The sequence below is a fragment of the Pelecanus crispus genome, chromosome 1 (assembly GCF_030463565.1).
Source record: "Pelecanus crispus isolate bPelCri1 chromosome 1, bPelCri1.pri, whole genome shotgun sequence".
Taxonomy (NCBI): domain Eukaryota; kingdom Metazoa; phylum Chordata; class Aves; order Pelecaniformes; family Pelecanidae; genus Pelecanus; species Pelecanus crispus.
Window position 1 is genome coordinate 7,917,444 of NC_134643.1, and position 123,677 is coordinate 8,041,120.

At 46.4% G+C, this 123,677-nt stretch overlaps 4 protein-coding genes across 11 annotated transcripts in view; 2 read left to right on the top strand and 2 right to left on the bottom strand.

The window, feature by feature from the left end:
- Positions 1–21,468, top strand: part of OPTN (optineurin) — a 22,654-nt gene extending 1,186 nt beyond the window's left edge. For 3 of the 6 annotated variants that reach the window (XM_075711851.1, XM_075711858.1, XM_075711869.1), the window contains exons 3-14: positions 1,758–1,960; positions 4,555–4,713; positions 6,123–6,199; positions 8,311–8,445; positions 9,586–9,664; positions 13,100–13,215; positions 13,897–14,046; positions 17,510–17,603; positions 18,268–18,426; positions 19,136–19,266; positions 20,211–20,290; positions 20,517–21,468. In XM_075711851.1, coding sequence (XP_075567966.1) covers positions 1,758–1,960; positions 4,555–4,713; positions 6,123–6,199; positions 8,311–8,445; positions 9,586–9,664; positions 13,100–13,215; positions 13,897–14,046; positions 17,510–17,603; positions 18,268–18,426; positions 19,136–19,266; positions 20,211–20,290; positions 20,517–20,638 — 1,505 coding nt within the window. In that variant the 3' untranslated portion in view covers positions 20,639–21,468. The remainder of the gene's footprint in view (positions 1–1,757; positions 1,961–4,554; positions 4,714–6,122; positions 6,200–8,310; positions 8,446–9,585; positions 9,665–13,099; positions 13,216–13,896; positions 14,047–17,509; positions 17,604–18,267; positions 18,427–19,135; positions 19,267–20,210; positions 20,291–20,516) is intronic. The other 3 variants (XM_075711880.1, XM_075711901.1, XM_075711890.1) reach the window with 2 other exon arrangements.
- Positions 21,469–26,968: 5,500 nt separating this feature from the next.
- Positions 26,969–44,145, top strand: MCM10 (minichromosome maintenance 10 replication initiation factor). Its single transcript, XM_075722298.1, has 19 exons — positions 26,969–26,996; positions 27,717–28,019; positions 28,816–28,920; positions 29,515–29,649; positions 30,171–30,345; positions 31,186–31,351; positions 32,140–32,307; positions 33,711–33,827; positions 35,270–35,469; positions 36,455–36,555; positions 37,572–37,673; positions 37,780–37,897; positions 38,793–39,021; positions 40,584–40,743; positions 41,411–41,529; positions 42,412–42,525; positions 43,289–43,434; positions 43,636–43,678; positions 44,062–44,145. The coding sequence occupies exons 1-19, from the start codon at positions 26,990–26,992 to the stop codon at positions 44,143–44,145; spliced, it is 2,592 nt and encodes an 863-aa protein (XP_075578413.1). The 5' UTR covers positions 26,969–26,989.
- Positions 44,146–60,764: 16,619 nt separating this feature from the next.
- PHYH (phytanoyl-CoA 2-hydroxylase) lies at positions 60,765–71,121 on the bottom strand. 2 transcript variants are annotated; one of them, XM_009490063.2, is made up of 9 exons: positions 71,029–71,121; positions 69,719–69,774; positions 69,031–69,141; positions 68,747–68,912; positions 68,012–68,093; positions 66,040–66,221; positions 64,515–64,664; positions 62,962–63,093; positions 60,765–60,818 (listed from the first exon to the last, which is right to left on the bottom strand). In XM_009490063.2, the coding sequence occupies exons 1-9, from the start codon at positions 71,119–71,121 to the stop codon at positions 60,765–60,767; spliced, it is 1,026 nt and encodes a 341-aa protein (XP_009488338.2). The 2 variants fall into 2 exon arrangements, with proteins under 2 accessions (XP_009488338.2, XP_075576282.1); XM_075720167.1 differs by lacking the exons at positions 69,031–69,141; positions 69,719–69,774; positions 71,029–71,121 and adding an exon at positions 66,568–66,581 and having other exon boundaries at positions 66,040–66,213; positions 68,747–68,872.
- Positions 71,122–81,392: 10,271 nt separating this feature from the next.
- On the bottom strand, positions 81,393–102,439 carry SEPHS1 (selenophosphate synthetase 1). Of its 2 annotated transcripts, XM_009490060.2 has the most exons (8): positions 102,247–102,439; positions 98,942–99,045; positions 94,072–94,179; positions 93,082–93,236; positions 92,171–92,261; positions 88,717–88,816; positions 86,922–87,134; positions 81,393–81,626 (listed from the first exon to the last, which is right to left on the bottom strand). In XM_009490060.2, the coding sequence occupies exons 1-8, from the start codon at positions 102,437–102,439 to the stop codon at positions 81,412–81,414; spliced, it is 1,179 nt and encodes a 392-aa protein (XP_009488335.1). In that variant the 3' UTR covers positions 81,393–81,411. The 2 variants fall into 2 exon arrangements, with proteins under 2 accessions (XP_009488335.1, XP_009488337.1); XM_009490062.2 differs by lacking the exon at positions 86,922–87,134.
- Positions 102,440–123,677: the final 21,238 nt, after the last annotated feature.

The window sequence follows — 123,677 nt, forward strand, 5'->3', positions numbered from 1 at the left end:
TAACATTTTATACCTGGGTAGCATTCGCTGTATAAATGACTCTGCAAGTGGCAAGGCCAATTTGATAGGACACATCAAATTGAATCAATATGGAAGATTAGGGGGAGAACAGCCCAGTGTATGAGGGACTTACTTGCTTTAGAATTATACATATAAGCAGTATAGCACTGTCTATTTTAGGAGTTGAGGTGAAAAATCTCTTGCTATGATACGCTCTTTGCTCATCAACCTCTAAAAGCTTTTTTGGTTTGTATTTTAGGACTGTTGGGCAGCTCCATTACAGACAGACAAATGCTTTGCCACAGCTGCATCAGGAGGAGTGGGTACTGCACAGTGCCCAGAGCAGTTTGGGTTAGGATGCTGTCTGAAAGGAACTGCATCCTCTCGGGCAGAGGGGGGAATTGGAGCAGGCTGTGCTGCACCATGTGTAGTAACGACTGTGAACGTTTAGATAGGGCAGCACCTTCTGTACTTCGAAAGGTAGCAGTGGCCATGGCAGGGTCTATCTGGGAGAAACCAACGGGTTTCCCTGAAAATGCCTAATGATTTGGGTCTTTCAGGTGAGATAGATTTGTTTCTGGATCCCAAGAGTTTAGGTGTCAGATATGAATTTTTTTTTTTTTTTTAAATGCAAACCAAGAGCAAAACCAAAGGGATCTGGGAATTTTCTGTGTAGAAGACAGACGTACCATGCTGTTTATACAGCAGCAGAGAATGAAGTCACGTATCTTCTGTGCTGTGATTTTACACTACTGTTTAAATTCTGCCTGAATCATTTTTGGACCTGGTCCAAGTTCTCTGCCTTGGAGTCTCATGGGTATCTGGCAGGAAAGTTGTTTCTAGAAGTACCTCTGGTATTTTGCTAAAAGGTCCTATATCATATAAAATAATGTTTCGGGACCATATTTACAGCTGCTGTAACTCATACCTTGCAGAATCATTCTCCAGAGCTACGTTTATTTACATAACCTGAAGGATTTGTTGGCAGTTTATAATATGACATCAGGACGTGATGGAAGTTACTGCAAAATACAATGTATAAAAGATTTTCAAGCAACTGGCTTTAAGTTTGTTGCTTTAAAAAAAGCAACTCTGAAATACTTTCATTGACTCTTCCTAAAAATCTTGTACACATTTTGCAATAGTAAGACTGACGTCATTACATGCTGACTTTGTTATGTATGCATGGCTTCCCAGCCAGGGGGAACTGACTTTGCTGTAAGTTGTCGGGTGTATTTTTTCAATGCTTTCAATCAAATCTTAACCAAATGTTCAAGCAGAGCATTGTTGGGCATATTTGAGACATTTGATTTGATGGCATCCGTTTTCATGCAGTAATTTACCAGTCTAGGATGTCTGTTTTCCCTACCACGTCTCAGTAGTTTCAGAATCTCAGTTCAGTAGTTTCATTTGGGTTGATCATGTGAATAACACATGCAGCAAGATACCAGGTACCTCTTGTGAATCACACTTCTTGCTTGTACTTCTTGGTTTAGGAGTAAGTCAAGAAGTGAGAGAGTGTGGGCATGTGATTTCAGCAGTGGGTTTCATGCTATTTATTATAGTGCTAACAGACTATAATAAGTTTAGTTTTGGCTTGGTATTTAAGGTACATGAGGAGGGGGTTCCCATTTTGTACCCAGTTATTACTAACCCATTTGATACTGAAGAATGCTGAGCTCAGTGTAGTGGAAATCAGCTGTTTCATTGACAGAGTGTTAATGCAAATCAATGTCTTGTCTCTGGCTATCGTTTAGAAGCCATGAAGTTGCATAACCAAGCTATGAAGGACCGATATGAGGAACTTTCCATCTGGCGAGAGAAGCAGAAAGAAGAACGAGAATTTTACGAGTTAAAGTTTAAGGAGGCTAAGGAGTGCTTGCTAGCCAAGTGCATTGAAAATGAACAGCTACAGCAACAACTTCAGAGCTTAAAGGAAAGAGAAGAAGGAGCTGAAATGGTAAGGAATTGGTTGGACTGACATGTTTTTTAATTGGAAGTCTGGAGCATTCAGTCCCTTCATCACGCTGGGAGGTTTGGAGATTTGTTAACATCTTCATTTTTATCCTTACGCTCTAACAGGAGGTCTTGGCCTTATTATAAAGTGGGGCTTCCTGGAGTGTAGTAACAGAAAATTGTGCTACACCTGAGATAATATACATTTCCATTAACATTTAATTAACAATAATAATAAACATTCTTGACATAAGAAATATTAACATTTCTTGCTAACTTTTCATTCTTTATTTTGCTTACTGCTGGGTATCTCTTGACTTTATCCCTCCCTTTGCTCGTTAGATTATCTATCTGTCATGATCATTTAGTTGCTTTTGTGTTTGTGTTTCCAGGGAGAAGTTGACATGTAAGAAAAAAAAAAAAAAAAAATTACCTGCCATCTATTTTATTATATCATTCTCCTCTCATGAAAACTCTTTTACTGAGGTCAGATTAGATCTGTGCTTCTGCTGCCCCATTTGAGTCTAACTGATCTTCCTCCCTCTGCCTAACCTTTGGCCCTTGTAACACATCATTTCTAATGTTTCAGGTGATTGCTTAGCAGCCAGGCAACATTTTGCAGGTAGTACTGAAGACATCTAAAACAAAACCTGCTTTGTGTTCCATGTGGTCATGTGAAGAGGTGTTTTAATGAGAAGTTTCATGCAGAGCCAAAGCAATGCATCCTAGTACCCGGTACCTCCAGGCCCCCTATGGATTCTCTGTTGCCTGAAGAAGGATGAGCGTTTTAGCCTTTTTCTCAACATAGACACTGGTAGACTCTCCTGACTGCCTATTTTATGGAACTCTGTAAGAAATTTTTCAGCATGTAAATCAAAATTGGCCAATGAGGTCAGAAGTTACAAGGGGGAAGAAAGTCATGTATAAATAAGTGTGATTGTGTAAGTATTACTTACACAATCTTTACAGGCTAAAAGTTGTGTTTCAGGATTGTCAAGGAAACACAGAATTTCATAAATCTGGAGTATCTTTTTAAGAGGAAGTAGAGGATTTATTCTGCCTCTACCTGTTTTAGAACTTCTTGTACTTTGAATACTTAAAGTACGTTATTGACAGAGTGACCCAACCTGCTTGAGTAATCCAACATCTGGATAAGTAAAAATAAATCTTTTCTAATTACATCATTCCAAGAGCTTCATAGAGCAAGCACTGGTTCTTCTGTGACTCTTTGCAGTTTTATCAGCCAGCAATAACTGTAATTTAGACAGCAACATTTTAATTTCTGATCATGATTTTCAGGCTGACTGTCATATAAGCCAAATGACTTTCTGTTTGGAATGCTTTAGTTCTACTTCAATTTTTTTTTCTGTTTTTTGTTTAGAAATAGCATGAAAAAAATTTCCTCTGACAGAAAGACTAATTTGAGTCTAATTACTTTCACCTCTGTGTTTTACTGTTAACTGAGATAGACTATAGCCTATTGCTACCATTAAGTGACATCTCTGTTTCACTCAAAGTAAATCACAGATGTATTGTGTTGTCTCCCTTAGTGATAAACCAGCACTCATAGGAGGGTTTCTCTCAAAACTGTACCTCTGTTAGCACAGGTTGCTGTAAAGCTCTCTGTTCACTGGAGCTGACTCTTAATTGCATCCTCCTACAGCTTAAGCACAAAATCGGAGACAGCAGCAAGTCAGGTGGCTAGGGTGTTACTGCAGGATGACAGGCACTGTCAGCATAGCAAGAGTTTGGAGATTTGGCATGAATGATTAGAATGTAGTTCAGACTCCAGGAATTGTCCAGAATTTACATTGATGGTATGTGGTATAATAAGGTGTTACCAGGAGGTGGAAGGCTCGGATTACAAAATGACAAAGAAACGAACTCACAGGGAAAGTTTCATAATGGGGAGAGGCACCTAAAGGAGAGAAAAAAATGAGGCTTCCTGGTTGTGTAGAGGCTTCAGAGAGGGTTTTGAGGATCCTGGGGAATGGGAAGAGGCAGAAAGTGAAGGAGACAGTCATGAATGGACAGAGAGATAAAGTTTGGGAAGAATCTCTGAGGGACAGAGGCTTTGTGGAAGGGAAGGGATATAGGGAGAGATTTATACATGGAGATGGGGTACAGAGAAGTTGTATGGTGGAGGAAGGCTGAAAACAGGGTGTGTGGAAAAGCTCTCTGCCCACTGGTCTTCTCTCCCTAGAATCTTAGGTAGATTTGGGAAAAGAGGAATAAGGATATGGGTGAAAAAATGAAATAATTCTGGACAATAATTCTGTAGGTTGGCTGAGACCCTACCTGGTAGTGAGAGGCATAGATTCAGGGAAAGATTTACATCCTAATTATCTGTGCATTCAGAGAACCAAGCCTGTGTTTTCCTGAAGCATGACACTCATTGTTTGATTAACTTGGTTTCACAGTTTAGACTTTTTGCTGTCTAGTGGACCAAAGCATAGTTCAGGGATCTGTACACTGGGTTTTTCCAGGCAAACCTAAACAGAGAAGAAGGGATGTGGGACACCGTTGTTATGTTCAGGCTCTGTGCTCCTTGGCTGGTGTTTCCTTTTGGTTGGCTAATGCAGGGTTTGTTTATCTCAGGAGGGATGCATGGCTCCTGAGAAGGAAGTGAGGCAGCTGAAATCCCAGGTGCAGCGGCTCCAGGCTGAGAAGGCAGATCTGTTAGCCATCATTTCAGAACTGCAGGTCAAGCTGAACATCTCCTCAGCAGAGGATTCCTTTGTGGAGATTGGGATGAACGTAAGTGAGGGGAATAAAGAACACAATGGCCTGCAGCCAGAAACTTTGGTTCCAGCTTGGTCCTCCTCTTTTTGCAAACTGAATTTTCTTCTCGTACCAGGCTAAATGATGAGGAAGTCGGGTCTGAGTGTAATTACGGTGACAATGTTTACTTGATGACATTCTACAGTGAGGTATTTAGCACCCTGTTTTCCTTTAGTAGAAAGAGTGAATCTATACCTCTGTCGGTGACAAGTCTTGTGCCTCTTTGAGAGGGAACAGCAAACTGCCAGCAACAGCAGTAACACAAGATATAGGCACGGAATATTTGGGAGAAGAGTTGCATGGTTGGACTTGATGATCTTAAAGGTCTTTTCCAAACTAAATGATTCTATGGTTCTGTGGTCTCTTAGATTACCTGACATGGAGCATTTGTGTGTTACAAGATGTAGTGGTAAAGGACTTGGAATTTATTTTTGTCCTTCCACTTTCATGCTCAGAGTAAATTAATTTCATAGGTAGCCTCCATCACACTAAAAATACTCTCTGGAAAAAACAACATGGTCCAGCAGGTGACTTCAGACAAGTTCAAAATTATAAGAGTCTTATCTTAGTTGGAACTCCTGGGAAGATCTGTACTATGTTTTGTTAAGGGGCAACACCTATGCACAGAGGAGGGCATTTTCTTTTGAGAATGGGGCTCACTTTCTACTGACAGATATGTAAAGATGTAGGCAAACAAAACTTAAGTGCAAAGCTGTAGAGTGTTCCCTAGAGGCACAAAATTCTACTTTTTCTATTGTTCTTGTATCTGAAAAGTCTTCACAGGTGAAATGTGAAAATGTGGGTCTCTGCTATCCCCATAATAGCAGATCCCTCTCTGGAAAGTACAAGTGCAACAAGAAATTAAGAGAATTTAATTAAAATTTGTTTGGAGTTGTTGAAGAAAACTTCAAACTACAGGAAACCTTCAAGGATGCATTCTCCTTTTTTTGCTACAAAGATTTGCGTTTGTGCTGTGAAGAACAAGGAGTGAGTTTTGTAGTGGGAAAGAAGCGTGGTTCTTTTGGCAGGCAGGAGGGTGGTTTTTAGGCTTATATTGAGTCACCTGCAGCGATGTTGGCTGCTGCTGTGTGGTGCCCAGTTGTCTTCAGAGGGGAGAGTGGCCGTGGAAGTTGATGATGAAAGGAGAAGGCCAAATCTCGTTGTTCCTCTTCTCTGATAAGTCTGGAAGAGATACAGGGAAAGGCATGTGAAGTATTTAAGTTAAGAATTTCCAAACATGAAACCGATCTGTAGGAGTTTTGTGTTTCATTTATTTTTATTGCCACGATAGTTTTCCCTGGTTTTCTTCCTTCCTTAACTCAGGTAAATAAAACTGTGTCCTGCTTAGTCCAAATACCAAGGTAATAGTGTTTTTTCTTTTCTAGGAAGGAGAAATAACTAGAACTGCAAAGGAACATCAAGAGAATGGTGGTGAAATGACCAGTAACGTTGCTATATATATGTATGTAGGCTCTTGTGTGATGTGTGTGATTCAGACTTCTGCAATGTGTTTTGTTTTCAATGTGAGGGAAGTTTTTTCTATGAGGAATGCACTAGAAAATCCTGCTTTTTCTGTGGCCTTGCATCCCTCCGCTGCAGTAGCTCTACCTTCCTACCATGTCAGAAAGACCCTCAGTGCTCTGGCATTTTTCCTGCCAATTTTCACTAGCTGACAAGAGGGAGTGCATATTCTGGCCAGTTGGCCAGGCGTTTATGTACATGCTGACTTGCCAACTTTTCAGGCTTTTAAGGGAGGCCAAAAAGAAAAGGTAGAGGCTGCGGGGACTCCCTCCCTTCTAGTCATTGGAGACCATGTGATAGAGTAGCTGTCCTCTACCCAATTATAATGATGTTGGTAAGAATCAGAGATCTTGTAGTCTTGCAGAACTGAATGCTGTCTGTTCTGTTTGTGTGTGGTTGGTATAAAGTGTATCACGGCGGGGTAGACAGAGAGTGCAATAACGTAGTCCTTACTTTTCAGGTTACTAGGCTTAAGATACCAGCATTCTGTTTAGGTTACTTCTCAAAATTTGATCTTTACATCAGTTCAAGGGCATAAGGGACTTTCTTGCCCCTAGCTGAACCTGTACTCCTCATGGACACAGACAGCTGATACTATTAAACTTTCCATTTTGGATACTGCCCAATTGAGCAGCTAGATGGTTGTGTTTGAACTCTCTTTCTTACTTTGTGGCCTTTGCTTTTGGAAGGAAAGGATATAGAACATGCTAAGGGCATAGCAGGCCAGAAAGCTGTGCTCTGTGTACAGGTTTTCCCTTAAACCCCTGTCACCTGCTACGTCACTGCAAGGGAGAACAGCATTTTAATGTAATGACATAGAAAACTTGTCCCTCAGCATGCAGTTAAGAAGGGGGGGAAAAAGAAAGTTACGGTCATGGATGAAACTGAGAGTTGCTGACCACAGACTGGGCTGCGAGTATTCAGCTTGTTGTTAGCGGTGACTCATGAGAACACTTGGATTACGAGAAGACGTTCTCTGTGGGACTTGCTTACCATTTGATGAGTATCTGGGCCACATCTACAAGAACAGGGGGTATATATACCTCTTAAAATATTTCCTGTGTCACCATGTGTCTTTGTCCAGCATTGAAACTTTAGACTGGTGCTGTTAACAGGTTCAGAGAAATGTGATCCACTCAGGACAGGTTTATTTCTGTAAGAGTAGAACGGTGTACTAAAAATCCCCTGATAAAAGTTATTTACTTAAAATATCCTGGCAGAACACTGTCTTTGGGGTATTGAATTTTGCTCACCAAAGATTTCTAGCTCTCAGGAGCACATAGAGGACTATGCTTTACTTTCTGTTCTTAACTGCAAAAGCAAAATAAAAACCACGTGCTGAGCTTCTGAAGTGTACAGTGTATATAACCTGCCTGTCTTACCATATAGTCAGGGGATTTTGACTTTCTCTCTAGATGGACGTAAAAATGGAGGGAATAGAATACAGTATTTTATCACCAGGAAATTAACTTACCTTATTTTTCAGAGAGTTTTGTGTTTGTTTCAGTTCATTTCTACAGTAGCATAATGCGATTTTCAAAAGAACTATAGAACATGATTGAAGAGATTTTTTTCTGAAAAAGAAAGCAATTTCTGATGACTATTTTTGGTGGAACTTGCCTTCTTTTCCTGGAATGGAATGACACAGAGATAAGAAATGTTGCATGTTTCATTGGAAAAAAAAAAAAAATTTTGGGAACAGACAGCAGCACTTTACAGAAGGGGCTGCAAAGTAGGTCAGAATAAATGCACTGTGTTTTGTATTGTCTTGACTGCTTTTGTTTTCCTTGCTTAACTACTGAATTGTTCCCCCAGCTTGTTGGGGACTGTCTGAGCACTGCGCAAAGCAAGGACTGCATTTGCACACACTGGGACTGTGGCTAGCAGCTTGTGGGCAGGTCTCGGTTCTTGGGAATGAGCCCTTTGCTCAGAATGTTGGTTTTCAGCATGGTGTGTAACGGTGGCCTCTCAGACTGGGTCCCAGAACTGGAGATAAGAGAGTGCTCTAGTACAATCATAGCTGTTGTTACTTACTTCTGGTTTGGTTTGAAGCAGGAGCAAACCTGCAGATGAATTGAAGAATTTGGAGTCTGAGGAGCTAACTGTGAGCCAGCTGCTCTGCTGCCTTAGAAATGAAACTCAGAGGAGGGAAAAACTTGAGAAGGAGCTGCAGGATCACAAAGAGAGGTATGAAGTAGGTGCACTGTAACATTTGGGGTGTCTTCTTTCAGGGCTGCTGCAGTTACCAAGTCTGTGGCTGATCAGAGACAAGCTGAAATATCAGTGTGACCCGGATGGTGAATTTCCCAAGCACTCCATAGTAATAATTTATTTTTGTGGTAGTCCTTATAGGGATAAACCACAGGTTCTCTTCCATGAGCAAAAGAGTTTCCATGTTTTATTATTATTTCCTATAGCACCACAGATCAAGACAAATTATCCATTTCCTCTTGGGTTCGAACTTTCCCCAGATTATGTCAGAATGATATGATGACTAGTTGAGGATGTTCTCTGCACTCACTGCTCCATAGTTATTTGGTTGTGTATGAATCATCTGCGTGTGGGGCCTTGAGCAAATCACTATGTATAAAACGGGGATCACAGTCATCTTCGTGATATTGGCAGGCTGCATTTAGCCATGTGTGAACTTGGAAAAGCTTCTTAGAAATGTCTAAAATAAGTTTAATTGCAAACTTGTCTAAGAGAGTTTTTCCAGTGAGACCTGCATGAGGGTCCATCTCAGCTCAGTTATATTGGTATAAATCAGCATGACATTCAGGCGTGGAAAATTGCCTAAGCAGTAGCTGTTGCAAATCCCCACTTTGCAGAGACGGAGTAAGACTTCTGGACGCTCTCGGCTACGAAAGGTTGGTGTCATGGTCATTGCTTCTATGTGGTCTTCTTAGAAGAGGTAATGAGCCATAGCCAAATGATTCTTGGAAATCTCAGCATCTGAAAATATCAAAGGAAAATAGAGGCAATATTAATTACTGGATTCAGTGAACAGACTGACCCATTTCCAAAGGGTTAGCAGTTTTGGACTGTACCGAAGGTTGATCAGTGTAGACTGAATGTCACTGTCATTCACCACACCTGCAGACCTATACATCCATTTTAATTAAATATACATGCTGGGTGTTCTGTGTTCTTCAGGAAACCCCATGATTGTGCAGGCTTTCCTGCATGTCTGTGCTTTCAATTCTGCCTCTCGTTTGTGGCTGTGATGTTAGAAAGAGAGTACATCACTTGCATGAAATCCTTGAATAGTCACAATCTCACTTTAAATATAGGCCAAATCCATCATTGTTGGATCCTTCTGTTTTCCAGACTGTCAAAGCTGGAGAAGGAAACCTGCCTGGAGAGTGGGACACAAACTGAACAGGAAGAAGAGGAGAGTTCAGAGGCTGTAAGTACCTGTCCTCCTGAGCTGAGATTTAACAACATACAGCTTGCTTGTTGAGGCCAACAACCTCAGGGCCTAGATTTCCACTTGCACTCAGGGAGCAAGGGGCAAATACCCCACACAGGGCATGGAATTGAATTTTGAACTCTCCAATCCTTATCTTAGAGGTGGTTCCAAATTACACCAGCCACCAAAAAGGGGTGAGATCGGTGGCCAAGAATTAGGGAAGCATGGCATAACTGCAGGTATACCTTATTGCCCTGGCCATGCTCACTAAACAGAGAGAGACGCAGTCATTTCTAGCTCCAGAATGCCTTCTAGACTGGGTGAGTTTCCTCACTGCTGGCTAGGACAGCTTTTGGATCAGAATCTAATGAGAGCATCCTGTAAAACATACTTTAAATGTGGAGCTTATATGGCACCTAGTTTGGCTTTTTTATGTGGTTTTGGTGAGATGTACTACAATGGTGGCACATAACTATCTTGGACTGAGACACAGTTGCAGGCAAACTCAGTCCTGTTGTTTCCAATTAAGGGTTTGAATGGATGTTGGGGTTGGGAATCAGCTCCAGATTCAGACACCTAAATTCATGTGCCTGCTGTTGTAGGTGTCTCTATGTGAGGTAAGCATGTAAGCTCCCATAGCAGTGGAGATCCATTCAGATTCACTGCAACTGCATAATACAGGCAACTAAGAATGCCTGTATGTGATGCAGCGTGGGTTATCTGAGGTGCTGCATGGGGCTAGCAAATATGCTATGGGATCTGCTGGAGACGTGTGCCCTTCTGAAGGCCAGGACAAGTATTTTAGGGCAGGGCTGGCTTAGTTAAACAACAACAGTTTGTGGTCAGGCCAAGAGATGTCCTTTCTAAGGAAAGCAGATGATGTCTCAGTTAATTCTTTCCAGTATTTTTATCTCAACTTTGCCTGAGTTACAGCTTGAGTCAGATGCTCCTCATCTAAGTACTGATACTGAGATCAGCGTAGTGAGATCCTTGTGATAGCACTCGTTTTTCCATTTATATGCTGCTGGGTTTCTTCAGAGGGCTCTTGTAGGGGGAATCATATGATCTGCTCCTATTGCAAAATGTAGATCTGTAATGAAACAACGTGGGGGTGCAGCGTGGACCGTTTGAGGGCTCGGCATTTGAAGACATCCTGGGAGAGAAGGAAAAGTTTTTCAAACCTGCTTCAGCTGTGTTTGGAGAGTGAGGAGTGGATGGGGGAGAAGAGGCTAGAGCACATCCTCTGTCAAGCAGCAGCTGGACACTAACCTCAACCAGGTCTCCTGAGACAAGTCTTAAAGCACCACTGCAGTTATTGCTCTGCCTTCCATGTGAGGCTGCTTTCAAGCTTCCCAGAAGCAGAGATCTAGGAGGCTATGATTTAGGTGTTGCTCCTTTCCTGGGCAGGCTAAGAAATAGGTGTTGGGAAGAGACTGTCTGTACTGTGTGATGGGATTTTTTGTGTCAGGTTAGCCTTTTCTTTCAGCAAGGCTGCCAGACTTGCTTCCCAGAAGCATGGATTGATTGTGTTCCTGTTAAGTAAAATATCTTGAATTACGATGGTTTTCACCAGGGACTGAGAACTCACAGTGCAGCTTTATTAGAAGTCAGACTTTTGCTAGTGATATGTGGTTTCATTTGTGGACATGTTTTCTGTAAGGCAGTTTCTACTGATGCCTAGTTTTCTGCAAATTGAAATGCCATCACCTTACAAAAATCAGTGCTTTCATCTGTGAGTGTGATTGGATTAGTTGGATTGCTGCATAAAATAATTTTGTGGCTTGTTTGCAGCTATGATGGTAGAAGAACTATGGTTTTTTGCTTCTGAGATAGAAAAAGCATAGTGCAATGTGCTTTGTGACTGTTTACACCATTATATTCTGTCCCTTTTGCTCAGTACGACTGGTGAATGATAGTAGCTTGGGCAGCTTGTGGAGGGTGTCCTCAGCAACATCTGTCAGTTGACAATTGTGTTCTGTCTGCCCCTCTGTCACATTGGCTGTGTTGCACACTTCTGCTCTGAGATGAAAGCTGGAAGTGTTCACAGGTCATCATGGATGAACAACTTCTATTGCTTCGGTTGCGTGGGGAAGTGGTGGACTTTCCCTGCTAGAAAAACGGAGCTTTTCAAGGAAATAGGACAGCAGCGTGCTCTTGACACACCTGGTATCTTGTTAGCCACAGCCACCCAGCTCATTCCCAAGCTGGACTGGAGAGTTTCCCTGCACTTGATAAGACATTATCAATGAAAATTACAGTACTAGGGACAATTAAACTGATGCTAGCATGATGATGAGATTCAGATGTTTCTTTAGGAAAGCTCCAGGATGTACTTCCACAGACTACAAACCAGAAGGAGTCAAAGGTTTCACATCTTCTAGAGTGTGGGGATATATTTTAAGAATTGAAACTCTTGCATGTCCTTTGTGTCTTGGACTGGAGGAAAACACAGCTGCTGTTTCTTTCCTCCTCCTGCTTTTTGCCTGTCTTTAGGATCCTTCATTGATCTTCCTGTGAGCTAAAACCCAAATGAGAGGGCCACTGACGTGCAACAAAACTGATTACGTTTCTTCTTGGTTTGCAAAGTTGATTCATGAATGAATGGTAATGGAGTTACCATATGGGGTTGTATTTTCTCCTTCAAAAAGTCAAGAGATGAAGCCTTCCAGTCCTGTGGTACCCATGCGTGTGGCATGGGAGAGGCTGATGTGTGTAGGGAGAGAGCCATTTGGCTGGGGGGCTTTCATACATAATTGAAATAAATAACAATGCATAAAACCTTCTGTGTTCTCTGCTTTCTGCGCAAAACAAGAATGGAGGGAACTAGAATGGAAAGGGTAATCCCAGTGCAGGATATAACTGGGACGAGAAAGTCTACGTTTTAGTCTGCCTCCTCTACTTCTCTACTTCCAAACTGCTTCTGTTCTACATCTGCTGTCACACCTCTCCCAAAAGAGCTCGCTGATGCTAGCAGGCTGGAAGCCTACCTAAGGGTAGATCATTTGTTTATGTTTCTTTGACAAACTATAACCATTGCTTAGAGGAGTAGCAGTAATCACTACGTCTGCTTGCTTTGCTCATGTGTATTTTAAATTGTGAACTCTGAGAAAGAAAATGTAGATTTGTTTCCCATCTGCATGAGTTGTATTCTAGCCAATGTTGGAAAGTCAGTAATAGCATTGTCTTTTGAGTCACCTGGATTTTCTGAAAGTGTTAAGTCAAAATGGCGTTCTGCCATATTTAAGAATAATTGGTAATTGTGAAGCCTTGTGGATGGGGCCTTATTACTGAGTATAGAGTGTAACAGTGCGTACTGACTTATGCTGTTTCCTTTAGAGAAAGAATGATACCTCCTGGTTAGATCTCTCAGCCTGTAACTTTCCTATCTTGAATTGTCCATGTGTAAATTTTCTTTATTTTTTCCTCTAAAAGGTTGGCAGTGAAGTAGAAACCCTGAATTTGCAAGTTTGTGCTCTGTTCAAAGAGCTTCAGGAAGCCCATGAGAAGTTAAAAGAAGCAGAATTGATTCAGAAGAAGCTTCAAGAAAAGTAAGGTTCAGAAGAACAAAGGTTCTGCTGTGACACCCAGTGTGTATTTGTATGACAGCTCACACTTTGGGAAATTCTCCAGCTCTGCCAATATCAACTTAAATATCTCTTTCATAGAAATGCTGTAAAAGATCGTTCCTTCTTTGTAAGTGGAGATGAAAGTACAGAAATACAGTAATTGTCAGAAAATCTGAGCTGCCAACCTAGTTCTACAAATAGAACCCCAGTGCCTTGAATTTTAAGATTTGGGTTTTAACCCTTCCTGATGTAAAGGCAAATCTTTCCTGTTTTCTGCTTCACATAATCAACCCCTGTTGTAGTCTTAGGGGAAGAAGCTAAGGGACCTAGTTATGAACCTTTTCATGTGAACTGTGTGTGCTTTTGAAGACCAGTTGTGTAGGTTATAAAAAGTGGTTACAAGACCCTCACTTTAGTTGCTTAGTTTTCTGTTAAATTCCAGTTCTTTGAGATTCGTAATAGTAAGAAAGTAAGTATTGGTTTCAGTAGCTTTGTTTTCTGATGGTTGTGTATAGATACATTTTTGTCTTTCCTTGTTCTTCATCAAAATAAGCCTTTAAAGTGAACAACAGAAAGATTCTTTTTGTATTATGCCTAGTGTGCCAAATCCGTCAGGAAAAGGTGAACAGGAGAGAGATCAACCTTTTTTCCTTGTTCTGTCAGGTGCCAAGTACTGGAAAGAAAAAGCTCGGCTGCTGCATCAGAATTGGAGGAGAAGCAGCAGCTAATATACACCATCAAGAAGCTGGAACTTCAGGTGGAGAGCATGCAGGCAGAGCTCAAGCTGGAACAAGCCAAGACACATGAAGAAAAGTGAGTATGACTTGTTTTTTTATTTCAGGGAGGTATTGTCAGTGAGGAAGGGAAGTCCAAGGAAACCTGGCCAAAGGGGAATTGAACCTGAAATATGAGTTTTGTGTTCTGCACGCTTTGAAACCTTGTTATGTTTGTAGAGTCTGAACTAGAAACCTGCATTCACCTCAGTGTCTGTGTCACTTTGAATCTGGAGTCTCCACATTAGGCCCAAATTGTATCCTTTCGTCTAGTGAACCCCTCACTTAGGAAAATTTGAGCTGTAAGCTCTGACTGGTTTTGACTTTTGTCAAAAAGTCAAAGATGGAATAGGGTCAGGTATAATATACAAGCAGAGAAAGCAGAAGAGTGACAACAGCTGCCCTCTTGACTAGCAGGGGTAAATGCCTCCACAGCTTGGAGGGTAGGGACAGGTCAGGTGGTTACAGTGATGAGACAGTGGTGTTAATGAAGAGATCTACAGTCTCTACAATACATGTGCAACTAAGAGAGGTAACTATGCAGTGAAGCTGAGGTAAAGAGACTCGCTGTTTGCTCTGGCCCCCTGCTCCCTTTCATGTGCAATCCACGTAAGGAGCATGAAAATGTCAGTCCAAGCTGTACAGAGAGGCTGAACTGCCTGAAGGACCTGTCTTCAGCTGCTGGAGAAGTCGCTTATTATATTTGGAGTCTGTGTCTGGTTCTTCTTGCAGAGGCGATCAGCTCCAGTGCAGGCACGTTCTGCAGCAGAGCGGGGGATCGCGGTGTACAGGGTGGAAGCCCCAGGGGAGCGCAGACACCTGCCTGCCATAGGGCGCAAGCAACCAGGAGCGCTGCAAACAGGATGTGGCGCGTCAGCCAGGGCATGGCGTGGCAGTTTGTGCTGGAGGGCGTGCAGGGAGGGCACCTCCTTGAAGGAGGAGCATTCCGAGTGGGAGACTTGAAGTACACATAACCGAGCAACTGGGCACCGTTCTGTGACCATCTGCACAGGTCAAGGGCACTCGTCCTATCTGACCCTCAAGGAAGAACGGTGGGCACTCGTCTGAGAGCAAAGGCTGCAGCTCTGGCTGGGGGGGTCTGCACCATCTACCCCAGCGGCCAATGCCTCCGCCCAGACGGAGCTGCTGAAGGGAGAGGCTGCAGCGCAGACCTCAGACTGCAGGAAGCGGCTGGATCTTTCTCCTGGGGCAGAGACAGGCGGCAGACCTGCCTGTGCCCGGGTAGAGGACCTCCTGCAGCAGGAGGCTGCAGTGAGAAGGCTGCGTAATATCAGGGAGGCTGAGAAGGAGTTAGATAGCTGGTTCCAAGCACACTCTGCAGTGGACCCACAGCTCACAGCCCAACAGCCAAAAACTCCCCCACCAGCACACACAGAAGTGAGGGGGGCCAATAATGCAGAGAATGGATGGTTGCAACAGCGAGGATGAGCAGGAGGAAGAGACTTCCCCCAAAGCCTGAGGTGCCCTTGCAGAACTGCTGCACTGCTCTGCAGACTGACGAGCTTCACGTTCACAAGCTCTGGTCCTCATGGGGGACTTCAACCACCCCGATATCTGTTGGAGGGACAATACAGCAGGGCATAAGCAATCCGGGAGGTTCCTGGAATGCGTTGATGATAACTTCCAAGTGATAGATGAGCCAACGAGGAGAGGTGCTATGCTGGACCTTCTTCTCACCAGCAAGGAAGGGCTGGTGGGGAATGTGAAGCTTAAGGACAGCCTTGGCTGCAGTGACCATGAAATGGTGGGGTTCAAGATCCTTAGGGCACTGAGGCCAGTCAGTCTCACCTCTGTGCCCAGCAAGATCATGGAGCAGATCCTCGTGGAAACTATGCTAAGGCACATGGAAAATAAGGAGGTGATTGGTGACAGCTAACATGGCTTCACTAAGGGAAAATCGTGCCTGACAAATTTGGTGGCCTTCTACGATGGGGTTACAACATTGGTGGATAAGGGAAGAGCAACTGACATCATCTACCTGGCCTTGTGCAAAGCATGTGACACTATCCCACACAACATCCTTGTCTCTAAGTTGGGGAGACATGGATTTGACGGATGGAGCACTCGGTGGATAAGGAATTGGCTGGATGGTCGCACTCAAAGAGTTGCAGTCAACAGCTTGATCAAGTGGAGGCCAGTGACAAGTGGTATTCCTCAGGGGTCAGTATTGGGACCGGTGCTGTTTAACATTTTTGTCAGCAACATGGACAGTGGGATTGAGTGCACCCTCAGCAAGTTTGCCGATGACACCAAGCTGAGTGGTGCAGTTGACGCGCTGGAGGGAAGGGATGCCATCCAGAGGGACCTGGACAAGCTGGAGAGGTGGGCCCGTGCAAACCTCATGAAATTCAACAAGGCCAAGTGCAAGGTCCTGCACCTGGGTCAGGGCAATCCCAAGCACAAATACAGGCTGGGCAGAGAATGGATTGAGAGCAGCCCTGAGGAGAAGGACTTGGGGGTGTTGGTTGATGAGAAGCTCAGCATGACCCGGCAGTGTACGCTTGCAGCCCAGAAGACCAACTGTATCCTGGGCGGCATCACAAAAAGCATGGCCAGCAGGTCAAGGGCAGTGATTCTCCCCCTCTACTCCGCTCTCATGATACCCCACCTGGAGCACTGCGTCCAGCTCTGGGGCCCCCAACATAAGAAGGACATGGACCTGTTGGATCGAGTCCAGAGGAGGGCCACGAAGATGATCAGAGAGCTGGAGCACCTCTCCTATGAAGACAGCCTGAGAGAGTTGCAGTTGTTTAGCCTGGAGAAGTGAAGGCTCCAGGGAGACCATATTGCAGCCCCCCCTTAAAGGGGGCCTATAAGAAAGATGGAGACAAACTTTTTAGCAGGGCCTGTTGCGATAGGACAAGGGGTAATGGTTTTAAACTAAAAGAGGGTAGATTTAGACTACGTATAAGGAAGAAATTTTTTATGCTGAGGGTGGTGAATCACTGGAACAGGTTGCCCAGAGAGGTGGTAGATGCCCCACCCCTGGAAACATTCAAGGTCAGGTTGGACAGGGCTCTGAGCAACCTGGTCTAGTTGAAGATGTCCCTGCCCATGGGAGGGGGGATTGAACTAGATGATCTTCAAGGTCCTTTCCAACCCAAACTATTCTATGAGTCTCCTCAAGAATTCTCCTTCAGTTGAAGTCTCTGAGTCAAGACTTGGATGTCTTCCTAAGAGAGGTATTAAATTTTGAACAGAATTTGTGAGCTTGATATAAAAATATTGGGTGATGGATTCTTCAATCTGAAATGCAGATGATCAGTAGGAACATTTGTTTGGTCTCAGTCCATGGATAGAGCAGCACACAACTCATTGGAAGAGAGATGTTGAGATATGGAACATGATTTTTTTTCTCATCAGAAACGGAGATTAATTTTCAAGGAGCTGGTGGTGGTTTTTTCTAAATTCTAACAGATTATTTAGATTTCAAAGAATTTTTAAGTGTTTCAAACTTTCACCTCTTTTCTTTTTACAAACAGGGCAAGATTTAGTAGCTTGCAGGATGCATACAACAAACTCCTTCCTGAACTCACCGAGGCAATGAAAACAATTGATGAAATGAAACTCAAAGAGGTAAACTCATCACAAGAAGAAATCATAACTAATTAGGGGGGAGCAGGAAGGGATGGGAGAATGTATCTAGGAACAAATTCAGTTAGGAAACAACTGTCATCCCTTCCACATGATACAGCATGCAACATAGCAGCATTGCTCTGATAAACACACATCCTGTGCTGTCAATTATAGAAAACTTTATCCACACATCAGTACTTCCATGGTGTCTTCTAGATAAGGTCTAATCTGCAGTGCAGTAGGGAGTCCAGTCCTTAAAGATCAGTGATAGCAAAGGCATATAGGTGTTCCTGCAGCATAATTTGTAAATATGGGAAGGCAGACCTCTAAACATTTTTGTAATCTTAAACAGAATGCCTGCCACAGTGAGATCTTGTTCATAACTGAGGCTCCATGGAAGTCCCAGATTCTTCTGTATCATTTTAGAAAGTGGGAAAACATCCTTTGCAGTGTCTGTTAAGGAGTTCTCTTTTACCTTGATGCAATGTAGTTTGAAAGCTCAAAACTAATGTTTAAATTAAAATACCAATCACCATTGCTGTCTTAGTCCAAGTTCCTTTGATGACCAAAACTGGAAGCTTTTCCAAGGGCAGGAGGAGTAAGAAGCAAACTATCACTTCAAGCAGTGTCATATTCATCTCATAATCATAGTTCTTCCTTGCAGCTGGACAGAGTGGATAAAGTTGTGGTGGAACAACTGAATGCAAAGGTGGAGTTGGCAGAACAAGCCCTTGCTGCAAAGCAGCTCCACATAGATGAAATGAAACAGATAATTGCTAAGCAAGAGGAGGACCTTGAAACCATGGCTGTGCTCCGTGCTCAGGTATCAGCTCTTCTTCAGAAATTGGCTAGTTCCCCCACCCAGTATTCAGACACCAGTAGGAGCTACTTAATGGCTCATCTGGAACACTGAATATCTGTTTCCTCAATTCCAGAGCATAATTCCCTTACTCATCCTGCCTTGCAGATCCCTGTAGAGCCTTCACACCATATCCTATGGTTCTGTAGGAGGAACTGTGTATGCTGGAGTCTGGCACAACAAACAAAAGCTGGGAATAGATGTGTTTGTGTATTTAAAACCACTGTCTTAAGAATCACTGCATATGTTTTAGGGATGATTCTACTCAAACCAGTATGTGTAAGCAGTGACAAGAAAGGGTCTACCTCACATTTAAGGCACAGAACTTGACATCTTGGCCCGGTTCCACTGTCTGTGCCACAGATTTGTCTGTGTCATCAATCAAGTCACCTCCTCACTGCTTGTTCATACCTCATTTCTGCCTCTGTACAGCAGAGGGCAATAGCACTGTCCCAGATAAGACACTTGAAGTATCTTACACAGAATCCAGAAACTACTGAGTCTTCTTCACCTTGTAAGTAGTGCAGATCTTCCCTTTGCAGTGTGTAGATGCTGTGGGACTGTTTTAAGTAGATGCAGGCTATCATACAGATTTGCTATTTTCGCGTATAATATATGACTATGGTTCAGTCTAAGTGACAAATCCTCAGCATGATTTAATTTCTCTGATCAGATGGAGGTTTATTGTTCTGACTTCCATGCTGAGAGGGCAGCAAGAGAGAAGATCCATGAGGAGAAGGAGCAGTTGGCTGTCCAGCTGGCATACCTGCTAAAAGAGCAGCAAAACCTTGAAGATCTTGGCCGGTGAGAATAGACTTCAGCTGAGCTGCCTTTGGACTGCCTTGTTACTCTGTGTGCTGGAGTTGACCAACATTGTCTTGCTAACATCTCAGTAGAAAGGCAAACAACTTTGCAGACATTTATTTCTTGGTTAATTTGAATTTTAAAAGAGAAAAAAAAATTAGTTGGCTGACTTCTCTTTTTAATTTTGTGATAGAATCTCTGTAAGGTGCATTAGTTCTTACTTGGGTGCCTTAGCAAGATTTCACTTTGGATGATTCACACTTGGTAAATTTTCCCTGCTGGTTTATTTGAGTTTCTTTGGGTACTGGCCTCAATTTTAGTGGTGAATCTGCAGCTAAGCTTGCTACATGTGTGCCAGGGATATCTGCTGCTTCTCCAGGTGGCAGTGGTAATGAGTACCTGTAGTTTCAAGTACTGCGATACCCTGGAATTGCACCATTTTAGCACTCTCAGCTGTAAAGGAGGAAAAAAGAAATATTAACCATGTGTCCTCCACTCATCTTGTGGAAGCCATGGGTACAAGAAGAGTGCCCAGAATTTGAAGAATCAAGTTACATGTCACATTAACTGTGCACTGAACCCTTCTTCTGGTATAATTTGCTTTTCTACTTTAATCAAATTTGCAGTTTGCCCTAAATAGCTGAGAGTTCTTGGGAGTTTTCCAGAGGAGTATGCCCCAGATCCCTAGGTGTGTAGCTGCCCAAGTCCTGCTGGTGTCAGTTGTGTGACCCTGATTTCAGCAGGACCCTGGCACAGTCTCACAAAGCAGCAATGTTGCTAGGTCCTGCTCCTGAGCAGCAGTTGTGAACTAAATGCATGACCAGTTGACATGATTTACTGGCAAATCCTTTATTTTGAAACCGCTTACATTTTCTGGGGACAAAGGGAAGATACCTTTTGCTCAGTCTTTTTTCAGAGCCCTTGACTTATTTTTTTGTTCTCAGAAACTCTTTGGCGGAGATGCAGAATCGCCACGGAGCCAGGGCGCCAGATCGGGAACACTCACCTCGCCTTGTCCAAAGAGGTACTGTAAGCTCATGGGGCCAGGCCCTGCTGTCTTCAGTTTCAAACAGCTGTGTTTGGCTGCAAGCAGCTCCCCAGCTCCCCTGTGGCTATTCTGGCAACTGGGTGGTTGCAGAGAGCGTGATTCTCTGGCTGTTAGGAGCAAGCCGCCAATCCTCTTTCCACCGCTCCACAAAAAGAGCGGAAAAATCAAATAATACAACAGGTAATCATTTCTCTGCTTGCAGGAACCGGTAGTCAAGACTGGCCAGAGCAGCGGAATATCTCCATGTATTCATGTCCCAAATGTGAAGAAATTCTACCTGATTTGGATACACTGCAGATTCACGTTATGGACTGCATTAATTGAGTGATGCCCTCCAGTTCTTCATCTTCTGGGATTTCACCTGCCAAACACATTTTTTCTTCTTCCTGCTCAACTCTACATCCCATGAAGGAGGTTTTCAGGGGTTTTCTCATTAATTCAATGGGAAAAGGGTAAAACTCCTACCCTGTCCTGTACTTACTAATCCTGTTTTAATCTGCTTTAGGAAAATAATTTGTATAGGTTAACAACATGGATGCATTAAAGAACTCCCAGTGTGTCTGCTGCTAAGAAATCTTGAAGGAACATTCCCCAATGTGCTCTGCTCTTATGGCTAGCCTGCAGAATGGGGCTGAATCACTGAAGTCAGCAGAGAGATGGGATATATGCTGATCAATTAAAGTACTGTGAGGCTGTAAATACTTCATCTCTCGTATACTATGTATCAGGAAACTAATACATTAAAAAGCTGTTTGAGAAGCTTCCAGCAAAATGGAGTAGTGCTGTATTCATCGAGCATTTGAAACAAACCCTGCTCTTTCTCCAGATGGCATTTTATTGCTGCCCTTGTGACCGTACTAATCTGATGTTAAATTTTTGATGGCTTACATAACTTCTTGCTTTAGCCAGATGTGGGTAAGGTTTAAAACAGATCATTTAGGTCTGATATATGTAGCTCCCAGTGTACCTAAGTCACTTGGTTTTATAGAACTGTTCATTTTTAAGGTGTGTTGATTCTTCTTTATTATAACAAATTCATTTGAACCTGTACAGTATTGTGCTAGAAAGAGCTGAGATGGGTGTAACCTAATTTAAAGAGAAGAGTATAATGGATTTTAACATCTCAGAATAAATCTATTGCACGTATAAAATTATCCATGCCTGTGAATATTTTGGAGGCTGAAACAGGATTGCAAATACCTGTGGCTGAAAAGCTCATGTAGAAAGAACTGTAGTGTATTAGATTTGTTCTTGTCCTCGCTGGTGTTTTTATCTCAACAAAAACAAGTTCTTAACTTGCCATTGTATAAGAGAGGAAAACACACAACTCTTAACAAAATATGAGTTGGCACGAACAGCAGGAAACAACTCGAGCAAATTGCTGGGATCCATGCAAATGAGGAGTTTCATGTCTTTTGCAAATAGCTAACATTTGCACTGTTGGGAGCTGGCAGGGAAGGGAAGAGAGAGATGCACATTTACTGTGTCCCATTGCAGGAGTTACGGAGAATAGCATTAGATGTAGTAAATCGGGTGAGGGACGAAGGAGGTGGGACAGAGTAAGGGGAGTTCAGGATTTAACAGATCTCCATCAATGCAATCTTTTTCATTTGAAAAGAACGGATACTTCCATACCTGTTATGCAGATAATCACATAATACAGTTGAGTTAGAAAATATCTTGAAAGGTCTTAAATGTCAGGACAAATTATGATATGACTACAATTCGCAATGGTTTTAGTCCTAAAATCTGGGGTTTCTGTTTCCACATACACCAGAAATGGAGAAAGCAGTTCATTAGAATCATAGAATGCTTTAGGTTGGAAGGGACCTTGAGAGATCATCGAGCCCAACCCCCCCTGCAGTAAGCAGGGATTGAACCTGTGAACTTGGTGTTATTAGCACCATGTTCTAACCAACTGCGCTAACCCGGCTGTCACTGCTGAGCTAGAAAAGGCCAGTCCCATCCCCACAAGCACTGCACCAGGGAGGTAAGATGTTCCAACATGTCTCCTCACACATCTGACACCCTCACTGGAGTGTTGCCTATGAGAAGGAGTCACGTGCTCTCCCTCCATGACGTGGCTTACGAGCTGTGTCATCCGTCCGTAAACAAGTACGAGACTATGCTCTACAACCAACAGCAACTGGTCTATGGCCTTTGCTGCTGACGTATTTCATGGAGGGGTTTCACTTCCAGAAACACTGGATTCCAATTCTAAGAGAGAATAGCTAAAAGAAGCATCCATTTTTGTCATTGCTTGTCCTCTCTCCACTGCACTCACAGGGTCTATGAGAAGATCCCAGCTCAGTGCTTCGGTGAGGAGAAAGGGCACATTCATGCACCTGGAAGAGGGGTTCTGGTTTGGGGGTGGCTGTTCTAGCATAAGAGGGTACATGGAAAACTCCACTGGGAGCCCAGGTGCAGACAAGGTAATGCAGACCATTCTCAAGGAAAGGAAGTCAAGCCGTGGTACAATGTCCAAGCGCTACTGCTGTCCATCAGCCATGGCTAACGGAGAGCAGCACGGCTTTTCAGGTATGGGGGCAGAAATGCTTTTCTTCCAAATGAAGGTAAAGATCAGGTCACATGTGGCTGTACTCTGAAGTTCTGAACGTACAACCTGCAAGAGAGATGCTTGTGCAGTAAAATCTATATATAGCTTATGTCATCTTGTGATGTTTTGCTAAGTAGAATGGAGCAACTCTATAGGCGAAAGCCTTAGGGATGCTGGATACCACAACTGAATGGGCAGAGTTACAGCAGATATTTTATACTTGTAGGTGACAAATTCTCCTGTCAACCTACTTCCATAAATAAGTGCTTCTCCAAATTGTCCTGTGGATAAAGATCCAAACCACAGAGGAGAAAATACACTGAACAGATCAATAGTGGAATTAGAAATAAAAAGTTTGGTGACTAGTATTTTACTCAATATTTTGCTTCAAACCTGAAATAGAAACTAGTCTAGAGCTGATTAATTCAAAACAAAGGCCTCAGTAGTGTAAGATTTATGTTTCACTCTCAGCAGATGAATATTCTTAAACTATACAAAAGAAAAATACCTGCAGATGTTTCTTGGGCCAAAGCAAATATTCCTTCAGTGTATTTTTCATGTCATGCCATCAGTGAACGCTCAGCTACCAACACCAGGAAAAACAATCCCTTTTTTACCCTGGTAATTAAAGTGAGGAGTTGCTTTTGCTTTGCTGGTTGTCACTGTTGTTCTAATTATCTCTTGTAGACTCTGGATTCTTGTTTTCTGTTAGCTATAGCTCATGTTCTCACACAGCTTCACCCATAATTCCAGGTAATACAAGAACAGACTGACATCTGTTGTGAAGAGGCATTCATCAGCTTGGTTGCAACCTTCATCAATTACAAGCACTCCCAGCAGATGCAATCTCTTACTGGCTTTTAATTGGTTCCTTCCGACAGTAGGATTTATGGGCTTTTTTCCCCTGAATCCGATTTTATTACAGGAGCTTTGTGATAGTTACAGATTCTGCAATGATCAAAATCTGATGGAAATGTTACTAGGCCAAAATCAAACTAATTGAATGATAACAGAGCTGATTTCATCTGAGGAGCATTAACCTTAATGAAAACACATAAAATCAATGTGAAAGGCCAAAGGAGGAATTACTTATGCATCTGTCAAGTCAAAATTAATCATTTTAAGAGGTGTCAGAAAGAGAAGGGATCTTAGCACAGGAATACTAACAGGAAGACCTAGGGATTAGCTGAAGTAGGTTTTTATAGAAAAATAAGATACTGGGTCTAATAGTGCAAATCAGAAGGGACAAAGAACTTCAAAGAATAAAACCACAATACACTGAAACCTGTTCATACAACAGGGAGGATTATTTCTCTGTTGTTGTCATCATTACCTGCAGTCCAGAGGCCAGACGAGCTATTGTGACAGGTGGCCACAGCCAGCAGACGCTCATTAGCACAGGTTTCAGAGTACATCCCCTTTGTTTTCCCTTAGATGAAAGAGAAGACAAAATGTATTTGTGCTTTAAAGTGGCTAGATGCTACATGTCCATGAAATACTACCTGTCCACATATCCCTGCTTTTAACAAAAGAGGTTCCTGGTGTAGCAGTGTGTCCCACAATCAGTACCCTGGCTTGATACAGAACAGGAGCCAGAAGCATTTCATTCCACTTCAGATTTAAAATCCAGACTGGGAAGGGGCCACAACAGTCCTGTGGGGCAGGCTTGAGATTTGTTAGCAGGAAGGTATCTCTGGATTTGCAAACTTCAAGTCACAGGAGCACACAAGCCACCGTTACTCCAGTTAGATGGCGAGTAGGGGGACTTGGTGATGCTCTGTGATTAGCCTGGGTCACACCGGCAATTAGCAGCCAGAAGGAGGGAAAATATGAAAAACACAGCATCCCAATGCCTGCCCATGGATCTGCACCCATGCCAAGATGGGGCACGAACTGTTTCCCCGCTTCCATGGTGGATGAGCAGGAATACGGAGGAGCCGGCAGTGCTCACAGGCCCCTCCCCAGCTCCTGTCGTCGCCCATTGCTCCAGCTCCCCTCAAGCACCTTTGCACCAGCACCACGCAGGCGGCTGTGTCCAGAACGGGTTGGCCCAGCACGCCCGCGCGAGGCGTCTGGGTTTCAGGAGAAAACCTGAGAAGGAGACTCTAACATGGCACCGGACAGCTTGGTTGACAACTGCTTGGTGGAGCGTTTCAACTGCTCAGCAGAGCATTTCTCTCTTTTTTTTTCCTGCCACCTGCTGGAACTTCTTGATTCCTTCATCTACCACGGAATTTGTGTCCTGAATTTGTCTTTCCTAAGCTGGTACTGGTACCGCTGGCCTTTAGATACCAGAGACATCATCTCTTTCTTTGTATGTTGTCTTGCAGGGTGGATTTAGTGCAAGAGCCTTGGGATCTGAGCCCAAATCCTTGTTTGGGGGGCAGCCTGGGGGCAATTTCTGCATATAATTGATGCAAGGGGAAAGGGACTAGAGCAGTGAGCTTGTACATACTCAGAAATATTTTCCACAGAATCATGGTTGGTTGTACCAAAGAAATACTGAACCAGACTCCAAAGCCCTGCCAACTGCACGTGACAATACCTGGGTTTGCCTGCGCTGGTGTCACACCAGCGCCGAGATCATTTAGGTTGTTCAGACGACGAGGGTGCCTGCTGCAGCCGCCGCCGCAGGCCACCCTGCCCAGACGCGGCCAACTCCTGGCAGCTGAAGCGGGCTCACCGGGGCTACCCCAGAGGACAGGCCGCGACACCCCGCGCAGCTCCACCGAGCCGGATAACAACGGCATGACGTCGTCACCCTCACACCCGTGACCTCACTCAGCGCAGCAGCTCCCCCCCTCCCTTGGCCCAAACCCCAGCGGCCGCCCCATGGCCGCCCGCCGACAATCAAGATGGCGCCGGGCCGCCCCCCAGCCTGCTGCCAGGACTAACGATGGCGCGGGCGCGCGCCGCCGCCGCGCGCACCCCGGAGCTGCGCCCGCGCATGCGCGGGGAGGGGGCGGGGCCCGGTTGGGTTTTTGGCGGGTGGCGGCGAGCGCGCGGCCGGCGGTGAGCGGGGCCGTGTGAGGGGGGGACCGGGGGCGCCGGGGGCCCAGCGAGCGGTTCCCGGGGGGCAGAGGCGGGGTGAGGGGTCGGAGACCCCCGGGGTGCCTCTGGGTTTGGTCGGGGTGCCTCTGGGTGAGGGCGGCGGCCGAGCGGGGAGGGGAGCCGTGAGGGGCAGGAGGGTCCCCGGGAGGGGCGGGGGGATCCCGGGCAGCGCTGTAGGAAATCGGGGATCCTCTGGGGGCAGGGATGGGGATCCCGCGGCTGCTCCGCCGGGCCTTGGGAGCCCGGGGCTGGCCGGCGGGGGGGAGGCAGGGGGAGATCCCGGCCAGCGGGACCCGGGGGGGTACGCGCTTGAGTTTTGTTTTGGTCTTTGCTGAAAATTAATATTCTGGAGCAAGAGAAAAGGGAGAACTATTAGAAGTGGAGTTCGTGGGCGAAACAAAAGTCTCTGCAGCAGGAAGACCTGTAAGCGCAGAGTTAGGGTTTGGGTTTGTGAGTTACCCATCCCCAGTGGATTTCTCCTGTGTTATCCAGTCTTCCCTTGGCCATTTATGTCTGCCTATGCTGATTATTTTTCATGGCCATAGGTCCGGGAAATGGAGGAGCTGTGAGAAATGCAGAACGTGTGCTTTTAAGAATAAGAACTGTGTTGTGAGGAGAGAGCAAAACCCTGCTGCCTTCTTCCATTTTCAAATGAAGACTGAATCCGTTTCGGAAAATGTGCCCTAGTTAAATGCTAATTTTGATTATAACACAGGACTGATGAGGTGGAAATGGTTATTACTAGGAGAACACGGTATGCATTTCTTAGAATCTGTGTCTGTTATGGGCTTTTTTCTCAAAGTAATGCCCTTGCGCTACAGTGAGTTCAGCAGAGGTCAGACTTTAGATGTAGAAAATGTACAAGAGATATTTTAAATTTAGTGGAGCCCTCGTCTGCAGCTGTAAATAAAAAACAAGCTGGTGGTTTGCAAATTATCGAATAAGGAGCCTGAACACAACGTGTATTTCTAGTTGAGCTATATCCATTTTAACAGTACCAATGTTGTTCTCCCTGTAACAGAGAATATTTTTCCTCGAGGGGCTCTTGAAGAAATCCTGGTGAAATCATGGACGGTAAGGGGGAGAGTACTCTTTGACTTTCAGTAAGAAAGTTGTCTTCTGACCAATACGTTAGTTAATAAGTGCAAGTGTTCAGAAAGCTTGGTAAACATTTTAGCAAGGGAAATAATGTTGTACTGACTTCACTTGAGGAGGTGTTTGAGGTTGCCCCTCACCTTCATTGTTGTCACCTTTGCTCTGTCTGTCCCATTCCTCTCTCTGTACTTGATTTTTCTTTTTTCCATTATTTATACCTTTGATCCATGTTTCTTTGCTCTATTCTCTTCCTTGAGCAAAGCATATGTGAGAATATGCTTTCTTGCCTGCCTTGTATCTTCCTCTTCAGCTTCTGTTGGGAGAACCTATGTGGATGTCTCTGTAGAGCTCCTGGCTACACCTTTACAGGTCTCAAGGCTTTTCTTTGTAACAGCAGCTATTGTACAAGCAGCTACATAGGAGGAAAAGTCAGCACTAAATTCCCTGCAAGTTTTCTGCCTGCCAGCCAGCCCAGATCGCAAGCTGAGAGTGTCTGCAAGCACATTTCCATCCAGCCAGACAGCAGGAAGCTGCTTTACCTTCCTTTAGGCAAAGTAGTTTTTTTAAGAATGCCACTTGCTGCTCTGATTTAGTTTCAGTTGTCATTAGCCTGTGATTAGAGCATTGTGGATGTTTTTATTCTGTGGCAGCCTTCCTCTAACTGGATGGAAATAACACCGAGTTTAATTTTTGCCTTAGCTGATGATGACTTGGATCTCTTGGCCTCCCTCCTGGAAGAAGGCGAGGCAACTGAGGAGGAAGATGCCCCAGAGGATGAGGGCGGAAAACCAGATGAATACGATGAGCTCTTTGATGCAGAAGATGATGCGTCCTACACTGAGGAGGTTGATGCTGAGGACAGCGTGATTGATGAGCAGAAGGAGAACCTGGCTACGTTGTTTGGAGATGTAGATGACCTGCTGGAAGAGGAGGCAGCAGAAGAAACTGTCCCTGCTTCAGCTCCCAGTCAGGCAAAAGAGAAAACCAACCAAGAACTGCAAGGTTTCTGTAACAGCATCTTTTATCTGATTTGTGATATCTTGTCTCTAGAGAGCTAATGGGCAGAAGGCAGGGCCTGCTGCTTCTCACTTTAGGATGGTGCCCAGAGGGGGCATACAGAAAGTCCTTGTGAAAGTTTCTAAGTCCAGTTTTCAGTGCTCAGTGGCCAAACTCACCGAACCTGTTTTTCGGAAAGAAAGACAGAAGACTGAAGTAAGCCAGGTAGACTGAACTAGCTGTGATGAGCAGGACAGGGAAGGTTGCCTGTGTACCCGTGCCTTGTCTGATGAAGAGCTGTCTTCATTCAGAAGATGACAGTCTTCAGGGCTGTCATCCTGGCATCCTTCACCAGCACAGCAATCCCTTCCCCCTCAGGATCTGTCAGCAGGAGGTTCTGCTGTACCAGTCAGTGTGGAAGCAGAGCTGGCCACTGAGCCTTCCTCTGTCCAGGACATATATTTGATTATATTGGAATCATTTCTTTATATTAAGGAGTGCAATCATCAGCCATTTAAATTGTCTTATGTTCAGTAGGAAAGATATATGCAACATGGCAAGGAACATACCACGGTCTGGTAAAATATTTATATAAGAGAAGTCAATTCCAGGATGTATGGAAAAGTGTCCCTTCACTGTGAGATATGCAGACTCAAGTAAATCTGTATTGTGACTGGAGTCTTTGTTTTCTATGTTCCTATGATGTAGTAAAACTGCCAGACTTCCAGGGATTTCATAAATCCCTGTTTGCAATGGCTTCCTGCTGTTTTCATTATTATCCTTTTTCTTCTCTCTTTCCTAGCTGAGCTGAGAAAATTGCAAGAACAGATGAAGATGTTACAGGAGCAGTTGCAAAAGACTGCTATTGGGCAGCAATCCAGTTCAGGCCCTGCGAAGAAAACCCTTGGTAATGAGACTGATTAAATGGGTTTATGAAATCGTTGGCCTACCAACACGCAATTTATAGGCAAGACTCCAGATAATCCTGCAGTGGTCACTGAATAGCAAGGAGGAATGATGGTCTGGTGTATTCCCACACAGGTTGTTTCCTGCAGCTACAGACTAAATTAATGAGCTGCAGTTTTGGTGTTGCATCATGGGTTGATTCTACATGGGACAGCTTTCATGACTGAAGTGCTCTAGGGTCTTCTGCTGGAAGTGTCCCTTCTTACTGGCAGACATTGGTACGCCCAGAAAACACAACTATGTTTGTTGTTGTAGCACATTGGGTGTAGTAATGAAACTACATGGGCAAATTGGAAAGCAAGGGGATGTTCCTACTTTCCACAGATTTGTGGTTTCAGTGACATCCAGAATTTCAGGTCCTCATGAGGAAGAGGCATTGGGGCTTTTCCAGCTGTTGCATTTCAGATGCTGGCAACTTAGCTGAAGGGCTTCTATGTGGACTTGTTATTCAGAGAATTACTTAATTTGGAGCAGTTCTTAGTGTTTGAGTCCAGATCCTGAGATCTCATAAATATTTTTTTGTTTCCTTGGCCAGGTAAGTCTCCCTGTCAACCTTTAAAGGAAAGGAAAGTTCAGAAGCTGCAAGAGTCGCCATGTTTCTCAGCCCAGTTGGGCAGTCCTTTACTGCCAGCCAAGCGAGGAATCCAGAAATCAAAAGCATTCTCAGCAGGTACCATTCTCAGTCTGCCTTTCACTGAAACACGCTGGACTTTTGTTGAAAGCCTGTCTAGTTCACAGCAGTGGTGTAGACACATCCAGGGTAGTTTTACACTAGTCAGCACACCAGTAGCAGTCTGATCACAGTGGAACAGAGCTCACTACGGAGTTAATTGTTGTGTTTTTTGCAGTGGGTGCTATTCTCTGTACTGCTACGGTTAACCTGGACACTGACAGCAGTCTAGCTTGCATCTGTGTGTCCTACAGTTTAGCTTGCCTGGAAAATGAGAGCTGCTCTGGGAAGTTCCTCACCAGGCAGAACTCATTGCTTGAGTTACACATGACTGATCTGGAGCTGTCTGTTAGTTCCCAGCTGACTGGGAGACCAGTTTGGTTCAAATAAGACAGTTTTACACCTTTTTCTTAAGTGTGTTATATTAGACTCCTGTCTCTGTTCAGGTGTAAGTTAACGTTATTTTAGAAGTTTTCTTTCATTATCAAGATTTTTTTTTCTTGCTTTTTTTCCTGCTAAAGAGAACAAGACTCCTCCTCCACGGCAAGTCGTCAGTCTGGCGTTCCAGCCTCTCAAGTCTGCCACAGGGAACACACCCAGTAAGGTGACCAGAGAGAAGACTTCTCACATGCCTACATGCTCCAGTGCAACAACTCAGCCAGTGTCTGTGGAAACCTTCTCGGGGCTGAGATTAAGGTCAGCAGCCCAGCACTGAGCTCTGTCTGGGGACATCACGCTCCCATAATGGGAGAGAAAATGCCATCAGTCCAATGTCCTGTGATGCTAGTCACACAGGCGGCGTGCAGAGGACTGGATTTCTTATTTGCTGTATAGACATTGTTTAACCATGTCAGATTAGTCAGTTGTCATTAGGGGATGTAACACAAAGCCACAGCATTGTCTGGTTGGTCAGTAAATAAGTAACATTGACTTTTGGCTTCTTACCATATTTCTGTTTTCACGTTTGCTCTTTTCTAACGAAAAAAGCTATCATTTCATTAGCGCTGCCTTCCCTGGGATGTCCTCAGTGGTGGAGGAGGGAAGCAGTGGGCATGTGCAAAGCCCAACTCTGCTCCAGTTCAGCAGATTTTGCACCGCGCTGAGAAGCCTCAGGAGCCACTCATGATCCCTGTACTTGGTGTGGCCACAAGAGGTCTCTGAATACTCACGGTGTCTTTCCTCACCAGAAGCCATGCTGGATTTCCAAACCTTGCTCAGACAGTCATGATACTCACTCCTTCCTGAAATGAGCAGAGTTAACGCAGGCTTGGGGCTAAGTTGCAGTGCAGCTTTTTGGACAAAACCCAGCATGATCAGTAGCTTTCTGATATTTGTACAGTGTCCTGAACTGAGGGGTTTTGTTTCAAGTGAACTCAGGGTGAAATAAGGCACAGAGGCGAATTCAGGGTGAAGTAAGGCACAGAGGCATTTTGCAGCAAGACATAGTCTCCCCAGGAGAATGCTGGATGGTTTTGATCGTCTCTGTCCATTTATGCCAATGGATGTGTTCTCTTCACATGTTCTCGCTTGATCTAGAAAACCCCGGGTTTCATCAGCTGAAATGGACAGGAAAATGGCTAACCGGAAGCTCATCCGACTGTCCCAGCTGAAGAGCAAACTTGCTGCAGAAAATCTGGAGGAAATAGACTGGGTAACGTTTGGAGTCATAGTGAAGAAGCTCACTCCTCAGAGCGCAAATAATGTAAGTAACTTTGGTTTATCCCCTGCTCAGTTCAAGTGAAATGCTGGTCGTCTTTCCTGATAAATTAATTAGGTCTTCAACTTAATCAGCTAATTCCATGTAGTTAATGAGAAGCTTCTGTATTAAAGATCTTGGCTCATCTGGTTTCATGCAGTAATGCTGGTTTTAGTCCTCAGGGTAAGTCCCTAGATTATCTGGTGCAACTGTCCCAGACAGTAGCATTGGCTAACGTAACCATGGCATAAATATGTCTTAAATCTGTTCATCCACTGTTATATGTTAAATGCGAGTGCGAAATAAAGGACTATAACTCTCAGTCTTTCTAGACAGCCCTCTTGTTTTAAATGTGCCAATGCATTCTGCTTCCATAGTTTCCCTAGAGGCCATACTGTCCTAGATTGTGTACGTGTCCTATAGAAAGTCATTGATGAAACAGAGATCTGGATATGCCTTGGTTTTTTTGTTCAGTGGGGTAAAAACCTCTTTATTCAGCAAGCAAGAGTGCTGTCTACATAGGTGTAATGAAAGATTGACAGATCAGTTTGGAAGATTGGTGGTAGCACTATTATCGTGCCATTTTGGCCTTTAAGAATCCCAGAACTGGCTGTGTGGCATGGCTGGAAATATTGTATCTAACTTCTACTGAGGTTACAAATTGTGCTTTCCTAAATCAGGAAAAGGCTGGGGGCGGGGGCGGAAATCAGAATAACTTTAAAAGCAACAGCAAGAGGGGATGCAGTCAGTGTCCCGGTACTGAGAACTGAAAGGAAAGCGAATGTCTGTTCCAGGGCAGAACCTTCAGTATCTGGCGGCTGAATGACCTGCGGGATCTCAATCAGTGTGTCTCACTCTTCTTGTTCGGTGATGTCCACAAAGAGCACTGGAAGACGGACCAAGGCACAGTCATCGGGCTGCTCAATGCTAATCCTATGAAACCTAAAGAAGGCTCAGATGAGGTGAGAGGGTTTTTCACTGGCCCATCAGCTGTTGATAAAAACCCGTAGCTGAACTTTTTCATATCTGCTTGAGATTTAGCTTTATAACACATGTTAAGGCTGAAATTACAGCAGTCTGCCTAAACATTTTGAATTGCATTCAGATATTTGCGTGGTGTGTATTTGCTCCTGGCCTTCTGGAAGACTGAACTTCAAGAAGTCCTATTAAGCATCTAAAACCAGAGTTTATTCAAGTGTTTAATCTGCTCTTGGTAGCAGCTGGCTCTTCCACAGGTGTAGGGAATGTATTTTCATTTCGGTTTTTTCAGCTACTTCAGTGCAATGCCTGTTCAGCTTAGAGGTCTCTCAAAGCTGAAAAAGGTGGGGAAGCTCATTTCTCTCTTCTAATTTAAGCATGAGATGTGATTGCAAAATGTTTCCTGGTTCCAAAATCATGACTGAGAAGAAGCAATATTTGATTTATTAAACAAATGATGTATTATGTATAGTAAGTTGATATATAGTAGTTTGCTTGTTTAATCAATTACTTACAAATGCAGAACATGATGAATTACTTTTCTGTATGTGTCAAAACATTTTAGGTGGCTTCATTTTGCTAATAAATTAATTTTTTTAATATCTTTCTAATTGCACTGGAATGGAAACCGTTTTTACTGACTTCTGTCAAGGGGAATTTCAATCTAGTAGCTGGTGATGTAGTGCTTTGCATTTTAAATTCTTCAAATGGAAAAATTAAGAATCTCATTAATTGTCTATTAAGCTATATAATTGCTTGAATTAACATGAATAAGCAGTAGAAGGTCCTGTTGGTGAGTAGAAAGGCATACCAGATGTAATGTAAGGGTTGTATTTAACTGTTAAGAATGGCTCTTAGCTAAAATGTACACATTTAGAACTACATTAAAACTGACTTCTCAAAGTGTTTCTTACCTACAGACACAATCCCTAGTATCTTTGGTTGTGTGAAGTAGACACTCTTCTTGCACAGGAGTCAGTTTTGATTGGGCCTAGACACATGGAGAGGGACAGAGACCTCTAGTACCTCTCCTCTTCCCATCCACTGCCAAATGTGGTTGCTGTGATGGCGTCAGAGCCAAGCGGTTGTGAAGGACCATCATTTACAGCACAGCTAGATCTGCCTTTGCTGGTTCTTGGTTTCCTGAGGCTCTGAGCATAGAAATCCAACGTCTTTCATCTCTTTGTGAGAAAGAAATTAACTTCTTTTCTTTTTAACTGAGCCTTTTCTCAATCTGAACAGGACATGTGGCTTGCTTAAACTAGGCCTGCCTTTTAAAACTGCACTGTTAATACCAGAGGTACGAAACTGGACCAGAGTGAAATCAATGACATCTAGAGAGAAGCCCATCCAGTCCTCCTCAAGGCGTGTTCTGATTTCTTTCTAGGTGTGTTTGTCTGTAGACCATCCCCAGAAGATCCTCCTCATGGGTGAAGCTCTGGACATGGGCACCTGCAAAGCCAGGAAGAAGAATGGTGATCCTTGTGCACAGATTGTGAACCTGGTCTGTATCCCAGTAGTTAGGACATCCTTAAGCTGTTGGTAAAAATCTGGCTGCTGATTTTGTACAGATGCTCTGACTCTTTGACTTGTTTCTGGATCTTGAATTGTAACTAACTGAAGTGGGTGGAGAAACTGAGTAATGAAACCCAGAGGAGCTGCCTCTGTGATGGCACTGTAGCAGCAGCACGGTAGTTCCCTAAATGCAGAGCTGGTGCTGCAGTGAAAAGGGATGGTCTTGACCCATGACTGCCACCGCCTCCACACCCTTTCACTGTCCTTTGCGCTGGTGCAAGCTTCCATGCACTGCACTAGAGAACTCATCCAAGGTAAAACAATAAGAGGTTTTTCTTGGGAATGGTTGTGTTTTCCAGAGATGTTTTTAACCCAATGAGTTCCCTGGTCCAGTGTGCCTGCAAGCTGCCAGAATATTTATACCTGAATGTGGGGCACTGGAGATGAGAGGAAAAAGGTGCTGGGATTCTTCTTTTAGGGACAATGCTGACTTGTGCTAGTTTAAAGGACTTGTGGACTATGTCACTTCATGGCTATGGTGATGTTAGGATACCCAAAAGGAACCCTGTCTGAGTCAGAAGGGTTATAGTTAGTAGGGTAGCACCTAGAAGGAGGAGAGAAAATGAAGGAATGAAGAACTGGGGAGGAACTCAAAGTGTGTGGAGTGAGAGGAAGACAAATACAGAAGGTACTTGTAGCAAAACAAGGCTGTGATTGCAGACTCACTCCAGGAGGTGGCTGCGCACAGGGCTGTCAACGGCAGTGAGACGTTCCAGCGCCACCTGGAGCAAACCATAGATGAAGGCTGTCTGACAGAAAAACCTCATGAAGGAATTGTCTGTCTGTTTAATTAGTGACAAAAAAACCTTTGATTGTGGGGTAATTGTAGTTATACAAATCTGGGGCAGATGAATATCAATGAGAATGGAGGGGTGTTTGGTAAAGAGTTAAAGAACACCCTGAGTGAGTGTGCTTATGGCACTGCTGTATTTGACTGGCAGGCTCACTATCTTCCGTTCTAAACTCCCTCAGATTGACGCTGAAAACTGATGAATTAATTTGAAATGAGTGCATGAAATATCTTGCTCCAGTGTTAGCTTTCCTTTGCGTTCATACCAGTAAGAAAACTGCATACAGTTCAGAGTCAAGAGTACAGAATCTGGGCAAGAGGACCTGGGACATCAGTTGACTTGAGCCAAGGAATAGCCTTAAAATTCCTTGACACACAGGTTTTTTTCCAGTGATTAGTATGGGCAATTTTAGTTTTGTTTTTCATTGCTGGAGTGTGGGCATATGTTTGCTGAGTTGGTCAAATGCTGGAATACTGCAATAGAGATGTTACTTCAGTGTAGCCGTAGAAGGATGCATGTGGGTGAGAGGAATGAAGTAATTGCTAGTGTTCTGCAACAGGCTTCTCCCATTTCTTTTCAGAACGACTGTGAATATTGTCAGTATCACATACAATCCCAGTACAAGAAGCTCAGCTCGAAGCGAGCAGATCTGCAGTCCACCTTCTCTGGTGGCCGCATTCCCAAAAAAGTTGGTCGGAAAAATCCCAGTTTGAAGGAGAGGCTGTGTCAGGATGGGTTTTACTATGGAGGTGTCTCTTCAGCAGCATATGCAGCCTCAGTGTAAGATAAACCACTTTTTTCCCTTGCTTTTGAGCAGAATTTCCCTCCCACATTCAAGTGAGCCTGAAGCTATCTCTAAGGGGGTCTATTTAGTTAGAGATCCTTTTGACTTAACTACATTCACCAAATAGGAATAAACGCCCCACGTTTGGTGTAATCCTCCTGACCCCATGGGTAACAGAGCTGCTATTTGGTAGGAAAATTTTAACAGTCGGCGCTAAGATGTGGTAAGGGGTGTTTTTACCTCTAAATTAATGCTGTGTTGTAAAGCCAGATGACATTGTGTTTCAGTAGATGAAATTAACTTTGTCATGAGATCCCAAGCATTCAAGTCTCTGAGTATTTTTCTGGTCCGTTCCCTTGCCATGTTTTGTTACAGAGCATTGCATTTAATCCCAGACTCAGTGTATTCTGTATTTCCTCCTCCTGTCCTCCTTGACTTAAATAACACAGTATCGCTATGTGTTAATGAAGAGACAGTAGTACACTCTGCGTCTTAAGTGACCAGGATCAGTAGATCAGCATGCATCTCACAACTAGCATGGTGGCACCAGGTCCTTCATCCAAATCCCCCTGAAGACAGCTGTGGAAAGATGAGTCACAGCTGGATCAAGCCCTGTGTTTGCACATGGCTTACCACTGCCCTCTGATAACTGGTGTGACTCCACAGTAATGAAGCAATTCCAGCCTCCTCTCCATCCCTGGAACTAACTGTGAGCAAAGCATAGCCATTACCTATGTTTAGTTTTCTCTCAGTGCATAGGAAGTACATATCTCTACCCAGGGAGAAATGCAAGATCCTAAACATTGTGCTAGAATTCGGATTTAGATCCACATCCTTCCCAAAGACAGACAGATTGACAGTAGAGAGGCACCCTTTAGGGTGGCTGGAGTTTTGTTGAAGCACTGGACTAGTGTTCGAGGTCCTGTCCTTGCTCTAAGCATGGGAAAACTCTGATGTTCTGATTTTGTTTCCTCTTTCTAGTGCAGCAGCTGCAGTACCGAGAAGGAAGATTCAAACCACTCTATCCAATCTTGTCGTGAGAGGAGTTGATGCAATTGTCCAGGAAACCAGGCAGAAAATTGGTACCTAACTACCCATGTAGTCTCCTCACCCTCCAGATACTGCCAGCTTGATGTGTAGCTGTGTCCCAGGACCCTGATACTCACTGAATGAATCTGGCAATTGGTTTGCTACAGAGATAGCCGTTTGCAGGCTGCTTTCTCAATTGATCAAAGCTCCTCTTCCCTCTGAGATCGCAGCTGCAAGGCAAATGTAACTAAGCAACTGTGTAGCTCCATGCATCTTTTTTTCATCAGTGCCCCTGAATTAAGTCTCCTGTTCTGTCTTTGGACAGTGACAGAAGATCTTTGCCAGATTAATGGGAATTGGAAGTTTTAAGCACTTTGGACCAGATAATTTATTTTATTTGATTAAAATAAATGACTTCTGTCAGTCTTGAAAGCTTCCAAGGAATACTAAGTATAAATCAGAGTCAGGTCTGCAATGCAGGGGACCTCCTGAGTACCCAGCCTGTTCCCTGTGCTTTTCTTTTGCGATCTTCAAAGTATGTTCCTTCCATAGCCTTTGGGATATCACCGATCTTCTCTGCCTCCATTTCGTTTCTGTAAGGCTTTTAATATTACACGTCTTCATGCTCAGTGGAGGGCAGATGTCAGGTTATTCAAACTATGTGCTCTAGATGCTACTTAGATGTCTTCTTCACATCTTTCCGTTCCCTCAGTTGCCTCCATTTCAGACAACATAGTGTGTGTCCTGTCTCTAGCTTTTAGCTGCTCTTAATTCTCCACAGATAAGATGTGGTGGCTTCAGGGCTTTCAAGCGTTCTAAAATGGGAACGGTGGGAGCACAACCAAGACTGACTGATGAAATTGCTGAACAGGTAGAAACATCTTCATGATGCATTCTGTGAGGACAAGGCCTTGGTCAATCAAATATAACATAGAAGTTGGCCTTGCTTTGGTGGGGTGCTCACTCAGGTGACCCACAGGGGTTTCTTCCAACCTAGCCTACTCTACATCTCTGAAGCCAAGCCTGCTTCCCTTCCAACTCTGTTGTATTTCTGCCTCTTCCACTCCAGGTGCAGCAAAGAGACCCATGCAGTGTTCTGAGGAGTTCAAGGAACTGCTGGCACAGCCAACTTTTGGAGCACGAAACCTCTGCAAACACTGGACCAAAGCAGGTATTGTCCTTTTGCCTGAAGGAAAACCCACTCCTGAAATCACTTAACCTCCTTCTGAGAAAACATTACTGGCTTTTCTTGGTTTGGTTTGGGTTTTTTTCCCCAGATGCTGAAAAGAAGCAAGGGACCAATTTCCATTCTATCTCTGCTTCAGCACTGCTCAAGCAACAGAAACAGAAATTGCTGGAGGCCAGAAAAAAGCGATCTGAAGAGATTCAGAGGCGGTAATACATACTGACTTTAACAGGAAGGGTTCTGTTATTGTGACCCTAAGTATAACTGTGGGAGGTGTTACAGTGCCTAGCAACTGGAAGGCATGGTGGGAAGAGGCTGATTAGAGTAGGAAACTCGGGTCAGGAGTCCTGGTTCTGTTCATTGCTGGCTTGTAAAGGTCTTCTGAACCTTAAGATTTGCCAAATGTTTTGTGTGTATCTTGTTAACAAACCTAAGAACCACCTCCGAAGAGCCATGCTGAGGTTGAGGTGAGACTGAGGTTGATGAGGCTACTTGGCTACAAAAGGCTTAACAGGAGCCTTTTGAGAATAGTAAGGAGCCTAAGGAGAAAAATAAGAGTAGGCACAATCATGATGATATTTCCCCAAAATACTCTCCCAGCCTACAACACTATGTATTTCAGGGATTTTCCAAGCTAGAGGTGGTGTCTGTCACAATATCTCTGAAGGTTTTGGTTTTTTTTTTTTTCACATGAACCTGTCCAACCTCTCACCATGACCTATGTAAATCTAAGCTTTTTTGTGACTCCTGTGACAAGGAGTCCCACTGCATAACTTCCTGTTCTGCAAAGAAGCCCATTTTTGTGCTTTCAGCTCCTACCTCCCAGCTTCATTTGATGCTTCTCTCTGGTTTTAGTTTTCGAAAGCAATTAGTCATTCACTCCTTGTTGTGACTTCAAGTCACTCTTGATTTCAGCGACCCAGTGAGTTCCTTACCAGTCTTGTTTTCCTCTCCTGAATACCTGAATTGCTGCATGATTTTCCAGCAATAAAAGGGACAATTAGTGAAAAATTGGTCTGCATCCCTTCCACTCCTATCTGTTTCTTAAACATGTGTGTCTTTGACTTGTGTCCCTATTTCAATGGATTATTCTTGTCTTACAAGGTTTCTCCAGAACACAAGTAAAGCTGGCAGCCCTGCTTTGCCATCCTCCTCCAGACAGTCCTCGCTCCATTCCACAATACCTGGGGCAGAGTTTCCCAAAGCCGCAAAAATGTCAACTCCTCAAAGGCCCAGACTGGGCACAGGCTTCTCAGAAGGAGAAGATATCCTCTTCTTTGACAGGTCTCCACCTCCAACACCAAAGCTAGACAGCTTGGCAGAAGCCAAAAAGGTAACATCTCTTTTGAATCTTTTGAGTATTAAGAAGGGGAGGTTAAGGGAAGTTTGGTTTGTGGTAGTAGAGGAATCTTTGATCAGATACAGGACAGCTCAGTGCTGATACTGGTGAAGTTCCTGGTTTGTGGGATCAGACTGGTCTGTATTACAGTACACAAGAAACTCTGCGGTTCCTGACAGCTGTTAGTACCAAGGTTCATACTACCATCTTGCCTGAGGTCAACCTCCAGAGCAGTGGAACTGCTGCTAAAGAGGGGGCTGCATCTGTTGTGTTTGGCCACAGGGTCTGGTGTCTCTTGCTGATTCAAAATTCACCTGAATTAGTCAGCAGCAGGTTGTTACGATCTGTCTCGTGTGTGATGCTCATGAGCTTGCTCTTGATCTTCTCCAAAGACAAGCATCACTGAAGCTACTGATACAATGGCAATTTCGCAAATGCCAGTTGGGCGTGGACAGGGGACAGAGGAGCCTCTTGGGATGGGACTGGGGAAAAAGAGAAGGGGAGATAAGGCATCTCATTTAAGTCATGAGCCTGATGCTAAGCTTTCTGCTGAAGAAACACCTCTTTATACAAGCTAGCAGCTTCTGTGAGTAGAAGTGACTGTTCTTCATGACCTGACATAGTCTGTCACCTCTTGGGGACATTACCATTGGAGAGCAGTTTGGAGTAGCTGTGTTGCTCTGCTTGCACTCTGTTCATGCAGACAGGACAGAGCTTCTCTGTCCACCAGTGGCTGCTCTTTTGCTCTTGTGTTTTGGGGCTTTGGGACACCTTAAAGCATCAGGTTCTGGATAGGTCCTGGACCAGGATGGGAGGTGCTGAAGTGATTTTTTACAGAAGAAAGGAGAGCAAGGCCTGTCACTATTGATTGTTTTACAAGCATGAAAACACTTAAGTGCTAGGAAGGAGCAGGGGATTTGTGCTGAAAATCCCTGAAGTGCTAAACTGCATATTTGTTCTTTGGCATTGCTAGTGCTGTGTATTGTGGGTGTTTTCTGTCTGCCAGGTAAGCAACAGGGAACTAAACTGGTTTAGCTATATTATGCCACGAGTTTGGACAAGTTTGGCCTCTAGCCAGAAGAGACTGTGTCTTTCCTTGGCACAAATCTGTTCACATGTTTGTCAAAGAAACCCTTCTCTTCCGGCAAGGAAGGAGTCTTAACATTTTGGGAGTATGGAAGGGAATAGTTGTATGCAATTTTCTATTAGTTCCCAATTATTACTAATTTATGTTGAAATCTCAAGTGATTTGATTCTTCTGGAAAATGTACTGATTTGTGAAGCAATTAAAGCACAGCTGCAGAGATATCAAGCCTGGTAACACCCTTGGAGGAGTGATTTTGTGGTTTGGGAAGTCAAGAGATGTTGGGTGATGTGATGAATTAGTTGCACAGCAGAGCTGGGAATTTTATTGGGCCTCTCTTCGGCCAGCTCTGTGCTCAGGCCAGTGGATCTTGTCTCCTCCATTTGACAGACTCCCTCTGCTATTTCTGGAAGTAGGAACGTGGGAGCTAGAGTGATCACCAACATATTCACTGCTCTTTCCTGTTTTCTAGCTGGCTGCGATACGCCGACTACGAGCAAAAGGCCAGATCCTTGCTAAAACTGACCCTAACAGTGTCAAGAGGAAACGAGCTGATGTTGATGATGTCCTAGAAATTGTTGAAAGAGTTGAGAAAAATGTTGCTCAGCCACAAGGTACAGAAGCAGAGAATGGTATGTAATGTTAGCTTCTAGTGTGGCAAAAATATAATTATGTCCTGCTGAATGGAGCACTAGTTGTTGGGTTAAGGACTTAATTACTGCACCAAACAGAGGCCAAGTTAGGTCTGTTTAGAACTTAAAGGGTTTGTTGCAAAGGCTAAACAATCTCTAACCCTGTGGAGAGAGTGAGATGTAATCTGATAGCTCCCTGTCCTCATATTTGTTCCCTTTCCTCCAGCACTTGAGCATCTGCAATGCACAGCTGACTTAACCAAGGGAAACCAAGAAATAGTCCCACCTGTGACGGTGTCTGAATTTTCTGTGGGAACTTGAGTTTGCCTGCTGGTGATTTACTGTGTGGTCTTGGATGAATTGCTTAATTCCCTTCAAAGCTTCTCCATCAGTCAGGAAGGCAACACTGCTCTCCCCTGGGAGTGATGTGAAAATTCATAGTACAGTACTTAGAGAAGATGCAATGTTATTTTAAAAAACACTTTTATTTTTTCTGAAGCTATATTTGAACTTGGCTTGATGTTCTCCTGAACAGGCTGCTGTTTGACCTGAACATCTGCCTGAGAGACCTGAGACTTCCAAAATCTCCTACAGTGGTCATGCTTAGAGATCACAATCTTGTTTTAAACTTGGCTTCTGTAGGACTTGAACCCTTTTGTCTCCCTAGATATGGATGAACTGGAGCCTGCCCAAAAGAAACAGCGTGAGCAGCTGGCCTATCTGGAGTCAGAAGAATTCCAGAAAATCCTGAATGCCAAGTCCAAGCACACAGATGTCCTGAAAGAGGTATGGCCTCAATCCAGCCATGACTGAGGGCTCAGAACTAGGAAGCTGTCTGGACTCCTCATAATGATTTTGGCAAGAAGCAGGCACCCAAACATGTCATAGGCACTGAATCATCCTGATGAATAGGGTCTCTGAGCACACAGGGCACAATGCCTGCAGGTCAGCATTATTGCCATAACCATAGTAAGGTCAAGTTGCCATCGTCTTTATTTTGCTGTGTTTGCAAGAATCGGTGAAGTTTCCTGGTTAGTGGATGATCAAAGAAATCCTTCTACCTTAAAACCAAATTAGCCACGTGCCTATTTTGTCCCTCATTTCTTGACATCTTTGCCACATAGAGACAGCTGCCACCTTCATCTGGGACTCACGTGAGTTGCAGAGCCTGTGAAATGCTAGCAGTTGCCCTGAAGAGCTAAGAGGTTGGGTTTCTCCCGTCCAGGTCTTTGCTTAGCCTGTTCCCAGGGATACAGCATCTCCAGTGGCACAGGGCTCTCGTCTTGGACATGTTGTATTGGTATGAAGTCCTGGTAGTTTCAGGGTCTTCTGAAGAGTAATATTTTGGCTAAGAACCTATTCCATTCATTACATCTACCTACATGACCTCTCCCTGCACTGTCCTCGTAGGTATATGCTTATTTCAGTAGTACATGCTGTTGTTAAACCCTCCCACTGATACATCTCGGAGGTGGCTCATTTCGGTGTTGGTGAAGCACAACATGTGCACTGTATGGATTTTTTGAAGCAAGAGATATTCGGTGTTTCTCTCGCTCCCAGGCTGCAGTCTACTTCAAGTAGGCCCGGTAGTAATTTGCCCTAAGGCCATTTATGGAGTGGTTTCTCCCATCTTTGTCTCCTCACAACCCTTTTTGTGTGCCCCTGCAGGCTGAGGCTGAACTGCAGGAGCAATACTTTCAGCCGCTGGTAAAAAAGGAAGAGATGGAAGAGAAGATGAGGAGCATTAAAGAAGTGAAATGTAGAGTTGTGACGTGTAAAACGGTGAGTGAAGGGGAGCTTGGGTGACAGCAGGGGAGTGGGACATGGACTGTACAAAATAATGCTGGACCATCCTGTGGACTCCCCATTAGTCACTCTCTTGGCCATAACCCAGCGCAGGGATGAAATGGAGATGGTTTCATTCCTTATAACTTGCTGAGAGCAGCCTGTGCACTGAGTGACATGAAGACACTGGCAAGGCAGGCTTTAGTGCTGTGCTGAACATCTCAACTTGATGATTATGCCAGTGTGCTTCTTGGGTGTTGGTGTCCTGAAAATATTTATCAGTTTCTTCCCTGAAGTGCTTTGTACCAGGACCCTCAGTTCCCTATATTAGATGACAAAATAAGCGAAGTGCCTTGAAAACGTAACACTGGGTGGGATTCCTCTATCTGCATTTCCAGGGACTTTGCCGTCAGGAAGAGGGGTGGAGCTTTGTTACTATGCTAAATGTGCTGAGAGGAAGGGAGCAGTTATCTCCCATTCCCAGAGTTTCAGCCCCTGCTGGACTGTCCCCCTTGCTGCCTTTCCTGTCTGTTTTGGGGCTGCACAGAGGGCCGCAGTGTGCCCCATGAGGTGCTGGGAGCACCCAGCACAAGGTGGTGGCAAAGAGGGGAGGATGGCATTAGAAGGAGCAGTGACAAAGCCTGGGGCGCTGATCTCAGACTGGTGGGAGAAGACAGAGGTGCTTTCCTGCAGATGTTCAGCTGTCACCAGTCTCGCACGCTGGCGAAGCACTCACAGCTCGCTCTCTCCTCCCTGACAGTGTAATTACACCTATTTCAAGCCTCTGGAGACGTGTGTGCAGGATAACCACGACTACCACTGGCATGATGCCATCAAACGATTTTTCAAATGTCCATGTGGAAACCGAGCTATTTCCCTTGACAGGCTCCCAAAAAAGCCCTGCAGGTAAGAAATGAGCCTCGTGAAATAGTGAATGGGGCTTTTCTACTGTCCATTCACAATAATGTGATGGGAGTCACATAACCACATGCTAAACTGGGAACATTAGCCCTTGTGCTAAGCTGTGTGGGGCTGGTTTTGGGCCCCCTCATACTGTGCAGCAAACATGCGCCACAGTGGCCCTCACCTGCCATCTTTATCTTTCAGTACATGTGGCCTCTTCAAGTGGGAGCGAGATGGGATGCTTAAGGTAAGTGTGAGCCAGCAGTTTCTGAGCGCCTCAGCACTCTGCCTGCTTCTCTTGGTACTTCCATCCCACACTTTGCTTTAGTGCCCTTACAGCTGCCAACAAAGCCAAGCAGCTCTCCATTTTGTCAGGTACACACAGGTACCTGCAGGCTGTGTTTTAGTGGACTTTCTCCTCTTGCTTTCTGTTCTTGAAGCGTTATTTTATTTAACCGTGGGGAATTTGCTTTTGACCAAAATTGTAAGAATTCAGAGCGTCAAGGTTCCTAGAGTGTCTGTCAATATTTAATCAGATAATTTAGCGCTATCATAACTTCTGTCAAAGAAATGTTTGAGACACATCTTACCACACGTTTAACTCCTTTTCTCCATGGTTCATATTTCTAGGAGAAGAAAGGTCCGGAGATTGGTGGAGAAACCCTTTTACCAAGAGGGGAGGAACACCCAAAATTTCTCGGTAGTCTCAAGTGACCTGGAGTTGATTTTTTCATAACATAAGGATGGATTTCTGTGTCTAAAACACACATTTCTTTACTGGAATGCTGAGAGGATTCTGGTTTTTAGGGATGAATGAGCAGGGGAGTGAATTCCTGATGAGAAGGGCACCCACAAAGTCTCCACCAGGCCACTGCATGGATATTCAGTTTTGATCTTTTTACAATTGACTGAATAAGGCTGCATGTGAAGTACACATTCATGCCTGCTCTTTTTTTACTAATAACTTGTTTACAACAAGATTTAACCTAGAAAAGAGACAGCTAGAGAAGAATTTGTACCAAGAAATCCCTGGGCATCCCACAATTTATGTTGAATGGCTGGTGTAGAGTGACCTCACCAGAATTTTAAGTGACAAATCATCATGAACTGGGGTGGACTCTATACTCCATAAGTACTTGTGAAGTTAATAGTGCGGTGTGTAAATGCCAGCCTGTCAAGGTTTTTCAGCTGTTGGCCAAAAAGGGGTGTGAGAGGGTTGTAGCCGCAGAGCAGTCTTCACTGGCTCCAAAATTGCTCACTTTTAGCCTTTAAGAACAGATGTCAAATGGTTCCTGCATTGTCTCCTTGGCTTATGTGTTAAAAAAAACAGCGGTGTTTACACTGCAGACTGTCGGGAGCTCTTTTGAAAGCTCTTTCCCTATCACGCAGCCCATACTGGGTTCCCAGCACCGTCCACACTACACCACCTTTACGGCTACAAACCTCCAGCTCCCCCTTTGAAAAGGATTTTAATGAATCTGGGACTGGTTTGTGAGTGGTTTTAAAGAGCTGAACGATACATTTAATACCTTTTACCCTTTTTCTGGCATTTTAAATTTTCCTGGAATCTTTCCCAGTCATCACCATGTCAACCTTGGCTGCTGGCACAGCTACATGGTGACAGTAGCTGTCTCGGACCAAGCGGGATGAGGTCTCCAAGGGGTGGCTCCTGAGAAGGGCTGTCTTCATACAGGTGTTTTTCTGAAAGCACATCTCTGTAGGGATACTTAGGGCATTTGGCCAGCTTTTCCTGGACCTGATCCTTCTGCTGCCCCTAGGTCATGCCCAGCAGGACCACAGGGTATTTTTTCAGTGCCTAAAACCACTAGTACCTCAGTGATTTGGTGAAACTGCCACCAACAGTCTCACATGTCCAGTGGCCTTGTCGATACCTCTTTTGTTTGCTTGCACAGGGGCTGGGAGAGCAGTAAGTTACTTCATATGAAGCAACTGGGCAGATCTACCATGTAATTCTGCAGCCCTCATCTCCTACAGGTGCTTTTGCTGGGCATATTGCATTCATTTCAGTCTCATGTCGATACCATTTGATGGGTGGGGTGTCATTGGTACATGGCTAAATATGTAACTGTGACATTGCTTGGCAATGTCTCCTGCTGATTCCTCATTGTGAATAAATAAGGCGCACAATAAAATGCTCCCTGGGTCTGTATGGTATCATTTCTCTGAGGAAGAGGATAAGTTGCTTGCTCGACATCTTCATTAGCCCAAGAGCTTGGTGCTGAATCACCAAAAGGAATTGGTTTGTGGTCCATAACTCCGTCTGCCATGCAGTTTTATTATTCAGACCAGCAGGAGTTTCTCACCCAGAGTCCACAAAACCAGCATGAAATTCCACATTCACTATCAGCCTGTAGCTGGCATGTTGAAAGCTTCAGGCTTTTTCCAGTTCCTGTCTCTTTGGCCAATGAAAAGGAGATTGCAGAAATTAAACCGTCAAAGGTGGAGTAATGCTTTATCTTCATAAATGCCCACAGGACTGTGATATGTAGGAAAGTTACATTCCTCATTGGGAGACAAGGGATGAAAGCAATACTCTGAATTCACCCTTGTATGCAAAAATAGGATGAAGAAACCAAGGCCCATTGCTTTGCTTCAACCCCAGCAGTAAACGAGGAGTGAGGGAGATCGATGTAATGGATTTTATGTGCCTCAGTCTATTTTTGGAGATACTTTTCTTCTGCCAGACATGGCTCCAGCCCAGCAGAAGTAGGCAGGAGGGGAGCTACCCGCTGGAGCATGCTGCCACGTGGGCGCACAGCCCCAGCACCATGCCAGAGGAGCCGCGGGGTCTCTGGTCTGCACCGAGCCGATACGTTTCTGCCAGTACCTGGGAGCAAGAGCAGAGGCAGAGGCCCAAGAGAGGCAGCTCAGGTGTGACTTGACAAGCCCAGCTGGATCCACGCTGTCACCGAAGCTGTCCCAGTTTTGGGAACATGATACAGAGACCTCCAACCTCACAGTGAAGAAGTCCGACTGTGCCAGGCTGTGTTAGCAAGAGAGCAGCCAGCAGGTCGAGGGATGCGAGTGCCCTAACACTACCAGTGGGTATAAGGCGTTAAACTGGGTTAGCGTTACGGAAACCGCCGCTGTTAGCATCGCTGGTGAGTCAGGACAGTGGTGTTGCTGAAGCTGCCCCGTCCCCTACATTGTTAAGCAAAATCACTCTGGAAATACAATTGCTGAGCGTGCAGTCTCAGAGCCATTATTAAGATTTGCAGGGTAGGAAGCTGATAAATCAGCCCTTTCCCCAGCCAAATTTTCACCTGTCTGCAAGGTTGTTTCTCCAGCTACAAAATGCCCTGTGGGTATGTGAAAATGGGCAAGAAGATACCCAGCTTTTCTTGTAATGACCTCCTACAACATCAGTCTAGGTTTTTAGATAAGTTAAGCATCTTGCCTCTCCTCAGCCCTCAGCTACTGCTGAAATGCTAATTTAGAACACCTCACCCTGCTGCCACAAATTATCTTTCCTTGGATTTTTACAAACACTTTGAAGAAAAAGTAAACCTTTAGCATTTTCTTCCTCTGCATGAACCAGTTTAGGCTTACTAACTCTTGAGTAGAATCAGCTTAATGAAAACTTAGTCCCCTTTCACAATAAATACACTGCTGAAGGACCTTCTGTTTTGGCCGTCAGTTTTTCATGGCAGAGCCAGTGCAGTGGTCCCTTGGGGCATCACGTGCAGCTCCCCCGGCAAGCTGGGCTCACCCAGCCATTTCACATCGTTTTGTTTTTCCCAACCCACTTGCTGCCTGGCTTTTGCTTCCCAAAATTGAGTATGCGTGGGGCAAGAGTACAGCAAACCTTTTCTCCTTTTGTTCTCATTTCCCATGCAAAGCTGTGTTGCAGATCTTGTTTCATTTTGCCCCGAAAACAGCCCTGTGATGCCCACGTGGGAGAGCCTCGGGGTGCAACTGGGGTCCTCCACTGCTGGCTGAAAAACCAGCCTGAGCGATCAGTGCTCTTTTCTATTTACATGACTAACAGTGACTCAAAAATGACAAAATAACCTTTGTCCGTGGGCCCTTAGACCAAACCTCAAAACCTGACTTTTAGAATGACAGGCAAACGCAGAGGGAAGGGAAATCCCTAGTGTCTCTGGGGACCTGGCTTCTCCAGGACAATTATTTTCACTGTTACGTTTGCACCTTGCTGTTCGATTTCTTCCAGACTTTCCTACCTGCCCTGGTGTTTGCTTGTGCCTTCTGTTGGCTGACAGCTCTCAGCACAGGCGGACGGACTGGCTGCCGTTATCAACGTGTCGTGCCGCTTCCTCTCCAGCACAGCTGCTTATATTGCATTTTTCTGTTCTCCCTTCATAGTCGTAGAGCCAAGAGAGAAGGAGCTCTGGCTTCAGGGTACCCACACTGCTTGCACAGACAATCAGCAGGGGAGTAATCAGAGCGCGGAGAGGGGGATATTTTGCGTACGAAAAGGTAATTGCTCCCTCTTTCTCCCCACAGCAGCTAAGGGCTGGTGAACAGACACGTCCGGGCTGGTTATCCGGGCACGGATAGGGGCTGGGAAGGGCGCAGGGGAACGGGTACATGTGCAAACGTGAAAATAAGTGACCTTGGGGCAGGCTGCCGTCCCGACAGGGAGCTCTCACCGGGTGAGTGCCTGCCTTGTATCCCCCGATAACTCGGCACGTGTTGGATGTGCTGATTTTAGAAGCGGACATGTGACACTGAACATGAATGAGCATAAAATTAGCAGGTTCCTCCTTCCCTTGCAGAGCTGGAGTAAACAGGGTGACTTAGAGGAGGTCAAGGGCTGGATGGGAGCCCCTCAATCACGGCACCCGGGGCTCCTGTATCTGAGCCCATCCCATACACCAGCAGCATGGCATGTGCCACAAGAAGGAATTACATGGGGCCTTAATTACTTTCCTAAATTAAGGCCTCAGTCACTTGCTAGCACGTGCCAGGACTTGTATGCACTGTGCGTTAAACCTGCCTAACGCTGTCAGTCTGGTTTCATTCAGGCCTGTGGCGATCCTGGTGATGAAGTACTTGAACACCCTGGTTAGAGCTGGCGAGTTATGTAAATCCCTCCCAAAAAATCTCAGTGCTCTTTCATCTAAGAGAAGATGCTATGAGAAAGCTGCAGTTGAACATGCGGTCTCTTAGCCTAGAAATTGCTTGGGAACAGTGGCAATAAATGCCTTCTCATGCCTTTTTTTTTTTTTTTCTTTTCTGTCGCTCCTTTTGAGAAGTACTTTTTGGGGGTGAAATTTCCCATGCCAGGTCTTAGCCTGGAAGAGAGATTTCTTAGAAAGGTTGGGCTGAAATTTTTCCTTTAGTTTTGAGACTAAGAGTGGAATAACTCTTAGAGAAAATCCTTTTTCACACAGCAATAGAAACAATTGCTGAAGACGGAAGCTGAACATCCGGAAAGTTCCCAAGCCAAACCACAAACCGAGGTGTGAGAGTGCGTATGCTTTTTATTAATAAAGCTGGCCAGCAGCAGCTTTGTCAAGTGTTGAAAATTATGAATGGACCTTATCACATCAATGAAACCAGCTTAAAGAATCATAAGGGCTAAAACTACAATGAAATGGGATTTTTCTTTGTGGTTTTTGAAGCACTGGGGGTGGGAAGAAGAGTTCTGCTTCCCATTTTTCTCTTATTCTTGAAATCCTCGTGTGGACCAGAGAATTTCTGGAACTGAATCTTTGAGAAAAAGAAGACCATATCTCAGATACTAACAAACATGTAATCAAAAATCACAAGAGGGGTCAATGGGGTCAACACACTTAGGACAACTTGTGAATTAGCATAATCATCAGGGCCAAAAATGCAACCAAGGCCTATGGACACATGTGGCCCTGGCAAAACCTCTGCCCTCAGCCCAAACTGGTCTGTGGGAAGTGCTGGAGGTCTGGTTGCCCTCCACCAGCCCTTGGGTTCACCAGTGATCCTGCAGGTAGAGGGGGACCACAGAGCTCTGGGGTTGCAGACGTGGGGTGAACCGGGGCAGGAGGGCACCTGCTGCAACGGGAACGGCCGTGACCCCCCTTCGGTGGAGAACTGGGGCTTTGCCTTTAAGCGCGTGTGTCCCTGCAGGCTTTTGGGTGTCTGTCACTCCCAGGGGAAATGCAGCTTTGGTGTTCCGGAGATGTGCAAATTTAGCGAGTCTTGAAACAATAGGGGAGGCAAAATATATAATGGAAACACTTTTTTTAGTTAAAAAAAAAAAAGATAAGATGATGCTTAGAGGCTAAATGCATGAGGGAAAAAGAAACAGAAAAGGAGACTGGGAAAGAGAAAGGGAGAACGAGAATGAATGAAAGGAAGAAAGAAGAAAAAAGGAAGGTAAAGGTACATGATAAAGAAGAAGATAGAGAGCAAGAGGAAAGAGAAAGGAAAAGGAAAGGAAAGGAAGGACTGCATGCATCAGGTGAAAGGTGGTCTAAAAACGACTTGAACAACATTTTAGCTGTTGTGCAAATCAGGCCATTCAGGATATTACTTTGATGGAAAAAACCCTTCCTCAAAATTGTTTTGTGGAAAACGTCTCTCCAGCTCAAGTCACTGCCAACCCCCTGAAGAGAGCATTTCCCCTGCGTTTCAGGGAAGGTGTGTGTCCCAGGAGAGCAGCACCCTGAGCCCCGGCAGGAGGGGAGCTGGGCACGGGTGCAGAGCGGAGATCCGCCCACCGCCTTGGAGCCAGGACCATCTCTCTGCCAAACCTTTCTCAGCTCTGTGTTCCCCTCCCTTGTCAGCTTTGAACTATGATCAGGAGGGCAGACACCCGATGGGAGGATGCAGCAACGACAAAATCAGGGCCAGGTCTGTTTGTATCGTGCGCTCGATGCTCAGGTCCTGAATTTTCCTGCTCACCCTCACACAGCACAACGAGGCAAAGCAACGTGGGGAAGACCAGGCCACCAAACCATGGACACCTTAAGCCTCGTAGCGTCACTCACAGCCCTGAAACCAAGCACCCTGCCTGATGGTGCAGGTGAGCAGACGTTTGCAAGGAGACGATGGGCTTGAAACTTTCTAGTTCAATGCAGGTGCCTCACACCCCCTGGACAAGCTGTCTGTCAGCTCCACATGCATGTGTGTAAACTGATTGCACGAAACCTTGCTTCATGCTTGTCGCTCAACAAAAGCCCTTATTGAAAATAAACAAAACCTTCCCATAATAGCATGCGTGCCATTTTTCCTTACAGAAGCTGGTCTTAGGCCTTTAGGTGCAGCTTGTTTTATATTTCACATAATAATTCCATAGGACAGTTGGCTTTTAATCACAGACACGGCATAACTCAGCTACTGCTGCACTGATACCCTGATTTCTGAAAATTTGGCTATAACAGCGTGGAAGCCAGGACATCAGCTGGGACCAGGCTGGTCACGCAGTGAGGAGATGAACAGATACTGGCAGGTGGTTTGCCCAAAGCTGTCTCAAACACGGTTTTGGCATTGCCGTATCTGTGAGCAAAGGCTGTAATATAGAGTCATGAAGTGTCTGCTAGGTTTTAAAAGTAGAAAAAATGGCCTTAGCTCACAACAAGGAGATTGACTTTAATGTTAGCAAAAAGACTCATAAGTGCACTGAAATGTGGTGCCGAGGAGGCACCTAACAGCTCTGGACTCGTTAACTGATGATTTTTGGAGAGAGTAACGGTGGTACGGCCAAACTGGGCAGGAAGCCTTCGGGAGAGGGTGTCCAGCCCCGCACACCACGACTCCACCCCAGCGTGCCGGAGCTCCGAGCTGAGCTGAGGCAGATTTCCTGGCACAAAGCAGAGCCAGCGCTGAACTGCTGCCCACTCCTGCGAACCACACCGGCAGGGCTCAGCAGCGGGAGCACCGGTGCGGCTCTCAGCTGCCCTCGCCTGCGTCCGGTCGCCCAAACATCCCGCAAGACAGGCAGGACACAGGCAGTTATCTGGTTTTTTGGTGACTCTCAGCTGCAGTGTCCTGACGTTTTTCTCAGACCAGACACCTACCTTTCCAGGGTTCACTTCTTTGGTTATTCAGCCACGCACCCATCGGCAGAATTTCTGAACCATAGAAATAATACAACACAGTTTTGCTCTAATTTAATCTTTATTTCAAAAGTAAAAATCAAATCCATGTCTTCATCAGCTGTACTAATGACTTCCCATGTGAGCTCATACTGAAACTTGCATGAAACTCTCATTCACTGTGTTTACTTTGCATGGAAAAAGGATGTTAGAAACTTTAAAAACATAATCATGCATAGAATCTTATATAAATAACATTAATTTCATCTAACTATAATAATTATTATAATTCTATTAAGATTATTAATACCCTTACACTAATAGAGCATCAGCCCAGAAGTATATCAAGAGAGAGATTAGAAAAAAATAATCAAGAAGTAAAGCACATCTCTCATCGTCATTTTTCTTTGATTACCCAAAATAACTACAGCAAATCTGGTTTTGTAGGTCAGGTTTTCTTTGAAGTATGTCAGCTGTTCAACGTCAGTTCAACTCTTTTGTATTAGCATAAAGTGATTTTGTAATGCAGTATTTGGGTAAGTTTCTTGCATGGAGGGCCAAAAGCACATAAATCTGTCTACTCAGAAGCTGATGCTCAGGCACAGGTTTTCCATCCTGGTCCTCAGAGGCCACTTTAAAAATTAATTCTTTTTCCTTGCACGACCTTTGCTCGCTTCTTCCAAACACCCTGCATTAAATAAAAAACAAACAAACAAACAAAAAACCAAACAAAAAATACTTAGAAGCCACCATCTTTGGATACAGTGTTTTCTGCTTATTCCTGGCATGAGCTTATCTCTTTGGCCATGTATTCAAAAAAATATCCATCAACTCATTCATTGTCTCTTCAAAGTCTCCGGTAGAAAAGTACAGACAGCACTAAATGAAATAAAAAGCTACAAATCCCAATGCACAAAAGCACACTTGAAATAAGCCAAAAGGCTCATTGGATCGCTGTGGTATGCAGAGAAGACAGCACAGCTGGGTCCTGAATCAGCTGCGTCCTCCTATTCTTGCCCATCCAGTGAGGGTCACCTGCACAGCTGCTGGCCCACGTTTGCCCTGGCTGGGCTGGTTTGCACTGAACGATACCAAGGTGCGTGGATGAAATCAATTTTGGCAGCTCAGAGGTGGGAATGGCGATGAGCAGAGCTGGAGGAGCAACCTACAGAGCTCCTCCGCTGCTTTCCAGAGACGTGAAGGGGCTGCCTGGAGAGAAAGGGCGCTTCTCCAGCACAGGCAGCAAGAAGCAGCCTTATCAGCTAAAAGGCCAAAAATTCTTGCTAGTTACAAGATATAGTCAAGATTTAAGACTACCACAAGGTCCGAGGCCGAAGTCACTTTATATTTTGCATGTCCTGATGTCTCGTTTGCTCCAGAGCTATGATGAAGCAGGGGATGGAGGAACACCGTGTCTCCCTTCTCCATGACGACATGGACCCCAGGACTCTTCTCATCGTAATCCAGCGGCCCATGGAAAAAACTGATTGGCAGACCCTAGAAAACAAGACCGGAAATAGTTCAGTAAAATTAGAACACCACCTGTCTCTCAGTGTAGAAGAAGAGAGGCAAAGGCAGTTATTACCTTTCTTGAAGGTAGGACATTCATACACCTGATGAAGAGTCCGCATGTTCGCCTACAAGCCTCTGGCAGAGTACAGTTTCTGAACAACCCTTCATCTTCCCAGAAATCATGCACTTTATTAACTGTTTCTTCAGACTGAACAACGTTGGGTCTGTGGATCTCGTCTCTCATTATCAGAACTCCCGGTGGATTCATCTCCTTGTTACAGATCCTCACAAACTTCTTCCTGCACAGCAGAGGGAAGCGGAGAAGCCAGAGCACATTTTAGCCATGTGCAGCCAGATTACTCTCCTCAAAGACACTGTTGCTCCAGAGGAAGGTATCCAGCAACACCACGCACATCCATGTTGGGAGAGTCCAGCTTCATCCAGCTTCCCAGAGCTCCCTCGGGATGCTGCTGCACACAGGAGCCCCAGCACCTTTGGCAAGTGCCCTGTACCTGAAGCGCTCAATGTCTTCGTCAGAAATGAGCTTCTTAATGAGCAGATACCCGTTGTCTTCATAGAATCATAGAATCATAGAATCGTTTAGGTTGGAAAAGACCTTTAAGATCATCCAGTCCAACCATTAACCTACACTACCGAGTCTACTCTAAGCCAGTCAAGGGTAGACTAGACTAAACCATGTCCCAAAGTGCCACATCTACCCGTTTTTTGAACACTTCCAGGGATGGGGATTCCACCACCTCTCTGGGCAGCCTGTTCCAATGCTTGACCACCCTTTCCGTAAAGAAATTTTTCCTAATTTCCAACCTAAACCTCCCCTGGCGCAGCTTAAGCCCATTTCCTCTTGTCCTATCGCTAACTACATGGGAGAAGAGACCAACACCCACCTCACTACACCCTCCTTTCAGGTAGTTGTAGAGAGCGATAGAACTGTCTTTGCTTTGTGGTGAGGACATCGTTGTCCAGGGTATAGCTGAGACACAGAGGAGGAGCACGTTAGTAGGGCCGGGCAGAGCACCGGGAGCGGCGTCGGCGAGAGCCGGCAGGAGGACGGTGCCGAGCCGGGGATCGGTGGCTGCCGGGGAGAGGCGGGTGGCTCCAGCCGGCATCCGGGGGAGAATCCGCGAGAAACCCTCCCCACAGCCGACATCAAGGGCACCTGGAAGAAAATAATTAAAATTAGGTAGGAATTGAAATTCAATGTTTGATTTTTGATTTTTGTATGAACAAAGATACAATTTACCGAAACATCTGTGGCTGAGCAGCAGCATGAGCTGCTGTTGGAGCAGGAGCAGTTATCTGGGATATCAATTAAGGAATATACACTCAGGCACAACAGAGTACGCAAACGTTACTGCAGAGATATGAGACCCCTCCCAATGCCTCACAGGGAAAGCACACAGAAAGGAAACCTCCAATTCATTTTAATGAGTTTAAACAAACACGACTGCGTTCTGCTAGGCAGAGAGAGCACAGTCTCACCCACAGGACAGTCACCCCCCCTTGCTAATGAGGCCTCACAACAGCTTTGTGCATGGTATTGAAGCTTCACCCAAAGAAAGTTTAAACCTTACCTGGTGAAGTCACACGAGGTGTGAGCGTGGACACAGCCCATGCACACAAATGCAGCCGGTAGTGGCGAGTCAGAGGAAAGCGAAGGGGGTGAGAGGAGCAGCCGAGGCGGGGAGATGTAAGAAGGGAAAAGCTCAGGGGAGAGCGAGGAGGACAAGGCACGTGCAGGGTGGAAGCCCTCAGTGAGAGCAGGGTGGGAAGCACCGCAGCAGGTCTCGGAGCTGGGGATGCCCGTACGGAGGGCACTGCTGTGCCAGGCTCAGTGGGAGGTAAATGCTTCACCCCATGCTTCAGGTCCCAGTTTTAGTGGAAATGGGACTCACAGCGGCTCAGGTTCTCCAGATGTCCAGGGCGCTGCTCCTACCCGCAAAATCTCCATGAGGGTCTTTCCCCTTCTCTTCAGGCATCACAGCACTGGTGGAGACACAGGCGCTGGTTGAACCCCAGCTCTGCTGCCCTCCTCAGCGCACCCCCACCTCCCAGAATGGGGGGATGATGGACAAGTCCACCTAGAGCTGGACCCTGTTTTAATACCTTCCTCCTGGGCTTTGCAGCGCCTCTTCCTCTCACTGCTCTCACTGGTTTTGCTCTTGCCACCTTGCAACGCTCAAAGGACAAGTTTGGGTTGCTTGGACAACTGAAACAAGAGGTACACAGGCTGGGAAGGAGCTGCCACCTCCAGCTGCTCATTTTGGTGAAGATGTGGAGTATTTAAACTTTTCCCTTCCCCTCACACACACCCTTTTGAGAATAAGGTATTCACAGGCATGTTAGCGAACCAAGCAGGCAATATAATACTTGGGTAGACTCAGAAGCAAACAAACGCTTTTGGAGAGACTGGCACAGCAAGGTTCAAGATTCAAATAACTTCATTTATTGTTTGCAGGACGCGGGGGAACATTGTTAAATTTTTTTTTAAAAAAAGGCCTTTGTTCTAACAAGCCATTTTCAGTTTCCCAAATCCATCTCTCTCCCCCTGGTTCCTGTGCTCTTCAGGAGAAACTCCTTCAACAGAAACCTGCAAAGGAGCCAGGAAATCCAGACTTCTCCATACAACCTCCTCACCCCAGCCATCCAAGAAAAAGACAGACGTCAACCTGGGAAAGTCAAACTCTCAAATAACACAGCAAGTAAGCTTCCTTGTGTGCTTGCAGTTTGAGGCAAGCCGCCAAGTGCAAATGCTGCTTTTCCTCCCAGCTCAGTCCAGAGCTGCAGATGAATTCACAGGTGTTAAGAGCAAAGGCCTTGCAAAGCCAACTGTGAATGTGGCTTTTTCTCCATTAACACCTTTTCATTGGTGAGAGAGGAGGCTGGGGATACCAAGTGCAGCACTCTTTGCTTTCTGACATCAAGCATCCAAGAAACATCTCCAGGATCCTCCATGCCCCATTTCAGGCTGTGGGAGAAGACCGTGCCTTGTGCTATCCAGGTCACAACATGGCCAATGGGGAGACCACTGCTGCTTTCCGCTCACCCCCCTCCTCCCTTTCCAACCCTACCCCAGATCAGAAAGGATACAGGAGCACGGGCCGCACCCAGCCATAGGGATAAGCACCACAGGACAGCGTCCAGCCAAGTGGTTGGGTTTGGCTTTTCCATGATGACTTTGATGGTGAGGAGACAGCACCAAGAGCCCAGCTTGCCACCCAGCACCTATAAGGTCTGCACAGCGCTTGGGGCAGAGCTCAACCGCGGCACGTGCAGTGTCGGGATGATGGTCCCCAGGTGCCGTCTGCTCCTCTTCACCTCCCCGGCACATGGGCTGGCACCTGTGCATGCCCAGGAGCCTCTCAAGAAGCTGTGGGTCTCACCACCCTGGCTGGGTGAGGGGCAGGAGTGAAGGAACAGGAAGGTTTGGAACAGGAAGGCTTGTTGCTAGAGGCTGGGAAGTTGGTGGGGAAAGTTCAAGCATGCTTCTACATGCTTCCTCTCCTGTACTCTGCTCATTCACAGCTGCCAGCAGATGCCGTGATGGCTGTGAGGACACAGCCAACAAGCATGCAGAACCCAGCGCCTGGCGTGCTCAGTCACGCACCACATCTGTGCTGGCACGGGTGGTTTGCTAAGTTAAACAACATGATGGCTCCCGTCCTCCAAGAGTGCCCTGATGGGAAAGAAAAAGCCTGAAGGGGAAATCCTGGAGTAAGGAGAGAAGGAAAGTCAAGCTAGCTTAAAAATGGGGAGCTGCAAACAGAGGTTGCAAAGGCCTTGTATTCCTCTCAAGTTGGGACATGCTTAAAAATTATATATTCAACGTACACTGTCCTTAGCAGTGCACTTAGTACTCTCATCTGCCTCCATTAACTCCATGAGTGATGTCTGAGAGGACATAAATACTGACATTGAATATGGATCCATAACAGACCTGCAACACAGTTCAGAAAATGATTTTTCATGTCTTTGCATATGTCCCCTATTGCCACTGCACTGTAGAGCCTCACCACTTCTGCAAAGTGGACTTCAGCCCCACCATGTCACGGTTCAGACTAGCTTGCACCATCAGTGTGCCAGTCAGTTCATCCTCACTTTTCCCTCAAGCTCTATGTTGTGATGCTACCGAAAGGCAGGGTTTGTCCTGCTGGAATTTGTGGTCCCTGTGTCTTTCCTCTCTCCCTGGGCTGCCTTCACAGCCCACGGGTGAAGGCACTTGCTGCAGGAGGGAAGGTGGAGGTACGGCTCTTGCTGCAAGGACCAGGAGTGGATTGAATGCAGCACATCCTCATTATGAACTGGGGTCAGCTTTCCTTCAGTCTCTTCCGACTCCAGAAAAGGTGGAGGCCACAGGCTGAACTCTGTCCTTCTTTTGGCAGGGCTCTTCCTTTTTTTTCACATGACCTTTTCACAGGTTAACCAAAAAAAAAAAAAAAAAAAAAATCCCCTTTCTGATGGAAATACCTTGACACTTTGGGATTACAAAAATCATTGAGGGATGGGCAGTGTGTTTGGGAACAGCACTCAGGTTCCTGCACTTGTTCTTCATAGGGCCACGGCACACTGGGCAGGTTTCCTTCTGAAAAAAAATAAGCTTGTGGCAGCAGGTGCCTTGGTTAATTATTGCTTTTCCTCTCCTCCTCCCTTTCCTGCTGCCGTGGTGGTAATTCAAAGGAGAAGAGTGAGTTTGGACCTGAAGGCTGATAAGGTAAGACCTTGCAGCTCTCCTGTGGCCGCAGCTCCCTCTGCAGTCACCTCCCTGACATGCCCAAATCAGCTGCACTGTACTGCCAGGAAACCAAACCTTAAGAAATACATGGTTTTTGTGGTTTTGGTTTTAATCCAAAAAGTGCAGTTTTGGAGAGTGAGGTGAATTTCTGGTGCTGAATTTCCACTGGTGGGGCACGTGCTTTGGAAACCTGTGATTGCAGAATCTCTGCTGGCTGGGATGGGTGGGAAGAGGAACAAGAAAGCACTTACCAGGCAGGTCCCTCACACAGGAGGTCACATTCACATGAACCGATGAAGCAGCATTTGGACTCCAGCCCTTGCTCAAATATCCTGTGAGGAAGTGCTTGTAGATCCTTACTCTGCCAGGGACATGGTCCTGCACCCATGAGCGTGTAGCTTTGCTGAGAAGGAGCCAAGAAGCGCTGCTGGATCCGGCTCTGCCCAGGGTCATTTCAGGGGCAAGGATCAGACTCCTTGGCATTGCTAGGATGCAGCTGAGCTGGCCTTGCACACGGTCGAGGGGAGCTTGCCTAATCTTAGCCCTCCCCAGGCTCTGCAGTATCCTCAACCTGTTGTAGGAAGGAGCGAGGGCATGAGTCTCTCATCTGGTGGGAAAACTGCTGAGTTTAGATGGTCTGCGAGGTCTTTGATGGGTTTGTTCTTCTGAAAGAGGAAATTTAAGCCTAGACCCATAGGCAGAGATGTGCGAATTTTGAAAAACAAAGCCAAAGTTCTTCCTTTCCTCCTCCCTCCCAGCCATAGTAAGAGAAATTCAGAGACTGGAAACTCTGGGAATCTGATGGACACCTGTAGCTCTTCCCTGTGGTCACAGCTCCCTCTGCAGTCAACTCAGCTACACCAATAATGCCAGACAGTGAAGTCTCTCCACGAATCCTGTGTCATGAACCAGATGGGATACTCTAAGTCCTCACAAAAATCCCAAGGAGAACACCAGCTAGGGTATGAGCCAGAGCTCAGCAAAGTCAACAGAGGAGCCTCCAAGTCACTGGAAATCATTCACTTGTGCCCATGCAGCAAGCAAAGACCAGGCTACGAAGGTCCAAGTCTAGAGAGGCGTCATGGCAGGTCTCCCCAAGAGCAGGACCAGTGCCAGGGTTATATAGAGGGCATGGGAAGAGAGGCAGGAACCAGGATACTCAAAATCACCCACTGAGCTGGGCTGGAAGTCTGTCCTAAAGTCTCCCCCTTGTCAGTCTTCTTGGTGTTGTGGTCAAACCAGAGGCTACTGAGAGGATATGTCTGTCTCCAGGTAGGAACCACAGCCCGGACACGTCACCATACCATCAATGTTTAGCACCAATGCAATAACTGTGCTCAAACCTTACCTCGTTTATAAAGCATAGAAACAAACGAGAAAACCCATGGATGCTGCAGGAAAAGGAAGAAACACAAACCCCTCCTCTGCATTTCGTTGTCATGTATGAAACGACTGCATCAGCTTCGACTTGCAGACGCTTGTCTAGGCAGTCCACCGTTGAGCCTTGTGGGCTGAGGACAGGACTGCGTCTGATCTCCTGTCTCGCTGAGTGACCTCCCGAGCTGCAGGAAAGCAGAGCAGAAGGAGCCACAAGAGCCCCCCAGTGCAGCCTTTGGTGCTGTTTTGGCACCTTCTTTGGGAGGAAGGGAGGAGTGGAAAAGAATCATAGAATCATAGAATTGTTTAGGTTGGAAAAAGACCTTTAAGATCATCCAGTCCAACCATTAACCTACACTACCGAGTCTACTCTAAGCCAATCAAGGGTAGACTAGACTAAACCATGTCCCCAAGTGCCACGTCTACCCGTTTTTTGAACACTTCCAGGGATGGTGACTCCACCACCTCTCTGGGCAGCCTGGTCCAATTCTTGACCACCCTTTCCGTAAAGAAATTTTTCCTAATTTCCAACCTAAACCTCCCCTGGCGCAGCTTAAGCCCATTTCCTATCATCCTACGAGAGGACTGAGGAGAGCTGAGAGAGAGCTGAGGATCGCACTGGGGTATGCAATGACTACCCACTGCCAGAATTTCTGAGCGGCAGAAATAATACAACACAGCCTTCAAACACAGTTTTGTTCTAATTTAATCTGTATTCAAAAAAATAAATTCTGAAAGCAAAAGAATCTTTCAGAAAGCAAGAAAAAACATTGTGAAAGGCGGGAGGATCATTTCAGTGCACATCGCTCCACCCTGCCACCAGTGCATCCTGAGTAGCACCCAACGGGGCACCCAGCCGCATCCCTGACCTGGCAGCACCAAAAGGCACCTTTTCCCAGACCCACCAGCCACAAAGGAAGGCTCCCTCATTTCACACAGCCTTGGATCAGTTTTGCAAGGCCAACAGGAGGCTGGTTTGCTGGCCCAATAGCTCCCAACCCTGTCAGCCACATATTTCACTTGTGCCAGCACTGCTCAGTAAGCTATGATGCCACACCAGGCCATGTTTGAGGAACTCTACTAGCAATTATGTTCCAGCCCACCAGTCCCATTTTTTTATGTGAGTGGTTGCTGCTTCCCCTTTATCCAGTTCCTTACGCTGTTGATTCTGCTGGTACCAATAGCCCCATCTTCATCAGCTGTACTAATGACTTCCCATGTGAGCTCATACTGAGGGCTTGTGTGAAACTGCTTCTTTTTATTTCTTTTGCGTAGAAAAGGAAGTTGGAAACATTAAAAAACATACCCTTGCATAACTTCTTTCATAAAATCTTGTGTTAGTATAGCATCATTCCAAAGGTATGTCATGTGAGAAACTTTTAAAAAATGAGAATGAAAACATCAAGAAAATCAATGTGTTCTTTCAAGACCTTAATTCTTCAATTGTCTAAGATAACCACAGCAAATCTCTGGTTTTCTAGGTTAGGTTTTCTTTGGCGTACATCAGCTGTTCAACCTCAGTGCAATTATTTTGTATTAGCATAAAATGATTTTGCGATGCAGCATTTGGCTAAGTTACCAATACAGAGGTCAACAAAGCACATATAATTCTGTCTGCCGAGGCAGAGTCTGCGCTCTCTGATCAGAGAAGCTCATTCTCAGGCATGTGTTTTCCATCCTGCTCTTCAGAGGTTGTTCTACAGGTTAATTCTTTCCCCTTGCACAAGCCGTGCTCGGAAGTTCCAAATATCCTTCAAAACAAAAAGGAGACAAAGGAAAATCCTCAAGGGCCAGCAAAAAGAGTGACCAGGATTCCACTTTACAGAGATGGAAATAGATACAGCATTCTCAGCTTAGCTACCGACCCATAAAAACATACCAAAACACTTACTGGATATCCTTTCTATATCAAGAACCAAAATGCAGCCCTGACTAAGAAGGAGGTACAACCTCCACCCCAGGAGACAGGTTGTTTGCAGGTGTGACACGGACTGCAAGATGCCCATGGTTCAATTCTGGAAGGTGGCAGAAGAGGAAACACGAGCAGCACAGAGAACATTACCCTTGCAGAAGCCACCCTCGCCTGCTTGTGCACACAGTGCCTGCCTTGTGCACCTTTGGGTGGTCAAAAAAGCTCGGCAACTGACCACACCGTGCATACTACTGCTGATGAGCAAGTGATATTCCTTGTGCAGCAGAAAGCAGCAGGAAATAACGGATACGACTGCAAGCCCTTAGCCAGAAATTAGGTGCTGGGCAGGCATCGCTGCAGACTGTAAAGCAGAGAAGACCACTGCTGTTTGCTTCACGGAGGTAAGTCTTGGGCAAGCTCCTACCTCTGTTTCCCTGTGTGAGGATTACTTAGTTCTTATCATTAGTCTTGTGAAGGTCAAATATAAGAGCTGGGCACTCCTCTGGGAAGAAGCTCCAACTCTGGTTAGAAAAAGCTTAAAGCTACATGAAAACACACAGACTCATCTGAGGCTTGTATGGGCACACACTCATTTCCACTGATGAGAAGGACAGAGCCCCACTAACGCATCGCTTCAGATTTCAGTGTCCCCCTAAGTAACTCCAGGAATCAAAAGTCCAGCAAGCTGTAACTTTACAGACAGCATGTAAGATCAGGCTTGCAAAACACAGCTGGACATCCCACCGTACCCAGGCACACTGTGGGAAAAAACCAAACCAAAACAAAAACCTCAAAGGTGAAAAAGAAGGTCCTCTCCTCCAGAATGCCCTAGATATTGTAGTATCTGTAAAATACATAAATGTTAAAAGAAAATCACTCTGCCCATTACATGTAGACTTTACTGCCTTGATACTGGCTGTGTACATGTTTGGGAACTGCTGCAGATTAAGAAGTTCAGAACATTTCCAACCCAGTAACAAAGTGTATTTTTCTTTCAGTGGCTAAACCCCTGAAGAATTTAGATTTGCTTTCTGTCTGACACAATGGTTTCAGTTTTTCAGCAAGAGTCCATTACCCCCATTTTTTATGTTTTTGGAGGAAGATGTGTATCGCTGCTGACATACCTGCTGTAGCCTCAAGTCTAAACAACTGATGTAGGATTATATTTAACCAAAAAAACTCAGTCTACTATGCAGTCAGATGTGGCTACTTGTTTTAAAAGGCAAATCCATCTGCCATGATGAGGGGAAACCGTAAGAACTGTGGACATACAAACTGTGGACAGTTTGCACTGAATTTATTGCACCTTCTTATACTTGCAAATTCAGGGCAAGAGATGATCACATCTATTTACATCATGCAGTCCAAACATAACTGCAAATTGCTCTGGTTTAGACACATTCTGCACAACAAACCGTGCACCAGGAGATGCAGTGAAGGGCAAAGGTTGCATAGACTTCACCGTATTCCTGCCTTGCCATGCTAGCCCTCCCCAGTGGGGCGAAGTCCAGACCCCCTCAAACAGCGTGAGCAGCCTCAGAGCTGAGCCATCGCGACAGCAGAGCCTGCGGCTCCCCCTCCCTTAGGCTACAGCATCAGTCGCAGTCGCATAACGAAGTGCTGATCTAATCTCTACCAACTCAGCCGGCACTGGAAGGGATCAAGGCGTGCTCACAAAACCCATTTTGACAAGCAGAGCTGGAGGAGGAACTTCTAAAGCTCAAGGGATGTGAAGGGGCTGCCCAGAGAGCAAGGCCGCTTCTCCAGCATAGCAAGAAGCAGCCTTATGAGCAAAAAGGCCCCCAAAAAGCCTGCCAGTCAGCCTCTGAACATCAGGTCTTTCATTCCACTAAGCACCTCTGCTTGGCACAGCTTGATCTGCCAAACTGGGCATAGCAAAAAGCACAAATCTGTCACACAAGAGAGACTTAGGAAAGGGAGCTGACCTGGATTGTAACAAAGGGCATATAGCCAAGTCTTACCCTGAGTTCCACAGAAGTCATGTTGTATTTCTTGCGAACCATTTCTACCATTTCTTTCTCCAGGCCCTCCTGGGTCGTGTTCTTGACATCAATGTAGTAGCACTCTGAACTGGCGAAGTGACAGCTTATACTCTGCGTGAGGAAATCGGGCATCACTCACTACCACATCAATTACAAATGACTGGTGGAAAAAAAAAAATCTCATGCATCCCAGATTGTGGACACCCCACTCCTTCCTTAGAGATCATGTCAGCAAAGTCCTTCCTCCTTTCTGAGCACTCCTGCTCTCCTGAGAGTGTCCCCTTGGAGAAATACTCTTGCTTGCTGACACGTTCTCTTCCTTCCCTCCTCTCCCAAACACTCCCCCAGCATGAACTGTACTACTTGATCTCAGAATATCAGCAACTAGAGTCGGAAGAGAGAAAGTCAGGGTTGGAGCAGACCTGTGTGTTCAGCAAGGGTTCTTACTTTCTGCACCCAGACAGTCACATCAACGCACTTAGTTTGTAGTCAGTTCTTGCTTAAGCAGAGTCTAGAGGAAATAAATAGATATGCCCCAGCAGAAAAACTTGTTCTCTCATTACACAAGCTACGCCAGCTGCAAGCGAGATCATGCCAGACCTCAAAGGGTGCTGGACCATAACCTGACTCAGAGAGCTCCAGGATACTCACTGATTTACCCCAAAGGCAGACAGATTTGGGGATTTGGCACAGTATGAGGAAGTTCTTGTGTTTCTGTGGGATGCTGAACAGGACTATTGCTCTACTAGCCAGAAAAGAGCCAGCAAATGAGACTCTCAGTGCCTGATGTCCTCTCTTATTTCAGGATTGCAGGAGGAAGGAATTCCACACCAGTAAACTGCTACTGGGGCTGAAAAAACGGGCCATATAGTAGTTGATGCAGGAAAAACAAAATAAAAATAGAGCAGCCTGTGTTGCAGTGCCTGAGAGGAAACATCTGCATTGCTACTAGTGGCTACACTAGAGGCTACAGTTCCCTTACATGCCTGGATGAATCCACTTCCAAGAAAGGATCAGGCCTCCAAAGGAGGGCACTTTTGCCTGTTTCAGTTAAATAATCATGATGCAAAACAAATAGATGATGTGTAATCAAATATTTAATAGAAAAATGGGTTGTGTTACAATATAAATAAATAAATACTATTTATTGGATGATGGAAGCTCTTGCTATCCAGAGATGAGATACCATGAAGGCACGGGGAAGAAAGTTAGAGAAGCTTCTGATATTTGGGACAGGTGAAAGGGAACTATTGGAAAAGCAAGTACAGCCAGCCAGGCATCAAACACAGGTTCAACATCTAATTTCTACTCCTGCTCTGTTCTTCTCAAGCAGCCCCACAGCATGCTCTTCTCCCAAAAGACAGAGATGTTTAAAAATAAAAAAGAGAGTGTAAAAGTATGCTAGAAAGCTAAAAACTCATTAAAAAGTTCATCCACGTATTCAGGAGCTTGGAAAGTGGGAGGGGATAGTTTGATCAATTTAAAAAAAAAATCAAAAATATCAAAAGGTGTATCAAGAGATGGTTTCCTACCTTTCGGAAACCTGATGTCTTGTTTATCCCGGAGCCATGAATGAGCAGGGGATGGAAGAACACTGTGTCTCCCTTCTCCATGACAATGTGAACCCTGGGACTCTTCTCATCCTCATCAAGCAGCCCATGGAAAAGTTTGTTGGCTTTACCCTAGAAAAAAAAATGCTGAGCTGAAATCACTGGGTTAAAATTAGAGCAAGTGCCGATTCCCAGTGCAAGGGACAGCAGGGATAGTTACTGCTCTGCTTTCCGCTGGGCAGTGTATTTGGTATGCCCAACTAAGAGCCTGCCCACTTGCCTATAAGTCTCGTACTTCAAGCCTGAGGTACAGCAAAATAATACTTCTTCTGAAGCTGGATTCAGACAATTAAGAACATTTCTTGGCTAGAGAGAACAGAGAAGAGCACTGGAGAATCCCACAAGTGACGGGGATCAGGGTGGCCTAGTGCCACCACTGGGGTCCAGCCTTCTGCTCCCAGTATAATCATCACCAATGCCAGGCCAGGCCAGGAAACATCTGTTCTTAAGAACAAGATACCACTTGATATTTAATTGCATCCATTTTCTCCTCTTTGGGACAGTATACACGCTCACCAGGCAGGAACAAATTCACAGGAGGAGAAAGAGTCCTCAGACTTGGCAAGGGCAGTGCAAAATGGTTGCACGTGTTTATGCCGTTATGCCATGACATGCTGGACAATTTCTAGGGGAAGGTGGGAACAGAGGCAAATCTACCCAAGTTACATGGAGTGAGGCCAACCAAGCAACTCTCTCCCGAAGCAACAAGCCAGTGTTTGCTGTGCTGGTTTTGGCTGGGATAGAGTTAATTTTCTTCACAGTAGCTAGTATGGGGCTATGGTTTGGATTTGTGCTGAAAGCAGCGTTGATAACGCAGGGATGTTTCAGTCACTGCTGAGCAGTGCTTGCACAGAGCCGAGGCCTTTTCTGCCTCTCACCCCACCCCAGCAGCGAGCAGGCTGGGGGCACAAGGAGCTGGGAGGGGACACAGCTGGGACAGCTGACCCCAACTGACCCAAGGGGTATCCCACACCGTATGACGTCATGCTCAGCATATAAAGCTGGGGGAAGAAGAAGGAAGAGGGGGATGTTCAGAGTGATGGCGTTTGTCTTCCCAAGTCACCGTTACACGTGATGGAGCCCTGCTTTCCTGGAGATGGCTGAACACCTGCCTGCTGCTGGGAAGTAGTGAATGAATTCCTTGTTTTGCTTTGCTTGTGTGCACAGCTTTTGCTTTACCTATTAAACTGTCTTTATCTCAGCCCATGAGTTTTCTCACTTTTACTCTTCTGATTTTCTCCCCAATCCCACCCAGGGGGAGTGAGTGAGCAGATGTGTGGTGCTTAGTTGCCAGCTGGGGTTAAACCATGACAGTTTGCATGAACAGAAAAAACATCGCTGAAAACCTCCGCTTTGACCTATGCATCATCCCTCCACAGTGAGCTCTCTCCTGCCAAAGTGTGGTCCCCTCATGCACGCCCTTCCCAAGCCCCCCATGGTGCTCTACCTCCCACTTCGGATAGCCATGAGGCTTCAGGGTCTCCTTGTGAGTCCCTGGCTGCACAATCAGGCAGCCGTTCTCCTGGTTGGCCGCCTCCATGGCGGTCCAGGAACACACGATGCGATCCGCAGGCCGGAAGGGGAAATAGTGCAAGTCCTGATGCATGGGGTGGAGAAAAGTCTGTATATCTGCAACACAAGTTCAAAACCTTCAACCTCATGAAACGTGACACAGCCTTTTCCTTCCCATTAAACCATGGCACTTGTAACATGTCTTAAGAAGCTGCTGCTTGCTACTGGAGAGACTTTGCAGACTCAGTGTCCGCTCCAGCCCACCACTGACTTGGAAACCAAATGGGTTAGCTTACACCCCGCCCCAAGATGGACCAAGAGCACAGTGGTGGCTCTCGGGTCAGCAATGGCACGAGGATACAGTGAATGCCAGGAGGCTGCCTGGCTGTGCAATCCCTCACAAGACTCCTTTTGGTGGCCTTCACCAACAACACCCTGCCAAGTTTTCACCATTCACTTTGGCTGCTCTCCAGTTTCCTGAACTTTAACCAGCCCACTGTTGCACAAACCTTTCACAATACAAAGACTTTCAAACAGCCACGCTGTCCGTAGTCACTTGATCTACCACTGTGTTGTCAGCAGAATCAACCCTGTCTGTGCTGCACTCAACACATGTTTATTTAACCTTCTTTTTAAAAAAAGAGAAAAAGAATTCTCAATTTATGGACTGTGGTCTCCCCAGACAGTCTACCCAGCACTCTATTAGCCTTCGCCCTAGAGGCTTTTTTCCATGAAGTCTAAACAAAAATAAATACTTCCGAAGTTTTTTTTTTGTTACTTCTTTTCCTACTGTGGAAATGGAAACATATCATCCATGCCAAAACAGCCTTTTATATATTATTTATATATTTATTTTGTCATTGAATTTGCTCCTCAGATAGATACAGTTAGGATGTTTCCACTTGTCTCATTTGCCATATTACTTAGACTTTGGGCAGCCTCAAAAACTCTCCCGAGACCTGCACCTCTCCTAAAGTACTCCTCAAAGACATTGAATGGAGATCTTGCAAATATGGAGCAGCTTCCCATTTCTTGTCTGGTATTGTGTTGCTTTTACTTTAAAAATGTATGGTCTCCTGTTGAATTTCCAAACCAAAATGACACAGCTTTCTGTGGAGTATTTAAGATAACAAGTGGAGATGACTTGAACAGACTCAGTATTTTAATAACTCAATGTACTATGTATCTGCTCAGAAGCCGCACACCTGAGAATAAGAAACATAGCTCAGGTCTCAACCTCACTAAACTGAAACAGCTTATGCAGAGTCAAAGCTACTTTGAAAAACTGTAATATGGTTAGTCTGGTTCTCTTCCTCTCTCCCTGCCCATCACCCTTGTATAAATTATGATCTCAGTTTCCAGCAGCAGGAGCCAAAGCCAGGCTTCAAAATCCTTCTTTCGGCACCTATTCAAGTATCTTCATATCAAAGCGCTGAGCGTGCAACAACTGTCAGTGAGGTCAGGAGCGTATAAACTCCAAGCAAAGGATGATCTCTGTATTTATTGCCTTTTACCGAGGTCCACGGAAGCACTAGTTTTCAACACATTTGAAAAGTCAAGCTTAAAAAGCATGTGATGTTTTAACCCCCGGGCCTTTATGCCAGTGCAGCTGGCTGAGCAGGGAGCTCGCTTGACCACTTCGCACACGAGTGGTGCAGCCAACCACCACCTTTAGCAAACAAACATCCACTGAACATTGAAAGACAAGAAATGTTATCTCATTAAGCCAAGGGTAAAAGAAAACAAACTATTACCAAAGTGGCCTTGTAAATTTTCAAAATTATTTGGTTTTAATTTGTCTAATTTTTTTCAAACGGCTTTTCTAAAACACTAAGTTTGATTTTGGCCAGATAGACAGCATACACACAACAATTTCTCTATTTTCCTCTTATCCAAGGTTTCCTTACCAGAATCTGGAAGTTTATTTATCAGCATGGTGTGCATTGCCATGATGTTTGGCCCTGTGAAGCACTCAACATATCTGAGGATCTACAGGGAAGAAAACATTAGAAAAAAAGAAACATGGAAGACAAGAGGAAAGATCGCTGAGGAAGCACTGGGACCTGGATGTTTGGCTGAGGACTAGGGTACAGGAGGAGGACCGGGCACAGCACGCAGACGGGCATGGTGGTAGGAGGCCAGGACAGAAGACGGTGCAGCAGGCTGCTGGGTGGGGTTGAAAAGATGGGGAGGGTCATACATCCCCAAAGCTATGGCTGTCTGCCACAACGTGAATGGCGGCTACAAAGCTGGACCTGCCCAGAGAGCAGGTGCTTTGCCTGGATAAAATACATTCAGAAAATGTTGCTGATCTGGCCTACTAGCCCGACACAGTTTGGGCTAGTTTGCACTCCTGACTGGCTCGCCCACCGCAGGAGCAGAGGAGCACCACTTTGTCTTCTGCCCTGACCACCATCCATCCCATGTTCATGCAGAACACTCTTAAAAGATGGCTTGATAATCCTTCCTCACATATACACTTACGGGAGTGACATACAGGGGCTCTAAGGGATAAAGGATATAGCTTTAGCAGAACCATAAAAAGCTTCTTCACATAGGATTAAAACATAGATACGTTCATATAGGCTCTTCCACCACCATCCCCCTTTTTGCTGGGTTTTTTTTTTTTTATTTTATTTTACCTCTGGCAGAGTACAGTATCTGAACAACTCTTCGTCTTCCTGGAAGTCCTGCACTTTATTCACTACTTTTTCAGACTGACCATACTGGGATCTCAGGGACTCGTCTTTCATAATCATAGCTCCTGGTAGATTCACCTCTTTTTTACAGATCCTCACAAACTCCTTCCTGCAAAGCAGAGGGAATGCCTGAGTTGGGAGAGTCCAGCTTCATCCAGCTTCCCAGAGCTCCCTCGGGATGCTGCTGCACACAGGACCCCCCACCACCTTAGGCAAGTGCCCCGTACCTGAAGCGCTCAATGTCTTCGTCAGAAACGAGCTTCTTAATGAGCAGATACCCGTTGTCTTCATAGAACTGTCTTTGCTTTGTGGTGAGGACATCGTTGTCCAGGGTATAGCTGAGACACAGAGGAGGAGCACGTTAGTAGGGCCGGGCAGAGCACCAGGAGCGGCGTCGGCGAGAGCCGGCAGGAGGACGGTGCCGAGCCGGGGATCGGTGGCTGCCGGGGAGAGCCGCTGAGAAACCCTCCCCACTTGCATGTCCACCTTGGCTCTGCAGGCATGCAGCATTTCCCATGCCCCAGCAGAGCCAGCACGGTGTGTCCGTGGGCGTGCAGCATCTCTGCCCACAGCCACCCACTACTTCTGCGGCAGAATGCAAAGCACCCCCTCGTGCCCTCCCAAAGTGGAGAAGTGAGCAGAAAAGCTGTGATCAGTCCACAGCAGCTTTCAGCGTCTCAGCAGAGATACCGAAGCTCACGAGAATAGTCTCTGCAGTCAGATTATCCACTCAGACATTTTCAAGATTCGCGGTTAAGCTTTTTTATTAAACTACAGTTAAACAAAGGAGAATATACCCTTGCAAAATGAAAGGCTACACAATGTCTGGTGGTCAACACGTGTGCTAGGAGGGGAAAAAGAACTGAGCTCTGCAGGTTATTTCTTTTTATCTCTACAAAGGAAGATATAGCTTACCGAAACCTCCCTGGCTGAGGAACAGCGCTAACCTGGGCTGAAGTAGGAATGCTTGTCTGGGATGGAAATTAAGGAGTACACACTCAAGCACAATAGAGTAGAAGAACATCAATACATATGTGGCCTGAATCCTACAATGCGGTTCATCTTAAAGATAAGTGCTGTGCTGGACAGTCAATCCATGTTGTTGTTTATTTTGCTTCTAAAAATATCTTTCCCACCTTCAGAGTAGCGCATCTGGCAGAGAAGTATAAAATAATAGCATAGTACAGCCTTGTCCACGCATATAGAAAAGTCAGTACAAAATGCCTGAGACTCCAGAGTAGTCCACAGGCCTCGATTGGGCCACTGGAAAATTGACTGTCTCGCCCAATTCACCAAGCCAGAGATTACAACAAAACCACTGCACTGCGGTAACATATCTCAAATAAATCTATTCTTACTAGATTCTGTCATTTACTTTACCCACACACCTTTCTTGTTCCAGCCCAATTTAGTCATATTTTTTGTCCAAAGCTCTTTGCATCAGGGCCACTGTAACTGGATTTAAAACCAAAACAGCTTGTGCAGCACCTCTCCCTACTTACTTACTCTCTCCTTACAATGAGGGTGCTGTTCCTAGCATTTATTTCCAATTTTGCGTTCCTACTTGCACCTTTGTTTTATGGCAGTCTGAGTCAACTTCTATCCATCTATCTTCATATTTTTAATATATCTGAAGACTCCTACATGCTGTTTGATCACATCCTCTTCACCGATTTATTATAATTCAAAGGTAACTTGTCAGCATTCAGGTCTCACCAAGAATCAGCAACGTTTAATTCGCTGCAGGGAACCCCCCTGCTCAGCGCCGGGGCAGATGTGCCGGAGGGGCTGCCACGAGGCGGCTGGCCCATCAGACGCACATCCCCACGCCGGACAGGTTGCAGGGAGGAAGCACCAGGCGAGCAAAAGGTTTTCGGAGCAGGATGGGTGCTGACCCCAAAACACCAGTCGGGGCTGCCAGGGAAGCGCCGTCCTGGCGCATCCCTGCTCGCCGAGGGGCTGCATGGGGCACGGCCCCCCTGCACGCCACCTCCCCGTAACCAGGGCACAGGGCTGGGACTTTGCCCACGCGTCCTTCCCGGGCAGGGTGCCCTTGTAGGGCGAACCACCGCCGACGCCCTCCTCGGTGCCCATGCACATGCAAGCACGCAGGGTGCGGGGAGCGGCGTGCAAAGCTCGCTGGGGCGGGGGAAGCGGAGCCCTGACCCCAACGGGGCCAACGTCCCGCTCCCTGCCCCCTTCCCACCCCACATCGGAAAGGATACAGGAGCAGGGGCTGCTCCCGGCCGCGGGGAGAGGTGCCGGAGGATGGCATCCAGCCGAGCCGCTGGCCCCGACTGCTTCCTGAGCTGCTCCATCGTGCCCGGGGAAGCCGGCGCGCTCGGTCCCCAGCCTGACCCTATAAACACAGCCGGGGAGGAGCGGGGCCCTCTTGGCGTCTGCGGCCTTTGCCTCAGCCGCACATGCGCCAGCAGCCGTGCATGCTCAGAAAGGCTGCAGAAACCCGGCCAGGAGCCCAGGTCTGGCAGGGTTTGCAAATGGGAGGGCCTGCTGGCCACTGGCTCGTACGTGGGGAAAGCTCAGCGCGTGCTTTTGCACATCCCCCCCCTTCCTGGATTTTTCCCCGTCTCTGCCAGCAGTTACTGAGCTGCAAGGATTTCATCAGCCCTGTGCAGAGAGCAATGCTTGGTGCTCTCGGGCACAGACCGTGGCCGAGGCCAGCACGGAGATTTTCTTTATCTCCTGTCTCTAAGGAAACTGTCAGAGCTTGCCTCATCCTGAGGGGATGACCTTATCGCTGAGGGGAGACCTTATCGCACTCTACAACTACCGGAAAGGAGGGTGTAGTGAGCGGGGTGTTGGTCTCTTCTCCCATGTAGTTAGCAATAGGACGAGAGGAAATGGGCTTAAGCTGCGCCAGGGGAGGTTTAGGTTGGAAATTAGGAAAAATTTCTTTACGGAAAGGGTGGTCAAGAATTGGAACAGGCTGCCCAGAGAGGTGGTGGAGTCCCCATCCCTGGAAGTGTTCAAAAAACGGGTAGATGTGGCACTTTGGGACATGGTTTAGTCTAGTCTACCCTTGATTGGCTTAGAGTAGACTCGGTAGTGTAGGTTAATGGTTGGACTGGATGATCTTAAAGGTCTTTTCCAACCTAAACGATTCTATGATCCCTCCAGAATCAGTTTGGAGAGATTTTTATGGCCCCACTGTCACCCCAGCGTGGTGGTGGAGAGTGTTTCCCAAGTAGCTCATTTGCCCTGATTGCGATTTGGGAAGTCTGCAGACTGCCTCAAATCTGCACCCTGGCTGGGTGTTGTGCTAGGTGGCATTTCCGTCCAGCCTTCTGGGCTGGCGCTTGAGTAAGAAAAGAGGGGAAGGAGCAAAACAAGTCACAGTGCAGCACCTGGGGAGGTGGGAGGGGAGGACAAAAAAGTCTGGAGGGGAAAACCTGGGGTAGGTAGAGGGGGAAGAAGTGTGAAAAATGGGCAGCTGCAAATACAGGTTGCAAAAAATAAGCTGTAGAGGCCTGGTGTTCCTCTGAAGCTGGGATACACTTAAAAGTGGCATATTCAAAATACAGTGTCCTTAGCACACTCCCGTCTGCCTTAATTAACACCATGAGTGCATCAACTGACACATTCGAGGAGAATAATATTAAGGGACTGAAAACAGCCCCATCACTAAGACCTACAGCACAGTTCAGAAGATGATTTTTGACGTCTTTGTACAAGTCCCCTGTTGCCACCATGCTGTAAGCCTCACCACTTCTGCAAAGTGGACTTCATGCCCCCCGTGTCATGGTTCAGTCTAGCTCGTGCCGCTGGTGTGACAGTTCATCCTTCAAGCCCTACGCCGCGGAGCAGATGCTGTTGGAAGGTGGGCTGTCTCCCCCTGGAATTTGCTGTCCTTCATCTTTCCCCTTTCCTTGGGCCAAAGGGATTCATCTCTGAGCAGGACAGAGCAGGGAGGTGGGGACAGAAGTAAGAGCTCTGAGGAGGATGAAGGTGGGAGGAAGGCAGTGTGCTGCCTGCTCCAGGTCCAGCCTTGCAGGCTGCTCTCCCAGCTACTCTCCCAGGAGATGGAGAAGTTGGGTGTCTGGATGAGAGAGGAAGGAGAGTTGAGAGGAGGGCAGCAAACCCAGTAACAAATACACTTTAATAATATAAGCTGGATAGCAGAATCAGGACTGGAAGGAAATTATGCTAAGAATTTGCATTATTTTGCCAACCCAACTTATGCAAACAGATCTTCACACCTGCCCAGGATTCTGCAGGAGCAATCCAGCCAGGCCCTGCTCCCAAAGATGAACCATTAAGAGTAAGTCGCCTGGTTGCTCCAGGCAGTCTCACGATGACAGGGTGTGCACCAAAACTCTGCATCACAGCTACTTTATGAAGTTTAACTCCACTTTGCAACAGGTTTTACTGGAATCTGAGGTGACGTTTTGATGGATCAAAAACTCAGCTGTCAATATACTAAGCTGCATGTTAGTGCCCCGGATAAACAGAAGCTAAGGCATGGATAGGAAGTGCTTCTGAACGTAGCCTGTATCCTAAAAGCTGGTTTCCTTTAAAACTCAGTGGCAAAACTCCCAATGATTTAAGTGAAGATGTACCAGAGCAAGTTTACGTACTCCATTTGTGGCAGCTGCCTGGACTGGGGCGCATTCCTGTTTATGGCTCTCATGGTCAGTGGTTCCACATATGCTCAGTGGAGTCACTCCCTTCAGGGGCTACAACAAAACACAGGCTGTTCACAGAAGTGGGACAAACAAGGTTAGGAACCAGGAAAAAAAACCTCTCAAAACAATTTTGTGTAGTCATGGTGGCAAGCATACAGGCACCGTGAAGGGACAGCTAGCAGCAGCAGTGACAGCACCCAGCCCTTCACTGCCAGCAAAACCAGACCTTTGACTCCTGAGCTATAAAAACTCTTAGTCACAGGTAAACAGAAAGTTAATAAAAGTCCCTCAAATCAAATTCAAGTAAGGGGGAAGGGAAAGAAAGGAAAAAAAAGGCAGAGTAACAGTTTTATTATTGAAGTCATAATTATAACTGCACTAAAAGGTCTATTTATATTTCAGATACATGCTGCAATTGCCTTCGCAATCCAAACTGAAGCAGGAACCCCCATACATCTTCACCTGTTTCAAAATTCAGGTAAGAGTCCCATCGAAAAGATAAAGCTGAACAATACTACACATGCCAACTCTGACACAGACCTGTTTTCAGTGTAGATATTTCTTCCACTGTATGCGTTTGACAGCATCTTATGCAAAGATATGTTTCATATCTAAAAAAACAAACAAAAAGTATATGTAGTTACTGAATTTGCTGTGTTGATTTACAAGTTTGAGAACTAAGAAGCTTTTATACATACATAATACATGCTTACATACATATATACATGCATTTTTAAACAAGAGCCTCAAAAAACTAATCTCTCTGTGCATTGAATACAATTATTCCTTTTTACTTACTGTTTCTCTGGTAATCTTCATAATACCCAGTAATACTGATTTGTCAAGTAATTCCCATGTCACTGGGCCACCCTCTTATATCGCACCCCAAAATGATTCAGGATACCTCATCCACCTTGGCACGGAGGAGTGGATGGTTGAGGTGACTGCCCTTTATTTGTACCCTCATGCTAACACAGTCCATGATCAAACTTCAACACAACAAAAGATTGATCTCAGGCGTTGCTGGCCCCACTCTGGGCTGCAGCGCTGAGAACCACGCAGTGACAGCAGTGGCGCGACTGCTGGTTCTGCTGTAGCCATGCTCTCTGACACAGAAGTGTGTGGACACATATGAAAAACCTCGTCATTTGCTCTGATTTTTATTAAAACAACAACAACAAAAAACCCAAAACACTCCAGAATGAACAATTTTCAAATTCGTTGATAAGCTTCGCTAAAGTACAGACTGAATCTGATGAATCTAGGAAAAGAAACAAGCGAAAGATTTTCTTCGTTAAGAAAACTGATGGTGGCATTCATCTTTTTATTAAAATTAATGGCATTTAAGAGGCACTGTGTCTTTGCAAAGTATTTTTACAGCTATGTCTGTCAGTTTCCCAAATTTTATAGAACATTTTTATACAGCTGTTTTGCATTTGGCTTTTAATGTTTTCTGTTCATTAAATCACAAAACTAATAAAAACTAAACGATCAAGATTTCTCCAGCAGTACGGGAATGGCCTTAATGCAGTGTTGTAATTTAATAAGCATCTCAATTGACTATTAAAATCCACATTATGATCAGAACTGTAATTCCAAAGATGAGGTCTTCTGAAAGCTTAATTTACTGTGGTGGGAAGCAGCAGCTGCTTCAACTCAACAAAATTAGCTTTTTTAACTTAGATGCCAGGGAAAACAGATGTAGATGAGACAATAACAAGAACAACAACAAAACCCACCAACGACACGCAGGTTCATTTCTCATCACCAGAAGATTCAAGAAGGGCTTCTACAGAATACATGAGCAGTGAAAGGGAAGCAAAGGAAAATGTGGACCCAGCGGAGAACAAAATGGGAGGACCTAGTGACAAAGGACATCGAAAAGGTCAAGGGACTCAATGTCTTCTCTGCCTTCGGCTTTGCTGGCATGGTCTGTTCTTGGCCTCCACGTACCAAGCAGCAGAGCCCGGGGCCATGGAGCCTCACCCACACTGTGGAAGACTGAGTTGGAGACCACTGAAGCAAAGTGGGCATTTTGAAGTCCATGGGACCACGTGGGATGTATCTGTAGGAGCCAACGTGACTGCAAAGCTGCTCTTCTCCTGTGCTAGGAGAGGTTCCTGACAACTGGAAAAAGGCAAATGTCATAGCTGCCTTCACAAAGGGCAAGAAAAAGGATCTGGGGACCTCAGCATCCAAAAAGATTATGGAATAAGCCCTCCTGGATTTGCCATGTCCACGTACACCAAGGACAAGATGACTGGGAACAGCCAGCACAGATTTATCAATGACAAATTTGTCCTGGCCAACTTCCTCGCCTTCTGTGATGGAATGACTCTGTGGGCTAGGGTAGGGCAACAGGCAACGTGCTCCCTGACCTTAGGAAGGCTTTTGTCCTGTTGGGACGGGCAGACTGCAACGTGGGCGGAAAATGGCCTGAGCCGCCAGGCTCAAAGGGATGCGACCAGCAGTATGAAGCGCAGTTGGTTACTAGTGGCATCCCTCAGCATTCGGTAGCAGAGCCGATGCTGGTTTATCTCTGTGTTACTGACCTGGACAAGAATTAATCCTCAGGAAGCTGGCTGATGACACCAAGCTGGGGAAGCAGTTCCTACTGCTGGCGGTCAGGGCTGCCGCTCGGAGGAACCTCGGCAGGCAGGCTGGCAGGAACCCCTGGAAGTTCAGCAAAGGCAGAGTGCCGTACCTGGCACGGAGTAACCCCGTGCTGCGGGACAAGCTGGGTCCTGCCCGCCTGCAAAGCTGCTTTGCAGGAAGGGACTCAACATACAAGTTGAGTATGAGTGAGCAGTGTGTGCCTGCAACGAAAAGGGCCGACTGCATGCTGGGCTGCATTAGCAAGGGTCAAGGGAATTGGTTCTTCCCCTCTACGAGGCAGTTTGTGAGATTACATCTGGACACTGTGCCTAGTTTTGGGCTCCCCAGCACAGACATTGACATCCTGGAGCAAGTTCAGCGGAGAGCCACCAAAATGAGGGGGCTGAAGCACATGATGCACAAGGAGAGGCTGAGAAAATAGCTCAGCTCAAAGAAAAGAAGGCTCCAAGGAGCTCCTACAGCTGTCTGCAAGTACCTAATGCGGGGAGATAGAGAAGACAGCCAAACTCTTCTTGAAGGTTTACAGCAAAATTTAGAGACAGTGGGCACAAACTGCAGCTAGAAAAATCCTTGTTAGGTGTAAGGAGAAAATTTTGCAGAATGGGGATGGCCAAACACCAAAACAGGGGGCGCAGAGAGATTGTAAAATTTCTGTCCTTGGAGATATTCAAAACCTGACTGCACACAGGCCTCAGCAACCTCATGTGACATCAAGGTTGTCCCTGCTTTGGACCAGGAGACTGCAAGACATCTGCTCCAAAACAAATTATTTTAAGAGTCCAGCTATGGTGGTAGGAGCATCCCCCAACGGACCTACTTCAGTAACGTGCATCTGAACAGAAAACTTTTACCTTAGAAATATCCAGACCGTTTTTCTGTTGTTACCATTTCCCCCTCTCTGAAGTTCGGAGATGTGGGGCAACAGCTTTTTCATGCCTTAAAAAATACAACAGAAAATATGTCAACATTGCAAGCAAAAGCACAAAACAGCACTGGTTGGAATATCAGCATTACCTTAAAGATGTCTTGGGTGACAGAAGGAATGACGCAGCGTCGTGGTCTGGAGATGGGGCAACCAACCAGGTACGTACCTGGAATCACTCTGGACGTGCTGAAGTCTAAACTGCTGCTGGTGGAAGCAGAGCAAGCCAGATTAAAACTCATTTAGACACGCATGGAGGAAATCCTCCACGTGGAGGACACGTGGTTGTGGCACAACTCTAGTTTATTGAGACACAGGCTGCCACCAAGTTGAACAGCGTCGCCTTCCACAAAAGCAAAGTCCTGTCTCTAGTTCCTGGCCTTTGCTGAATTTGAAGCTTTGGGCAACCCCTACCCACCTACCGAGGCACTGCAGCCTGGCTTCTCTCTGCAGCATGAGAAACAGGGGCTCAGGACTACAGCTGTCCGTAACTTCCAAGCTGTGGGTGCCCACCCACTCCTAAAGACACAGATGCCTTCAGAAGCACCAGACAGCTGGATCCATCACAGCCAGCTCTGAGCACTAAGAGCTTAAAAAACCCCAAGCTCTTCCTGCATGGTTGGCTCTTGTGATGCCAGCTGGCCTCAGCAGTTAGTGAGCCGATACGCAGAAGTCTCCTTCACAGAGATGTTGCTCCTGTTGAGGTCCTACGGCTCCCCAACGGGATCCCCTTCTCCCTCATGACCACCCAGCCTGGGACAATGCCTATCTAAAGGCTGAATAAGGGGATATTTTTATTACCTTTCCCCTCTTCAAGCACTGGCCACAGAGGTTGTTGTCATGTCTTGTGGTCAGAACGCAGATGTTCCCCCAGCAGGTGACTCTTCCCAACTGTTTGACAGACATTCAGTGAGGGGAAAAAAAAAAAAAAAAAGAGAAAAATCAATAAAACAGTATCAACCCTTGCACCCATCTGCTCCCCTCCCAGTCACTCAGATTTGCTGCCCTCTCACTGCCGCATTCACACTAATTGTCATATTTCCTAAGCAGAAAAGGGTCAGTCCAGAATTTCTAGGAAAACATAAAATCAAACTAATACCTAAAAATAAAAAAAAAGGACAAAACTATTCTGACTTTATATACTGCCACAGATAATTTTAAGAGTGTTATTTTTCCCCTGATGCAGGGGAAAAGCAAAAGGCTGAGGAAACCAATGTATCAAAGAGAGGTAACAGCTTTCCAAGAACACAGGCTACTTATTGATTGTATTGCTTAGGCTAGTGAATATTCCAATTATTAAATTATTTCTTCTCAGTCTCCACTCCTCTCACAACTTTGATGGAGTTTTACAAGTAGCCTTCTCGTACAGACTGAGGGATGGAAGTTGGTGCACGCAGAGGTACCTGCGTGTGCAAACAAAAGTACGTTACATTTGTATAAATGACCGGACATAGCTAATAAACCCCACTGTCTGCTGTTGCTTTCTTACAGCTTTTTGATGCCAGCATCTCAAAAAACTTTGTTGAAAAGGAGATCTTTAAGTGTCTTGCTTAAAGCTGCACGTCTTTGGCCTTGCTAGGCCAGTACAATATACCTTCCTACAGCTTATGCTTGATCTACAATCTCTTATTTAGCAAAACAAACCATAAAACTTACTATACAAATCACCACGCTCCTTAACTGATTAGGCAATGCTAACAGAGGACTTCCCAACTCAGTGATCACCCACTCAGCAGTGCATTCCAGCCAGCCAAGCCAGGAAGCACTTCGGGATGTAAATTCCAGCCATCAGGAAACATCAGGAGAGGCTTCCACCATCAGTTCACCCAAGAGGGGTTTTGCTTGTAGCTGGCTTCAGCAGCCGCAAAGGAAATTTTTCCTCTGAAAATCCAAACGGTTCTTGCCATGAAAGGCTGGCGTGATGGTTGTGAATTTTCACTCACGTTGCTGGCTAGGCAACCCTCCTCCACAAGCCCTTCCCCTTGAACGTGGAACCTTCTAGCATTCAAGGTACATCTAGGGAAGAAGTGTTGGTTTCACACCTGGTTGATGAACTAATCAACATAGCAAGTGAAAAAACCCTCAGTATCTATCAACTAGTACATTTTTCTGCTCAGGGTGAGCTTACACACATCTAGCACCAGTTTAAAATACAACAGATCTTTTAACAAGTACTTTAACGCAGAAGTACTCAACTGTTTTGCACGCATTTGATCTAGTTAGGGTTTTTTTTTAAAAATCTAATAAAATAACCTATGTAGCGACAGTCTTGTCCATGACCATAAAGAAAATGAAGCCAGTTCCATGGTTTTTTATCAGGATACAGAACAAACTTCACAAAAGGGCGGGGGGGGGGGGGGAGAAGGAATTAAAGCAGTATTTTTTGCACAGACAACTGGGTTTTGATGCTTTATTTTCAGAACAGCTGTGAAAAACCTAACAATTTTTTTTTTTTTTGTCCAAAGCAGAGTCAAACACTCAGTTACTGCTTTGAGGTTTTGTGAACAAGCAACTTGCAGATGACTTCTCCAGGAACAGGAGCATGAGGTTCTGCGTGGTTTAGGCTACTCACAAGGTGTGGGGAATTCTAGCTTTGCAATAGGTGTCTGTTGAGAACACTACTGAGTGGAAAAAAAGATGAGCCAGAGTCTTCACTAGGACCAAGACTGGAAATTTAAATCTTGTATGATGCACAAGACCGGTTCACCTCTAGGGACTCATTTTTCATAGACAGAAGCCCTTGCAATTCATGCCGGTAGCAGTAACGATTATCCAAGGTTTTCTTCTTCCTGGTCTGAATATCAAGGAATGAATTCCACAATCTGGGAAAAGCTTAAAAAGAGCTGGTTCAGTGAAGCGCACTCGGTCCTGTTCAGCAGAAGAACCGCACGGTGTGTCCCGGCAGAGCAGTTAGCAGTGAGCCTGCTGCAGCAGGGCAGCTTACCGTGCCGTCGGGGAAAAGATGGGTTTCAGCATCCGTTCCGCTTACAGGGCTGCTCACAAACCCTCTTCTAGCATACAGCAGGCACAGTCAGGAGGACTTGCAGAGGAAACAATTCAAAACTGTTGCATACTTTGTGCTGATAAGTAAAATAAACAAAACAAAGTGGGTATTATACTTGGAGATAACCTACTTGGCCCCAACTTTGGCAGGCAGGCGGAGATATTCTAGATTAGCATTGGACATCACAGCTTGCAGAATTATCAAAGGAGTAGTAACAACTATCAGTATAATTACACTTGCAATAAAATAAGGAGGATTTCTTCTCTTTCCAGTTTGCAATTCAGCTAGGAATCAAAAACGTTCATGCACTTATACAAGAGCAATAAAAAAAATTAAATATTTATTTTGCATAACAAGCTTAAGTTCAAGCTGCAATGTTGGCAATGTAGATTTTAAACACAGATCACAAAAGCGTGCACAAAAATGTATTTGAGCAAAGAACAAAATAATACTAGGAATTATACTAAACAGCTGCTGATTTTAAAGAAACAAAAAAGTCTTGTAATCACTATACAAAATATAAAATGTATTAAACACTACCATCCACAGAACAGAGGTTTATTTTAGTTTGATTATATTTAAAAATTATTTGTGTAGTTATTTATATAGTGAATTGTAAATGACTATTATACAGTAACCTCCTTTTGGTCTGCAAAACCTTTGTTGCACTATAGCACATCCAATCACATTGCAAAAAAGAATTATTTTTTCCTTACTATCAATAAAGAAAACAATCATTGATAATACAGTAAATATTGTCAGGTCTACAAATTATGAAATTAAGAATGACTCCTTCGACTCTGAAGCGCCTTCCATGCAAAGTCAGCACTTGCTCGTTTAAACAGAGTGCACTACCAAGCAATGTCCAGGGTCATAGATGCTCTTGGTAAGACTAAACCTTACAAAAAAAAATTTAAAAAAAAAACCAAAAACCAAAAGATTGAATGTAATCATGCAACCCTCTTACTACTGGGTATTCCCACTGTGTCGCTTATCAATTTATTGCCTTTCTGGAATATCACTGAAGGCATCAAAATTAGACTTATGATAAATATACATATAATGAAAGGACACAAACTGCTATTCGACACTACTACTGGTAATGTCTGTGCTACGTGAAAGCACCTTTAAAAAGAGCCTATGCGGCAAGAGATAAGTGTCTAAAGATTCAAAATGAATCAACAGTATTGGATAACAATATAATTCTCAACTCAGAAGCTGCCTCAAGATTAGGTGCATCTTCAGTTAATGTAACAGGAAAAAAAGGCAATGGATTTTATTTTATTAATTGTATCCACTCAAACTGACCTAAGGCCACCAGATGTGCAGACACAACAAGTTTTCTTTTCTTTTTACAGTTCTTTAAATTGTAGGATGATAAAGGAATAGATCTATTTAAAAACAAACAGCTATTTCATCTATATTAAGAGGTGGCACCGGGCGTCGGGTTCACATTCTGAGTGGCCACCTGTGGTGCGACTTCAATGATTCGTGGTTTGTCTATAATTCTGGCCGTGCGGTTGCCCTTCTCTACAATGCCGATAATCCATGCTTGGTGACCTTCGCCGTATTTTGGAGACTTGATCTCGGCACAGAAACGTGCTGCCTGTTCTCTTGGTAAACAGATGAGGAGGCCTCCTGCAAAGAAAAAAAAGCAAAGCATTAAAACATCTGATTGCAAAGCATTTCAGCCTTGATCTGCCAAATCCCTATTTAGACAAGCACTTGGTGACTTCAGTGGATTCTGTTGAACTCCAAGAGAAGACATGGTGGAAGTCTGAGCTCTTGTTTTACAGCAAGAAGTTTGTGCCCGAATTCAGTGTTTAGTGGGTATGTAAATGAAGCCAAATACAGACAAAAGACGTTGGCAAAAGGACGTCATACGGATGCCAACAAATGACATACTGAGACAAAACCAGCACTGTAAACTTCCAACAGAGGACTGCAAAGTGCCTCTAACACAGCAGCATTTTGGATAAAGGTCATATTAAGATACCTATAACCACATATTGGTAGCAGCTGATTCTGCAAGTAATCCCATTGCCTGAAATGAAATAATTCATCAAAGCAGGGACTGTTACCAGAGAATGCAAGAGGCAGAAAAGTAAACATAGGCTTGATTCAGTGCTCCCTGTGACAGTCCTTTTGACCCCTTTGATAGGGAATTTTCTAACCTTTTTTGGCCTTTCCCATAAGATTATTTTCCTCAGAGACAACTGAAAAATACTTTATTTACTAATTAATGCTTTTCAGAAGCAGCACAGTAACTAGTTAGCAAGTTTGTCATTCAGTTATTAAACCTAAGAACACTCCCATTATAAGAATCCCAAAGCACTGAAAAAGGTGGCTTGGCAAGAGAATTACTAGAAAGAGTTTCATTGTCAGCTCTGGCACAAATTTCCAGGGGGCTCTGACCAAGCCATTAAATGTTTTGGTGCTACCCTTTATTACTGGAGTATTCAGCTTTTCTATATCCCTTACCTGGTTTACATTTATGCTACATTGCAAAGGTGTGAAGCACTGCAACACAGAGCAGCAAACTCATCTGCAGATGGGTAATTAAACCTCACTGTGCTGCATGCTGTTTGTGCAGCTCATGTCTCTGCACTGTGCTGTACCCTGACACACAGCAGCCTCTTGTAAGGGATGTTAAAATATCATCTCCCATTGGAAAATGTTTGGAGAACACAGGCAAGAGAGTATATTCACACAAATAGGAACTTGGACACGTGCTGAGGCTTGCTTACTCTTTAAGAGTTATTTGACCCGAGGTCTTCTCATCCGGGCAAAGGGCATCAGCCAGCAGCACAAGTCAAGCCTGGGGGCGAAGGGCCACCTGCTGAGCCCACCACCCTGGGCTCGGTGCCACCTCCTCCTCCGCAGCCCTTGGACAGCTTCTTAGCACCTGGGGCACCTTTATGTTTGCTTTTTCCAAGCAAACAGTCCTCTCGGCAGTGACTAAAACCACTTTTCATTTAAAGGCTGTGAGGAAGAAGCAGCTACTGAACAAGAGGAATTATTTACAAGGATACATGGAAGTGTGAAAGTTATTTTTTAGGTTCTAGATGAAGCAAATGAGTGTGCCATCCAGAAAAACACCTACCTCTCTCAGACGTTTCAGAACATAACATCAAGGTACTTCCATCAAAAACAACAACAACAAACCCCAGAAACTTGAAAGACAGTGTTTAAGCTACTCCAGATGTAACAGACAAATCAACTGCAAAGGAATTATGTGCCATTCCCATGGCAGGCTCTAAATCAACCTGAAGAGAAACTTATGTCATGGTGCAAGCGAGTCAGGGAAGAGGTTTGCAAGTGGTAGCGCAGAGAGCGTGCTAACTAGCCAGAGGGGAGTAGAAGCACGGTGAAAAAAGGAAGGAAGAAACAGCACACAAATAGTCTTCACTCAATTATCTTTCCTCCACACACTCTCTTTCTGCAATTTTGTATCGCTTGTACACGTACCCTGTTAACATTCTTCAGCAAGATCAGAAAAATGTACAAAACCCCGGTTTCCAATAAAAATCACTTCCCACCTGCTAGCGGCATCCCACAGTTTGATCAATAACCTTTAACAGAGGCTACAGGCTACTATTGATCAGTAGTAGGATTCCTGTCTGCAGGGATTATAATAATTTCTCTGGTAGACTGACCAATCTCTTTGGGTAAGTCCTTAAGGTTTTCCACCGTGTATTCTAGCCTAGTCTATGTTACTGGCATTCCCAGCTGCTCTGGTTTTTGACCCATGGACAACTACAAGAAGTCTTCACCTGTACAAGGTCACAGCCACCAAGAGTTTCAGTTGCTGCGATGTGCCTGTGGCAAATGAAGCAGCAGTGCCACTCTGCACCGAAGCAAGCAGCATGTCATGGGGTACCAAGTTTCTGAGGTCTGCGTCAGCCACCACTGAAGACAAAGCAAACGAACTGCAGACTGAATGAAGAAATGGCTGTGGCGGTTTGAGAGCTCGCTGCACGCTTCTTTCGGGGTTTGAAAGGATGTAGATACTTGGTGTCTGTCCTGGCTTACCTTTTTAAAAATGTAAGGGTTTTTTTTGGTAAGAGGTTTTGAACATTGCTAGTTTTAACAATTGTACTGCAAGCAGGGAAGCGGACACAGAAAACTTCAGAAGCAAAAGCCTTGCAATGAAGAGCAGATACAAACAGTTCATGAATCGAAAACAAGTGTCCTTGCTCCTGCTAATGGCTTTCTTCCACAATGACTAACAAATGGATGAGATGCTTCTTGTCAGGTACTAACACAGCCCTTCTTTTCTACCCATCTGCCTATTTCCACAAAATTTGCAGAAACACCATGTTGAGCTAACTACTACACTAAATAAAACTGGCTGACACCAGTCAACTTTCAAAAGTTATTAGAAGAGGACTGGCAAAAATACACACATGCGTGAATATCCCGCACAGAGTAACTGTGTAACTTATTTCTGCAAACAGAACTAAGGTTTTTGAAACTAACTGCCTGACTGCAACTTTAACCGTTACCAGAGAGTTACCTAAAAGAGAGCACAAAATCATGTAAAAGTACAATTTTAAGAAAATACACCATAAGCAAGAGTGCCTGGAAGATGGAACAGATGAAATAACAGATCTTTCCAATGCTGACTTTTGTCAACAGGTGCCCAGCAAATGCGCACTGGAAAAAACCCAACAGTCTTAAACCCTATTCGAATAGTTTTCCAGTAAATCTCTCATTGCCTGCTCACTCTGCTGAAAAACATCTGTTCACAAATGAAGAAGCCACAGAGCATTTCTGGAAGTTTAAGAGAACAGAGAAAGAACGTATCTATATTACAGCGTGAACAGCCCTGAGCAGCCCCCCAAAAGGCATCCTCACAAGCGGATATAGAGGCGCAGCAAGCCACATGCTTGCCTTCATATACATCAACCCCGGGACAGGAAGTACGCAAACACCATGGGTCTGAATGCTAACAAGCCATCCCAGCACACCATGCCCAAGCTAATACACGCTGCTGCAACGTGTCAGGCTATCTAGTGCAAGCCTAAAGCCTGTGGGACTGCAGTTATATAGCTTTCAGACCATATTGTGTCCACGTGGCTACGGATCTCTAATATTTGGCAGACACTGTCCTGCAACAAATCCCTATAGCCACTTCTAATGCGAGAAATGCAGCACTGTGATGAAATCAAATATACATGTTTTGAGGCACCCAAAGTTCACAAATAACCAGATATGTCTTGCTGGTTTTTCCATCATCATGTACGTTGAAACATAAGCTGCTCAGCGTTTCAAAAGACACTTCTTGCTCTCAGTCCCAAAAGAGATTCTGAAGTTGACTGTTTTCTGCTTCCAAGTACTCTCACAGCAGTGCGTACATCAGCACCGTTTTACATTCCTTCAGTGAGAAAACAGAACTGGATATCCCCAGGGTGCAGGACGGGCAGCTCTGAAGACTCAAGCACTCAGTTTGCAGCTAAACCATTCCCACGCCAACTGCTATACAAACCTCTGCCACAGCCACTCACCTTGAAAGAGCAGCCTGCAGTTCCAGCTCCGTGTCCACGCTATTTTTTGGCCTCTTTGCAACTGATACCAGATGCTACTAGCACTCTGCTTATGCGGACTCCTGGGTAGTAAGAATCTGTCTGGTACCAACCTTATTGACACAGCTTGCCAAACTGCCACCAGATATTTCTGGTCTCTGCTGACTGACGCTGGATTTGAACTCCTGAAAGGGTTCACGTCCCATATCCTATTACACATCATCTGAGCCATACAGTCTCTGTAGGACAGAGTGTCTGTTTAAACACAGATGGCTAAGGAACAATTCAGCAGATCATGGTTAAGTTGTGTATTCACTCGGGGAAAAGTTTATGGCTCTCACTGTGATGCTTCTTTCCAGATCTTCAGACTGTTTTGCTTCAAGGGGCCCCCTCTGTTGTGAACTGCAGAGAACTTGGATAATACTTTTGGAGAGCAGGAAGAGGGTGGAGAAATGAGATAAGAGAAAAGACAGATTTGTTGCTACATCTTCTCCATTTCCCAAAGAGAAAGAAAAGTCAGATTAGAGAAGAAAAACAAGATGGAACAGGATGGAAGACTCAAGGGGAAAATAAAGTATAGAGACTTCCAGCAGAAGACAGGGATCATGCTAGTCAGCAAAGTGGCCTACACTTAATAATAAGGCAACTTTCAAACATCAGAAGTTCTTATCACCTGTTGACTGTTTAAATACTTATCTGATACGAACTTGGTGTCCATAGCCTGATCCTCAGTACTTGTCTGTTGTAGTCACTGTCACTGCAAGTGGCAGCTTTATTAAATAGAGAACTCAAGTAATGAATGGGTCACAGACCAAACTTTTTTTTTTTTTTTTTTTTGCTGCTAGTCACAGTCTCTTAAAGTCAGATTTCATATACCTAAGGGAGAAAATCTATATTCTTGTATTCTGTACGCTGTGGACAGAGAAGGCCTCACTCGTTGAGGCTCGCCCATTCAATGCCAACTTTCACACATACTCACAATGAGAAACAAAACACCACTCATTTGACTGGCAAACCTACTGCAGGTGGCTTTACCTTTTGAGAAACCTGTGTCAGCTGTGATGGGATTTTCAGGTATTCACTGGAGTTAACAGCTAAGAGAAAAATAGGTTTTAAAAGAATTCAGAATCATCACTAACTTCTAACTGCAAGATGTTCTAGATACAGCAAGGGCTTTTATAGTAGTGTTTCATATGGAAGCAGAAGGCATTCAGAACAGGATGGTCATTTGGAAGTTAGGCTGAAGAAGTTAAAATTAACAGTTGTGTTGCTAATGCTCATTAACTTGGCTACACACCAAACCAACTGTGATTTTGAATGCAAAGCACATGATTTGTACATTTGAAATGTTATTGAATTCTAACATGGAGGTGTAGGGAAGGAAGAGGGTGGCACAACTGTCACCTACCTGAAGTCTCTGGACAAGTCCCGTGCATGAGGCCAAACATATTGCCACAAGCCTTACTGACAGCAGCCATCTTAGCAAGAACAGGAAGGTTATGAATAACAAAGGACACCTCATTTCGCTGCTGCTTGGCAAGGTTTTGTGCATGCCCCAGGATTCCAAATCCTGTGATGTCTGTAGCTGCATGTGCATTGAAAGTGTGCATGAGTCCAGCAGCTGCAAGAGAGGCAGGGGGGAAACAAAACACACAAATCAGAAAAAAATTATCAGGAAAAGCAATGCTTCAACAACACTGTGCAGAGTTTGAATGCAACTGCATACCTTTAATTTGAATCAGGTTGGGTTAATGTTTAATTAAAAAAAATGCTTGAAGGAACTGGAATTCACCAATACTGCATGTAACACTTAAAAAATTCAACTTGTATTTAAGGTATTAAATCATGCTGAAAATCCAGCACTGAAGTTATATTTATCAGCACGCTCTATTAGACATGTGCTACTAATTTATATTAGCAATCTAAGAAACAGGGGTTTGCATCAGACTCAAACTTCCCAAAATTGAGGGCCAGAAAGGTTCTGAGCTCAGCTCTGCCTCATTAAGGGCAAGGACCAGACTCTACTGGGTCAGTTTTCTCACATCTCCTTCCCTGCCACTCCGTAAAACTATCACATCAGAACTTCAGTCCTGGACACTTTTAAACTTTTTAACTTTAAGAGCTTAAGAACAAAGCCTGCAGGTTGTGGGGGAAGGGCACCAGCCTCCCCACCTAGGCATTCATGAAATTCTTGGGCATTTGCAACTACCAGAGCCCTGGGTGGGAGAAGGGCACCCCTGCATGCAGGACAATAGCTCCAGTTAAGAATATTTAAGTGTTGTTAAAGGTGCCTGACAAGAGCGAGTGGAGAAAAACAAAACCAAGAATGCTTTGCCCTTCTTTGGTGCTTCCCAATACATGAGCAGGACCCGAGTTCTTTTCCATAAGACAATCCTGGTCATTTATTTTTCCTGGAAGACTTTGTGAAGGAATGAAAAACCAGCGGGATGACATAACAAATACCAAATGAAAACTGAATAAATGGGAGAAGAGATATTTAACTATCCCCGTTCCTTCAACTGAGAAGTAAGGAAACACTTCATTCAATTCTCTGCTCCTCCAGAGATACTTTGAATGAAGAAGGGAAATTCTGGATTAAAATTTCTAGGGTAAAAACAGAACCTTCCCCCTACCAAAGTTAAAATTAAAAAAACCCCAAACAAACCCAAAAAACCCCACCGCAAAAACAGGGAAAAAACCTAAAACCGAACAGAAAACGTGTTACATATTCCACACTTTGGGAAGCACATAACATGACAAAATTAAAAAATAAAAATTTAAATTGAAGCGTACAAAAATAAACAAGTTTTCATTTTTAATTCTATTTCTAAGTTTTTTAACCTTATTACAGTCAGGCCCTCACAAGTTCTCTAGGCACAGAAGATAAGGAACAAATCCAATATATTTCCCTTTAAAACATCCTCTAACTCACTGGGATGTTACTCGCAGCACTCACATGAGTCATAATCATCTCCAGCAGCATTTGTGTTTTTCCTGTATAATTAAAAGGGGGTGTTTGATTTCAATTTGCTTGCTTCCAATTTGCTTGCTTCACAAACACTGAGCAGCACAAAGATGGGGCAGAAGGAAGGGATAAAGCAGCTGTGTCACATTTCCCCATGGCAGTGAAATGAAATTAAGTATGGAACTGGAAAAACCCACAACCTCCCCTCTGCCCCCCCAACACATGCATCACTTCTTACCTGTTCTGTTCAGTCGTGCCATATTCATCATTGCTTCCTGGTATGCTAGTTCTACATCTTCTTGCGTTACCACTAGTTTGATTTTATTCCACTTTTCTGGCTAATGGATGAAATAAAGATGATTCTTTTAGATTTTCAACTGTGTATTTTAAAGCACACCCTTACTAAAAAAAGTCCTTCCTCTGAAATGTACTACTTTTTTTTTTTTTTAAACTCAGTTAAAGAGGGGCAAAAGGTTCAACAGTCAGAGGTGTATGCCCTACTCGGCTGTACCTAAGTGAAGTTCATTTAAAAGATCTATTAGGCACTAAGCACCTCAAGTCTTGCTTTCAGCAGCAGAATGGAATGGAACAACCTACCCTAGGGCAAAGAACTCCTTCAAGGCAATTCTCTGGCTTGAACTCCACAGCCAAATGAACTGAACTTTATTGCTGGATGTTGAGATTTGTAATCTCTGGCTTCTTGGGTTTTTAAGAGAAAGCTCTTGATTTCACATCTGGACACTTTCATCAAGAGGGGCCACTGATACCCACAAGTCCAGGTCTGAGGAATGTATGCTATGGCAGGATGTAATCACTCTAGTGAGTTAGGATGAAGGAATTTTCATAAGCTTCCTTTACAGTTTAATACCAGCATCTCCCTCCACCCATTCTCCAGTGTCTTGTATGGACTCACGCCTCCACCACACACTAAGCAATGCTTTTCATCCCAGAAGGCTCTCAGCACAATTTAGGAAATGGTACCTTTATAGAGGGCAATTGTTTCATTCAAAGCTGAAGTTATTCCAGATCCAGAATGAAACAAAGCAACCACTTAGCTGTGAAGAGCAACACTACAAACTGGTTTAATTTTCTTCATTTTTTGCAATGGAAATAAAATTACAGAGAACTGAAAGTAAATAAAGATAGGATTTTTGACGCCACAATGTCTACACTGCCATTCCTCAGAATAAATGCATAGAACAAACATCTTACTAAACCAAAGATGCAAAAACTACTAAGAATTGGTATATGATGCTGCACTGGGGAAGGATCTTGTCAAAGAGGCTCTTATCCTTAACAAATGAGCGCTGACTTCGAGGGGTGCAAGAGAGAATCCAGAAGTGGCAAGAGGGGAAAAGAGACTGGTCAGCCAAAACAAATTATTTGTTGAAGAGCAAGGAAGTATAGTAGTAAGATCAGAGCTTCTAAAATTAGGTTGAACTGGGTCTGACCAAGTAAGTTAGAGAAAGAGCAAGTAAAAAAACATAAATGAGGCTATTAGAGCGGGGACAGAACAGTGATTACTCTTACGGCGGGTATGACTGAAAAACCTGAGCAGTCATTCTGCCTTAGTTTTCAAAAACATGGTTCCGAGCCGATCATGGGATGGAAATCAGTCAGATGATGGGAATGGAAGTAACAAATGAGGTGGAAGCAGAACTCAAGGCTGAGGCTAGAAGAGACACTAGGATACAAAATAGATGCAAATTCCTCTCCACTATAGCAGACACTGAGCTTAGTAGGGAGGAAACAAAGGCAGAAAACTTCAAAAAAATCCCCAAACAACTTTTAAAAGCAAGCTTAGATTTCCAAATGGGAAGGGTCTGTAGACAACAAGGGCTAGAAAACCCTTTCTGAAGAGGCACATCACAGCAACCCATTTCATGCTTTTCAGCTGAAAGAGGAAAAGGCAAAGGGATGCCAGTTCCCAGCTGTGGGCCAGCCTAATCAGTCCGCATCACCAGCCTGGCAGCCAAAGCCACAGCAAACAGCTTCATCGCCCCCAGCGCATCCCTGACCTGATCTCGGGGCCCAGCTCCCTGCAGACTCGTCCTCTGCACCCTACGGCAGCTGCTGCCAGCAACACAGCTGGGGCTTGGCTGCAACAATGCTGGCAGCAACCAGGCAAGGAGGACAAATTTTGCCTCCATTTGGATCTTCCTTTCAGTTGTCACCAGGAACTCATTCACTACTGCTCTGTTTAAATACCTCAGCTTTTAGGTTGGTGGTCTGGGGTTTTTTTGTTGTTTATGGTGTGTGCCCCCCCCCAATTTGTTTTGCAGCCATGTATTTCTACAGTCCAACTTTCCTTCCTTGCCTATGCATAAACTTGCTGTACCTATGTACTTTCTCCCACATACTTTTCAATACAAAGACAAATTCCCTACCGAAATTTGATTTACGGGTGGATTTGTGATAGGTAATTCTAGTTTCACTTTCTCTACTCTTTCACAAAACAAAGCTGAAGAAAAGGCAGCACAGCTACTCAGAAATTTTTGTACCACAATCAAAGATATATGCTGTTTACACGTAATAAGAGGATTGGTTTCCTTGCTGTCCTCATTTTTCAGACCAGAAAGTGTTTCTGGTTGACAGTCGAGGAAATTAGAAGTACTTGAAATATGTGGAAATTCAGAATATCCTTAATTTGCAAGTCTGTTTGTCAGTACAATAATAGATAGTTAAGAAGTAAGATTATGGCCAGAAAACATACTATAAAATTGGTGTCTTGCTGTTTCACTTCATTTTCATATCAAGATTATCTGAGGCCCTGATCCTTATATCTGACTGGAAAACGCAGGATTCTGCAGGTCAGAATTGCTAGGCCAGGCCCTATGAAGAAGGAGAAAAATATTTTTTTCTTGTTGCTCACGCTTCAGACTCCAATGAAGGTTTAAGCTGGCGCTCTCCCACTTTTGCTAACACAGGCTTTGTAATTAGACTTCATCTGACAATGTAGTGGCCAACAGCCAAGACAAAGTAGATTCCAGCTCACTCCTCTGCCAGTCTATTGGCTCAGTAGTCCCAAAAGTAGAAAAGATGCATCTTTTTAAAGTGTAAACTGAGCAGTTATAATTCTGAAGACACGTACTGGGAGCCAGACAACATAAACAGATGCCAATTTTGCAGTCACTTTTCAGTTCAGTAGTTACATTTTTGCCTGAAGTAGCAGATGGAAGCACGTCTACATACATAATGCTGCTAGAAATATTCTTATTGAATGCACAGGGTAATACATGTGAAACGTAGATATATTTCCATGTACACAAGCAGAAAGCCCATGAACACAGACAGCAATCTTGGCCTAATTGCCATCACTGGCTTTTGCCAATTACTTTGGCAGGTGGAGTAGGGCATAATTTTACCCAGGGTGCTAGTCTGTTGTTCTGTTAGCTAACAATTCTGTTTATTACAGCAATGCCTGAGAACTAAGAATTAGAGGCAATTAAGATGGGCTCACTACGCACTAAACAGTAAACAGATTCAATTCTGAAAGAGTTTTACACGTAAGCAGGTAAGGCTGACACACCAAGGAGGAAGGAGGAGAGAGAGGTGGTAGATCATTCCCAACTGAGCCCTCAGTGTACTTATTACACTGCTGAACTGTGTCATTTGGAGGTTTTGAGGGAATGAGGAAGGTCACCTTTAACTCACCCCCCTCTTCCCTATTTCTTTTTTTGCAGCATACTCACAATATCCAGCCACTGGTGGACAGCTACAGCCACTTGTGTTCCCAAGGGTTTAGTTAATACAAGCACGTCTCCTGGCACTGCATTGTCTGGCCTGAAAACAAAGAATTCACATATTAATTACATAGTGAGATTCACACATGTTATTAGGAATAAGTGCTGATAATTACAGTTTCACAGACCCATGTTTCTTGTCACACAGTTAAAAAACGGACTAATTGCAGAATTGCCCTTTGGGATTCATTGCCATGGGATATTATTGAGCAAAAAGCTGCAAACTTGTTTAAAAGTGTTAATCCTTCTTTCTTGGAATATAACAACGCTTGCAGTCAGACACACACAAAATTACATCTTTTCTTTCAATTTACCAGACACGTAAGATAGGATAGGGAAAAAAAATTGACCTTTTGTTACTTCAGGGCATAAGACAACCATCACTAGGATCACAAACAAATTAATTTGTATAGTGTAACATGCCACAGCGGGACACTCAAAATCAGCCACCATTAAATGGACAGAATGCGGTAAACATAGCAATCCTGTAGTTCTCTACAGCCATTAATAGGATAATTGGGAGATGGTTTAAAATGTATGTATAAATATGACAGAAATTTATGTCCCAAAACAGTCTTCAATACCTTTAAAGGTTAGAAGCATAACTCTCCTGTCAAAAGGAGAATAGGATTAAAAGATACTGGGGGGTGGGGAGAAGTAAAAGGACATCCTGTTTAAAAAAGCAAGTATGTACAAAAGAGATGTGGCATCTGTTGAGCGCTAAGGACAAATGCAAGCAGGAGAAGGTTATTGCTTTATTCATCAGGAGACAGATTACAAGATCACAACACGGTATTTAAAGGATTTTTTACTGTATCCCTTCAGACCAGTGCCTTTGATTGTTTAGCGATTTAACTTACATTATAAATTCATTAGGCTGACAGACTGTCGTGGCCACTCCTCCTAAAACAATCCAGGGATTTAACACTGTTTGGCCACCAGTAACAGATGTTCCTGCCTCTTCTGCTGCATCTTTGAAACCCTGGATAATTAGAGGCATCACTTTGTCTCTTTCCTAGAGATCAAAACAGAAGTCAGAGTTCCATACACAGCAGTGCTAGTCATTTCAAGACTGGTCCAGGGCTTTTAATCACTGAAGCCAAATGCCCTCATGGCAAATAGTTCGCGACAGAAAAGCCAGCCTTAGGAAGAAGTTAGCCTCCTGAAAATTGCATGTTATCCCATAGAGCTATGGTTTTACAACTCTTTGTAAAAGAGGTGAAGAGACATTCTTACGCCGAAGAAACACTCTTCAAAAGGTCATATAAAAGTAAAGAAATCAGAGTTCTGGAAACAGAACAACTATCCTGCTGTTGTAATCGGGTACAGCCACAGCAGTGCAGTGCAATAAGGCAAAGTTAAATCAAGCTGCATTTGGCCTCCACTAACCTGCAAAGTTTCAACTTACTTCCGAGAATTAATATCCCTTTTTTGCTAGAGCAAAACCAAATATACATGCTGGTCACTTCCACAGGGGAAGTGCTTCTGAGAGATGTTACAAAGCTGGCAATAAGCAAACCAGAAGTACCTATCCAGATTGATACATGAATTGGTAACCAAATGCTGCCTTGGAGCAACATCGTCCTGAACTGACAGAAGCAGGGACCCCATTATGGTGGGGATGAAGGTATTAGCAACAGAAGATTACAATGCCACAGAAAACTGAACTTTTAGCAAGTGACCTCAGAATGTCTGAGGCAAGACCCATACTATGAACTGAGACATTCAATAAAACCATCTCTTCTCTAAAAGGGTTCAGACTTTGGGGAGAAAATACACTAAAGGTAAATACATTCTAAGCATGCTTAGCTGTTTAGGTCTTCCTTCAAAAGCAAATACCAAAATCTTACCCTATCTGTCATTTTATTGCTGATTCCAAGGAGCATCAACATGTTGTCGCATTCTGTGACCCCCATGGCATAAAGGTCACTTAGGACATTGGCACACGCTATCCGTCCCTGAAAAAGACAGACAAAAAAATCTGCAGGACTGTTTGTGAATGTTCAGACAAACACCTGCCGTGAGCAAAACTTCCAGCATGAGTTCGCACTCTGAGACAGATGCTCCTTCTACGGCTCCTGCATTAAGAAACCCAGCCAAAGATGTGGTATGATCCATTTCATGCAATGTGTCCATCTAGAAGTGCAGATATCCATTCCCTTTATAGTAAGGAGAGAATTCATCCCAGCTGTCTTGGTCAACATGCTCTCTCACTGACTACATAGAAATCACACACCGAGTTTAGACTGGATGCCTAATTTTAGAGGCTGAAGTTAAACTCAACAAAGTCTAGCTCTGATAACAAGTTCAGTTTACTTAATCTGATATGTTCCTAATTACTTTATTCCAGCACAAAACTGTACACACTGATGAAGATGACCATTGTATGTAATTCACAATTGCTAGGAAGCTAATTCCAAAAGCATATATTGCCGTACCTCTTCTGCATCAGAATATGTAGGAGACAGGGACCTTGATGAGAAAGCTGTTTGTTCCTCTGCACTACCCTGGAGGCCATGTCTACACTCCTAAGTTTTCAGGAGAGTACTCTTCTTCCCGGAGGATACAGTTGTGCTGCCAGGACACAGCCATGCTGGGGTGCTTCTTCTGTCAGGAAATCAGTAAGAAGCTGTCTGCAGAAGACAGCACGTGCCAGGGATTAAGGAGCTCAGGGCTCCCAGAAGCTGGCCCTGTCACTGCTTAGGAGCACACACAGCTACCGAGAGATGTCTGTCCCCCACCACTTGTAGGGTGAGGGAGACGTGCCTACTCTATCACTTGTTCAAATGACAAGATAAGGCTGAGTTTTGCTACAGCGCATGCACTTTAATTGACTTTTGTGCATGTGAACATCTCCACTAACAAAAATTTTTCCAAGAGACCCAGTCTTCTGTTGAAGATTCCTCTAACAAGTCTTGAAGCTGACAGGACTGAGAAGGGATCACTTGGGTCACATGAGCTTAGCTACTCTAGTTTCGCTAGATCAATGGATCTGAGTGAGGGTTTGTTGGGATGTGGAGCCAGCACAGATGAGACATTGAGTTTCCCGATGAAGATGCAGAACTTTGATATAGGATGTGCCCTAAGGGATGGCAAAATAATTTTAAAATACAGGACAAGTTCTGTTGTGTTACTCTGGAATACTCCATGCATTTTATTAAATTTGGTTTAGGTTTACAGCTGCACAACTGTAACCAACATCTGTTTTTATGATTGTAAATCTGTGCTTTTCATAAAGTTCAGAGGCAACACCACCATGACAAAAACAACAATATGCTTATTTGACACAATTTGGACTACAGGAAGACGCTTTAGCTGGAAGACAAATGGGGGGGGCGAAGACAGAAGGAATCTAAACACATTTCCCCATCTCTAAAACCTTACCGTCTAATCACACATCCAGGATCTTTGCAAAAATTAGTATTTTCAGGCAGTTACCTTACTTGCTGATGATATAACACCTCCAAATCACAATTAAATATAATCCAGTTTTTCATAAATTCAAGAGCTTCCAGTGGCATCAGGGGAATCCCTTATATTTAGAACTGGAATATGTTTTAATCATTTAGATGTTAAACTATTAAGAGACGAGTGAGCTGTGTATGGCATGGTTTGATGGATACTGGCTGTTAAATTTCTAGATGTTTAGGAACACTAAAGCCTGCCATTTTCCTTTTCTGGAAGGGGACTATCAAACCATTCTCCACTATCTTCAGTATTTACCAAGCAAACTGTTGGTTTATGCCCTCTTAGGAATGACAGATAAGTTTTTAAAACCACACTGACAACAGCTCTCTATTCTAGTAGTCTAGAGGTCAGTCTAACACCGCTTTTGCCAACTGGCAAAACCACTACGGAAACAAATTCATGGAGTGCAAGTCTCAAGTCTGAAGCAGCAAAGGGAATGATACATGGCTCGTCAACAGAGATAAACACGACAGGATTCACAAACAGGGGTCTACCTAGCTGGGTCCCACATGCTACCCAACTTTCTTAGTCTCCCTGAAACGCAATCCACATGCAATACTAAAAACTATTTATAAGGGCAAGAATGGAGTATCAGACCCCCATCCCCAGTACTGAGTGAAGGTTCTTCTTAAAAGGGCACAAAAAAGGTCCCTGGAAGGGAGGGGGAAGGAAGTCCACTCTCAAGCCAGTTTCCAGCTCCTATATTCAAAAAGGTGTCTCCGCAGCACCACAACAGAGACCAGTACCAGTCCTATCACCGGTAGCTTGGTACCTACGATAGGTACCTACAATGTGAAACCTATCTTCAATAGCTTGTAACTTCTCCAATATCAAACCATTTAAGTTGAAAAGCCCTATGCTGGATACAGATTTTACATCCTAGGGATACTTCAGACAACACGGATTGAGTGTTTTCAAGAACAAAGCCAAAGAGGAGGGAAAAGAAGGAAGAGGGTTTTTGCATATAACTGCAGAACTTTGTTTTAAAATAGGCAGTGAAAGAGTGAGAGAAAGCTGTTTTCTGAAGCAAAGATCAGTTCAGCTGAGTCCACATGCAGTTTTGCCTTCCTCAGCTGTTTTCTAATCCCTTCTGTGACAGCATCAGCTTGGAGTCCATTTGCACTTTTGGCTTTCCCTCCTTGCTTCCTCTCGCCCCAACTAGGAAGAGACATCAGATAAGGAGCTGCAGGTAGACACTGTGCACAGAGAAACAAAGAGACTCTAAATCGGGGAACATCCAGCCAACAACAGGCTAGAATTGACTAGGTAAGGAGATAAAGCAAAAGAGCAAGAAGCAAAGCGTGTACTGCGTGTAAGTGATAACGAGAACAGAGACTAGTAACAGGCATGGGTCAGGGGGAGTCTAGACTAAAAACAGGGAAAAAACAGCCGGAGAAACAGGGCAGCAGCAGTCTGTCTTGAACAGAGGAGTCAAGAGCACACTCCTTTATACAGCCTGGACACAAAATTCCTAAGACTCACCATTCCTCTGCTCTTAACGACTGTCCATAAACCCTGTGGCAAATTGCATTTGACTGTCCTCCAACTGATGTTGGTCCACACAGGAAAATGGCAATCTATACTGCCCCCAGGTACTCCAGTCCCAGAGAGAGATGCGAATAGAGGATCCAGCAGCTCCAACCCTGCTGGATCTTCACTGCAGGTATCGTCAAGAAGGCTTGTGACAGAGTCCCTATTCTCAGTTAGCTTTTAATATAAAATATACATCTGTAAACAAATTAGGAGGTGGCAAGCCACCACATTAAAATGAATGTTGACAAGAATGGAAAGTGAAGGACTTGGGAGTTAGAGAACACCAAAGTTACAGCTGCTGGTGCATGTGGATCACAGTATAGACTGTAACTATGATGCAACCACTAGAGCTGGACTATGGCCAAATTTACATTCCACTGCTACCACACTGGCCTAAACCTCATCTGGGCACAGGCTCATCTATCCACTCCTGCAGCATCTCAAACCCTTTGTATCTCCTCCTTCACCACAGGCTTCTCACACTGTCCCTCACAAGTTTTTGTTACAAGGTGAGAAAAGAGAGTTCCTCAGCTGACGAAGTTGAACACAGCCATCCAACAACATAGGGGGTTTTTTGTTGGGTTTTTTTTTTTTTTTTTCAATCCCGGTCCCTGACAAGTTCCCACATGATGTTAAAGCAGGCCACTTGAATCAAACTGAAATCAAACTTGAATCAGAGGCCAGCCTGAGATCTTGGCTGCTCAGTTTGCAGAAAGAGAGCTCTTCTGGAACAGAAATCAAAGAAGCCAGGCTTGCATATGTGCACACCACCTGGTCAAGCATGCTAAGAAAGAATGAGTCGGTCCCAATCTCAAACTGCATGTCCAAAACCTACCTGACAGGTCTCACAGAACTAACAATGAACCAAAACCAGCTAATAAAGCATGCAATCATACAAACAGCAGTAAAAGCATGCCTTAAAGCAAAAGGAGTCACATTTAAATCACAGGAAACATGAATTCTAGCATTTTTTAATATTCATTTAATGAACACCTCCTGTAGAATTCCTTACAGCTTTACTAAGTCCTTTTTTAAAGTTCATTTTTTTTCCCTGTGACCTTCTGTTCAAGTCAACACTGATCACCACCACACATAACATCACAAAGGAATCTGAGATGGACTAAATGAAATACAGACACAAGAAGGAACTGAAGTCAAAGCGCACGCAACTTCCAACAAGTCATTTCAACTTACCCATCTGCAAGCAAAGGTAGTACAACAGGAAAACTGGTGTTGACAAAGCACTCTGAAGTTGCCAGGTGCTATTGCCAACTACTGTCATTTAGGCATTTCCAGTTCTAACATGTTACCTGGTTATTTCAGAACCTCAAAAAAGGCCAATTACAATGTGGTTCTGCTCGTTAAGTGGAGTTTACTGTCTGCTACTTCACAACAGCTACTCTTCCCCCCTTTTAGGCTTTTCAAGCCAAATCCCACAGAACAACAGATGGAGGGAAATTTGAATTAAAGGTGGCAGTTCTCCCAACTTTCACCTACAGAAAGCAGCACTGCAGCATTCCTCGCTGACATGGAAAAGATTACAGGATGAAACTATGCCTTTCCATCTTTGCATGTATTTAGGAAAGATGCTGAATGCAGTTAATCAAACTATTAGCACTGCACATCTAGAAGAAACGGTCAAAATTGCCATCAGACTGGTAAGTGAGAAGTACAAATCAAATCAGCAATATAGCTAACAATTAAATTGAGCCAACTTACCATCATATAAGGATCATCCACAATAGGATAAATATAATCTGTCGTCTGGACCAACGACAAACCTCCGTGTCTTAATGGAATAACGCAAGTGTCCATCCCAATTCCTGCAAAGACCAAAATCCATCAGTGAAGTAACTTTGCCTTCAATTATCTGTTGCTTTTAACAAGAGAACTTATAAAACACGTCTGTGAAACACAACTCGCAATACTGCCTAAACAGACATGGCAAATTCCTTCCTTAGAGAAAGCACATAGCACAAATAAGAGGAAAACCAAGCAAAGAATGAGAACTCCTGACTGGAACAGAACAGAAGTGTAAATGGCTGAAAGTAAGAACTAAACTACAATGTTCTACATTTTTTTTCAGCATAATAGTGCATTAAGAACATCTGTGCTTGTATGTATGTACATTTAAAGTTAAGAGGAACTACGTAAATTGATACTGTTGAAAGCAAATAGGTTTTCCTGTCACTCCAATCTTAACAAAAACATAGTGACAGTTTTAAAAGGACATAGCTTCTCATAAAGGGCATTTCCTCACTTCAGGAGGAACACAAAGAATGGCCCAAGTCACCGCCTGGGCCCTTGGTGAAAGATGAGCACTTGGAGCTTCTGCAACTGTGTTAACCTTGCCTTACTTCTGTGAGGCTGAAAGGTGGCAAGACAATCTGCTAGACAGGGAAACTCCTTTGAGAAAAACCACAACACCAAGCGCAGCCTTTTCCCTGACGGTGAATATTTCAAAGTAAGCGATATTCAAACCTCCGGGCATTTGCTGCGATGCAAGAGCCTGCACAGAAGCAGCAGGTGACAAATCACAACATACTAGCTGAGCCACGCTCCCTGTCAATATCGTCGTGCCTTGTGGCAACGGCACGTAGCTTAGCTCCCTCCTGGGCTGGCAGCAAGCTGCCTAGAATTATTTTGCATACCTCCACAGGGCAAGAGTCTTCAAACAACCCATTTTCAGGGAGCAGATGCCACACAGCAACTTTTCCCCATGTATTAACAAAACACACTACCTAGCAAGTGCTACAAGCCAGTATTTGGCAGTGTCTGTACAGGGATGGAGCAAGCTGCTGTCATCTGAGGTCCTACTGAGGACAGAGAGCAGAAGGTCTGCCAGGCAGCAGGTATACCGGTGGAAAGGATCTTGCCCCTCCTGCCTACGGAGGCAGATTGTGCCTCGGAAGAGAAGGGATACTGACAGAAGCTCATGAGCAGTAATTTAGGGTTGCTCATCCTCCACAGGAGCTACCAAGCTACTATGCATGATATCCAGTGTCTCCAGGGAAGTGCATATAAGCAGTTACAAAGAAGTGGCTCATGTATAGGAGCTGCTTTGCCCTCAGTTCACCTATTCATGCCATAATGCTACAAGACTGATTTCACTTGTGTGGTTTTCCACAGCTTCATCGAAAGTACTGCTTGGCAGACAAGCCAAGGAGCCGTGACAGTCCTTCTGAGGCTATGTTTCTGTTTCACCAAAAAAGGACTAAGTAAGCGAATCTGTTTAGAGAGGTGACTGAAAACAGTGATTTCAATGTCCATAACAGCTCTGAGAATGAATATCAAACTTGCAGTTTCTTACTCACATATTTAAGATTGCTCTGGGTAACACCACTTGCAGAACTAAAAAGGAGTGAGGGTGAGCCTGCTATTGGCAATTTCCCTCTCGACTGCATCTCAAAAGCATGGTGCATACGCACAGGTTGTAAAGTTACCTGTCTATCTCTTTCAAGCACAAGGTATCAGAGGCAAACAACGGCAAACTTATCTGAGGACGTATTTGTTAAAGGGATACTCGCCACAAAACCATTATTTTTAAAAGACCTGAACTCTCCACCTTCCATTACTAACAGATTTCCTGTTATATAATATCACACCTACATATTGATGGCACTAGTTTACTTTTTTTTACCTTTTCATATAGCTGGAGAAGAAAAATCTATTAGCAGTTCCCTCACTGTTTGGGGCCTGTAAGTTTATAAGAGGAAAAAGAAAAACCCAACAGCTAGATAATTAAATCTAAGACAAGCCATTACTAATTTTAGAAATTTGCCAAATTGAAATGCTGTTGTGAATAACTTATTTAATTTAGAAAAACACACATATAAATAGCAATTTGGGGATAAAAGAAGCTGGAAGGGTCCTTCATTAGGGAATATTAAATTATAGTGCCACCCCAGCTCCACACACAATTGCTGCTTAGATACTTCATACAAAGATCGCCATTGTTTAAGCAAGAACATGGGCTCTTTACTAATCTCTCTCTGAATTCAATCCCTACCAGAATAATGGGTTGCAACCTGTTAGCCTGCTAATAGACAATTAGCAATGTTAAAGTAATTTTAAATAAGGTTACTGGACACTAAATTGATAATTAAATAACTTCAGAATAAATACTACAGTGATATTCCTAAGTTGAGGAAAAAAAAAAAATCATTCTGTGCTGCAAAGTAGAGACTGAATACGCAGGGCTGAGTAAATAGACAAACAGAATTAGAAGTGTCATTAAACACATTATGTACATTCATTTATCTATATCAATATTACGTAGAGTAGCTGGTATCAAAATACCTACGTTCGCCCTGTTCCCCATGTAGGTGGCTTGTGCAGGCTGTTTTCCCTTATTGCTTGCATCATTGTGCAAATACCAAAGAGAAAGTGAAGCTGGCAAGAACACAGAGGTCTTGGAAAGACAGCCTTTCCCAGGCAGCTTCTACAGGTGAGCAAAAAAGTTAGAGTGGGGAACAATGAAAGGATTGAAAGGAAAAATGACAACTGTGAAACAATCTGCTCCCAGCCTCAGCTGAAGCGAGAAAGTTTTCCCTTGCTCACGTTCTCTGACCCAGGAACAGAGGGGGGCGGAGGGAGTGGGGAACTTCACCCGTGAGTCATCTAATTGCATAAAATTCATTGCATCCATTGCATAAATTTCCAAAGGCAATGTATTAAGATAAAAGTCCAGAAATTAACTGATACTACGTCAGTTTGCAGAGCATCTACTGGGGAAATGGAGGAGGACAGTAACTCCTAGGCACGTGCCTATCACGATAGACATTCCTGACCGTTTTTCCTTTGTAGTTGAGCGCACTGCAGGATGTTAAATAATTAAAATAATATTCTTGTATCCTAGATGCCAACAAATGACAACACGAAATTCATTCTTCAGATTTCTGGATGCTGTGCATGCATTATACAACATACAATTTTCAAACTGATTAAACAAACCGCAAATGAGCTCGCGTCACTAAGCAGACCAAACGGAAGGATCACATGTGTCTAGAGGAGCAACTACTTACCCAACCTGGGCATAACTGCCCCCAGGAACTGTTCATCTTCCTGAAAATGGTTTTCTTGTAGAGATTCGAGCAGCTTCTGTAAGACATCCTGAGGCACTTTGCAGCCTGTGCCTTTCAGTTCAGTGAATTGGGTCAGGCGGAAGCTCTCATCCAGTTCGTAACTTTCTGGGTTAAACGACTCCCGAACAGACATGGTTCTCTCACCCAGACTGCTGGCCTTTCCCACCCCCAAGCAACGGTATCAGTTTCTCTGCTGATCAGTCTAATTTAAAAAAAAAAAAAAAAAAAAAAAAAAAAAATTTGGGAACATTAGAAAATCCTAGGACCTGCAACACAACAGGTTTTCCACATAGAGCAAGTTAAAAAGAAGCAGCACTCAGCATCATCCTTTACTTGTTAAGACAGGTGGGCACATCTCACACGACCTATTTCTCCAAGACTACAAAGGAATGACTCCTCTTCCTAACTTCCAACATTTAAAACTATAACTATGCCAGGCGAATCAGAGAATGAAATTTCTTTTCCAGATATGCTGCATAAGGTTTTCATTAAAAAAAGAATCTAACACGCTTACCGACCTCATTTAACACAGAGGTAATGAAAGAAATAATAGTTCCCAGAGCACTGAGGCCGATTTCCAAAGGGCAACCTGGGCCCTGATCCTGCAACACACTCAGCAGAGACATCTGTTTGTACTCAGCTCAGTGCAGGGTCATAATTTTAGCCATTAACATATTAATCTCAAAAATAAGATGCTTTTCAAATAATGGCTCCGCTTCAGTTCTGATGTAAGAAGCCGAAACTCCATAATACACCTGTTCTCCTTGGGGGAAAACACAAGCCCGGTGTTCTGTTAGTACAGGTAACAGAAGAACAAAGAGGCTGTATTTAAGCAGACTGGTTTACCTACAAACATGCCAGTTTACCTTTTAGTACGTTCGCAGACATAAAAACGTTGAAAAGTTTCTTGTCTCTTGAGCCCTTTTTTAGTCAACTAACGATACTGAGAATACAGAGAATTGCCCATTAAAATGGTAATGTAAAAAGACACTGATGCAACTCATTTAATAAAATTCTTAACAATGCACATCTAATTTTAGAACGTTTTTCCACTCTGACTCACATACACCACACTCCAAAACTAATAAGAGGCCTAACCGAGACACTGACTTCTAAATAGGAACGGCTGTGATAAAATGCAATTCATCTTTCTCAGAGGAGAATTTTTCAGGAATTACTAAAAACCACCTGTCTGCGGTAGTTTCTTAGAAAGCAAGGATCCTGCCTAACAACAAGAAGAACCGAGTTCAGCATCGCTGACAAAATCCGATACCGATGGTCACGCCGTGATGAGGTTAAGCCGAAAAGCAAAAAAATGAATGCAAGTGACTGGTATTTGCTAAGTTCGACAGCACTCAATGTCAGAAAGATGTGAATCTACAGACCGTGCAAATGATTTCCCCTATACACCACATATTAACAAGTACGTCTGGTTCCATAAGCCTTTAAATCTACTAATTTATCAAATATACTTTGTAGGAACTCAAGTTTTATGCTCCTTGAGAACTTCTGCTGTGGAGCCCAACTCCCCTTTACAGTGCTTTCCCTCCTTCTCTAGGAGGCGTGGCACTTATTTAAAACAATCTTCCAAAGCCCAGGCTCGGGCAGTAATCCAAACTCTAGTTACAAGAACGTGTCTTGGATGAGCAATGAATTCAGTCCGTAGCTGTTGTCTTCCAATGCAAGACACTAAGCACTTGCAATTAAAAAAAAAAAAAAAAGTGTCTGGAAAGCAACCTAACAACCTGTCAACAGAAATGCGAGACAAAAAGCTTTTCAAGGAGGGGGATTTTTTTTTTTCCCCCTTCATTCTTTTTTAACACTTCATTCTAATTAATTCCAGAAATTTATAAAAAACAGCTTGCCCCACAAGGGAAATAATTTCCTTCATCTAACTAGTGATCGCAATATGCTTAGCACCCCCTACCTACTTACACAGGAAAGGATTCGGAGGCCACAGCCTACCAGGAACTTTTTGCAGTCTTGAGGACTCTAAGACACAGTAAATTACGTGCCCTGGTTTGAAAACAAATACTGAAACAAAACAAGGCAATTTTATTTAATGGAAAACATCCGCAGTGCAAGAACACAATAACTTCGTAAGGAAGCTCTCAGTAAAGCTCCACGCAACCGTGCATTTCCAGGCTGCCCTGGGAGCCACCTTCCTCGCAGGACCAAGTTTCTCGCGGCTGCTGGCAGCCCCTGCGGGCGCCCGGCGCCCCTCCCCAGCAGCAGAAAACGCCCCGCAGCCCAGATGTTTCTTACTTTAAAAGAACGGCGTAATAAATATTAAAAACTAAAGTTTAACCCTTGCCTCCCTAAAGAGCAGCGAGAGGAGAGCACGGGAGCGGAAGGGGGGAGCGAGGAGGAGCCCGAGGCAGGTACCTACCCAAAACAAACCCAAGAGCGACTGACGGCAAGGCAACCGCCCGAGAGGCGCCAGGCGAGGACCTGCGGCCAGCGTCCACCCGGGCAGCGCGGCGAGGAGCGCGGCGGCGAGACATGGCTCTGGGACACCTTAAATTTCCAGCCGCTGCCTTTAAAGGCAAGCCAGGGCCTTCGCTGTTGCTCTTTGTGCAGCCGGCGCGGCGGCGGCGGGGGGCAGAGGACGAGCAGAAGGAGCGGGAGCAGCAGCAGCGGGAGCAGCGGCCCGGCTCGCCGCGCGCAGAGGCGCCGCGCACGCGGCTCCCCCCGCCCCCCGCTCCGCAGGGGGCAAAGCCCGCGGGGGCGGCGTGGCCGCGGGGAACCGACCGACCCCCCCCTCCCCCCCCGCGGGCCGGGCGCACGTGCGCGCAGGTAGGGTGTCAGCGGGGCGGGGTTAACCCCTCGCAGGCGGCGGCGCGAGCCGCCGGCCCCAGGGCGCGCGCGCGGGGCGGCCGGCGGAACGTTGGGCGCGCGCCCCCCCCCCCCCCGCCGCCGCCGCCGCCGCCCGCTCTGTGAGGGGGTGTAGGGAAGGGGGGGGGGGGAGGAGAGAAAAAGGCGGAAAGGAAGAAAAAAAAAAAAAGATGTCGGCGGGCGAAAAATTTAACCCGTCCGTCGCCGGCGCCAGATTTCTTTAAAGCGGCCGCGGCGGCGCGGTGAGGCGCACCGCGCACCCCCCCCTTCCCCCGCCCTTCCCCCGGGGCCGGGCTGAGGGAGGGCGGCGGGGCCCGGGGCCAGGCGGGCAGCCCGCGCTCCGGCGGCGCCGCGCCGTCCCCCGCGCCGGGCCCGGCGTAACGGCGGAGGCGAATTCCCCTTTAAATCTCCCCGCCTTGCACCCCCACCCCCCCCCTCCCCCCTCCCTCCTCAGGTCTCCCTCTTACCGGCTGCCTCCTCGCCCTCCGCCTCCTCCCGCGAACGGGACTCCCAGCCCAGTCCCACAATGCACCGGGCGCGCCGGGCTCCCTCAGCGCCGCCTGAATAGAAATGCCGCCGCCGCCGCCGCGGCCGCCGCCGGGCACGGGGGGGTTAAACCTCCCCCCCCCCCCGCCTCCCCGCGCCGCGCCTCGCGCCGCGCTCCCCGCCCCCTCCGCCTCGGCGGCCGCGCGCGCGCAGCGCTCTCCCCTTCCCCCCCCGCGCGTTCCCGCGCGCGCCCTGTTGCAGCGCGACCTGTTGCAAACGCGCGCGCACACACCCCCTGCTCCGCTCGTGGCCGTGCACGCGGGGGGGGGAGGGGTGGGGGCTGCGTCGCACCTCCGCAGCGCGGCGCTCCGCGCGGGCGGGCTTCGCGCGCAAGGCGCCACGCGAAGGGGGCGCAGCTGCGAGGAGCGAGCGCGGGTGCGCGGGAGACGCACGCAAAGCGCTGGGCCCGGGCCCGAGCCCGAGCCTGAGCCCGAGCCCGAGCCCGGACCTGGGCCTGGGCCTGAGCCCGATCCCAGGCCTGAGCCTGAGCCCGAGCCCGAGCCCGAGCCCGAGCCCGGACCTGGGCCTGGGCCTGAGCCCGATCCCAGGCCTGAGCCTGAGCCCGAGCCCGAGCCCGATCCCAGGCCTGAGCCCGATCCCGAGCCCGTGCCCGAGCCCGGACCTGGGCCTGGGCCTGGGCCTGAGCCCGATCCCAGGCCTGAGCCTGAGCCCGAGCCCGAGCCTGAGCCCGATCCCAGGCCTGAGCCCGAGCCCGAGCCCGAGCCCGGACCTGGGCCTGGGCCTGAGCCCGATCCCAGGCCCGAGCCCGAGCCCGAGCCCGGACCTGGGCCTGGGCCTGGGCCTGAGCCCGATCCCAGGCCCGAGCCTGAGCCCGAGCCCGATCCCGATCCCAGGCCCGAGCCCGAGCCCGAGCCTGAGCCCGAGCCCGAGCCCGAGCCTGAACCTGAGCCTGAGCCCGAGCCCGGACCTGGGCCTGGGCCTGAGCCCGATCCCAGGCCTGAGCCCGAGCCCGAGCCTGAGCCTGAGCCTGAGCCCTAGCCCGAGCCCGGACCTGGGCCTGGGCCTGAGCCCGATCCCAGGCCCAAGCCCGAGCCCGAGCCCGGACCTGGGCCTGGGCCTGAGCCCGATCCCAGGCCTGAGCCCGAGCCCAAGCCCGAGCCCGGACCTGGGCCTGGGCCTGGGCCTGAGCCCGAGTCTGGGCCCGAGCCCGGACCTGGGCCTGGGCCTGGGCCCGATCCCAGGCCTGAGCCTGAGCCCGAGCCCGAGCCCGAGCCCGAGCCCGAGCCCGGACCTGGGCCTGGGCCTGAGCCCGATCCCAGGCCTGAGCCTGAGCCCGAGCCCGAGCCCGATCCCAGGCCTGAGCCCGATCCCGAGCCCGTGCCCGAGCCCGGACCTGGGCCTGGGCCTGGGCCTGAGCCCGATCCCAGGCCTGAGCCTGAGCCCGAGCCCGAGCCTGAGCCCGATCCCAGGCCTGAGCCCGAGCCCGAGCCCGAGCCCGGACCTGGGCCTGGGCCTGAGCCCGATCCCAGGCCCGAGCCCGAGCCCGAGCCCGGACCTGGGCCTGGGCCTGGGCCTGAGCCCGATCCCAGGCCCGAGCCTGAGCCCGAGCCCGATCCCGATCCCAGGCCCGAGCCCGAGCCCGAGCCTGAGCCCGAGCCCGAGCCCGAGCCTGAACCTGAGCCTGAGCCCGAGCCCGGACCTGGGCCTGGGCCTGAGCCCGATCCCAGGCCTGAGCCCGAGCCCGAGCCTGAGCCTGAGCCTGAGCCCTAGCCCGAGCCCGGACCTGGGCCTGGGCCTGAGCCCGATCCCAGGCCCAAGCCCGAGCCCGAGCCCGGACCTGGGCCTGGGCCTGAGCCCGATCCCAGGCCTGAGCCCGAGCCCAAGCCCGAGCCCGGACCTGGGCCTGGGCCTGGGCCTGAGCCCGAGTCTGGGCCCGAGCCCGGACCTGGGCCTGGGCCTGGGCCCGAGCCCGAGCCCGAGCCTGGGCCTGGGCCCGAGCCCGAGCCTGGGCCTGGGCCCGAGCCTGAGCCTGGGCCTGAGCCTGAGCCCGAGCCTGGGCCCGGGCCTGAGCCTGGGCCTGAGCCTGAGCCCGAGCCTCGGCCTGAGCCCGGACCTGAGCCCGGACCTGAGCCTGGGCCTGGGCCTGAGCCTGAGCCTGGGCCTGAGCCTGGCACGGGCAGAGGGGGCCGGGCCGGCTGTGAGCGGGACACAAAAGCGGCAGGGTGGGCGCGGGGGGGGGGCGTTCGTCGAGGCCGTCTTAGTCCCGGCCGGCGGGTGCCGTGCGCGGGTGTGCGGTGTGGGCCCCTGGGCTGCGGAAACCGCCCCGGCCAAATTTTCGCATTCCCTCTGTAAAGCGCAGGTCTCCCTGTGAGATTCCTTGCTCCCAGGTGTTGTCCGGGAATAACGAAAATGTTGAGGTTGGCAGGGTTTTGGGCGGGAAATTTAGCCGGAGCCGAGGAGGCCCTGTGCTCTTTGCAGCCGGGTCCTCCACCTGTGCTGAATTGTGCCCAGAAACTGGACAAAAAGTCGCATTTGATCCGTGTTGCACCCAAAAGCTGGGCAAGAAGGAAACCGAGGAGGTCAGGTGGACTTGACGATGGGCAAAATTTGGCCAGCGTTAAATGTTTCTGGATGCAGAGCCAAGGCCGTGGCCCTGGGGGGGAGCCCGCAGGTGTCGTCTCCCAGGGGTCTCCCAGGGCCTTCGTCGCACGTGGCCCGGTGAGGGCTGCGGCTGCCACAGCAGCAGTGCCGCCACCTGGCCGGGTGCATTGCCTGGTGACTTTTTTTTTTTTTAACCAAAATCTGGGTTGGAGCATGCTTGGGAAAAAATGTAATCTTGTTTTGAAGCAGGTGGTGATGAGTTCAGTACAACTCTAGAAACCTGCACTGTGTTTAAGTACCTGTACAGCCAGGACATCCCATCTTGTCCGAGAGTATTTGCCCAAGTCAACGCTTTTCCATCACTGATTTGCAAAGCATCCCATTTTTTTCTTAGGCATTTAATATATATATCACTGGAATCTGACATATCTTTAACAAGTCTGATTTCCAGCATCTTCTCAGTTAAATTTTTCTATCTGAAAGTGGTTTGCGTGCTTCTAATGCCTCCTTTCCCAACTGATTAAAGCCAAAAGTCAAATGATTCTTACTTAAAATTTGTCTCGCTTTACATGCAAGACAAGTTTTCCCCAGAAAGGAGGGGATTTCGCTGTTACGGATAGCACAGGGCCCGGTTTTACATTGCCAAATAGATAAAAAAGGCACTTCACTTCTTGTAATTTGCAATTAAGTACCTAATTAAGTAATTGCCTGTTAATTCAAAGACTGCCTTTTGTGCAACTGTCTTTGAAAAAGTCTTGCCTAAAAAGAAGCAGAAAGAGAAGAAATTAAAACATTGCTTTCCCTGCCTGATTTTAATTACTCTTTTTATCTCCGAGCGAACGTAGTGCCCCTGGACCGTGGTGCAGGGGACCAGAGGTGCATGGGAGCTCCCGGCACTGAGCACCTTTAGGAAGCCACTAATATTATTTGTGATAATTTGTAATTGATTATTTGTAATTGATTATTTGTAATAATCAAATTCATTGATTTTCAAGCTCCTCCGTGTTGCTCTCCTAAAGCATTTCAGGCTTGACACACAGAAGTTGTTTCTCCGTGAGCAGCCGTGGGGCGTTTGACCGACGGTTTGGACAGTAATCGAGGACGCGGCGCCCGCAGTTCCGACCTGGAATTTGAACTCTTCTTTGGTGCCTCTCCCTCCGCTCGGAGGGGGCAGAAGATCTCGGGATCTTCTGATTGCCATCTATCCGAGCTGATTTGCTGAGCATTGGCGTTTTATCATGTCTGCGTGCTCCTTGATAGGTTATTTCAATCTGAAAGAAAACCCCGTAAGTATCAAGAGGTGGTAATTGGATGCTCTGATCTAACATTTCTCCAGCATTTAGCCATCGCCTCTACCACCAGCGACTCATTTAAAAAAATAATAAATCATTAAACATAAGGAAGCCCATGAGAGAAAAAATGAACGTTGCTGATTTTTAAGCCCTCACTAACAGTTTTTTCCTTTCTGATTTTTTTGGAGGGAGGGGGAACTTTGGAGGGAGAGGGAATTTTCATCTTTTTTTTTCCACATCCATGAGGGCTAGACACTTATTTCTTTAACACGCTAGACACTGTTATTTCTTTAACACAGGGAAAAAAAAATAATGAATTGAGATTTCTAGGTGGTAGCATGACCGAAAGAAACCCTGAATACATGGAAATTCATGCCAAGGTGGTGAGGTCTGGTGACGCTGCCTCGTGCCCTGTGTTAGGTGCAGGAGTGGGAGGGAGGTACCTGCCCCGTGGGTGCGGTGCCAGGGACCACCCCTGTCCCTTCCCGTGGTTTCTGGGGGTGGGATGGTCACATCTGAAGACAGAGATTGTGGGAAAGGGTCTCCAGGAAGGAAAAGACATGCAGGGGTGTCCATGCAGCCCATTAGTACTGATGTGGATGTGACCCTTTAGAGCTGAAGCAAACCAGGACCAGGATATGGAGATGGGCACTGTAGATAATTGACTGCACTGATTAATTAAAAGCACGCTTCTTGGCATGGGCGGTGGTGCAGCATCCGCAGGTGGATCTGCATGTGTCCCAGTGGACTTGTGCACCGGTCCTTCCTGCCTGCGCTGGGGTGAGGCTTTGTGCGGGCCAGCAGCGGGCAGGAAAGCGGCCTTGCCAGCAAAACAAGCCAAGAGGGAGCAGCGAGCCGCATCTCGGCTTCAGGTCGCTGTAGCTGCACCCAGCACGCATGGACCCCGTACTTCTGCCGGGACCCTGCGGTTGGAACAGCTGCTGGAGGATGTGGGGGATCAGAAAGGGAATCCTGTACATCCAGGGGAACGTCCTTTTGGTGTGGGATTGTAACCAAAACCCTAGAAGAGTAGCGATGGATCCAGCAGCCCTAGGGAGAGCCCACACTGCTGAAACCACCTGCTTCACGTAACATTTTTCCTAGAGTTAGATGATGGTTTTCTAGAGTTAAAAATGATCAAATGGTGTCATCCCATCCCCCCCGAGAGCTTTTTTGCCATCTGTGTGCAAAATGTCCAGCAGAAATTCCGTGATCTGGAGCGATTTGGTCCGTTGCCACGAGAATGGTCTGCTCTGCACACCTTAGGAAGTGCAAAAAGGAAAAAGGAATATAGAGCCCTCCGTGCTGCGGCCCCTGGGTGCTGCCCGATCGCTCGGTCGCATCAAAGCTGGCGGCCTCCTGTGCCGACACGAGGACGCAACAGACGTCCTTAACCTTTACGGGTGCAGGGCCTGCATTTCTTCAGTCTTTTTTCCTTGGATGACTCGGAGCATGGATTATTAGCAGCTCAGACTTCTTTGGCCAAAGTGCCTTGTTGCGTACACATCCAGGTTAAATCTAAGCAGTATTTCTGATCTATGTAGGCTTCTGACTTGGCTTCTGACTTGGTTCTGCATTTTGGTGTTTACAAAATGATCAGCGTTTGAACTCTCCCAGTTCTGTTTCTTAAATGTCAGCAGAAAGGTTTTTTTTAAACAAAACAATGCAACCTCCCCCTGCAATGTTTGTAACCAAGAAACTGCAGCATCACAAAAGCATGAGAAAATATTGCTGATTAAAACCAGGGTAAGAAATGACAGCGAAACTGATTGTTTTGTTTTGTTTTGCTTTTTTTCCTTCTCATTGCAGAATTCACAATGAAGTGGCTGGTAAAATGGGACCAGCTGGTTCATCCCCGTTTGTGCTGAATACTAGGTTTAATGCACTGAAACTACTTCCACTCACATGTGGGGCCAGTCATATGCTTTTGATAAGAAAACTTTAACTGTGCTGTGATAATTTAATTTCTCATGTTGTAAAACACATCTCACAGCGTAACTTTTCCCCCACCTCTCTCTGTTTTGACAAAGCAAAGTAAGTTTGTGCTATCCTCGGCTTTCCTTGCCTCATTTTTTCTCTTTTTCCTGCGTCTCATTAATACACAAGTGGTATTAAATAATAATGATGCCAGTCATGGCCTCTGCTGTGCCTTGGTGTTTGCTCCTTTTTGCTTCAAGGAGCAAATGTTCCCTGTCTTTGTTTTCTGTCACCAAACAGGGACTTTTCCCCTTTAACCTTTGATAAGGTGCTTTAATAGTCTCTGACGTGAGATTTTATCTAAAGCCTTGGCAAAAGCCAAATAAATTATACCCACCTAGCAGCTTTTATTAAATGTTTCCATCCTGTTTTACAGCAGTTAAGGAAGCGCAGTTTCCTCTGCGTTTTTGCAGGCTGTATTTACTCGGCGCTCCCTTGGCCCGGCTGCCCTCTCCCCAGCCCAGTGGGCTCAGGCTGGGCTGAGCCCCCCTGCACCCAGGTGAGCGTCTGCCGTGGGGGGAGCACCCATGGGTGGGGGTCCCGACCGGGGCTCTGCAGGCCTTGGTGCTGCTCCGGCACCGGCCCCCAAGCAACCCGCACCGCGTACCGGTCAGACGGGGCGATGCTGCCTACAAACGGTCGATGGGGTCCGACTAGGCTCGCCTGGACCCCATTTTCCAGCAATTGCTGATGCGAGATGGGGTGGGCGGCGCATTCACGAACGCTGCTGGGGTCCTGGTGCTTGTTCTCCTCTTGCTGTGTGCCCAGCCGGCGGCTGCTGGCTGCTTTTGCACCAGCAGTTAAACACCGTTGCACTTTAAAGCTGCTCTAACCCTTCCTATAAAGAGGTACCCTCGCAATGCCCATCTCTTCCTCGTCCCTTTTGCAGCGTTTGATACCTTGCCTCTGCACTTGGCCACCCCGAAAGCCCCAAGAGAAAGCCCACCTGCCAGTTTCTACCTATTTATTTGCCCAGGCATCTACGTGGCTGGTACGAACAGCCGTCAGCCCTGGGCTGGGGTGGTGAGGGCCATCCCTGGGGCAGGCAGGCCAAGTCGCAACAAGCATGCCTGGCTCCAGGAAGCCTTGTGGGCAATTTAGGAAGGTGGCACTTTGCGGCCGAGACCTGCCTGTGTGCTCTCCCACGGCCTCTTGCAAGAGCCACTTGCGGCATTAGGGGTGACTTCTACTGAATCCCCCTTGGCCTTATCCGCATCTCTCCAAAATTGCATTAGATTTGGTATTCCAACCCTGCCTTTGCTGTCTTGACCTGTTTCACATCCTCGCTGTGTCACACCTGAGGAACATTTCATCGATTCCCCCCTACTTCTGCCTGGGGCAGCAGATACTGCAGAGCTGCTCTTCCGTACTGGCCATTTGGTCACCACATGGAAAATAAAACAAGTGCATGGGGCCGGGCGACGCAGCGGCCTCTGCCGCACTCCCTGCAGCGCCGCTGCCCAGCCTACACCTGAGCGACCTCCTTCTCCCCCTGGCCCCAAAAGTTCACCCGTGCCGACAGTGTCTGCTTTGGTGGGCAAGCCTCGTGCCTTGCACTGCCCGCTAGCACCCTCCTTGCACCCTTCACCCTTCGCAGGGCTTCGTTTCCTCAAGCCACATCCCACCACGCTGAGCGTGAGCATCCCCAAAAGTTTGTCGTTTCCCCATGCCAAAAAAGCTTTGGCAGGGACACGCTCCTGCAACACGGATGGCACCGGCATGATCCCGTTTATCACCATCACGGGGCTGCTTTGGCCCTGTGCGCAGCCCAGGCACCCTGTGCTTTTCTGCACCAAGATCCTTTCCAAGGCTTGAGCCTATAAATAATCCAGGAACCTCCCACCCAGCTTCCCGCACCGCTACCCTGCTTTGTTTCAGAAAGGGCTGTGTGATCCTGCCAGCCAGACCTGCAGCCACCCGATACAGGCTCCCTTGGGATGAGCCTTGAACACTGACTTCCCGAATTACCGTCTGGAGTGATGGGTGCAGCCGAGCTGAGCCAGCGATCCTATTCCAGCTGCTGGCACTCACCAAAACATCTGCCTCGCCTGCGTCGTGCTTGTTGATGGAGCTGTGAGCAGCTTCCAGCGCATCGTTTGGGAATATAAATTGAGTTCCTCCGAGCTGGAACCACCTGCTTCAGATAATTTCCTTGGCAAGGAGTCTTCTTACTTACTCTCCATCCAGGATTTTTCTGTCTCCCACCACTGCCAGCCCTACCCAGTAGCTGGGGGGGGGGGGGTTGGTACTGATGGGTGGGAGTTTAGGTGGACCTGTGGGGGAAATGCTATCCTGCTGCTGGAGCACAGCAGAAGGCAAACATGCTGTTTAAACCATATAATCATAGAATCACGGACTGGTTTGGGTTGGAAGGGACCTTAAAGATCATCTAGTCCAACCCCCCTGCCATGGGCAGGGACATCTTGGACCAGACCAGGTTGCTCAAAGACCCATCTAACCTGACCTTGAACACTTCCAGGGATGGGGCATCCACAGCTCCTCTGGGCAACCTGTGCCAGTGTCCCACCATCCCCATCATAAAAAACTTCTTCCTTATGTTCAATCTAAACCTACCCTCTTTCAGCTTAGAAGCCCTCTCAGCCCTCCCAGCAGGACTGATGCAGAGGGGCTGGGGCTTCATCCAGAGGAGTTTGCCCAAGTCCCATTGAGATGGAGGTGGGACGTGCTCCTCTTCTCCACCACGGATGGGATGAATGGCCCCAGCTTGGACTCCATCTTGCTTCGCGTGCTTCTGTGTTTGAGGTGCCAGGCACTTGTTGATGCTGAACTGAGGGTAGCTGGATGCGTGAGCACAGAAGCAAGCAGCTCCCAGGGCAAACAGGTGGCTGTTGCAAGGAGCAAAACAACCTCAGCAGCCCTGCCTGCTTTGCCTGCTGGAAACCAGGGGGATGGTGGCGGGTGCTGCTGCCCCCAGCTTCCCTTTCCCCTCCGTAGGGTGACACGCAGCCCTCCAGGTCTGTCCCTGCCTCTGCTCCTTCTGCCCCAGCAGTATGCATTAGATGAGCATCTAATTAGGATCCATTAAACACACCTGAATGGTTGGCTGCCGAAGCAGAGCTGAATCCCACCCTTGGATCGTGCCAACCGGGCACCCAAAACTTGAGCAAATGGGGAAAAGTGGTTTATACACCCAATTCCTCCACTGGGAAATAGGTGTAACGTCAGCAAAGTGCTCTCGGGGCTGCAGGCGAGGTGCCCTGGAAGAGGCCACACGTCCTCGATGCAACCGCTTGTCTCTGCAGGGATTACCACTGTGCAACGGTGTGTATTTCCCTTTGGAAAAGCAAAAATAAACCAAACCCAACCCCCTAAGGAGGGGTTCGGTGGTTTTCTCTCCTTGAGGGGCTGAACACGAGCGTGTTGCCATAACAGTCTCACAGCAGAGGAGGAACCTAAACATCTCTTGCACCCAGTCCAGCTAGCTGGTGGAAGCGAGGTTTGCTGAGATGAGCTTGCGGGTAGCAACTCCCCTGAGAAACTCCTGGAAAGCCCTTGAGTTACGTGCGGCAAGAGACGCAAAGGCCCTTTCACAGGGATGATTGGTGGAGCTGCCAGGAGGTGAGACCCCTCCGGGTGGGCTGGACCTCCCACCGTGCTGGGACATGGGGGTGGATGGAGGAGGGCATCGGGGCTCCCTGCAGCCTCTGCACCCCAAATGCAGCCCTGCACTCACCACGAATGCCCGGTGGTGCTGGGAAGTGCTGTAATGTGGCAGTCCACATCCTCCTAAAGGGCTTTTTTCCAGCATTTAAAAGAAAAAAAAAACCCACCAAAACACACAGGGAGAGCAATGATCATGCCATTAAACCTTCCCATTTCTCCATTTCTTTCCCATCCCCTGCATCCCATGGCTTCCCCCTCCCTGCCCTCCACTGCAGCCAATTCTGAGTGTATTTTCCCAGGATTTGTACCCAGGATTGGCATTAAGTAAACTCTCCGTGGCAGCATCCGTCTTTGCAGGACCTCATGCTTGGGCAGTGGCGTAAGCCTGTGGAAAGGGGTGAATGCTCGGGGCAGCTGGGTGAAGTATTTTCCTGTGCAGATGGGAAAGCAAAGCCCACGTACCGGCAGGCGCCGGGTGCGGATGGGCAGCACTTGGGGGAAAGCAGCAAAGCAAAAACCAGCGATCAACCCCAGCAACGGCCGCTTTGATTTCCAGAAATGCAATTAACACCCGCCCTGATGCAACTCTGTGCCGGAGAGCAAACCAGCAGGGAAGAGCTGCTCTTCCCAAATGCAAAACATTGCCCCAAGCCCCGTCTGTCGCTTGCTCGAGTGATGCCTGTGGAGTCCAGGGAGTCACTGCAGAGCCAAGTCTGAGTGTTGTTTTTAACTCAGTTATTTGATTTAATCCAAGCTGTAGAGCCAAACCTTGCTATGACTAATACTCTTATCACTATCCATATGTCTGCAGTGTAACGAATGGGTCAGGGAATAGATGTGGGCTTCAAAAAAAATGGTGGGTTTTTTTTTTTTTTGGTTGGTTTAATCCAGGTGGCTCTGCAAAAGCTGGTGTGAACATCAGAGGCCGAGGAGTGGACACAGGATGGGTGGACTGGAGCAGAGAAATGCAGGGTGTTGCTGGCAGGTCTGCTTGTGCCACTTAAACTGCCACCAGACATCAGCCTCATGTGCACCTCCTGACACTCAGCAGATAGCACCAGGGCCAGAGCAATGAACCCAACCCAGTCTTCCCCATTTGGGCAAAGATCACAGGCGCTGGAATGGCTCTTGCTCACTGAATCATAGAATCGTAGAATCGTAGAATCATAGAATGGTTTGGGTTGCAAGAGACCTTTAAAGGTCATCTAGCCCAACCCCCCTGCCTTGGGCAGGGACATCTTCAACTAGATCAGGCTGCTCAGAGCCCCGTCCAACCTGACCTTGAATGTTTCCAGGGATGGAGCATCTACCACCTCTCTGGGCAACCTGTGCCAGTGTTTCAGCATCCCATTGTAAAAAATGTCTTCCTTATATCCAATCTGTCATGCCCAAGGTGATCTTGGTGGTGCATAACACAGGCAGGTCAGGGTGGTCCTGCAGAGCTGGTGGTGCTGCCTTGCATTGCACCCCCAGCATCCCACCCGAGGGGACCATTGGCATGACTGGGATGGGCAGGGTTTGCTCCAAGAGACTCCCCACTGCCAGGAGACCCCTGCAATGCTCACGACATAGAGTCCAAATATCCTTGTTGAGTGAGTTGACAGCTATTAGAAGCAAAGATAATATTTTAGAGGTGATCTCCTTGAACAGGCAACAATATTGCAGCGAGTTATAGACCGAGGAGGCAGAGTTCAGGGTAGAAAATTGCTTTTAAGTTCAGCCATTTAAGATATCAGCATTAGTTTTGCTTCTAAAACTTCCCGAGTGTGAGCAAGAATCACCTCGCCCACCCACACTCACTAAATATTTAGTCATTTTTAACAGTTAAACAAAGCCCTTTGATTGGATTTATGCTAATGGCTCCTCCGTAGGCATTTCTGATTCATTTACATTTCATTTTAAAATTGCCTGTGTACATTGCTGATTCTCACCAACACCATTAGCAGATAAAAGGAACAAGTAACGGGTCACAGGCACCACAAGATGGCAATAGTTGAAGAGCAATTTGTTTCTGGAGGAAGAGATCCGGGGTTCACCAGCAAACTGTCTCTCAAAGGGCACTGCGCTGCCTGTGCATTAACCTTCACACTTGCAGAGGGGTTTGTGTCGGACGAAAGCAAAGTAGTTTGTGCGTGGGGTGGGTGGGTTCATCTCCTCCCCCAGGGACAGAGATGGAGGAGGATGGAGAAGAAGTGAAAGTTGCCCAAGGTTGGCCCAGCAGCGTCTTGCTGCCCAGTTTCATGACTCTTCAAGCAAAACTCGCAGCTTGAAACATGGGTAGCTTGCATAGCCGGAGGTGGTGTGGGGTACCCACAGCCTGTGTCCTGGCTGTGGGTGCAAAGGTTGGGTTCCTGGGTCTCAGCCTCATGGGCCGTTGGCAGCCGGGTATGTCGCTGTGCCAACAGCCTGCATGCATCTGCTGACACCTGACGTGGGGTCAGGAGAAGAGGTCTCAGCCCCACAGCACCCCTAGACCCAACACGGAGGGGGCTGTAGCAGATAGGAGCATCTCTGACTCTGCGACAGGGCTAAGACCCTGAGTAAGACAGACTGCACCTGATTACTCTTCAGACAGTGTTAGATCCTATATGACCTACAACTGCAGGGATGGGGTTCATGGCTTCTGTAAGGCCTTTGATACGGTCCCCCACAACATTCCTGCATCTAAGTTGGAGAGATACGGGTTTGATGGTTGGACTGTTAGATGGATAAGGAATTGGCTGGGTGGCTCCATCCAAAGAGTTGCAGTCAACTTCTCAATGTCCAAGTGGAAACCAGTAATGAGTGGTGTCCTTCAAAGGTTCATACTGTGACCATTACTATTGAATATCTTAATAACATAGACAGTAGTTCCTAGTGCACCCTCAGCAAGTTTGCAGCTGAATGGTGCAATTGATTTGCTGGAGGGAAGCGATGCCATCCAGAGGGACCCTGACACACTTGAGGAGTGGGCTCATGCGAACCTCGTGAAGTTCAACAAGGCCAAGTGCAAGGTCTGCATCTGGGTCAGGACAATCTCCAGTACCAATGCAGACTGGGTTGTTCAGCCTGGAGAAGGCTCTGGGGAGACCTTATTGCAGCCTTTCAGTACTTAAAGGGGGCTTAGAAAGACAGAGACAGACTCTTTACCAGAACCTGTAGTGACAGGACAAGGGGCAAGGGTTTTAAACTGAAAGAGGGTAGGTTTAGACTGGACAGAAGGAAGAAATTCTTCATGATGAAGGTGGTGAGACACTGGCACAGGTTGCCCAGAGAAGCTGTGGATGCCCCATCACTGGAAGCGTTCAAGGCCAGGTTGGACGGGACTTTGAGCAACCTGGTCTGGTGGAAGGTGTCCTCGCCTATGGCAGGGGGGTTGGACCAGATGATCTTTAAAAAGTCCCTTCCAACTCAATCCTTTCTGTGATTCCATGCCCTGGCTCTGGCTGTGCTAGTGAAGCCGATGGCCTTTCTGCTCATGAAAAAGATGTGCCCAGCACATGGAATGTTGTGAATGGTAATGCAGAGCCCAGCACTGGGCATGCAGGAGAGAGCTAGGCGCCTGTGCAGTGGAAGAGGCAGCAGATCTGCAGGTCGCCATCCTCCCCAAAGCAGCTCCGTCTCCCTCAGGGCTGGAGCTAACCCTGCACTGCTGAGCGGCAAAGCTGCAGGCTGAGACTTCAGTAACGTCCTCCTCAAAGTGAAATCCCTCCCTAGCTCGAGCCCTCATGTTCCCTCAGTTGAGCTTGTTTGATTTTCTGCCTAGCGCAAAAAGAAGTGCAGTGGTTTGACTCAGAGCAGGAAGGACATAAACCTTGGCCATGAACCTGGGCTTCCCACCTGCACAGCAACAAGTGGAGTTACCAGCAGCTCTCTGAAAGCAATCCCCAGCTATAAGAAATTTTATTCTGGAGAAAGCATCCACCTCTATTATTAAGGTGAATGACAGCTTGCACAGAAAACCTGGCGGCCTGGGGCGAGGTCTGTGGCTGCGGCTTCCCTGGGTTGGCAGCACCTTCTGCTCCGGCCTGCAGCTCCTCTGGAGGAGAGGGGTGTCATGGACAGCGTAAGCAGAAGGTGCCCATCACCCTCACTGCAGATCCATCACACCTGCAGGTACAGCTTCAGCCTGGGCTTTTCCCTGCCATCGTGAAGGGACATCCCTTCTGCTGCGGGGAGGGACAGACGGGGCAAGGGAGAACATCGCCACAGAGCAGGAGGTGGAAATAAAAACCAAGGGAGAGGTGTGACGGCCTGGGGAAGGAGGAGGCCCTCACTGCCTGGCCCTGGCCACGGGGCTGGATGGCAACTCCAGGGATGTCACCCCCCTGGGACGGGTGCTGGGAGCCTGCTTGTGGGTGACCTGTGGCTGAGGCAGGAGTCTCTGCTGCTCTAAGGCTTCCCCAAGGGGACATTAAATGAGAGATGGCGTTGATCCGTCACACTCGGTGAAGGAACCATGCAGGAGCTCGTTGCTGTAATAAATGTTAAATGCAAAATCTATGTTAATGCACTGGAGTTTGGCACACTTTATGCTCTCCAGGTGATGAAGCCAGGAATGTGATGCCCTTATGGACAGAGGACCCAGGAAATAGAATCATAGAATCATTTAGGTTGGAAAAGACCTTTAAGATCATCAAGCCAAACCATTAACCTAACACTACCAAGTCCACCACTAAACCAATAAGGGCAGAGTAATAATTTCATGTTTCCTGGCTGGGTGGCTGGATTATTTTTTAATGAAAGTAAAACTAGAATAGAATCATTAAGGTTGGAAAAGACCTCTAAGATCATCAGTCCAACCATCAACCCAACACCACCATGCCCACTAAACCATGTCCCAAAGTGCCATGTCTACCCGTTTTTTGAACACCTCCAGGGATGGTGACTCCACCACCTCTCTGGGCAGCCTGTTCCAATGCTTGGCCACCCTTTCAGTAAACAAATTTCTCCTAATATCCAATCTAAACCTCCCCTGACACAACTTGAGCCCATTTCCTCTCATCCTGTCGCTAGTTACTTGGGAGAAGACACCAACACCCACCTCAGTACAACCTCCTTTCAGGTAGTTCTAGCGAGCGATAAGGTCTCCCCTCAGCCTCCTCTTCTCCAGACTGAACAATCCCAGTTCCCACAGCCGCTCCTCATAAGACTTGTTCTCCAAATGGAGGAGGTCTTGCAGCAGCACCCAAAACTCATCTCCATAGGATGCAGCACATCCGCTGTCATGTCCTGGCTCTCTAGGGACTGGCAGCACCTGACTGTCCAGGTAAATTTTATGCAAGCAAAGGGTGTTTCTAAGCCTGAGGCAAACCTTGTTCCCCCCAGGGCATCAGCCCTGTAAGGGCAGGGTGGATGGAGAGGTAGGAAGTGGATACCCTGCTGGTGCTGCCAGCATCGGGCAAGGCAACATGTGCTCCAGGGAGGGGGAGGCCTGTGGGCTTCGGGGCCCAAGCCATCACCAGAAAAAAAAGTCAAGAAACCCAAGGGTGGGTGGTATCACCATTCTCACCAGCCAAAAAGCGGGTCGGATTCTGCGGGCAGGACCCACCACCGCCGCGTGGCAGCGGCAGGAGGCAGAGACACGGCAGCGGGCAGAGTTGGGGTCTGAGTGCACGTGCAGGAGCTCGGGGAAAGGAGAATCAGATGGGAGCGGAGGTCCAGCTAACAGCAGGGCAGTTTACACGTCCCCTGTGCTGCAATGAATGGAGACATGAGATACAGTCAGTGAATCCTGAAATCTCTAGGGATTAAATGATTACATTAATCTTCGCTTTCTCTAAGCCGCGGTTATGGCAATAACCACATGCTGGTTCCAGTCCAGATCCCTCCGTGGTAACTTCACAGTGACTTGTCAGGGCATTGGCATGGGCTCACAGCATCCCAACACACAAATGTCCCCCTCATCCCCCCTCCAGCCCACATTCACTTTCGCCTGGTGCCTCCATGGCGGTGCCAGGCACGGGGCGAAAGCGGAGCAGGGATGCTGTGGGGTGGAGGAATTGCTGCCAATGAGGTTTTTTGGAAGTCTCCCAAACCGATTTCACTTGCCAGAGTGCGGGACCACCTCCCAGTGTGCACGTGCTGTCTATATGAGGGTTTGCTGAACCGTGCTGGGGCAGGGAAGGTCCTCGAGGCCACCTGAGCATCAGTGGATGGCAGAGCTACACGGGTTGGCCTTTTCTATCCACCCTGAACTGTCCGGGTGCCACCTGAAGATGACATTTCTCCTGGGTGTGCTGGTGATGGACAAGACCAGGGGACATCCCTGGCCGTGGTGGTGGTTGCTCCCCCAAGTTGGGCCCACAGCCAGGCTCCAATAGGAGCCACGGGCCACGGAGGTCCTCTGACCTGTGATGGCTCTTCCTGGGCAGAGGTAGATGAAGGTCTTCACCCCATGCTGGGCGGTAGCTTTGGCGGCAACCATGGCAATGTGAATGGTTTAATGCAAAGTTACGCTGGGAGGAGCTGCCTGGGAGAGCAACCATCAGTGGACCATTCATCTCCCCAGACCTTCAGGAAAGATTATGGACCAGTTTGGCAACTTTTGGGCCCAGGGTCCAGCTAATGGCGTGCTACCCACCACACCAGTTTGTAATCCTTGAGAAAGGTCCCTCCAAAGGGTCTCACAGGGCAAGGGTGAGCCAAAGCAGCTCCTTCTTGGCCTTGGCCCAACGCTCCCATCCATGGGGCCTTGCTTGCCCCTTGCAGCCACTCTCGATGGCTGAATTTGCTCTCCGAGGGATGCTATTGCTATTTGGCAGTTACCTTCCTTGCTCCGCTGCAGTGGGGTCTTCCAGGGCTGGAGGGCCACAAGGTCAGCTCTAGGCAGGCTTGGACATCCTGTGAGGACTCCTCCTGAGAGCAACTTTGAAGCAAAACAGCTCATCTGAAGGCAGCTGCCAGAAAGGTTGGATGGATGCTTCATGGGGCGAACCTGGTGCCTGCATCCGCCTGAGGGAGCAAGAGGAGCGAAGAGGAGAACATGGGTCGTGAAACGCAGCCTCTTCTCCTCTCACCATCATCCCTCTGGTCAGTGATTACTTGTAATTACAAGCCAGAATTACGTCTTCATTCCTAATTAGCTGCCTCTCTCATCCTGATTCCTCTGTACTTCTGAGGATCTGGGTGGAGGAAGGAGCCAGCGCAGAAACACAAGGGGTGTGCCTCCCCGATTTCCAAACTCCCCAAGTATTAGCTACTTTCTGCCCCTGTTAGCAGTCACACATAACAACATACACATGGAGGGGAGGGGAAGAAGCTGATGGAATTATTTCATTTCTTTTAAAGCCCAGAATCAATGTTTACACATAGGAGCTAAATTATTTATACACATAACGTTATAGTTTCACATTGGTGGCTTTTATTAGCATTCGGTAGATGAGAAATCATACCTGACCTACTTGTACAAACCTCTCTTGTGCCTCTCCGCGATGACAGTGTGGTGGGAAGGGGTGAAGAAGGTGCTCGCCCCAGCCCAGCTGTGGGAGAGCCAGTGGCGGGAGAAGGGATGTCTCAGCACCTCCTACAAGGCATTTTGCTACTTTAGATTTGGGGAGGACATGCACAAGGGGGTTATTTTTGAAAAGTCTTGCAAAATCCTGGATACATCTGTCTCTCTAGGAGGACGTGGCCCCATGGGTTTTTGCTAGAACTGTGCCCCCTCCCTTGCCCGGTGAAGGAGAGATATGCCTCCCAGCGAGGCATCATGACCTCAGCAGAGGGTAGGTTTTTGGGGAGAAGGTTTCTCTCCAGGAGGGGTGGCCACATCAGGACCACCCATCCCCAAACCACCCCTACGTGACGGCGTGTGTTTTCCCCAAAAGGCTCAGCCAGCCATTTCTAAACCAACAGGTCACAGGTGCTTGAGATTACTTTCTTCTTGTCTCACAATTAATGCATTTTTTATAAAGCCCAGGCTCCAGTTTCCTTTTGTGTTACCAGGAGGATATCCTTTTTCCTCCTAAGCTTCAGAAGGATTTTTTTTCACCCAAAGTATTAATCTCTAGTGTCCTGTACACAGGACAGAGGGACGCACTGGCCAAATGGCCCAGGAAGGATGCTGGAGCTTGGCTGGAGCCTACGCGCAGGTGCTGGCAATAGCACTTGCTCCGTCCCAAAGCCGTTTCAACAGGTGAAACTGCAACCTTGCAGCAGTACTTGCTGGTGGCTTTGCAGCACAGCTGAGATTTAGTGCCTTGCAGATCCCGGCGCATAGCAACATTTCTTGCTCCTAATCACGTCTTAAAGATGGGCATGCGACTTAACGTTACAAATAGCGGCATATTAACCTGCTCCCTGTTCAAAAAAATCAAGCCAAATAAAGCCACATGGGGATGACTTGCAGTGCAGAGGAGGTTAGTGAACATACTTGTTGATGGATTTGGTCCATCAAGCTGGAGCATCGCTAATTGTGTGAATGATGATTTGCATTCAGATCTGAAGCCAGTTTGTGGGCACATGGAGGGTGCAGGCGAACCAAATCAGTGTTGACATTGACAGGCTTGAGGAGTGGGCCTGTGTGAACCTCATGAGGTTCAACAAGGCCAAGCGCAG

What these genes read in the sequence shown, in the direction of transcription:
- PHYH (XM_009490063.2), bottom strand. Translation starts at nt 71,121, where the DNA reads ATGGAGCAGCTCAGGAAGCAGTCGGGGCCAGCGGCTCGGCTGGATGCC. An exon ending in CCTCAGCCAGGGAGGTTTCG is followed by an intron (nt 69,142 to 69,718) that starts GTAAGCTATATC and finishes TCTGTGTCTCAG; the next exon opens with CTATACCCTGGACAACGATG. An exon ending in TGACTTCTGTGGAACTCAGG is followed by an intron (nt 60,819 to 62,961) that starts GTAAGACTTGGC and finishes TTTGTTTTGAAG; the next exon opens with GATATTTGGAACTTCCGAGC.
- SEPHS1 (XM_009490060.2), bottom strand. Translation starts at nt 102,439, where the DNA reads ATGTCTGTTCGGGAGTCGTTTAACCCAGAAAGTTACGAACTGGATGAG. An exon ending in CAGCCTAATGAATTTATAAT is followed by an intron (nt 92,262 to 93,081) that starts GTAAGTTAAATC and finishes CTTTGTTTTCAG; the next exon opens with GCCAGACAATGCAGTGCCAG. An exon ending in GGCACGACTGAACAGAACAG is followed by an intron (nt 87,135 to 88,716) that starts GTAAGAAGTGAT and finishes CCTCTCTTGCAG; the next exon opens with CTGCTGGACTCATGCACACT.
- MCM10 (XM_075722298.1), top strand. An exon ending in CAAACACTGGACCAAAGCAG is followed by an intron (nt 37,674 to 37,779) that starts GTATTGTCCTTT and finishes TTTTTTCCCCAG; the next exon opens with ATGCTGAAAAGAAGCAAGGG. An exon ending in AGGTACAGAAGCAGAGAATG is followed by an intron (nt 40,744 to 41,410) that starts GTATGTAATGTT and finishes TTGTCTCCCTAG; the next exon opens with ATATGGATGAACTGGAGCCT.